Here is a 137,678-nt window from a genome sequence, read left to right on the forward strand (position 1 = left end):
CAACAGGGGTTAAGTCACATCAGTAACCCGGTAGCTGGTTGCCTGTGTGCAGTAAATATATTTTCAGTCAATGATAACTATTTAATCTGGGCTTAATTAATTAATGTTCACAGAGCATTGGAGATGCTTGGGTGAACGGCCCGCTGAAAGGGACAAGTGTTATTATTCTGTTAGTGGTATTTTAAGACATTTGTATTCATAGGGGTGCTAGATCCAAGAAGATTAAATTCGCTGAAAGTGTACATGAAAATTAGTGTCCTGGTGTGACCCCGCCTCTCTCCACACCCACTCTTTCCTCCTTCCTCCTTCCAGAAAAATCACACTCTGGTGTGAATAAGGCACTCAGAGACTCTAGCATTTGACTCTTCTGGCTGAGACGTGAAACTTGCACCGGGAGCTCCATGAGGGCTGGCACGGGTCCCCCTTACTCGTAGTCGCACCCCAGTCCCTGCACGGGGCTGCCTGCACCAGCCAGGAGCCGTATATGTATCTCGGTAAAGTGAAGGAGGCCAGAACGTGAGGTTCCCGATCACTCACTGTTAGCATTACACACTGTTGGCCTCCCAGCTTCTGGATCCGAGGACCTAGAGAGGTGAGCAGCACCCAGATTTTTTAGGTGCAAAAGTGAGGAGCTTTGTGTGGTGGGGGGTAGGGTGGGGGGGCTCTGCCAAGCACCTCTAGGTTGCTGGAGGGGAGGGAGAAATGGTGCGCAAAGATTCTTCTCTCCAGGTTTTCAAGGGACTCCGACGGAAGCCCTCATTCCCAAGGGCCCCAGAGCCCCTCCATTCCTCCGCCCTGCCCCCACTACACTCTCCATTGGGCCAGGGAGGTCAAGCCAGCTCTGGGACTTGGGAAGACCCAGAAGAAAGGCTGTGACCTTGGCTCATTCAGGCTGCATTCTTCCCCTCCCCCACACCCTCCCTCCTCCCTCCCTTGGAGAATTCCAGCGTGAAATTTTGGCCAGAGAGTCAAGGGAGTTCTCTCTTGGGCCCCTGGAGGAGAACCTGGTCCCTTTTATTTCATTGTTCTCCCCAGTCCACCTTCCATTTCCTCTCAAATGCTCCATGAAACTCACAGGTTCAGGGTCATTGCTTCCTTGCCGAGGGCGTGTAGCCCAAGATGATGCTTCAATGTGTGGGCAGACCTGGGTCCTCTTTGGGCCACTGTTTCTCTGGCTGGAAAATGAGTTTTGGATCAGAAGAGCTCCAAGACCCCTTCCAGCTCCCATAGGCTAAGATTTCCTTTTTCATATAGACTCCACTCCTTAGCAACAGGGCCTTGGGCGAGTCTCCAAAGCAGAGCCCCTGTGGGCTTATCTGTAAAATGGGTACATTGCCCAAGGCAGCCTATTGGCTAGACTGGAATTTTCACTCCTTGCTGGTGGTTTCTTGGGTCCACCAGTGGAAGTGGCTCATGGCACTTAGTTAAAACTGAGTTCAAACTGTGGTGTCCAGCAAGGCCGGCTTTGGGTTCCAGCTACACCCATGACAAGCACCTAAGATCTCTGACCTTCAGCCTCCTCTTTGGTAAGAAATAGCTGAACAGATCCTCACATCCTCAGATTGCTGGAAGACCATACCTGCTGCTTCATGTCAGGTGCCAAGTGATCACTCAGTGCCGACTGTCACTTTGTGGTTGGCTGAGAACTTGGTGGGGGGGGGGGGGGGCAAGGCCACCACCCTGACCTGGAGCAAGTCACCAGCTCAGAAACAAACCCAGAACCCCTTTGGATGGCAAACCAGTTCTTGAGGCCATAGGAGTGACACCAAGGCACAGTGAGTTCAGAATGTTCTCGACCCCACCCCCTTTCCCATTTGCCCTTGGATCATTTTTGAGAGGCCCAGGACCCCATGGGCCCAAAGCTTCTGGGAGGGTGTGATTAATCTCTGGAGCGGACCTGCCTCCCTTCCCCTGGCCTGTCACCCCTGGGCTCACAGAAGCCAGTCCTCCTGGTGAGAGAAGAACTAGCAGATCCTACCTGCTGCTTTGATCCTTCAGAGACAAGCTGCCCCAGCTAGGCGGAGGGCGGTGCCCTCCAGGGTTACAGCCCTCCTGCCAACTCCCTACCTAGCCAAGGAACCAGGCTTCCCCAGGCCCAATTAAAGAACTGCAACCTTGACCTTGACTGATCCAAGTGTGGGCGGTGCCTTAGGGAAGTCAGGCTTGGGATCTTTAGACATGTTCACACCTGGAGTGCCAGGATCCACCCACCAGCCCTGCCCTAAACAGCCTGCCTTCTGAGCCCTAATGCTCAGGGTTCTTCTGTTGACATTCTCGCCGTGCACGAGGCTCTGATTACTTGTGGCCTTCTTTATAGTCCTAAGAGTAATAAACTATTTCGCCGAGTGAGGGCCATTGTGCTCCTTGCCAAGAGCTACTGAGGCTGTCCCTTTAAATCTGCCAGCCAGACCCCATGAGTGGCCCTTGCTGCTCTCCCATCCCTGTTTGACAGCTGGACAAACGGAGGCTCAGTCATTTGCTCAAGGACACACACAGCCAGGAAATGGACGAGCAGAAACCTAAATCTACCAGACCCCACGGTCCAGCTCTTAACCTGACTTCCCTGGGCAGTCTCCCCCACGTTCCTGGAGGGCAGGGGCTGCTTCCGGTTCAGCCCGGGCTTCCCCCAGGCCCAGCGCAAGGCCCCGCATGAATACAGCGCCTACTGACCGAACCAGTTCAATGCGAGAGAGACAGAGACATCAGAGACAGAAGGAGAGAGGGAGACAGGGAGAGAAAAACTCAGAGTAGATGGGGGTCTGTCAGAAGCCCTTCAACTCCCAGCCCCAACGAGACAGGGGAGACTGCAGGTGCTGGAGGGTTTTGACATCACACCCCACCCCCGGTGCTGGGCAAGACCCAAGGGTGTAAACTACAACGTAGGGGCGGTAATAGGGAGCCGCAGATGGTCTGGGAGCAGGGGAATGACGCAATGCGGGGGCGGGAGGCGGCGGAGGGGGGCGGGTAGCAGAGGGACACTGTTTACACCACGTAATGCTGGAGGCAACAGCCCAGTCCTTCGAGAGAGCTGAGCAGAAGCGGCGAGGCACGAGGGAAGGCGGGGACAGATGCCCGTGGCAGCCCGCCTTCCCAGCGAGAGCGAATGCGACCTATCTAGCCAGCCCTGACGGCAGGACCCGGTGCCAGCCATACGCCGGGCCCTCGTGGGGGCGACGGGGACAGGCAGAGGGGAGGCCCGGACACTACAATTTGGGGAAAACGAGGCCCTTTCAGCTGCCTTCTGAGGGAGGGAAGGGGAGATGCGAAAGCGAGGCGAGGCCCCCCTAAGAGCACAGGCTGGGGCGCGAGGATCAGAGCGGCTCTCGCTGGGGCGCAGGGACTAGGGCGCACGGGCTGGGGCGCACGGGCTGGGGGCACCCTTCGGCCAGGCCGGCCCGCGGCGGACGGCGGCAGGAGGCTCCCCTCGGAGAGGCCGCGTGTGCCGCCGGCGTGCAACCTGATATTTTTCTGCCCGGCCCCGAGAGGAATTTTTCCATTACCCAGTCAGCGCCGAGCGCCGCAGCCTTTCCTCTCCCCCGGCCCGGCTGCCCGGCCGCCCCGCGCCGCGCTCCCGGCTCCCCGCCCCGCAGCCCCCCCCCCCGCCCCGCAGCCCCTCCAGGCCGCCTGCGCCACGGCACTTTGTGCAAATGTAACCTTTCCGCAGGCCCCGCCTCCGCCAGGAAGCCGCGCGCGCGGTTGCCAGGAACGCGGGGCGGCGCGCTCGGAGCTGGAAGGCGGCCCGTTAATCAGCGGCGGCTGACAGAAAATCAGGCAGCCCGGGCGGCCGGCCGGCCTCGGCCCCTCTCCCTCCCGGCGCCTCCGCGCCCGCTCGCTGCGCGCTCGCTCTTTGCCCCCCCTCAGTCCCCCCTGCTCGCCCGCGCGTCCCTCCGCCGCCCGGAGCCTCTCCATCACGCCCCCTTCTCCTCTCCGGTTCTCGCATCTTCTCCCCTTTTACCTCTCCTCCGGGGCCTGCGTGCCCCGCGCTCTCCCCCTCCCGCCAGATCGCCTCGGGCTCGCTTCCTTTCCTTCCGGAGAGCAGAAAGTACCAGAAAAGAGGTCCCTTCACACCCCTCCTCGCCAGTCTGTCGTGTGCGAGCCCCGCTGGGCCTCTTGGTACCTACCCTCTTCCCCCACCGGCTCCCTGGGATCTCAGGGACCTCCCTTCCCGCAGAGTGATCTTAAGCTGAGCTTTATGGGTGACCTTGGGTTGGAGGGGTCCAAGAAATCCTTCAAATGACACGTTTCACTTTGTGTGCGTTGCTGGGGGAGGGACCCAAAGGTTTCACGGGTTTTTCAAAGAAGTCGGAGATTCAGAAAGATTACAAATCACAACCCGAGAGATGCTTCCCACGCATCTTTTAATTAATTTATTAAGCCGATATTTATTGAGACTTACTATGTGCCAAGCGCATGCTAAGTCCTAGAGATGCAGCCAGCCATGAACTCGAGGATGAGCCTCCAGGGACAAACTATAAATAAATGTCATTACAGGCACTTTGGGGCTGCGAAGGAACTGAGGAGAGCTGGGGCAGGAAGGACAGGTGAACCCAATCTGGGCTGGGATAAGGGTGTCTCTGAGGACTTCACAGGTCCCCCAGACACCTATCCAGACTGCACCCCAGCCTCTCCACTCCCAGCACATTCCACAACAGCAAGGCCCTTCCCCATTCTGTTCCCACAAGGGCGATTGACAGCGCTCAAGGCATACTTGGGGGAGAGGGGTGCTCCCTGATTTCCACCTACCCTGTGCTCTCTCCAGGGCAGCGGCGCTCAAAGAGGGACCAACCCAAGGCTCACTGTGTTATTGTGAACAGGCTGGAAATGTGTCTGTGTTTTGTAGTAAGGACATGGGCTAGCACTTCCGCAGAGGTTGCTGGGCGGCTGGCCCTGTGCTGAGCATTTTACATGCATCGTCTTTCATGACTCCTTTGCCCCTACAACAGGTGTGTTAGGAGCCCCTCCTCTCGCCAGGCACCCCGCCAGATGCTGGGGCTACGCCACCAGGGAGCCTTGTTGCCCTCATGGATCTCACAGTCTGCCGGAGAAAAGAGACAACAGACAGACAAATGAATTAATGAATGTCATAGCCTGTGACAAGGCCTAGGGATGAAATAAGCCAGACAATGAATGGAGGGAGGGAGACAGCAACCAGTGGGCAAGGCGGGAGGTGGGGTGCTACTCTTTCAGGAGGAGGTAGTCAGAGAGGGCATCCCTGAGGCGGGGGCATTTGATCTGAAACATAAAGGGTCAGAGAAGGAGCCTGTCCCCTGAAAAGCCGGAGAGGAATCACCCAGACAGAGGAACAGTCTGTGAAAAGTTTCCACCACTCTCACAACTGCTATGTGCCCATTTTACAGACTAGGAAGCTGAGGCTTAGAAAAGTAAGATTCCTTCTAGCTTGGGGTCACCCCACTAGGCCTGGGCGAAGGCCTGAGTTAATCCTGTGTCTGCCCCTTCCAAGCAAAGTGACCTTGGGTGATTCACCCACCATTTCTGAGCCTCAGTTTCCCCCTCTGTGCAAGGAGGGTTATAAAGGCATGCCTCTCACGAAGTTGTAGTCCAGGGAGGTCAAGGACATAGAATGGAGCAGAGGGCTCCAAACCCAGAAAGCGCTCAATTTGATCTTAGCTGTCACCGGATTGAATAAAGTGTTGCTTGAGAGGTAGTTTTTATAACTTGGCAAAAATTAGACTGGATTTTTTCCTTGCTGCCGGGCAACTCAGGAATGGCAATGAGGGGTTGCCTCGATCTTCTGGCCGATGCTCCCTCCTGGCTCACCTCCCCTGCCACCTTGTATTCGTCTGTCTGTCAGTGTGCAGCCCTGGTGGTTGTGGGGGTGGGTACTGTCTTCAAGTTTACCCTTGGAGAGGTGGCAAGGAGGTCCTGCTCACCGAATCCCTGTCCCCCGCAGAATTTCCACAGCCCCCACTGAGCTCCTGGGCTGGGGTGCAGGAGGGATGAGGGACAAAGGCTGCTCAAGAATGGGGAACCAAATGCTGAGCCTGGGAGAAAGAGGAAAGCCAGAGTCAGTCGGTGTGGGCCTGGAGTTGGGCAGACCTCAGGTCTCTTGGCTGTAGTATGGGAAGGATGTAAAGGCACGTTGTAAAGGCCTTGGGCAGCTCCGGGCTCCAGGGAGGGCTAAGCTCTGTTGGTGAGCCCTTATCACTGTGGTTTTTCGAGCCTGGGAGGTTGAGAAGACTGGATAAAGGAAGCACCACTGAGCAGAACCTTGTAGAACAAAGAAATGGAGGACTCAAGCAAAGGGAGTAGCAAGGGAAGGGGCATCTGGGAAACAGCAAATAGGCGGGTGGGAGCTGGTGAGGAGCAGAGGGCGGCCAGGATCAGAGCAGTCTCGAGGTCACACGGGGCAGACCAGTCGGACAACTGGCTGGCAACTGGCGGATGCTTCTGGTTGCCAGTGGTGGGCATCCTGACTCAGGCTGGCATGATCAGTAAGGACACCAGAACGAAACATAACGGGCAGCCCAGGGTTGGCAGGCGGGGTGGGGGGGGGCGGGCTGCTATCACTTCTACAGCAAAAGCTTAATCCTCAGGGCACAGTGGAGGCCACCTGCTCGAGTCCAACAGGAGGGAGAGAAGGCATCCCGCAGCCATTGGTCCAAAGTCCCTCCCTTCTGAATGTGCCATCACCGGTCTCAGGAGATGCTGGGCACTAGTCGGCATAGAACAGAACTCCTGAACCAAGCTACTGGTGAGGAGCTGACTTGCAGAAAACAAGCTTCACCCTTGAGCTGGGGCAGCTCCAGAAGAGTGCTGTCCCATACTGGGGAGGTGCGGGGGAATGGGGATGGCGGCAGGAGTCAGATCGATCTCTCTCTCTCTCTCTCCCAGACTCAGAGCACAAGGGGCTGGGTCCACCTCACCTGAATGTCCAAGGCATCCAGCACAGGGCTGGGCATGGAGTGGGAGCTCCAAGAGGGTTTGTTAAATAAATGCTGAATGGTGCCCCATTCTGTAAACTCCAAGAGAATTCTGAGAGCGAGCAGCCATCAGTTAAATAAACAAACCTTCAGCTGAAGCCATCGGTTAAATAAGCAAACCTTCAGCCCAGGGTTTTCAGGGGACTCTCAGGACCTTCTACACTAGAACTTCTAGGGGAATAGGCATGAGCCAAAAAATTTTCCCTGAAGACATCCAGATCAAAATGGCTGGAACTTGTGAATGCTCCCTTACAAGGCAAAAGGGACATGGAAGGTAGGATTAAATTAAGGATCTTGCCATGGGAAGATTATCCTGGCTTGTCTGGACGGGCCCTGAGTGTAATCACGGTGTCCTTATAAGAGGAAGCAGAGGGAGATTTGCGCAGAAGAGAAGGGGAGGCGAAAACAGGCAGAGGCTAGAGTTACGTGGCCATGAGCCAAGGAAGGCCAGCAGCCACCAGAAGCTGCAAGTGACAAGGAACAGATCCTCCCCTGGAGTCTCCAGAAGGACCCAGCCTTCCCAATACCTTGCTGTTTGCCCCGTGCAACTCAGCCGGGGCCGTGGCCTTCCGAACGGTGGAAAAATACATCTCTGTTGTTTTAAGCCACCCAGTTTGTGGTCATTCATTACAGGAGCCCTGGGACACGGAGACAAGGTGGTAATTAAAATGCAGGTGACTGGGTCCCATCCACAAATGCACCGGACATGGGGCCAGAGACTCTGCATTTTAAGCAAACTGTTCCTGATGGCTGCACAGCAAAGTGTGGGAAGCTTCTGTATTAGAACAGAAAGATGGTCCAGGCATAAGCTATACCGGGAAAACACTGGTGAGAATTAACTTCAGCTCATGGCAGCCTCTTTGGGGCCATGAGGACCCAGTCCTGTGCGGCTCACCAGTTCTCTGTCCAGCTTGGCCCAGACCTGACCGTAGCTTCCTCAGGCTGTGAGCCCCCTCAGGGCAGACCCAGGCCTATCCTGACCACCAGGTGTCCCCATCTGGTCATGTTATTATTCCTGGCACCCACAAAGGCTCATAAACACTGGAAAGACCCACCAATGTCACTGAACTTCTTTACCCTCAGAGCTACTGGCCTGCATCCTTGGGCCCACAGGGCAGAGCTCAGGAGTGGGGGTCCCCCTATCCTGTCGGAAGGCACGATGTCCAAGTGTTTGCTTTGAGCACTAATGTCTTTTGTGGGGATGCGTACTCCCCAGTTCAGAGCAGGGTCTGCTGCTCCCCACTGTTAGCCCAGCCCCTACCCCAACTGGCTGCACTTGCCCAGCTCTGAGGACTTGTGGGTCTTCCCCCACTCTGCTCCCAGGCATAAAGCAACCTTGCACACCGAGACTGCAGTTTCCCAGCCTGTGGTAGACTGATGGCAAACGGGTCAAGTTCAGCCCTTCTTTCTACCAACCCAGGCTCAGCTGCCACTGCTGGCTACCTCCATATCACTTCCCTCCTCACACACCCTCAAAGGCTCCCCATCGCCTACAGCAGCAAGTTCCAAACCTCCCGTTTTCACAGGGAGTTTCCTCCTCACCTATGATTATAAAACAGTTGAGGGGCGCCTGGGTGGCTCAGTGGCTTAAGCTTCTGCCTTCTGCTCAGGTCATGATCTCAGCATCCTGGGATTGAGCCTTGCATTGGGTTCTCTGCTCTGAGGGGAGCCTGCTTCCTCCTCTCTCTCTGCCTGCCTCTCTGCCTACTTGTGATCTCTGTCTCTGTCAAATAAATAAATAAAATCTAAAAAATAAAATAAAAAAATTGAACGTTGAATGCTGGGCAGCTCAGGCTGAGGCAGCAGTAAGGGGCAAGGCCAGACTCCACCTCACTATCCCCTCTTCTAGAAGTGCAATGCTGTTGGCAAACCATTAGCCAAACGATAAGAAAGGTATGAATGTGGCCCACAGGTCTCCCACCCTTCCCTGGCTCCCACGCCTCTTTGGCATGCCTCCTGGACCAAGGGTCAAGGCTACAGGAAACCTCCCCAGGGGAGGCTGCCCTTCTGAGCCCAGCAGGGTCCCCAGCACCCTACAGATGCACCTACAACTGTTTGATCACCACTCCAAGCCATGCTGGGCACCGGGATATTCGAGGCAGAAGTGCCTGCCTTCACAGAGCAGGAAACTTCCAGTAGGGGCCTCACACCCAAGAAGCAAGTAAAGGGCTAAGATGATTGCAGCCGGCAGTGAGCACCATGAAGACAACAAAACCAGTAGACCCGGTAGTGGGCCAGGCCTCTCTGGGAAGGTGACATTGAAGCTGAGACTTGAAGGGTGATAAAGAACGCACCACAGAGGTGCACCTGGGGGGCTCAGTCAGTTAAGCATCTGCCTTCAGTTCAGGTCATGATCCTGGAGTCCTGAGATCAAGCCCCACATCAGGATCTCTGCTCAGCAGGGAGTCCGCTTCTCCCTCTGCCCCTCACCCTGCTCATGCACTCTCTCTCTGAAATATATTAATAAAATCTTAAAAAAAAAAAAAAAAAGAACCCACTGCACCAAGGACAGGCAGCAGAGCATCCCAGCAGCAGGAAGAGCATGTGCAAAGGCCCTGTGTCTCTGTATGCTCCTAGGCAGGAATCAAGGAGTAAATAAGTGTCCCATCAAGTCCCTCCCTCTCCGCCAGAAGACCAGAGCCCTTTCATTTCCTCAGAGCCGGGAACCCAAAGGGACTGGGATGGACAGGCACAGAAGGGACAAACCATGAAATAAACTGAACAATGAGAAAGGACGGCTTGCAATGAAGTGAAGGATTCCCCAAAACACCAGGCTAAGTAAGGGGAGCCCCGCCGGCAGAAGCACACATTCCCAGGGCCTTAGTGTCAGGACCAAACCCTCTACGTGAGGGAGGGCAAGACTAGTGGTTCTGCTTGGGGTGGGGTCAGGCCTGGGGGCGGCGGACACCAGGGAAATTTCTGGAGCGCTGGTCCTGTTCAAGATCCCGTTCACGGCGGCGGTCACACAGATGCAAGACTTGGTGAAGCTGTACAACAAAACTAGAGCCCTGGATGGCATGGAAAGGGCCCCTTGAACAGGTCCTGAAAATAAGACAGAGCCCAGGTTGCCTTCACTGGAAAGAAAAAATCCCACCTCAGCCCGGCCCACCTCAAACAAACCCGGAGGCGCCCAGCAAGCTTTGTCTGAGGTCAGATCCAGGGCGGAAACAAGAATCGGGGAGCTCCCTTACTGCAAACACGACCCGAACCCCATCTCCCGGTCATCTACGTAAGCGGGCGGGGGTCCGTCCTGCCCCCCCAGCCCCGCCCCTTTCCAGCTCCTCCCCCTCCCTCCTGGGGCCTGAGGCCGGCAGGGTGGCGGGGTGGCGGGGGGCCGGGGGGGGGGGGGGGGTCCCTGGGTGGGGATGGGGTGGACCGGGAGATCAGCCATCCGGAATGTCGGGCAGGGAAGGGCCGATTCCCGCCCCCCCCGCCCCCCCGCCTCCCCCCACACACCGAGCAGCTAGGCTGTAACCCGAGCCTCCGGTTAAGCGGATTTCTCCCGGGGCAGGACCCCCTCTGGTTCTGGAATGCAGCCTGGGGTGTGGGGGCGGGGCCGGGAAGGGGTAACAAAGGGTGAAGCCGCTTTGAAATTCTGCTTCCTGCCCCCCCACTACCCCCCCAACCCCGGCCCAGCCCCAGCGCTGAACAAACATGCCCTCTCCTCCCGGCCCGCGTTTGTAGGGAGTTGGGGGGCGGGGGGCGGTGGGGATCGGCCCTAAGCCGCCAACCCAAGCAGTCTGGAACCGGCGGGCGTGGCACCGGCCGGCACCCTAAGCCCCCCACCCATCCTCCAGACCCTCCTGCCCCGACTGGCCGCCCCCCGAAGCTCCGCTCCAGCCCCACCGTGGGGCCGGAGCGGGAGACCCAGCGCCTTTCCCCCAACTTGCTGGGGACCCTAAGGTGGGGCGCGCCCCTCAGAGCCCACGCGCCCGGAGGAGGCACCAGGGGCCTTCTGCAGTAGGTGACTGAAGTCATGGGGTGCCATTACCTGCCACCCTCTGGGGACCCGTGCCTGTTCCCTCCTCCCTCCGGCCGGCCCACGGAGGCCGGCTTGCATGGATTCCATTCTCCTGCCCGGACAGGCTGAGACAGGGGCTGTGAACCGACCGCGGTGTGGTGTAGGTTTTGTTTAATTTCAGTAAGAACAGGCGCCTTCATCCAGGCCTTTCCCGGTGCTCCCAGAGCGCAGTGGCGCTGGAACGAGGCTCTGACCTCTGGGGTTCCACCTTCCAGCAAGAACACTGGGGAGTGCAGCGGCCTGCTCCTCCTTCAGACTTCAGGCAAAGGGAGGAGGAGGCCAGACACACCCTCCCCCCTGGGGAGATGACGGGGGCGGGGGGGGGGGGGGGGGGGGCCTTGGGAGGAGCCTGCCACCGGGAGGCCTGAGAGTGGTGACCCAGTGACCTACACACAAGGCGATGCTAACAGGCCCCCATGTGCAGGAGCACCTGGCCCCAGAGAAGTCTGGGGTCGGTGCTGCCAACCACGGAACCCCCTGAATGTCCCTTCCACCACTTTCCCAGGAGACACCCTGCCCTTCCCACCAGCCCCCTGCAGCCATCCCAGCCTCCGCGGACCATGTCCCATCTTCCCATGCGCAGTCTGTTTTCCCGCTTTCTTCCTGCCTCTCCTCCCTGCCCTCCCCTCTCACCCTGAGAGCCCACCTCCTTCCAACCCCCTCCTCAGCCTCCCAGCGCCCTTCTTGCCTTCCCACAGGGGAACCCCACCCTCACACACTCCCCCATTGCCATCTGTCCTAGCACATAACTCCCCCAAGCACAGGGACAGGACCACCAGATGACTCCTGGAACCTCTCCATCCATGGAGCCTCCTTCCCTTGGACGGGACTCCCCCCGCCCCAGCTGTGCACCCACTGGACTGCAAGAGGGGACCCTTCTCTTCCCTCTCATCTTGCACTTCAGGCCTGCCTCAGCCCGTGGTCCACGGGATGCCGGAGGACTGCCCTTGGGCCAGGCGCTGGGTGGGGGGGGGCAGCAGGGTGGCCAGCCCATTGGAGGAAATCCCCAACCTGGCCTGTCTATGAAAAGCCCGCAAGGGTAGAGATGAGCTTAGACGTCAGTCATCCCTGACAGGGGGGACTGTGACAGAAGTGGGGCGGGTGGGGCCCAGGTGCTGACAGGCCCCCCACAGCGCACCACACCTGCTGCATGTGGCCCAGCCACAGGGGATCTTCGGGGCCATCTGACCCGTCCTTCCTTCGGAGTCTCACCCTCTCCAGGAGGCTTTGCCCACTTCACCGGCCTGATCAGGGGGTCTCTTCTCTGCTCCCCCAGACCCCGGCCACAATGCTGACCGCTCTGGGCTATCCTTGTCGCCACTGCTCTGTCCTTGTGCCAGTTGGAACTCCAGCATTCTGCTCATCGACAGGCACAGAGAGAAGCGAATGAATGTGGGGATGGATGGATGGATGGTGGAAGGATGGATGGATGGATGGACAGATGGAAGGTTGGATGGATGGACAGATGGATGGATAACGAGCCCCTCCACCAACTGCTTCTTACATGCGGAATTCCTGCAGGTGATGGCCACCCTCTGGGAGGAATTTCCTCCCCCCGCCCCAAGCCTTGTGCTGGCCATTAACTCAGTGCCTGGACTTTCCTGGTTAATGAATAATTAAGCTGGACTGGGCCTGACCTCAGGCTGACCTTGAGCCTCCCTCCAGGTCTTCCCCTAGTCTGGTTATGGGACTGCTTCAGAGTGACCCTTCTCCTCTTCCCTATTGTTGTGCTCTGAATCCTGGGGAAGCGCCAGGCACAGAGAAGTCCTTGGCCCTAAGCCCGGAGAGCCCCACCCTGCCCACGAGGCCACCCCCTGGCCATTCCCAGGACACAGGGAGCAGGGAGTCCTTTTCCTCCACACTCTGCCAAAGCCCAGAAGGGCAGAACTGAGAACAGCCACGTAGATCTTGAGCTGGGCTTTGTCTCTGATGCACTGAGTCCTCTGGGGTCCAGCTGTCCCCCACCCCACCCCACCCCTGGGCCTCAGTTTCTCCACCAGTCAAACAAGGAGGATGGGTTCAGCATGACTACAACTCATTCCACGATGCTGGGGACACATGTGGGTGTCATGACAGATCTGGATGAGACCTTGGAGACCCCTTCGTTGGTTCCGGTGATGGCCTGGATTCACACAGCAAGTTGGGGCAGGAGTGGGAAGAGGATACAAGTCTCTTGAGCCACAGTCCTGGCCTCCCTCCCTCTTTGGCTTTGACCATTTTTCTATTCTATTCATCCATTCAATCCTTCACTTATTCCTTCATTCAGCAGGTATGTCGGGCAGGGCTCAGCAGGAGGGGCCAAGGTCTCACCCTCAGGGAGGCCCAACCTGGGGGACACAGCCACCCCAGGCAGCAGTGGTCCAAAGCAATTCGTGCTAAGAGACAGGTTTGAAGAGGCCGGAAACACCTTCCCCTACCTGAGAGGTGAGAGGGCTTGCTGAGGCAGGTGTCACCTATGCGGAGGCCTAGAGGAAAAGTAGAAGAGAAGAAGGACTGCAGGAGTCCCTGGCGGGAGAAAGAGCATGAGCAAAGGCCCTGCAGAGAGAGAATGGCCCCCTGGGAAAATACAGGCAGTTCCATTTGGTTGGCCATACCAAGACCTGATGAACCACAGGCAGGAGCTGGAAATCAACCCAAAGACAGTGGAGGAGCAAACAGGTTTGAAGCTGGGGCAGGGCACGGTCAGAGTGCAATCAAGAAAGATCAGCTCCGGGGCACCTGGTGGTGCTAAGGCACTGCTAAGCATCTGCCTTTGGCTCAGATCATAATCGCAGGATCCTGGGATTGAGTCCTGCATCAGGCTCTCTGCTCAGTGGGAAGCCTGCTTCTCCATCTCCCACTTGCCCTGCTCTGTTTTCTCTCTCTCTGTGTCTCTCTGTGTCAAATAAATAAATAAAATATTTTTTTTTAAAGAAAGGAAGGAAGGAAGAAAGAAAGATAGATAGATCAGCTCAGACTATGCTGCATGGAAAAGGATTTTAATGGAGCAGAGACCTAGCCCTGGGTGACTATGGGTGTCACCCCAGGCGGGAGGTAATGGGGTCTGGAGCCATGACAAGGGCTGGGAGAGAAGTCAACAGATTCAAGAATTATTAGGAAGTAGAATTGCCACACTTGTTGACTGACCATCACTTTGGGCCAAGATGGAATAATAGAGGCCAGATTTACTATCGCACTTGAAACAACCAAAAAATTCAGAAGAAAAATGCATGAGCTAGTGGCTTTTGAGAAGGAGCCATCTAAAAGGATGGAAGAACAGGCCTGTTCCCACCCGCCAGACTGGAAAAGTCATGATTCACAGGGTAGGGGGTGGGGCACTCAGGAGGGTCTTGCCTCAAAGGTGGAGAATCAGCCCCAGACTAAGCATTGCTAAAACCCACCTAACAAATCATAAAGCGAGACCCAGAAGGATGTGTTAGTTCCCAAGTACCTAGAACAAAGCTCAAGATTTATAAGAATAGAAAAGATGCAAAATTCATGATGTCTGGTATCCAATAGAAAATTACCAGACACCTTCTTCTCTGAGAAAACACCAAATGGCAGGTGATGCTGGTGCCCCAGGAGGGTGTGGAGGACCCAGGCACCCCGGAATGGGAGGCCAGTGGCTTCCATGGAGGCTTTAGCAGTGACATCCAGAGCCAGAGTCAAGGACATGGTCAGAGAGGTCACAGATCTCTCAGAGGCATGGCTGAGGACAAGGAGTGAATCCCCAACACCAAGCTGGGCTACCTGCTCAAGGTCACAAAGATCAAGTCTCTGGAGATCTAGCTCCTCTCCCTGCCCATCATGGAATCTGAGATCACTGAGTTTTTCCTGGGGGTATCCTTTAAGGATGAGGTTTTGAAGACTATGTTGGTGCAGAAGCAGACCCATGCTGGCCAGCAGACTGGGTTCAAGGCATTTGTTGCCATTAGAGATTACAATGAACACATTGGTCTGGGTATTAAATGCTGCAAGGGGGTAGCCACTGCCATCTGTGGGGCCATCATCCTGGCCAAGCTTTCCACCATCTTGTGCAGCAAGAATACTGGCAGAACAAGGTCGGCAAGCCCCACATTGTCCCATGTAAGGTGATCAGCCACTGTGGGTCTGTGCTGGTGTGTCTCATCTCCAGCAGGAGGGGCATTAGCATTGTCTCAGCCTCTGTGCCCAAGAAGCTACTGATGATGACAGGTATTGAGGACGGCTACCCCTCAGCCAGGGACTGCGCTGCCACCCAGGGCAATTACGCCAAGGCCACTTTTGATGCCATTCCCAAGACCTACAGCTGTCTCACCCCAATTTCTGGAAAGAGACCGTGTTCACCAAGTCTCCCTATCAGGGATTCACTGACCATCTTGTAAAGGCGCATGCCAGAGTCTCTGTGCAGGGGACTCAGCCTCCAGCTGTGGTCACCACATGTTTTATACAAGAAAAATAAAAGGAATTAAAGGCCTGTTAGAAAGAAAGGAAGAGGGGGCATCTGGGTGGCTCAGTGGGTTAAGCCTCTGCCTTCAGCTCAGGTCATGATCTCAGGGTCCTGGGATCGAGCCCTGCATCGGGCTTTCTGCTCAGCAGGGAGCCTGCTTTTCCCTCTCTCTGCCTTCCTCTCTGCCTACTTGTGATCTCTCTCTGTCAAATAAATAAATAAAAATCTTTAGAAAGAAAGGAAGAAAAAGAGAGGAAGGAAGGGAAGGAGGGAGGGAAGGAAAGGGAGAGAGAATCACCAGACATATAAAGGTGGAAAACATGACACCTAAAGAAAAGAAATTGATCAAGTGGAAACTGACCCAAAACTGACAGGATGTTAGAGTTAGCAGAGGCAGATTCTAAAAGTTTTTATAACTGTATTCTATATTTTCAAAATGTTAAGTAGAGACATGAAGACTTAAAAAACAAAAAACAAATTGACCTTGAAGAGTTGAAACCTACAATGTCGGAGATAAAAGATACATATGGGGGCTCCTGAGTGGCTCAGTTGTTGGGTGTCTGCTTTTGGCTCAGGTCATGATCCTGGCATCCTGGGATCAAGCCCCATGTTGGGCTCCCTGCTCAGCAGGGAAACTGCTTCTCCCTCTCCAGCTCCCCTGTGCTTGTGTTCCCTCTCTCGCTATCTCTCTCTGTCATAAATAAATAAAATATTTTTTTTAAAAAGAAAGGTACACAGAATGAGATGCATGACAGATTAGACAAGACAGAAGGAAAGATTAGTTAGCTAGAAGACATAGCAGTAAAAGAAAACGATCCAAAATGAAGCAGAAAAAAAATTATTTTTAATGGAAAGAGCACCAGCGAGCTGTAGAACTTTTCCAAACAGCCTGATATATGGTACTAGACTTCCAGAGGAAAGGAGAAAGAGAACAGAAAACATATGGGACAAAATAGTGGCTGAAATTTCCCCAAACTTAATAAAACATATATCCAAGAAGCTCAATGAATCCCAAGCACAGACACTTGGTAATTGACTGGATGGATGTGGAGGGTGAGGAGGAAGAATGGGGCAAGGGTGATGTCCCAGTTTCCTTCCCTGGGTGGGAAGGCCCCGTGTGGGCTGTGGGTACTCAGTGGCAGCAAACACAATGGGTCTGGCGTTGAGAAGGCAAAGTGGAGATGGAAGTCTGGGAGGCCATGGCCAAGGGGGATACTGCCAGGGAGGGCTGGGGGTCAGAGGCAGAGCCCAGGACCCACCCCCAGGTCATCAAGAGGCAAAGCCAGGAGAGCCAGCTGGGCAGATGGGACACACAGAGAGAGCACAAGGAAACCGGAGGCGTGCAAAGTCTGGGTGAATTGGTCACCATGCTACATTGGTCTAACATAGCAATGCCATCACCCACATGTGAAGTTTGGTGAGGCTGGCTTGGGTTCCTCCAGGTCCTGGGCTGGCCCTAGGGCAGGACTGTCCCACCATATTGCACAGGAAGTGATAGACAGGAGGAGTCCCAGGGAGGGGTGGGACCTGTAGGACAGAGGGTCTGGAAGAGGGTAGCAAGCGGAGAGCACTTCTCAGGAGAGAGAGGGCTAGCTGGGCAGGAGATGGGGTGCAGGCGGGGATGACTGAGTTTCCAACTTCACATGGAAGCAGTGGCCAGGTCAAAGCGGACCACAGTGCCAGGACAAGTGGCAGTTCCTGGGAAAGACAGGAGAGTGGAAAGGAAAGGCCAGCATGTTGGCCAGGAGGCCCTCATGGTGCCCCGGAGGGAGGGATACTCCGAGCAGGGAGAGGAGGCCCCGGGAGGCCCCAACGTCTTCTGAGAATGAGGACTTGTACCCAGGGTGAGTAGCGACCCCAGGGGACAAAGGTACAGGATCCACAAAGGGGCTGAGCGAGCTGTGGCGGGCTGGTAGGTGTGTGGACACAGGAAGGCAAGCTGTGGTGGGTGGAGGGGCATCACAGACTTAGGTTAGGGATCAGGGTGAGCTGCAGAGGGAGAGGGAGGGAGAGAGTGAGCACCGGCTGGTCATGGAGTTCACAGGCTCCATTACGAAGCCCAACCTGAGGAAGGCGCAAAGAGCAGCTGGGCAGTCCTGGCTGGCTTCTGCCTCCTTCTCCAGTGTCCTCTACCCAGCAAGGAGCAGCCAAGCCCAGTCCTGCTCTCTCTCTCCTCTCCAGCTCTACTGAAACATCAAAAAGCACCCGCCTCCTCCGGCGGTGTGCTGGGCTCCCTGGTGAGTGTGGGATGACCCTGGTGTGTGCTTGGAATGAGCACAGAGGCAAACACAGATCCAGGCGCGAGCGCAAGCAGCCTCGCCCGTGTACCGGGCAACAGCTTCCTGGGCACGTGTGCATGCAGAGGAATTACACACGATCGTACGCAAGCACGGAGGGAACGAGCCACAAAGGTGGGTAGACACAGCACAGGAACCTGCCCACCTTGTATGCCAGCGCACACAGCGCACCCGGCACGCCGACGTGTATCAGACACAGAGGCACACACCACCATGTCACACACACCCATGCGACTCCAGCCACCCACGGCCTCTGTTCCCTGTGTGTCTAAACATTCACAAAGAGTTCCCCCACACAGACATGTGCGCGGAAACCAAGGACGAACAGATACACAAGGCGCATATACGAACACGCGCAAAGGCGCGCACACGCGGAAGCTCATACGTGCTTGGGGGCCGGAACACAGTTATTCGTGTGTATTCGGAGCTACTCACGCTTACACATATGTGCATGCAGACTCGGCAACCCGCGCACACATGCATGGTCATGCCCATGGACGCAGTGCACACTCACACACATACACAGATATACACGTGTCTCCCTACATACCTGCGTGCCTACGAAAGCCTTCCATGAGGCCCTCTCCCACATTCCTGCGGATACGTAAACACAAATGCACATTTGCACACTACACTGGCCAAGGCTTCCAGGAGCCTGCAGGGGAGGGGGTATTCAAGGCCAGGTCACTCCTTGATTTCACCTTCCTCCCCCCACCCCCCCTTCCTTTCCCACTCACACTCACCCACTCACCCACACACAGACTGATGTAGTCAGATGCTGTCTGAGGGGCAAAACGCAGGGCAGGAGGGAGAGCGGACAGAGAGAACATGTGACCTTGAGGCTGGGGGAGGCAGATCTCCTTTCAAATCTTGCCTCTATCTTAGGACTGGGGGACCTGGTCAGGTCGCTGCTTTATCTGTGCCTCAGTTTTCTTTTCTTTCTTTCTTTCTTTCTTTTTTTTTTTAAGATTTTATTTATTTATTTGAGAGAGGGAGAGGAGGGAGGGGCAGAGGGAGAGGGAGAAGTAGGTTTCCTGCTGAGCAGGGAGCCTGATGCAGGGGTTGATCCCCAGGACCCCGGGATCAGGACCTGAGCCGAAGGCAGATGCTTAACCGAGTCACCCAGGTGCCCCTGAGAAAAAGTTTTCTTTTTTTTAATATTTTATTTATTCATTGGACAGACAGAGATCACAAGTAGGCAGAGAAGTAGGCAGAGAGAGGAGGAAGCATGCTCCCTGCTGAGCAGAGAGCCCAATGTGGGGCTTGATCCCAGGACCCTGGGATCATGACCCAAGCCGAAGGCAGAGGCTTTAACCCACTGAGCCACCCAGGTGCCCGAGCCTCAGTTTTCTTACCTGGCTAGGGGGAAGATGGTTTGAATGCTTAAGCATTACTGTTTGTCCTCTCTTGGTGGTCCCTCTAGCATGAGGGGTCCTGGGAACCTGAGAACCTGCAAGGGGTGCTCTTCAGGCCCCAGGGAAGCTGGCCCTAGGGCCCTTACCAGTACGTACAAATCGCGCGCCCTCTGGACCCATAGGCAGGTCACAGGGTGAGGACTTGATTCTCCTGGGGCTCACGGAAGCACACCCTAGGTGATCTGCTGTACGAATCTACAAAGTGAACCCACTTGTATAACCAGCATCCAAATCAAGAAACCGAACGTATCCCACTCCTTAGAAGCCAGCGAGAGTTGGTTTTGACCTAAAGCAATCCCAGTTGCCACAGTCCAGCATGTCTCTCTGTAGCTTTGTCTTTCCTTGTAGCCAGCAAAGGGACACTGAAGCACAGAAAGAGCAGGGACCTGACCAGGTCCCCCAGTCCTAACACTCAACTCAGGACCCCTCTGCCCCAGGCCACCCCACCCTGGGGTGGGTCCCAGCAGGGTCCCACAGATGAGTGGCAGGAACTGGTAGCCAGCCCCCACCCTCTGGCCGGCTGAGAGGCCACCACCTCCCCTTGGAGGGGAGACCTTGCTCCAGATCTTGAGCCCACCTCTCCATTTTGGGAGCCAGCAAACCTGGAAGGAAGGGGGCACAGAGCTCTCGAATTTCCATACTGCCCCAATCCTTCCCTTGAGCCCCTTGTTGATACCGCCCAAGGTCCCACAGCTTGAAGGCAACACTCAAACACAGGGCTAACCCACTCCAAACCCCATAGCTTCTTCAGTAATGGAGATCATTACTATCATCTTACGGATGAGGAAACAGGCTTGGACAGACCAAGAACAGAACCGGGACTCCCATGCAGGATTTTTGAATGTCAGGCTTCCAGTTGTGGGGCTGAACTTGACCCTGACATTCCCCTGCTCTAAGCCCTTCACTGGGAACCTACCTCCTTTGTAGGTCTGCAGCCCTTCCTGGTCTGATCCTGCCAACTTCACCCTCTTCCCTGCCCAGTAGCGCACTGGTCTTCCCCAGACTGACAACCAAGTGCCTTTTGGACTCCAGGTATCCATACGTGGCTGTGTCATGACTTACTCAGCACCTGTCTTGCTCCAAGAGAGCAGGGACAGGGGCTGTCATGCTTTCAGCGGTGCCCACTGTGTCCAGCACAGTTCCTGGCACACAAGAAGTTCTCAATGGAGATACGCTGGAGGGGTGAATGAGGCTATGGCAGGCAGGCAGGGGACAGGTGGCAGAGGCAAGGTGGAGCACAAGGTCTAACCCTCTCTTTGCAGGAGGCCTGGGGAGGGACCAGGACTGGCCTTGCCCAAGATCACACGCTGGTGAGTGGAGGGTCAGGATTAACACTCAGAACCTCCTCACCCCGCAAGCCTAGTTCTGAGTTGGGAGGCCCTTCCCTCCTCTCTCTCCTCTTTCCCTCCTCCCTAGAGGCCGCAGGGCCAAGCTGCCCTAAGACCTTAAGATGAGGGGCTGGGGGTCCCAAACCTGACTTTCCTTCCTCCCTGACCACACCCCCAGCACAGGCTCTGGGGTATGTCAGCAGCCCACTGAGAAGACCCCCTGAGGTCTCCCATCTGAGAGCTGGCTTTGTAGATTCCTGAGGCCACTAGATCACTGTGCGACCATAGATAAAGCGTCACCCCTCTCTGAGCTTAGTTTTCTCATCCATAAAATGGGGATATGACACAGTTCCTAGAGGCTTTACGGTATAAGGGCGAAATAAATCCCCAATGCGCTCCCAGGAAGCGGCCAAGCACAGGCACTTCTCTTGAACCCTCTCGCTGTACCGTCGTGATAAGCAAGGTGTGGGAACCTCCCTGGTTTATAGATGAGGCTCAGAGAGGTCAGGGTCCCAAAGCCCGACTTCTAGGGGCAGAACTGGCTCCCACCCTCGGCACCTGCTGCCCTTTCTCGGCAGGAGCCACCCCGCCCCATCCACACCCCCCACCCCCGCGTCCGTCCTTCCTCGCGGGTTCCCCCGGAGCAGGGCCCGTGGGCGGGGTGGTCGGGTGATGCGGGTGGGGGGCGCGGGCGGTGGGAGGGGGCGCCTGTCCGAGCGGGCCGGCGTGGGTCGATACAGCTGCGGGATGAATGGGAGAGGAGAGCAGGGCGGTGGGGGGAGGAGGGAGGGCTGTCGTGGGGTACTAGGGGGCAGGAGAGAAGGGAGAGGGCCGCCCCCCGCCCCCGCCCAGCGGGCCCTGCCCGGGTGTGCAGCCGTCAGCGCCGAGCGCGGCCCCGCGGCCCCGCCGAGGGATCGATAACTAATTTCACCGCAGCAGCCGCCCCAGTTTTTTCCCGATAATTGTGCGCTGGCAGCTGCGAGCGAAGCCCCCAGCCCGGCGCGCGGCCCCCGCCCGCGCCCGATCAATTGACACCGCCACCGGGCGGCAGGAAAACTCATTTCTCTCTCCCTCCCCGGCTCCCGGTGGGCGCGGGCTAAGCTCCGCCTCGGGCCGGGGCTGGGAGGAGCGGGGCGAGGGGGAGTAGGGGAGGGTCCAGGGAGGGGGGCGTGGGCCCGTTCACTGTCAACTTGGGTTTGAGACCCTGACTTCCAGGGAATCAGAGGAAGCCCGGGGTGGGTGGGGTGCGGGAGCGGGGTGTGTGCCTCAGTTTCTCCACTCTACGCGCAGGGGCGTGGCCGAAGGCCTCGGAGCAGGACTGGCCCCGCCCCCTCGGCCCCCACCCACGCACCCCTCCCCCAGCAGGCGGGCTCTGCCTACCCGCGCTGCTCGGAGGAAGGTCTGAGCGCGCAGGCACCGAGGTCTGGACAGGTGGGTTCGAATCCTTCCCCCGCGCTTACCACGGTGACCTTGGACTCGTCCTTCCCTTTGGGCCCTTCCTCTCTGAGCCTCAGTTTCCCCATCTTCCCAGAGGGGCCCAACAGAGTCCTGGGCACACAGAGCTGTGGACCAGAGACAGCGAGGTGGCTCCCCAGAAGGCGCTCCGTAAATGGTGGCTCTCGGGAGCTAGCCAGTGGAGAGGGGATCGTCATCCGTTACCCACTGAACACCTACTGTGCGCCGGGTCTGTTGTAGGTGTTGGGAACAGACAAAAATCCCTGCCCCGGTGATACTGACGTTCTCATGAGGGGATGGCCGATAAACACACTGATTAAGGGAAGTAAACAGTGAGAAGATGGGAAATGCCATGGGGGAGAAATAGAGCAGGGCAAGTGGGATAGGGGATGGGAGAGGAGTGCACGCGCAGGGCTCCAGCGGGAGAGGCCCCTTTGCAAAGCTCTGAGCTCCAGGCTCTGCTCTCAACCTGCTGGCTGCTCAAGGTCGCTGGAAACCTGCAGACTTGGCATTCTCTGAGGAGGGTGGTCAGGAGGAGGGAGAGAAAGAGGAGGGAGAAGGCAGGATATGTGAGCGGGGGCGGGGGGGGGGGGGACACTCAAAGGGGGGCCGGAGAGAAGCCAGAGTGCAGGCCGGAGGGGGGCCAGAGAGAAAGGGGCTGCAGACAGAGGGAGAAGGGAAGATCGAGTTCTGATGGCCAAGGAAGGAGTCTAGGACGGTCGGGGTCAGAAGGGACTCAGGTCTCTGACCCGTCCCAGCTGTGCTATTGAGGCTCAGAGAGGGGCAGGGGTCTGCCCCATGCCATTTATGTGTGGGGGACAGAAGTGGGCTACTGGGCCCTGTCTCCAGACCCTGGAGGGGAGAGAAGAGAGACTCCTGGATGGGAGGGAGTGGTGGTGAGGGGAGCAGCCCATAGTCTGGGTCAGGAAATGCCCCAGAGCCCTGTCCTGCCTCTCAGGGGCCAGCCCGAGCTTCCCTGGAGATTCACTGGTTGTGTTAGCACAACACCTACAACTTCTTCGGAAGGATTCAGAATGACTGGTTGGGGCTCAGGGAACCCCATTTGCAGACCACATCCTTCCCCCACCCACCCCCTACCCCCAGGGCCTGCCGGGCAAAGGTAAGCAGGTTACCAAAATCTGACAGAGAAGTCCTAAGGCTTCTTGCCCACAGGGGTAGGTGAGCCAGGCAGGGGTGGGGACCCAAGGCTGCTGGGGGAGTGGGGGTGGGGCAGGACTCTCCCCCTGCCTTGGTTTTCTCATCTTCAACAAGGTCAGGCGGCTTGAGGCTCCGAGGCTCTGTCAGTCTTTCTTCCCTCCAAACTCTTGGCACACAGACTGGGCAAGGAGTTGAGAGCAGTGACTCCGCAGAATTGAAAGGGAGATTGCTATAGCAAGCAGATGAGGAGGCTAGCCAAGGAGAGGCACGCGGGGCTGGCTGGCTGGGACTCGGAACCGTACGGGGCTAGGCCCGGCCCACCTGTTCGTCCTGCTGTCCCCCCATCCACCCACGCAGACACCCAGAGGTTCAGCTCAGTCAACCAGCGCGTACTTAGTTCGCACCAGCTGTATGTGAGACCCTCTGGAATGGAGTGGGCATTAGGTCCCCGTCTGTCCCAGCCTCTTCCTCTCCCCATGACCCCCACGTTTTCTCTTGGAGTGTGTTCGTAGGAGCACTAGATTGGGAGTCAAAGCTGGACTCAGGCCCCCGTGGTTGCCGAGGCAGGCTCCTTGGGCTCTCTGTGCCCTAGTGTTTTGGGGTGCTGGGCACAGAACCCACAGTGGGTGAATGGTGCCAGGAATAAGCTGTGGTCGCAGGATTGACCCCCTCAGTCCCTTCCAGTGCTGCCCCGCCCCCATTGGAACTGAGCTTCTCCTGCAGCTTTAGGTTGGTAGGGTCAGAGGTCCTGGTTACCTTGGCTGGGGGAGTGAGAGGGAAGCAGGGAAACCAGGAAGCCCGGAACAGGGCAGATCTCCAGGAACTCCGAGCAGGTGATGACCATCTCACCACTCTGGGGTCCTTGTCCCAGAGTTCATCAGGCAAAGAAGGGAGTCACTGTTCAGGCGTGGGCAAGCGACCCCAGATGCAGCAAATTGTCTGCATAACGTCTTCGGGGTTCTGTAGGTAGCCAGCAACTTGAAGGGGACTCCGATGGCTTGGACCCCGTGGAGGACAGGGACTGAGCTGAGTGCTGGGTCTGAGCTGAGTGCCACAAGGGGCAGAGAGAACATCTCCCCCCCCCGCCGCATGACTTCAAACCCCTTAATCCACCCTGGGGCTTTCCGGACACCCCTTATGGGCACCCTTCCCCGGCCCAGGAACCCACTCAGCAGCCACCCAGCTGTGACACCCTAGGGGCCAACCCTTGATGAGGGGGGTGGGAAACAGAGCCACGGGGTAAAAGCCTCCCCCTCTCTTCTTCAGGCACATGGTCCCGAGACATACTTCGTAAAGAATCTCAGACAGTCCCGGGGGACCCGCCACCCAGACTCCATAATGGCGAGCTCAATAATGTACGTTTGTATCTGCTCTTTCCTGCTTCACTCCCTGCCTCCCCACCCCTCGCTCTTGCTCCTGGGACTATACTCGCAAACAAACTCCCAGGCCCTTCCTTTAGCCTGCTTCCAGGGAACCCAGACCAAAAGAGGCATCATGGACAGCATTGGGCCCCCCACAATCCATTTGGCGAAGTTGTAACCCCCAGCAGCTCAGAATGTGACTCTCTGCGGACACAGAGTCTTTAAAGAGGAAATTAAGGTTCAATGAGGTCATCGGCGGGGAGGGCCCAATCCAATACGCCTGGTGTCCTTTAAGAAGAGGAAATTAGGACATAGACATGCACAGAAGAAGGAGCATGTGAAGACCCTGGGAGAAGGGGGCTGTCTACCAGCCAAGGAGAGAGGCTTCAGGAGGAACCAAACCGGCCCACACCTTGATCTGGCACTTCCAGCCTCCAGAACTGTGAGAAAATACATTTCTGTTGTTTAAGCCCTCCAGTATGGGGTACCCCCGGCTGCCCTGGCAAACTGAGACACGGGTATGTTCTGTCATCATCCCATTTTTACCACCAAAGAAACTGAGGCTTCGAAAGGCAAAGAACTTACCCAGGGTCACACAGCTGGCAAGAGGCAGGGCCCAAATTCAAACAGGGGTCCTGGGCGGCAGAGGGCTTCGATGCTAGGGATGACAGGGAACCAAGGGAGACCCTTTGGCCCAGAACTCCTCCCCTCCTCTCCAGAGTTAGGGAAACCCCTCCCTCCCTCTAGGGCACCCCCACCCCCAAAACACAGGCTTTGATTGCACTGCCCTTGTGAAGGCCCCTGGAGCTCCCTGCCTCTGGGGCCTCTGGCTTCACTGCGGCTGTAGTGCGGAGCCTTTCCAGCTCATTCCTTTCCTCCCCTCCTCTGAAGGCTCTTCCACACCAGCTCACTTGCTCACAGCGCACACACTCACACACACACACACACACACACACACTCTCTCTCTCTCTCTCTCAGTGCTCACCTCCTGTTTGGCAGCTGCTCTGAGGCTCTTTCTAGCACCTTCCCTAATGCCTGCTGCAGGCTAGCTGCAGAGTGGCTTTGGGGGGTCCCCCGAAGACCATACCCTGTCCCTCCCTGTGCCCCTGGTGCCTTTGGGCCCTCTCCTGCCTGAGCAGCATGCTCTACTGAGCTCCATACTGAGCACCGTGGGGGAAGGGTGCATGCATGGTCTCATTGACGCCCACCCCCCTGTAGCAGGGACCAGTGTTGTCTTCATTTCATATATGAGGACCTGAGGCCCAGAGGAGGGCAAGGCTTTGCCTAAGGACACATAGCGGTGAGTGGTACGGCTGGGATTCATCCTGGCCAAACTCAGAGAATGGAATTTATCCAAAATGTCAGGGTTAACACAGGACCTCCCCTGAGAGCAGGCTGAAATTTGGGGCAGAGGGCAGGGCTGAGCAGCGCAGCCAGGGGGCACCCCGCCCCTGGCCGCCCACCGAGCTCCATTCCCAGAAGGACAAGTATGAACCTCTCCACCCAGTCCACACTCATTCCTCTGTGGCCCCCTGCCCCTCAGGCACCAGGGTGCTCCGCAGAGACCCTCAAAGACCCCCATGCAGGGGGAGGGAGACTGGCCATGACCTACCTTATGTGAGCACCCCCTCTGTGCCAAGCTCTACTGTGTTGTAGGTATGGAAAGAAAGGGGAGCCAAGCCCGGCCCGACCACTTGGTCTAGTGGAGAAAACACACCCTATTATCCCTCCAGCAGCTATCACTTTCTGATTCGCGGCACCTGGGTGGCTCAGTCCTTTAAGTGTCTGCCTTGGGCTCAGGTCATGATCTCGGGGTTCTGGGATCGAGCCCCACATCAGGCTCTGTGCTTGGTGTGGGGTCTGCTTCTCCCTCTCCCTCCACCCCTCCCCCCGCTCATGCACTGTCTCTCTCTCAAATAAATAAATTATATATATATATACCTTTCTGACTCAACAGATGCTGGGAGGGATGAAGGCAGTCAATAATGGGAGTGGCAGGTCTGGAGAATGAGTAGAAGTTACCCAGGTGAAGCGGGTGAGAACAGCATGTGCAAAGGGCCTGTACAGGGAGGCTCAGAGAAACGGAGAAGGCCTGTGTCCTGGAGCTGGTAGAAACTTCTGGAAGAGGCCGAAAGGGCTCCCCAGGGCTGGGCTGTGCAGGGCGCCGTGAGCCACATTAAAGGCTCTTGACTGTATTCAGCAGAGATCTGTGTTTTGAAGACCCCTGGCCCGGCTCTGTGATGGAGAATAGGGTCAAAGCACGAAGCAGGTAAAAAGGCAAGAGGTTGGCTTGTGTCCAGGTGAGAGAGGGCTTGGGGAAGGAACAGCTGGCATGAATATTCAAAAAAAGAGAGAGAGAGAGAGAGAGAACCAAGACTCAGCAGAGTAGCAACACAAACACCCAGCCTGGATTTCAAAGTGGGAGGGACCTCAGAGATTCCCAGTTTGTGGACACCCGGAGGCTCAGGGAGAGGAACTGTCTTGTCCCCGCACGACTCTGCCGGTTCATTCATTGGACACTTACTGAGCACCTACTAGGTGCCAGGCCCTTTGCTAGAAGCTGGGGATAGTACAGAGGTGAATAAGGCGAGTCAGGTCTGTCCTACTGTGCCAGCATGCACCAGCACCAAAGGGCATGGTCCTGAGGGCTGGGAGGGAGGAGGAGGGGGAGGGAGAGCCTGGGAAATGATACCGACGATGACAAAATATACTTACTGAGCATTTTCCGTTGCCAGACATTGTGTCAAGCCTTCTGTAACCATGATCTCATTAACTGCTGCACGGCTGCAAGCAAATGCTGTTGGGCCATTGCACGGACGGCAGGATTAAGGGTCAGAGAAGTGCAGTAGTGACCTACCTGATGTCACACGAGGTCAGGCAGGGCCAGGCCCTCACCCCACCTTCCCACAGAGCCTGCTTCGCCTGCTTCTGGGCCTGACCTGAGCTCCTCCCAAGGCCTCAGAACTGAGGCTGGGGGGTTGGGGGCAGGTGGACGGAAGGTGGGACACAGAGGGGGATCCTGAAGTCCTTCCCCATAGGAACAGTGGTGGAGACCCCTGTCCCTTCCCCTATTGGGTGGAGGGGCCCGGGCTAGCTGGAGGTCAGAGGGAGGTCAGGGAGGAAGGAAGGAGAATGTCAGCCCCAAGCTGCAGGCCTCCCCTTCCCACTCACTCTGCTCCACCCTCCCCTTCCAACAACAAAGCAACCTCAGTAAGTCCACTCAGCACAGGGGAGAGGGGACTGGGGTCGGGAGCTGCACAGTCTGGCCTACCCCTGCTCCAGCCCCCTCCAAGGCACAGTCTAGGCCAAACCACTGCCCCCCCCATCACTAACTGCGGGAGCCGCATGTAATGGCAGCCTCCTTGCTCCCCAATCCAGACACACGCACTCATTCATTCATTCATTCAATAAAGTGTTCAGAGCACCTGCTCTGGGCTGGGACCCTGGGCTGGATGCTGGCAACAGGGGAGGACACAGCATTCCGGGTACCTGCCATGGGGCGCACATGGCCTCAGAGGGAAGGGCACTCACGAGCCATAATTGTACAAGGTAATGCTGAGACCAGGGATAGGACACAGGAGGGAGGAACCATGTAATGAAACGGGAAAGACAATGACCCCAGCATGCGTGGCAGTCAGGAAAGGCTGCTTGGAGGAGGTGATTGCTTTCCAAGACCCAAAGACTGAACAGGAGCTAGTCAATGAGGAAGACAAGGGAAATGGGAACCAGACAGAAGGAACAGTACGACCAGAGGCCTGGACTCCCTTTGGGAACATGCCCCCTTTGAGGAATGGATAGGAGGTGGGCAGGGTTGGATCTTAGGGTACATGCTGGGGAATTGGGGTAAGGCTGAAGGGCTGCTGTAGCGACACCGGGTGGGGTCTTGGGGAAGATCTGAACTTCTTCCTTGGGCAATGAAGGCAGTGAGCGGGGGAGTGATGGGTGAAAGGTGAATTTTGGAATGCTCACCCAGGCTGTGTACACACCTGCACTCACATTCCCATGCAAGCCTGCCCGGGTGTGTGTCCATGTTCACAAGGACCTGCACAGCCAGACACACACAGGGCACCCAGGCAGGCCCAGAGACACACATGTTGGCTCAACAAAACAGAGACTCCCGCCAGACAGGCTGGTGTTGTCTCCTGGGGAAACTAGAGATGGAAAGTCCCAGACAAGACCCTCGGATGACCAGGGGGTTCATGAAGCTCCCCCTCCTGTCCCTTGGCTTGTAATCCTTTACAGCGCAGGGTCACTCATATTATTTCTTTTCTTCCTGGAACATCAGAATTGGCTAAGACCTGGGTAAGCTGGAGAAGATCTGCTCCGGCCCCTCTGGATCCGTTTCCTGTCGCTGTTGTAACAAAGGACCACCAATGCAGTGGCTTAAACAGCACACATTTATTCTCTTACAGTCTGGAGGTCAGAAGTTCCAAAGTCAAGGCGTCGAAGGGCTGTGTTCCTTTTGTGGGCTCTAGCAGAGAATCTGTTTCCTTGCTTTTTCTAGCTTCTAGAGGTGCCCACAGTCCTCGGCTTCTGGCTCCTTCCTCCTTCAAAGCCAGAAGCAAAGCAACTTCCAATTTCTCTGACTCTGACCTTCCTGTCTCTCTTGGGACCTTAGAGAAGTGGGCAGGAAGCTGGGTGGGGAGCCTGCGGAGGTGGCTGGAGCATGGGTGACTTCAAAACTCCAGGAGGTGGCCTCCCTGAGTCCCCTTGGATCAGGCCAGGCTCAGCCCTGGAGGCCACAGTCCAAGTTCTGAGGCAGGGGCATGGGGGGGAACCCATATGGAGGGGCTCCCAGTCCATTTAGGGGGCACATGGAGACAAGAACAAAATCGATCGGGTCACTCGTTCATCCTACAGCAAATCCGTGCAAGCCAGCACTGCAGACATAGAGAAACACCAGCTCTGGAGCCAGACGGTCTTGGGTTCAAATTCCAAGTCTGCTACTTATCAACTGGGGGGCCAGGGACCGCTGATTTGACCAATACTGCCCCCAGTGTCCCCACCTTGAGTTAAGGTGAGGATTAAGTGAATGACTTCAAAGGACAATACTAAATATGTGTCTGCTGTGATGATGATGGTGACAATTACTACCTTTATTCTTGTAAGCCAGGAGGTGGGGAGTGGATCTCAGGCCCTTAGGGCTCTTTTCTCATCTTCTAGAAGAGTTCTACTTCCCGTGCATTTTGGGGCCAGTGTCTGCCAGCACACCTCCTGAAAGCCTAGCTTCCAGTTTTTCCGTTTCCACCTCCTGCCAGGCCAGTCCGTTCCAGGAGGGGTCGGAAGTCCAGGCTGGGATTTTCTTCTGCCCCAACTTAATCCTTCCTGCTCCTGTGGGTCCCGCCCCCTGAGTCCCCTCACAGGAAGAGTGGGGGCATCCTGGGCTGGATTCTGCGGGTTCCTGGGTCCTACAAGGTCCTGCTCCACCTGACCTGCACCCCCCACCACCCCGGCCTGTGTCGCACCAAACTGTCCCTCCCCGCCGCCAACAGCTCTCCCTCCCACTCACACAATTCCTCCCACTCACCGTGCCCTCTGCCCCTCCCACCACTCACTTTCCCCACCCTAGCCTCGGGTTGCAAGGAAGCCTTGCCTCTTTCTCCAGGAAGCCTCCCTGATGCTAGTGGCAGTATTAGAGCTGCCCATCACAGCCCCCCATCGCAGCCCGTATTTATGGGTCCATTTTGTGTGTTTCTCCCGCTCCATGATGAATGCAGCCTCCCACAGGCTGGCACATAGTAGGTGCGCAGTAAACGTTGTTAAAGGCAGGCAGTAAGGAGAAGGTTAGTTCAGACCCTCAGGAAGCAGGAGAAAACAGCCCAGAAACTTGATGGGGGAGGGGGTGGGGAGTCAGCTCTCAGCCTGCCGCCCCCCAAAAGAGCCCTCTGTTCCCCTCCTCTTTCCCCTCTGCCTGCTGAACCCCCACAGACAGCAGATTGGAGGCATTGGGGCAGCGGGAGTGGTGGTAGGGGAGCTGCAGACCGAGTACCCGACGGGGGAGGGGGGTGGGGTGCGGGGGAGGGGGAGACACGGTTGGGAAGGCTGAGCTCTGAGGTCTCTAGAAAAAAACGAGCTGGCGAGCAGGAGGGGAGGGGAGGCTGAAGCTCACATCTGGCTTTGCCCACCCAGGCGGCAGCTCCTGCGGGCAGCACATTCATCCCTGCATCGCTCCCTCCTCCTCCACCCCTGCTGAGCCCCGCTTCCTGGCTCCTCCTCCTGGGGAGGCACTAGACGGCCCCTTCCACGGCTGCCCTTGGGCCCGTGAGCTTGTGACGCCAGTTACACGGGCTCTGCGTGGGAAAACCTCAGTTCCTGAGACAGGAGAACCAAACCGAGGTTCCTGGCCCTTTTGCTCCTGCGTCTGACTTACGGAAGCCCCTCCCCCACCCCACCCCCCAAAGGATGGTGCCTGGGCCGGCTCCCTCTCCCAGGCGCCTGGGTCCCACAGAGTCCTAGGATGGAATCTAGCCTGGGGTGAGGGGGGGGGGCTCTTCGAGGCCTCGGAAATCAGCAGACTGGGCAGAGGGTTCGGGAGGGAGCTGCCCAGCGTCAGGGGACTCGGGGCGGGGAATCAAGAGGCTGGGGGTTCCTGGCGGCTGTCGGTGGTTGATCCCAACGGCCCTGTGTGGTGAGGGCAAGGCCCCGCCTGGAGATAGGGAGAAGGGCCGCCCAGCTTGGTATTCTAAGGATACGGGGAACCAGGAATCTGTGATGTACTCTAGGAGCCGGAATTCTCTCTGCGGCCATCCTCACGCTGGCTTGCCCCAAGAGCTTATTACTATCGTCACTGGTGTTATCCCTTTTCCCCCAGCACCTGCCCACCCAGGTCCAGGAGGCGGCCTCGAGGGTGCCCTCCTGGAGCTCCCAGCTAGGGGTCTGCAGGTGGAGGGTTATGGAGTCTGTGCTGGTGTGGGGGTCGCTGAGGCGGCGGACCTGGGAAGGAGAAGGCGGGGGCGGGGGAGTGGCTGGAAGCGGTTTCTGGGAAAACCCACACCAAGAGTTGAAGCCCAGGGAGAGGAGCTGACCCCGAGGCCGGGTAGTCAAAGACGGGAAGGGTGTTTCTGGCAGCAGGAACATTAAGTGCTAGGGCCCGAGATGAGGCAATACCTGGGCACCACGGTTATTCTGTAGGAACCCAGCTGCCGAGAGGAAGCGTGGCAACGGGTGGTGGAGGCGGGGCACCCACGGGAAGGGCCTTGAACGCCGAGGACAGCCCGCCCTCTCGCTCCTCGGACCCGGCTCCCCCCGCCCCGCCTCCCGGCTCTCCGCCGCCTTCGGGCGGGCCCGGGTAAGGCCGCGGACGGCCGCGGCTGCCCTTTCAAGTCGGCCTCCCCGAGGCTCCCGGGCCGGCCGGGCGCTGGGGCCGCTGCGCCGACATCAAAGCCCAGCGCCCCCAGCCAGATCCGGTTGCGGCAGGGGCGGGCGAGCCGGGGAGGGAGGCAGGTTTCGGCGGATTCCCCTTTCATCCCGTGGCTCCGCGGGCGCGGACCTCCGGGAGGCCCCGCACGTCCCTGTTGGGCAAGTCCGCGCAGGGCCGCGAGCTGCGCCGCCGGGTCGGGCCGGGCTGTGTGGCTTCGGGCAAGTCCCTGCCCTCCTCCGCGCCTCCGGCACCTTCCCTGCCCCGGAGGCCTTGGCGCCGGGCCTTCCTGGGAGGGGCGTTCGGGGAAACTCGGGAAGTTTGGCTCCCCGAGATCGGGCGCGGGGGCCGGGGCCGGCCCGGGCGCACCTGCGCCTTGCTCCCACTCGGCCCCCGAAAGAGGGGCGATCTCAGAGACCCCCCCGCAGCGTCCCCGCCCCCCGCTCCCCGCTGAGCCGGCCATGCCCTCTGGCCTCCGCTTCCTAGAAGCCGGAGGGAGCAGACCTTGCTCGTCCTTCTTCACCGTCGAGGCTGCACGCATCCCTTCTTGCGAAACGACTCTACTTCACTTTTTTTTTTTTTAAGATTTTATTTTATTTATTTGAGAGAGCGAGACCAAGCACACGCCCAAGGGGGGAGGGGCAGAGGGGGAGGGAGAAGCAGACTCCCCGCTGAGCGGGGAGACTGACGCGGGCTCCATCCCAGCATCTGAGATCGTGACCTGAGCCGGTAGCAGCCGCTTAACCGCCTGAGCCACCCAGCGCCCCATGGCTCTACTTTCTGATGTCACAGCAGTAAGAATGACAATGGCCACAGGCTCTCCCACCATAAGCCGCCCAGTGCGGTTGATTAAGAACAGCCTTTCCCAGGCGAGCAGCTTGAGGCTCAGAGAGGGAACTCGACTTGCCCCGGGTCCCACAGCCAGGAAACCCAAATCAGACGCAGGCGCGGTGGACAGGATGCACTTGGTTTCCGTGGATTCCGCCCTCCGCGGTTCCTGCCCGCTGTCGCAGTATTGATCACAGCACAGGCACCGAGCAGGGTGAGGCCAGGCTGGGGATAGCGAGAGCAGACACTGATTTGGCACTGGCAGCAGGGGACGGCGTCTCTATCACCCGCATTCTATAGATGGGGAAGCAGACACCGGGAGGTCACGCAGCCGTCTAAGGAGCAAGGCTGGGGATGGACCTAGTTTCTTGGCTCCAGGGACTTGAGTCTTGGCCACTGCGGGTGGGGCGCGGTTAGAGAGGCAGAGAGACCGCTGGGCCCCCGGAGCACTTACTGTGTCAGTCCCAGGCCAGGAACCTGCTGAGTCAGCACCTGAGCCTCAGCTGGGGGGTGCTGCTCTGTGCCTGCTGCTCCAACAGAGGGACCGAGGCACAGAGAAGTGAAGGATGGGCCACACTGGATGGGAAATGACAGAGTCAGACTTGGCTCACAGTCTGTCTGGCTCCCGAGCCCCCCCAGTGCTCGCCTTGATAGCTTTGGTGGCAGAGAGGGGGACAACCAGGGCCACCTTCCTCCCACCCGCAGGGGGCCAACCCACACAGTCACAGAGCCCTTGAAGGGCTTCTCTGGGCAGGGCCTTATCTGCCAAGAGGGGCCCTTTTAATGGGCCTCCCCAGGATGCCAGGTGCACTCAGGCTGGTGGGATGGGACGGGTGCCCGGGTATCAGGCAGATGCCACCCCAATCCAGAGATTTAAAATTCCTCCCTGGAAAAATCAGATAATCAAGGAAGTCAAATACCGTGAAATGAGTGTGATCCTTGCCAGAAACCCAGAGGGAGCCTCAGAAAATCATCATATGGCAAGTGTGGGCCTGTGACCCACCCCCACCCCACCTAGTTTCACAGGCAGAGAAACTGAGGCACAGACCCCACCAGGAAGGGGCTCAGAAAGAGGATCCCCTCCTCTTGCCTAACATCTATTGAAGGCCTCCCTTGTGGCTGGCTGTGTGTTGGAGCCTATTGAGTGCCTACGCTCCCTGAGTTCAGGGCCTGCTGAGAAAGGTTCCTTGTGTGCCAGTAGTGTTACCACTATTCAGTTCTGATCCTGGAGGGCTCCCCTGAGGAGGAAACATCTAAGCTGAGACCTGAGCTTAAGTAGGAGTCAGTGAAGCTGGTGAGAAGAACATTTCAGGCGGAGGGGGGAACATGTGCAAAGGCCCTGAGGCATGAAGGTGTTTGGCTCAGAAGAGTAAAGAAGCCAGAAGCCTGTTGCAAGAGTGGGGGGGGGGGGGCACATGGAGGGAGAAGTCAGGAAGGAGGCAGAGGGGGCAGTATCTGGGGCTTGGAGGAGCCTGCCTAGGCCAAGTCAGTGCTGGATGTAGGGAGAGGAGGCAAGCAGTGGGAGTCAAAGCTGGTGACCAGGAATCCAGCCCACAATGACCACCCCAGGACTTCCAACCTCAGGAGAACCCTGGTTGGGAGCAGGAGAGAGGTGGGAGCTGTCTCCAGTCCTCCTGTTTTAAACCCTGCTCTGTGGAGCTCCTGAAAGAAAAAGGGAGATCAAAAGGGGAAATTTGCAAGTTAGATTTACCCTCAATTCTATTAAAGCACCAAAAGCTGTTGAAAAATAGTATTAGGGTCTTAACTCCACAAATGTTGGAAATCGCAGCCTGGAAGGCCCATGGAGGTCATGCCATTCCCTGTCCTCCCTCCATCAGGGAAGGAGGATAGGGCAGCAAGAGGCCCCAGATTGGGCAACCCTGCCTAGCCTGTGGGCTCAGCTAATGTGGGCAAAGGGGTGGCCTGCCAGAGAGACCCTGGGGCTCCCCAGACTGGGTTTGGGCTTCTCCCAAGTGTGAGTGTGCTGTAGAGAGGGTTGGTCTATTTCAATTGCTTATGGGGGTGGGTAGATCTTATCCTTGGCCATGGATGGGGGAGGAGGAAAAGGGAGAGAGAGGGAAGGAAAGAAGTCCATGCAGGTAGCAATCACTACAAGCAAGCATCTCCCATGTGCCCCCCACTGTCTGTTCCTCCCCTGATGGGAACATCAACTCTGATGACAGGGGGTGCCCCTGTGCTGGTCCCAGGCCAGGGGAATCTCCAGGTGGGTCTCAGCTCAGCTGACCCTCACAAAGTTCTGGACCCCAGTCACCTTGCTCTGACAGACCCCAAGCCCGGGCCACTTAACCTGGCTGCTCTGCAGCCCAGCCTCTCTCTGGGTCTAACCCACAGGTTTACTCAGACGCCAGGCAGTGTGTGTATGTGTGTGTGTGTGTGTGTGTGTGTGTGCGCGTGCACACGCACAGTGTTAGGTTAGCAGCGCAGACTGGACTGGAGTGCAGGCTGGGCCTAGATCTCGGCTTAGCCACTTGTGAGCTGTGTGACCTTGGGTGAGGGACCCAACCTCTCTGTGCCTCAGTTATGAGGAGGTAATGAGATAATAATGAGAAGGCCCATAGTGTAGCCCCTGAAAAAGGCAGACAGTAAGATTCCTTTAGGAAGGGGCTCTAAACTGAAGGGAGAGGGTCTCAGAAGGTCCTAGAAACTGTGGGAATCGACTGGAAAGCTTTGTGTGTAGGTACGTTTTTCGGAACAGAGAAGGTCCTTAGCTTTCATCACAGTCTCATGACCCCCCAAAAGCTGAGCACCCTTGAGCCAGCACTGACAGCCTCCCCTGGGCCCGGAGGGCCCCTCGTCGTACAACTTCGGAGGGGCTGCCTGTTGCCTGGCCGCAGGTGGGTGGTAGGTTGTCCTGCAGACCCCCACGGGTGCCCACGTCAGGGGGGGGGCCACGTGTGTGCAGGGACAATGAGCCCCTGACTCGGGGAGAATTGTTTCTCGGGCTGAGACATCGTTGCACAGTTGTACCCAAACCAGCTCCTTTCTCTAGGATCGGGAGGCTAAAAAACAGGCTTCAAAGGCTCTGAATAAACAAAACACAATAAAAATAACTCTTGGAACCCAAATGCTGAATCACAGCCCCAGGCGCATTAAACCAGCGGATGCCAGCCCTCCCTGACGACAGGCAAGGGCCTTAAGGCTGGGACCTGGGGGGGGGGCAGGCATCCTCACTCAGTGCCTTGCCCCCAGCAGGTCACCCCACCCAGCCCCGCCCTCCTGGCCATCCTGGGACTCCGTTCTGGTGGCTTTCTCGGGCAAGAAGTTCCTTTGCCCAATTCTTACCTGCCCAAGTGAGGGGCTGGGGGCAGGGGGATTGTCAGGGGGCAGAGCCGTCCTGCGGAAGGTGACCCTGCTCCTAGAAGGCAGTGTGGCTTTGAGGATTCCTATCTGGGTTGGGCTGTGTGGCCCCAGGATGGTGGCTGTACCTCTCTGAGCCTTGTAGAAATGGGAATCACGCAGTACCCCCTACGCCTTGCGGCCGTCCTGGCAATGAGGACAGGAGAGGGGCTGTGGGGGAGGTGTGGGTGTATGACCAAGGCCAGGCTCTGTGCGTGGGTGACCCGAACACCCACGCTTCCTGGGTGAAACTCAGTCCCAACTTCTTCATCTATAAAATTAAATGACCTTGAAAGAGCTTTCGATGACATCTCAGATTGTGGAGTGAGAACCCTAAGTGCAAAATAGTGTGTACAAGATAGGACGCAGGTAAGATTGACATTGCAAAATCAAAATAGAGGCGTGTTGGGGCGCCAGCAGCGTGGCGCAGTCGCTTAGGCGTCGGACTCTTGGTTTCCGCTCAGGTTGTGATCTCAGGGCTGTGAGATGGAGCTCAGCACAGACTGTCTCCCTCCCTCTGCCCCTCTCCCCCGCTGCTCGTGCGCTCTCTCAAATAAATAAATAAATCTTGAAAAATACAGGCCTGTCTGTGCTTCCTTGTATGTGCACAGAATATCTCAAGAAGGTGCCCAGGAAATGGGGTTACCGAGTGGGAGGGACCGGGGCCGGGTGGGGGTGGCTGGGAGGGGTTTAGGGCTTGTGCCTGTCCATGCTGTGTCCTACGCCTGCACTAGCAAGCCAGTCAGAGACACAGGGGTATTTTTTTATTTAAGATTTTATTTATTTATTTGAGAGAGAGAGAGAACATGAGCAGAGGCAGAGGGAGAGGGAGAGGCAGAGGCAGGCCCCCCGCTGGGCAGAGAGCCACTCAGGACTCCATCCCAGGACCTGGGGACCATGACCTGAACAGAAGACAGATGCTTAACCGACTGAGCCACTCAGCACCCCCAGGGTTTGTTTGTTTTTTTTCTAAGTCCTTTTGGAGCTTTGCTGGTCCCAATCTCCTGACTGACACTGACCCAGCCCCCAGGGGGCTGCCCTAGGGGATCCAGGGACCCACGACAGGGATTTGGGGTCAGGACAAAGCCCACTCCTTGGCATCATCTCCCAGGATCTGCTTCTCTGCCCAGCCTCACTCTGCCCAGCCCGCTGGAACTTTCCACAAGCCTTCCAACCTGTGTGGGGGGTGGGGGTGGGGGAGTCCTGCCTTCAAGCCAGTGCACCTGCTGGTGGCTCTAACCTCCTCTTGCTGGACAGTCTAAGTGGCCCCCATGCACCATTTGCACAGTTTAGTATCTGTGTCCAGGACCAGCCACACAATTAGCCAGGGTCCAGCCCAAAATGAAAATGCGAGGCCCCTTGTTTCAAATTAATTGACAATTTCCAGATGACACCAGAAGACCATTAAACGGGGTACAGGATGCTTCTCCTGCGGGGGTCACACATCTGGGAAACCAGCCCCGTCTGTATCTCCCTCACCAAGACAGGGGCTCCCTGAGGTAGGAACACTGTCTCTCTTGTTCATAGAGCCCAGGACACAGCCTGGTATGCTGTAGATGCTCAATTAATGTGTTCTGGGAAGGAAGGAAGGAAGGAAGGAAGGAAGGAAAAATAGGGGAACTGAGGAGTGGCAGAGTTTACCAGCCACAGCCACCTGTGCACGAGGGCTACAGCCCTGCCCTCTGGGCTGGAGAAAATCTGAGCCAGCTTCCAGGAGGAGGAAAAAGCTCAGCCTCGGAGGAGGCGGCTGCCCTGTGTGCTCTTGGGACACCTGCCTGTGCTTTCCCCCATCACCGCACTTAATCACTGGTTTCTTCTCTGGAGCTCAGCTGTGTGACCCTGGGAGAGTGGCTTACCCTCTCTGTGCCTTGGTTTCTTTATCTGTAATATTGGGCTGGGGCAATGCCTTGCTCATCATAGAGCAGTGCCCTCCTTCCTGGGTAAGTAGGCTTTAAAACTGGCAGTCCTGGGGCGCCTGGGTGGCTCAGTGGGTTAAAGCCTCTGCCTTCAGCTCAGGTCATGATCCCAGGGTCCTGGGATTGAGCCCCGCATCCGCATCGCATCGCATCGGGCTTTCTGCTCAGCAGGGAGCCTGCTTCCCCCTCTCTCTCTGCCTGCCTCTCTACTTGTGATCTCTGTCAAATAAATAAATAAAATCTTTAAAAAAATTAAAAAATAAAACTGGCAGTCTTTAGATCTCATCAGCTTGTGGTACCAGCTCCGTAATGTCCATCATGATTCCTCTGGGATTCCTGGCCGCACGCTCAGCTCATGTGGATTCCTGCTCACCCTAGTTAATATTACAGAATGGCTGTGGCTGTTAGAAGTCACCCACGAGCCTGAGAAGACCTGGGAAGGCATCGTTTCCTGGAGAACACAGTCTGGGTCCTCAAGGTGGCTGGAAAGTGCCTGGGCTGACAGGTTCCTGTAGGAAGATATTTTTGGGGGATTTGCCAGGGCGCTGTAGCCAGGAGAGCTGGAAGTCTGCCCAGAGCCCAGTAGGGGGCTCCCTGGGAGCTTGGGGGTGTCACCGAAGTCCCCAGAGCTGCCAGGTGCAGACAATAAACCAGGGAAATCCTGGTGGGTGAGTCATTAGTGGTCCCCAAGGCCCCATGATGGGAGATGGCAGGCAGGCAGCTCCTGGCTACTACTTCTGGGGTCTCAGTGCCACCATTCACCATTCACCATTCTGGAACCATTCTGGGTTCCAGAGCCCAGTCTGGCAGGTCCAATCCCTGCTTCCAGGTTGGACTCTGCCCAGCACCCAGCACCAGTCCCAGTGGGTCCCTGAGGCACAATGATCACCACCAGGGTCACCCCTGCTTCTTGAGGCTGTTTATTGGGGATGTCGAGGCTTACACAGGGCTGCTTGGAGGCGGCAGCATATACAGTTTCTGTGGAGGGCTTTGATGGCCTTCCACAGGAGCCCCTGGAAGGTGCAGACCATCTGTCACTTAGGACATATTTAGAAGAGAATGACAAAGGGACCCAAAGAGGCAGAAATGTTGGGGAGGGGGAGGACACAGGCGGTGGGATTTAGATAATGGCAGACAAAGGCAGAGGGACGGGAAGGAGTAGTGGGCAGCCCCTCTTGGCTGGGGGACACCAGCCTGTCCCTCTTTCTAGTCAACAGCCCTCCTGAGCCCCTTGCCCCAAATCCCCCAGGCAGCTGGGCTGCAAAAAAACGGTGGCAGTCACCACCCCCCTACCCTCGCCTCCTGTTCCTCTGTCCAGGTCTCACCATGCCCCCACCTCCTGGCCTTGAGAGCCCAGATGTCCCCCCGCCCATGCCCTAGGCAGTGGCTCGGGTCCCCTGTTCTGTGCTCCCAAAGCTCTGGGCCTCACACCATAGAACTTGACACTCTGTCCTGGGATTGCCCCGTTGAGTCATGTCCCCCACCAGACTGTGGCCCCCTGGGAGCGGAGGTGGTCATTCTGGTGCCTGCTTGTGTGCCTCAGGCCCAGCATGTGCACAGCACACGGTAGTTGCTACCGCACAAGGAAAGTGGGCAAGTCCGTGAGGCAGTTTCTGCCCCCGGAGCTCCAACCCCCACCCCTGCGCCAAAGAAATCTCTCTCTCCCTGACTTTGCCCTGGTTCGCCCCATGCCCCTTGTGCTGGAGTATGGACCCAGGAAGGAAGGGTCCTCCAGATCACCCCATTTTGCCCCCAGGGATGGGGGAGAAGGGAGCCCACCCAGCACAGCTGTATGTTGGAGTCAGTCTCCAGACCCCCACTCTTAATCTGTGTGACCTTGAGAAAGAGCTTAACCTCTACGGGCCTTGGTTTCCCTCGACAACGAATGGTTATACTAAGAGTAGCTTATGAGAAGAGCTGGAAAGGTTGAATGCTGGGGTGGGACGCAGGGGGACCTAGTCTCCACTCCAGCTCCCATGTCTGTGCCGGCCTGGGCAAATCCCCCTAACCTCTCTGGGCTTTGGAGTCCAGATCAGCAAGCAGGCTCCAGAGAAGCTCTCCAGGGAGGGAGCGAGGGAGGGAGCACTCCGGTGGAAGGAGTGGTAATTTTCTTGCCTCTCCATTACTTCCTTTTGCCCTGGGTAGGGAGTCATTCCTCCCTCTCTGTCAGGCACCAGCTAGACCCAGCCCCCACTACCCACACGGACCTGGCCCAGGTCTCCACAGGGCCCAGGGCGGGGTCAGTGGTTCAGGGAAGGAGTGGGACCCAGGGATACGAATGCTCAGGGTGAGATGGCAGATAGGAACAGAAGAGCTGGGATGGGCAGGGGTAGGGGGGAGTACACCTGCCATGCCGCACCCCCTCATAGGGGGACGTTGGGGGTGAGGTGGGGTAGCGGAGGTTATGGGGGAACAGAAGCCACCAAGAAGCCACCACATCCACTTTCCTGGCCTTCCCGACAGGCTGACATGCTGTTGCCTGGAGCCCAGGAGGGGCTGGCTACCTGCCAGCCCTGAGTGGAAATGTACCAGTAAAAAGGGCCCTATTGGGACCCCTGGGGAGAGGACCCTGGGTGCTGTCAGGGAGGAGTGACAGCCTGAGAACCTGGGGACCGCTGGAAAGGGGTCCGTTCCCATGCAGCTCTCCCTCCCACCTTCCTTGTTGCTCACCCATGTCCAAGGACCCTTGGTAGGCCCAGGGTCATGGCTGACCGACAGCAGCGGGGAAGACAACCGGGCAGCGGGCACTGGGGGCGCTGGGAGGGTACATGAATGTGCTTCCAGCTGTGTGTGTTGTGGGTCCCTGTGTGTGTGTACGGCATCTCTGTGCGGTGTGTTTCTCTGGGGTCTGTACAGTGTGTCTGATGGTGTGTGTGTCTCTGATGTTTCTCCGCCGTGTGTGGGGTGTGTGTGCACCAGCGCGCCGCGGTGGCCTGTGTGCCCTGCGTCCAGTGGGCCTGCAGGCCGGTGTCCCTGGGTGTCCGCGCTGTGAGCGGCCGGATGGGAGGCTCAGTGTCCACGCGCAAGGTCCACTCGACACAGAATCCATGCTGTCGAGGAGGGAGAGGGGAGACAAGGGAGGCGAGCAGGCCACGGCAGAAGGGCCTGGCGCGCAGGGAACGGGCCAGCGGGGGACGGGGCGAGGCCGCAGGGAGGCCGGGAGGGGCTGGCCCGGGGTGCAGGTCGCAGCGGGACTCCCCTCGCCCACCCCACATGTCGCCCCCCCCACCCCGCGGGCTGCACGCAGGCCTCGATTTCCGGGCTCGTCGATCGCCGCTTAGCAGTTTTTGGCTTAACGGCAAAAAAAAAGCAGCGAGAAGAAGTTGGGGGGTGGCGAGCGGGGCTGTCCCCCCCCACGCCCGCCGCGAACCCGGGGCAGGTGGAAGGCGGCGGCGCGGGTCCGCGTCGGGAGGAGGGCGCGGGCGGGAGACAGGAGCGTGGCGCGAGGGGAAAAGTTTCCGACCTCGGAGCTGGAAGCTGAGAAGTTTCCGCCGCGCCGGGCGGCGCCAAAGCCAGGCCAACACTGCCCCCTCGTGGGCGCCTGGCGGCGCTGCAGCGGGCGGCGGGGCGAGGGCTCGCGCGGCCCTTGGGGAGAAACTGAGGCTGGGAGAGGGCGAGGCGGGCGGCGCAAGGTCACCGCGGTGGGTGCGCGGCCGAATCCGGCCTCCTCTGAGGCCCGCAGACTCTCCAGGAAATGGAAATACTAGGGTGGGTGGGGGGTAGTGAAAGCGCAGAAAAAGGGGTGGTGGGGAGCCGTCCCTGGGATCGAAACCCCAGCCAGTCCCCCGGGAAGGGGAGTTGGAGCGCTGCCCCCATCCCATCCCCCACAGACTTTCTCCAAACTGCCTAGATCTGTGGCCTTTCTTCCGGAGGCAGAGCACCCCTGCAGAAACAAATCCTCCCCCATTCACTACCCTCCTGGCCCTAAGATTCCCACTGCCTTGCCCCCGCCCAGCACCCCCTCATCTCACCCTTTCATTCGGCCTGGTGCCTGGGTGTGGATTCCGTGGCTGTTTCCTCACTGGCCAGGAGGTGGCGATAAAGACCCGGATCCTCGGTGTGCCAAGGGGTTGGGGCCAAAGCATTGCTTGGACAGAGGAGAGGGGGGCTTCAACTTTGTCTGGGAAATTGGAACCCAGGTGTGGGGCTGGCAATGCTGGGTCAGTGCAGCGATCAGATCAACGCCACCTGGTCTTTTGTCACCTCCCGATGTGATTTTGAACACTGCCCACCCTTCCTTCTGCCACCACTAGGAGAGAAACATCTGGTCCCCACCCACCCTGGATGCTTGCCCTCCAGGGACCTGGGGAATGCAGAGGACAAACGTTTGTCCACCCCATTGGAGTCTGGACACCCTCATCCCACGACAGAAGTCAACAAGTAGGCTTTGGTTCCAGTCAAAGAGGGAACTGGGGCCCGGGCTCAGGACAGGTGCCTGTTACAGGTGTGGCTTGATCAAGGTTGACAGAGGCTTGGTCCCAAGTTCAAAGTGTATGGCAGGGCCTCCCCGCTTCCAGAAGAGGGGTTCACCTAGAACAAGCCCTGGTCCCTGATGACGGCCTGCACCCAACCCTCAGCCTCATCCTAGTCATGACTTTGTCCTCTCCCTCTCCTTGGCCCAGGACCCCTGGAGACCAGTAACCTGGTACCCAGAGAGGCTTGTGGGGTGAGACATGGTAGCAGGTCCCAGCCATCTGGAATGCATGTTTATTTTGGGGGTGAGAAAGGCTTCTCCTCACCCCCTGGCCCGTGTCCATGCATGGGCCTGGGCTCCAGCAGCCATTCACCGGGGAGCCCCCTGTGGCATTGTGGAAGGCAGGAGGAGCTGGTAACCCTTAGGGCAGCTTGGCTTCAGGACTGGGTGCAGCTCCAAGCTGGGCGGGAAGGATTCCTAGAGAGACCAGGAGGACCCGCTGTTGCCAGATGCTGTGGGGCAGGCTAGGGGAGGGGTTGGGGGGTCTGGGCCGGAAACAAGTCTCCCTGGGCCCTGGGGGGGGGGAGCGGATTCTATACCCCAGTCCAAGGGGGCAGGCACTGGAGTCAGCCCCACTGTACACATGAGGGGATGCAAACCCCCTAAAGACCCCAGTGCTTGCAAGGATGGGTCTGGGAATCCGGACCCAGCTCAGCGCGAGAGCCCAGCCCTTAGCCACGTGCAGGGAGGCCTCATCTGGCACCCCACCGCCCCACTGTGCAGGGGTTCTCTGGGCGGCTGGCTGCTAGCAGGTGCTCACCAGTGTCTGGCCCCAGGAGCAGGGCGATGGCCCCCCAGCCCCAGGATGTCATCTGTGTCCTGCCAGGTTGGGAGTTCACCTCGCAGCCTCCGTGTGGTGGCCCTGGGGATGCAGGAGAGGCTGCGTTTCATGGAGGCATCCTCAGGGAGGTGACCCGGTGGCTCCTGGGTGGACCTGCGGGGGACAGGAGCCTGTGAGCTGCATGGCCCCTGAATCCCCTGTCCACCCATGGCTGGCAGATCCCTCAAGCCTGCGACCCTTCGCCTGCCCACTGCTGGATGGGGTCGTCTACAGGATGAGGAGGGGTGCCTGGCAGTGCCTCTGAATCCTGTCCCCTTCCCCGAAGCCTCACAGGCTGGGGCAGTCCCAGCTGAACGAGACGTTGGCCATGGCCTCCTCCTTGGACCTGCACACGGGGTTTTGGGCAAACTCTCCGGTCATCTCCCGACGCTCCCGAGCACCCGTTCCGATGTTGACCGGGGAGCTAGCCCATTCTCGGTGGTACCCTGCCGGACTGAAGGAGAGAGGGCTCCAGTAAGATCTCTACCTTGTGGGGGGGAAGAGGGGGATGGGCGCCAGCACCCCCACTCTCCCCTCCTCCCTCTCTGGCAGGCAAGGCCGGGCAGAACCCTGTCTCCATGGCAACCCAAGGCTCCCCAGTGCCTGATGGCTGCCTCCAGAGAAGGCTCAGGTTTTAAAACTATCTTGCGTGACTGTTTCTGCCTTTATTACCCAAACTGTGCCCCCCACCCCCCGCCACATACCCACTCCTGCTGTAGCCCCAATGGGCCTCCTTTCCCATAGTGGGAAGGCCAGTCAGGCCACTGTGGAAATCCAGAGACAATGGTGAGTTCCTGCAGGGGTTGGGGGCTCGGAGTCTCTCCTGCCCTATTGGCTGCCTTCCTGGCTGGCCAGGGACCCCAAACTCCCCAATGGCTGCTTCAGGATGGAAAGGGCTGGGGAGCGGTCAGCCGAGAGCCCTGCTCTGGGGCCCTGGGACATGACCACAGCTCCTGTGGCCACTGGCCCACATGGAGGCTTCTCTCCTGAGCTAGCCAGCTGCTAGCTGACGGACGGTCTCCCCCTGGGGGCCCCAGGTCTCTGTCCTCTGCAGCTATGTCACCTGCTCTCGGAGGCCTTGGCTTGCCTGTCAAAGCACAAGCCGCGGGACAAAACTGCAGCTTCTGTCTCCAACTTCCTATGACCCTCAGGGGCCCGGGGAGCGTCCCTCCTGAATCAGCAAAGATCCTGGATCTTAGGGCTTTACCCACAACTAGGCTCTGGAGCAGCCACGTTTCCTGAAACTGCACACAGTAGTTGGTCAATAAACAGATGGAAGCTCTTGGAAGCCCTGGGGCTGCCAGTTCCCGAGAAGTGAAGAGGCCGGGCTGATGGAGAAAGGGGCGGGGCGGGGGGATTGGTAAAGGTTATACCAGAGCAAGGACACGCATTCTTCCCATCTGCTTCTTGACACCCACTTCAGAAAACACTGGAAACTGTGCCGAGCAGACACCACCACATCTAATCCCCAAGGAGCCGAGGGCCAAGTTGCATCTCAGAACCAGGGCCTGGTGAGGTTCCTAGCTTCTTTGCTGGACCAGCCAGTGCCAGCCTCCCCCAGAGAGAAGGTCTGATCTTCTGGACCTTTCTGGGCATCTCCTCAGCAGGGCAGGCCTTCGTGTATATGGGAAGACGCTTTAGGTGACTTGCCACCTTCTTCAGCCTCCATAGGCCACGGAGGGGGCCAGACGTGGGAGTCGGGAGGCTGTGCATGCCTGTTCTAAGGCGGGCACATCTGGAGCTTGGGAACCAGTGGCAGCGAGAAGGCCTTCGGGGGTGGCCAGGCCTGGGCAGCCATTGTGGACTCCACGGTGACTGCTCCCTGGTGCCACCCATGCTGGGACACTGCTGCAGGACCTCCGACCCCTCTACTTGGTCTTTGAGACCCTCCTGATACTCTGGAGAAGCCAGCTCGAGTGCCGTCTGGGCAAGGTCAGTGAATTCCTGGCCTCTGGAGGCCGGCCCTGACTCCTGGGACCCAGGGCCGAAGCATCTGCTCTCCGGACTCCAGGCTGGAACTTTCTGAAGGCCCGAGTCTCCCCGAGCTGTCCGCTTACCTGCACAGCTGCGCTCCCAGTAGCGGAGCGCTGTGTCCCGCAGGGTCTCGTCAGCGAATCGCACTCGGAAGGGGCAAAACCGCTTACGTTGCCCAGAGCTCTCCCCCGAGGAGCTGTGGGAGAGCACGGCCTTGAGCCTGGGGGCCGGCGCACCGTGGGGCCTGCTGAGAGCGACCAGAGGGGCAGGGGAGGGTCAGGACCTGAGCCCCTAGGCCCACACCCCAGCCCTGCAACACATAACCATGGGACCAGAGCTCACTGTGTATCCTGACACCCACAGTAGCTGGCCTTTTTGGGGAGTACTGCCTGCCGGCCGGGCCACAGAGCACACACGGACCATGCCTCAGCCTATGACACCCACACAACCCTGGGAAACAACCTTAGTCCCATTTTACAGAGGAGCAAATCGTGACACAGAGACGCTTTGCAACTTGCCCAAGGTCACACAGCCAGTAAAGGGTAGAGCCAAGATTTTTTCTTTCTTTTTCCTTTTTTCTTTTTCTTTTCTTTTCTCTTTTTATCTTTTTTATTATTTATTCATTTTATTTTTAGCTAAGATTTGAGTCTTAGTTCCAGAGCTGACCATCCTATATACCAAACAATTCAGCAGAGAGAATAATATGAACTTGAGAGTCAAGGAGGCCTGGGTTTCCATCCTAACTCTTGAAGCCTCAGTTTCTTTATCTGTAAACTGGGCATCATCCTTGTGCCCGCCACACAGGGTGGCGAGATGAACCGGATGCCATAACACTGCACCCAGGCTGCCCAGGGTAAGCATCTGTAACTTCAAACTGTTCTTATAACCATCAGTCTCAGCTATGCCTCTTTCCAGGCACTTGAACTTGGGGAGACCACACTTGAATCCTCCATGTTGCAGTTTTCCCCTTTCAGCTGTATATGATATAGTGTAGGTGTGATAATAGCCCCCTGATAAAAGTTTGGTAAGTATGAAATAACTTATGGGAGGCATCTCGTGCAAGGCCTGGCATGGGGCCCGCCCTCAGTAAAGGGCATTCTGTTGTTGTGACATTTATTAATTTCAGCCTCAAGGGCAAGGCTGCAAGAGGGCCCGCTTGATCCATCCATGGCTCTGTTATTCAGAAATGCCACGTTCCACCTTAAGGACACACATATTGATGTATCCCTGCATCCATTTCTCTGACTACATCTTTATGTCTCTGTGGGCACGTAAGTGACGCTTTTATCAGCCCACCAAAGAGCCAGGCAGCTGGGAGGTGTCCCAGACGGTTACAGGCATTGGGAGCTAGGGATCCAACACTTGTCTGCTTATCAGCCTCTGGTCTGTGCTGGCCCCGGGGCCAGACACAGGTGCACCCCAGCCCTGCCCAGGGGACTGAAATCTCAGTTCTGCTATCAGAGGCTACTGGAGTCTATTCCAACGTAGCCTGGTGCCCCTCCCGCAGGGCCTACCAGGGGATCTTGCCCACCATGGGGTGCTCGAGTATTAGTTCTTAAATGTGAAACACCATGACTCTGTCCACCCCCGCTGTTTGTCATATTTGAGCTAATGAGTTCCATACTTTTATTTATTCTATCTTGTGAGACGTAGTCTGTTGATTTGATTGATTTAAAGTTCCTGGCTTGGCAAATGTGTTTCACTTCTGGCGCCTTCTCTGAGCCATCGGTGGTGTCTGCCTGGAGCACTGTGTCAGGGAGGGTTCGAGGCCCAGTTGGGGGACAATGCCGGGATCACATAGTATTGTCAGCCATGGGTCCAGAAGGACAAGGGATGGCAAGTATGTCTTGTGTTTAATCTCTTTGGTTTTTAAACTCGTGGGCAACGCTCTTCACCGTTCACCTCAGTTTAACCCTGTTAATGCCGGAGGAGTTTTTTCTGCATTCTTTTTCCTCTTCATTAGAGCTATGGCACTGAGGCCCAGGAAGCTCTAATGCCCAGGCTCTTCTACCTCCATCCCTTATCTTATTTCCTCCAATTTCTGACTTATAACAAAACCTATTAAAAGCTAGAAGAAGAAACGGACAAATGAATGGTGGGATGGGTAAAGGATGTTAGACTGGGTGGGTGGATGGATGGATGGATTCATGAATGAGTTAATGAAAAGGTCTGATAGAAGGACTGGAAGTTAGGAGGATGGGTGGATGGATGGATGGGTGGATGATTGCCTCTGTATATGGACTTGTAGATGGCTTCATGACAAAATTATAGATGGGGGTGCCTGGGTGGCTCAGTGGGTTAAAGCCTCTGCCTTCAGCTCAGGTCATGATCCCAGGGTCCTGGGATCAAGACCCACATCGGGTTCTCTGCTCGGCAGGGAGCCTGCTTCCTCCTCTCTCTCTGCCTGCCTCTCTGCCTACTTATCTCTCTCTCTCTGTCAAATAATTAAATAAAATCTTTAAAAAAAATTATAGATGGACAGTACCCTGGATTTACAAGTGCATGGAAGGATTTGTAGATGACCGATCATTGGACTCATGGATAGATGGATAGAATCATTGGAGTTTGTGGTTAGAAGGATGACTGGCTAGATGGATGAATGAATGGATGGGTGGATGGATGGATGGATGGATGGATGGATGGATGGAGAGATTCATGGATGGGTTGTAGAAGACCTGGTTCACAGAGAAGATGTATGCAAGGATGGATAGGTGAATGGGAATAGGAATATCTGAATGGATTCACGGCTGGACTATGAATATGTTGGCAGAAGACCTGATGAATGAGTGGATGGGTTCATAGATGTTGATGGATAATCCTTGGATAGGTTGGGAAGAGACCTACTCTGGGACAGATCTATGTATTGATAGGTAAGTGGATAGATAGATGGTTGGATAGATGGATGGACAGATGGATGGGTGGATTCATGAATGTATTATGAATAGTTTGTCAGAAGACCTGATTCAGGGGCACCTGGGTGGCTCAGTGGGCTAAAGCCTCTGCCTTCGGCTCGGGTCATGATCCCGGGGTCCTGGGATCGAGTCCCACATCAGGCTCTCTGCTCAGCAGGGAGCCTGCTTCCTCCTCTCTCTCTCCACCTGCCTCTCTGCCTACTTGTGACCTCTGTCAAATAAATAAATAAAATCTTAAAAAAAAAAAAAAGAAGAAGACCTGATTCATGGATGGACACATAGACGGATATACAAGTGTACAGATGGGTAAATTCATGGGTGAACGACAAGAGGAAAGAAAAGAAGAGATGCTCTTTCTCCCCATTCCCCTACCGCCAGTCTCCTGTAACTCACTGGTTGGCCTTCTTGAGGGTGAATTGTGAGTGATCTCTCCTCAGGGTCCCCAGGGCAGGTATTTGATGGAGCAAAATCTTCTTAAGACTATTCTGGAAGTACGATGACTGGCCCCTTGAAGACAAACAAGCCACACCTGGCATGAGTTGTCAGGGTCCGCCATCCTCAGAGCACTGTTGGCAACCCTGTCCCCATCAGCGGGTAACTGACACTTACCGCAGGTCTGGAAGGAACTGACAGTGGGGACACTGGGGGGCATGGTGGCTGTGCTCTGACACACTCCTTTTTGGTCGTGATGCCCAGGATGCTGGGAGCCAGGAGGAGGTGGAAACAGCTATAGGCCTTGGCTTGGGGACAGACCTTACTAGGCTGTTCCTAGTTATAGGGCCTTGGGCCTCAGTTTCCTCAACTGTACAACAGGGGCAATGGCAGACCCATCCTCAAGGGACTGTGCCAGACCTTTCCCTCCCCACTAACAGTAGCTCCATCCACCCCGGAAACGACTCCGCCCCGCGCCTGCCCCGCCCCTGCCCCGCGCCCTGGGGAGTCCTGGGGAGGCCTCACTCGGCGGCCGGGGTTCCGCGCACTCTGCCCCCAGGTGGTGGAGGAACTCCCGGAACCTGCTGGGGAGAAGCTCTCCTAGGAGGGCGCGCAGGGAGTCCGGGGCCTCCCTGGCCGCGCCCCTGCAGGGATCCTCGCGCTCTTCAGGCCCCCGGCGCCGGGGCGCGAGTTCCCGGGGCGCACCGGCCAGGAGCAGGGGCGGCAGCAGGAGCGACCGCAGCCTTGTCCGGTTCTGCGCCCCGCGCTGGGCCAGGGTGGGCAGGGCGGGTAGACGCGGCGAGGGGTGCCGCGCGTCTGGGTGCGAGGACCCGCTCGGCCACCACGCGCCGCCGCCCTCCGAGGCCCTCAAGCCGCCGGGGGCCCCCGCGCCGAGGACGGAGCGGAGCTGGGGCAGGGGCAGCCTGGGCAGCAGCGGGTCTCTCCTTTGGCGAGCGCCGTCGCCGGGGAGCCCCTGGGGCTCCCCCTGCTGGGACCCGGGGTTGGGGGGACGCCGGGGCATGTCTGGCCCGGCGCTCAGCTCAGGGCATCCTCACGCCAGTTGTGGGTGACAGGGGTGCCGTGCGACCTGAAGACCAGGGAATAGGCCAGCCCCCAGGCCATAGTGCCCGGACGGAGGTCCTTGTAGTTTGGGGGGTATCACCACTGCCTCGTCCGGCAGCGAGTGGCTTCAGGCCAGAGCTCGCCCAGCCTCTGTTTCCTCACCTGCAAAATGGTCACGTAAGAGTACACACCTTTCTGAGTTGCTGTGACGTTTAGGTGAGCCAGCACATGTAAATGGCCTAGAATAGTACCCGGCACGCTGTACGTGTTCAGCAGAGGCTAGCTGCTATTAGTATTATTATTTTTTTTTAAAGATTTTATTTATTTATTTGACAGACAGAGATCACAAGTAGGCAGAGAGGCAGACAGAGAGAGAGGGGGAAGCAGGCTCTCCACCGAGCAGAGAGCCCGATGCGGGGCTCGATCCCAGGACCCTGAGATCATGACCTGAGCTGAAGGCAGAGGCTTAACCCACTGAGCCACCCAGGCGCCCCTAGTATTATTATTTTTAAAAAATTATTAATATTTAGGATTTAGTCCGAGTCCCACTACTCATTAGCTTTGCAACCTTGGACAAGCCAACTGACTGACTTCTGTCAGTGCCCTCTCCTGTAGAATGGGGATAACAGAGCACCTGTCCCTTTGTGGCTTAGCCATTGGAGTGTTCAAGTCCTATTAGGCTCTTAGCACTCCCCTGGGAATTAGGAAACCTGGAACCAGTTTGGAAGGAGAGAACTACCCAGCAGTTGCCCAGTCCTGCTGGGGCCCCTTGGGTGGGGAGCTTGTTGAAAATACTGGTGCCCCAGATTCTGACTCCGTAGGTCTAGGGTGGGGCCAAGACACACATTTTCTTTTTAAGATTTTTTTTTTTTAAATCTCTACCCCCAATGTGGGGCTCGAACTCACAGCCCTGAGATCAAGAGTGGCAAGCTAACCAGAACTACTCAGCCAGGAGCCCCAAGACACATATTTTTAACAAACTTGGCCTTCGGGAGACAGAGCCCCATGCCTGCCCCCAGCTTCTGACATGGGGTGGGGGGTCTTGGAGCCTGCTTTCTCCCTATCGCACCCCACTCCCAGACTGTCGTCAGCTCTGAGCTGGCTCCTGGTGTCACACTCACCTCAGGGGCCTTCGGGTGGGTCTAGAGAAGGTCCCTTGAGTTTAGAGCCCCCTAACCGGCGGGCTGGTCCTTGGGAGAGCCCATCTTCCCAGGCTGGTCCTGCTGGTGGACCCTCCCTGCTGCCTCCTGGGCCTCTTCAGGGTCATTGTGATCCGCCCCTCACCCAAGGCCATGTGAGGAGCGGTGGGCTCTCAGGCCTAGAGACAGAAGGTGGGGCTTTGTACTCGGGAAGTCAAGGCTGCACTCACAGTGGGGTGGTGGGACACCTGACAAGGGCAGCCAGGCCCAAGCCAAGGGCGGAGGGCCCAGGGGTCCACTGCCCTCTCTGGATCTGGGAGGCCCGGGTGGGTCAAGTTCGGGCTGGGCAACTCTGGAAGTAGAACTTCCTCGGGAAGGCTGGGCAGTAAGAATGCAGTGGGCCTGGAAACTATGCGAACCAATTTCAAACCCAGGCTCCGCTTCTGTTTGCTACGCAATGCTGGATGAGTTTGTCCATTCTTGGGGCTTCATTCTGTGACTCTTGGCTGGGACGAGGCAGGGGGAGAAGCTTGTACTGTGACACTTGAGTGGGGGAGAAGGGTTGTTTGGACCAGCAGTTTTGCTGGCATGGTATCCTGTTACAATCTGAGGAGTCTGCCTGGAGGAGGCATCAGAGCTGATATATCCATTCTCCGCAAGTGCTCCTCAATGAGGGATGGAAAGGCATACCTCCTTAGGAAGTTAGAATATTGAGTGGGAAAGGTGAACATGTTTTATATTTATTCTTTTTTTTTAGATTTTTTACTTTTTTATTTGACAGAGATCACAAGTAGGCAGAGAGGCAGGCAGAGGAAGGGGGGGGAAGCAGGCTCCCCGCTGAGCAGAGAGCCAATGCGGGGCTCAATCCCAGGACCCTAGAATCATGACCTGAGCCGAAAGCAGAGGCTTTAACCCACTGAGCCACCCAGGTGCCCCCATGTTTTATATTTATTCTAAGAATACGTGAGGTTTTTTTTTTTTTTTTTTTTTTTTTTTTTAATGGATGAGAAACACTGGACTAACTAGATGATTTCTAAGGAGGCTTCCAGCTCTTGCCAGCTGCAAACATTTCTTGACCAACTACTGTGTGCAAGGCTTGGGAATTCAAAGATGTGAGAGGCTCTGAGGTCGGCACTGTCCAGATCTGGAAAGGCCTCAGAGTTCAGGTGGAGGGAAGGGACTTTTCTTCCACTGACAGAAAAACAAAGGTAGGGGTGGATTTGGGGGCACCCCTAAAAGAGCTGGGCTCAGAGCTGCCTCCAAAGGAAGATTACAGACACACCCAGCAACTGAGATTGCCCAGGAATTACCCCTTCCCTTAGAGACACGGACAATGAAGCTTGGGAGAAGGGCCCAGGCCAGGGGAAGCAAGTCTGACCTGGAGTACTCAGGAGAGGATGCCATATAATATATATGTAAACAGATTTGGGGGACTCAACAGCAGTCAGCCTTCCCCCACCCCCCATAGCTTTTACTTCGTTAGAGCAAACACACTTTTTTTTTTTTTTAAAGGATTTATTTATTTATTTATTTATTTGACAGAGAGAGAGAGTGGGCGAGCAAAAGCAGGGGGAGCTGCAGGCAGAGGGAAAGGGAGAAGCAGGCTCTCCGCAGAGCAGGGAGCCCAATGTGCGTCTTGATCCCAGACCCTAGGACCACAACCAGAGCCGAAGGTAGAGGCTTAACTGACTCAGTCACCCAGGCAACCCGAGCAAACACACTTTTAAGAACCTCCTTGTGATCTCTGTCTGTCAAATAAATAAATAAAATCTTAAAAAAAAAAAAAAAAAAAAGAACCTCCTGTGTGTGTAAGCCCAGAGGAAGGCACTGTAAACCTAAGACCAGGGCGTCCGTTTAGGAAAAATGAGCCTATGCTAAGTACATCTATTTGCTGAGAGTCCCCAGCAGGCACAGGGCTGAAGCCTCGACGTGCAATATCCGACACTTTTAACACTGGCAGAAGAGGAGACTGAGGTTTGGAAAGGTTCACCCACCCGCAAACTCAGAGTCCATCAAGGTTGTTTCCGGAACCCCTCCAAACTTTCTGTACATGGGAGGAGCCTATGAGAGGGCAGGATTTTTGGAATGGAAACCTCAAGGACTTGTTCTGTGTGTTGGCACTATCAAAGGTACTTCTTTCTTCCTTTCTCTCTCTCTCTCTCTTTCTTTCTTTCTTTCATCTGTATATTATTTTAAGATGCAAATTGTTATGGGTACGATTTGTAGAATAAGGCTTTCCCCCCGCCCATTTTTACCGAGTAGAAAAGCCACAGAACGCTCGTTTTTGTAAGTCCAGCCTTCAGCCTCTAACCGGCCCCGCGCGCGTGCTGGAGACAGGACAGGCTTGGAGCTGAGGCTCTTTTAAATCCGAGAGGTCCTTCCCGGGACCCAAAAGTCAACTGAGGTCAGCCGCCCATGGGGCGGAGCGAACCGGTCGCGGGGCGGAGCTAGCCTCGGCCCCGCCTCCGGGCGCTCGGAAGTGACGTGTATGGACAAAGGCGGCGCGCGCCGGGAGGTGTCGCGTTTGTCCGTGTTGGGACGGAGCTGGTGGTGGTCTTGTGGGTTCGTCTTCGCCGCTGCCGCCGACTTCCCTTCCTCTTTCCCGTCCTCTTCTCCCGGGTCCCGGGAGCCCCCGCCCGGGGTGAGTAGCGCGAGGCGGAGCGGGGAGCTGTGGCCGGCGGGGGAAGGGAGGCCCCGGCCCCCAACTGCCTCGGTGCCCTGAGGCCCCAGCTCGTCACGTGACCCGGCGCGAGCTGCCGGGGCCCCCACGTGTGTGTGCTCCGGGGTGGTCCGACCTGGGCCTCCGGTGGCGGCGGGTGGAGTAGGAAGGCCGAGGCACCGGGACCCTGGACGAGGCACTCCCCCGCGCCGTCCCCGGGGCGGTACGCTAGACCCTTCCCTCTCTGAGCCTCAGTTTCCCCTGTGAGAAACGGGGATTAAGGAAAGCACGCACTCCGAGGGTAGGCGTCAGGATGCAGGAAAATGGTCAGGTGAGAGCCAGGCACAGAGTAGTGCTCGTGGCGTGGGAGTTGCTATCATATTTCACGTTGGACCCAGCCCCAGTTATGGCTGGACACTGGTGCCGCCTAGAAGACAGCTCGCTGCCTAGAGCCCTTGAAGCCAAGGTCAGCCAGTTGGCGGAGGGGCTGCCATGTCGAACGAAAGGCCCCGGCTCTGTTGCCCATCACTGGTAGGGTCTTTCTGGGATAGAAACAGCTGGTGTCAGAGCCCTGATGGTGCGGTGCGGCGGGGCAGTCTTGCAGATGGTCTGGTCATTGCCAGGAGAGAGGGGATGAGCCCCTGGAGGACTTGGGCCTTGACTGTGTTAAGAAGTCCGGATTCCCTCCTTACACTGTTCCCGGTTTCCTGTGTGTATGTGTGTTAAGGCACATCACTCCTTCAGTAGAATGGTTTTCTGTCCCTCAGCTGGGTTCTGGGGAAGGGTTGGGGTACATATGGAATGCTTTGGTGGGGACCAGAAGCCATAGAGTCACAAAGATAGCGTCTCCGGAATCTCTGCAGCGTTTCTGTGCCTGCACAGATGGGAACCTCACTCCCTTCTCCCGCAGGTTTGCAGAGCTGTTTGTCTGCTGGATTGACCCCCAGCATCACTGTAATCCCTGAAGCGTGTCTAACACACTGAAGTTTATAGGGTATTTCGCTGCATTTTTCCCGTTTGACCCGTACAGTTGGCAGAGAATTGATGAAAATCTCATTTGACCGAGATTTCTGAACTTGAGATAATACAGTGGCGGCCACTGTACAGATCACCGGATGCTTTCACACCCCCCTTTAATCATCACAGTGTTCTTGTAAAGTCAACGTTGCTGTTCCCATTTCATAGATGAACTTACTTACCCAAGGCTCAGTGTCTTCCATGAGCTTACGTAGCCAGAGAGAAGCAAAGCCAGGATTCAAACATGGTTCATTTGACTCCACCAGAGCCTTTGTTTTTAAACACTCCCATCTCCCCTCCGCCCCCTGCCTTTTTAAGTCTTCTTTACTTCCTCCTTCCTTCTCTTTCTCATAGAGCACCTTGCCATTCCCATATGTCTAGCTGCTGTCCCAGATCCAGGGCCAACAGGCCCTGTCCAGCAGGCTGCAAGAGGGAGGCGGTAACTTCAGGCAGGCTCTTGCCTCCTGTTGCTTCCAGACTTTTTCTTAGAGGCTGGTAAATGAAGACGGTGTGATGCCTCCCCAAAGCATGGACGGTGACAGTTGAAACACCGTTCTTTCCCGTGAATCCTGGGAGAAGTAGTAGCTGGGGAGGCTGCCCACCTGTCCCCCTAAACACCTTGGAGGGGAAGAGGAGGTGGTCAGATGACAGTGAATGAAGCACGGCATGTTCCACCTGCTGAGGAGCAGAGTCCACGAGCAAAGGGCTTCTCGTCCGGTCCAAGCTAGCCGAGAGCGCACACAAAGCCAGATTGTGCCCAGGCCCTTTCCCTCCCCTGCAGCCATGTAGCTCCTCACCACATCCTGAGCAGAGTAGAGGAGGACTTAGTGCTATTTGACTGACAACCCCACTGTTCCCTCTGACTCCTAGGGACCTCCTGCCCGCTCCGGTCTGGCTGGATACTGGGAGACAAAGTATAGACAGAGCCCCAAGGAATCATGTTTACTAATGAATCAGCTGTTGGAACAAATGTCAAAATTAGACTTGCCATTTCCCGGCCCGGATATTCCTCCCCTGGCTTGTTCCTAGAATCTGCCTGTAAGTGGAATTCTTGTAAATTAGATTATTCAGAGGACCTTGACATTTAAAGAAATCATCTTGTAAGGCTTTTGGTAAAGCAGAAAAATTACATTGTCGGTAATGGCCTTCAATGTTACGTTTTGAATCGTTGGATTTTTTTTTTTTTTTTTTTAAGATTTTATTTATTGGGGCGCCTGGGTGGCTCGGTGGGTTAAAGCCTCTGCCTTCGGCTCAGGTTGTGATCTCGGAGTCCTGGGATTGAGCCCTGCATCGGGCTCTCTGCTCAGCGGGGAGCCTGCTTCCCCCTCTCTCTCTCTGTCTACTTGTAATCTCCGCCAAATAAATAAATAAAATCTTTTTTTTTTTTTAAGATTTTATCTATTTGAGAGAGAGAGAATAAGAGAGAGAGAGCATGAGAAGGGGAAGGGTCAGAGGGAGAAGCAGACTCCCTGTCGAGCAGGCAGACCAATGTGGGACTCAATCCCAGGATTCCAGGATCATGACCTGAGCCGAAGGCAGTTGCTTAACCAACTGAGCCACCCAGGCGCCCCAATAAATAAAATCTTTAAAAAAAAAAAAAAAAAGATTTTATTTATTTGACAGAGATCACAAGCAGGCAGAGAGGCTGGCAGAGAGAGAGGGGGAAGCAGGCTCCCCGCTGAGCAGAGAGCCCGATGCGGGCTCAATCCCAGGACCCCGAGATCACGACCTGAGCTGAAGGCAGAGGCTTTAACCCACTGAGCCACCCAGGTGCCCCATGGTTGGATTTTTGTAGGCTTTTCTCAAAAGTGGAAAATGTAACCACACAAAGCTCATTCTTTGGTTCATTTGGCAACCAATGACCAATCCCCCACCTCGAGTCTGGTGCTGGGCTAGTCGGGAATGAGGTCAGGTCCCTGTCCCCAGGAAGTTTACCTCGTTGGGAACAAAGGCAGACGGGCAGCATACGGCCCGGGAAGGGCCCCACATTCACTCTGTTCATTTCATGGAGAGTGAACTTTTTGTTGAAACCTCACGAACTGCAAGAGAAATAACAGCGGTGCACCTCAGGGTCTTGCCGCTGTTCTCCAAGGGGTTCCCAGGCCAGTGGGGACATAGAGAAGAGGTCAGAGCCAGCAGTTTGCCGAGACTGGTGGGCAGTGATGGGGACAGGTGAGTGTTGCCGAGCTCGAGTCTGAGTGCCGAGTGGAAGAGCTGCCTTTGATGCCGTCCTTCCTGGGTGATGATGGAGAGGCTGTGGCGTGGTGGCTGTGGGGCCTGTCGGCGGGGGTGGGCAGCCCCCAGAATGAGCTCCGTGGTGACATTCAGGCCGGTGGCCCTCTTTCCTGTCAGCTCGCAGGGAGCTACAGTGATGTCCACGCTACTGCAGCTGGGATTCCTGGGCACGGGCAGGTTTCTGCGTCCTTTTGCTTTACTGTGTGACTCCGAGTGGGAGTGAACGTTCATTCTCGTTGAGCAGTGTGCCCCTTTCTCTCTTCGGGGTCGGGGGGATAGCCTCAGGTGCTAGGACACTGGTGGGGGACATGGTGGCGAGCCAGGGTGAGGGGATGCTGTATTTAGAACCAGCCCCCCCCCCGCCGCCCCCTGTTACCTGCCTGTTACCCCAAAGGGCCCTCCGATTGACATAGTAGTTGGAAGTCGCCTTCACTGTGGTCCCAGACCCTTGTTCCTGGACGCGGAAGCTGGAGCATCAGCCCGAGAGCTGGGGGATTGGGGGCTCTCTCCACACGATAGAAGGGCTCTAGAGGGCGGAAGCAATGACAGTCACAGATCTAAGAACTGGACCTGCTAGGATATGGAGATGCTGTCGCTTCTCTTCTGGTTCCTCGGAGGGCCAGTGTGGCCTTGCCGGTGAGCAGTGTCCAAATCCAGGAAGGAGCCAGGGAATGGGGAGGAGGGCCCTCCTCCTCCCCGCCGGCTAGCTGGGTTCCCTGGAAAGGATTGACCGTGGGGGAAGCAGGATTGCATCAGTGAGGAGCATCCTGAGTTGTTGGGCTGAGGTGGGCCTGCTGCTTCTGGAAGGTTCCTTGTCTTCTAGGACAAGTTCAGAGTACATTTGTGCATGGGGGCTAGTGACAAACGTGGCTAATGAGAATTCTTCATCTCTTCTCCTTCTCTCCTTGTAGTCAGTCTATAAATTATGTATCAAGGGCTATGTGCTTGACCTCAAGGCACGTTCCTGTTTCCTGTCTGATGACTTCTCTTGAAGAAGTCTTTAAGGTATTCCTCCATCTTGGGGGTCTCTCACGTGTTTTTGAGCCCAATCCCAGGGTCCCACATGAAGCTTTCTGTGTCGCCCTGTGTTCCGGGAGTCAGTGGCTTAACTAGCACCCAGTGGAGTGGTATAAAGGTGGAAGTGAAACCCCGGGAGCACAGTCGTGGACAGTGTTCCTGGGGGGTTAGGGGACTTCACCCTGCGCTGAGGGAGGCTTGGTGCTGGGGACACAGTGGCAAAAAGGCAAGGTCGCGCCTCTGGAGCTTCCATCCCGTGGAGGCTGGACAGTAAATGGTGTAATTTCAGACAGAAATACACATTCTGAAGGCAGGAAAGCGTGGGGATTAGATCTGGGTGTGGGAGGAAGCCCCCTTAGCTGGGCTGGTCAGGAAGGGCCTCTGAGGATATGAGCCCTAAGCTGAGAGCCTGTGATGGGAGTGTGTGCCTGTCACTGTCTCCCCACAACGCCGCTGCTTCTTGTCCCAAATGCCACATGGCTCCTGCCGGTCCCACTCTGTTCCCACTCTGCCCGGTGCTCCCACCGCCACTTACATCCTGGCACACCTTGGGCCCTTCGGAAACTCTGAGCTGATTGGTTTTCCATTACCCACAAGCCAAACCCCCAGGCCCCAGCCTGTCACTGGGGCCTCGCGTGATCCAGGCCCAGGCTGCCTGTCTAAGCTCGTCTCCCATAAATACCCTCTTCCTCTGTCTGCATTCCAGCCAGCCCAGGCCATCATCAGTAGCGCCTTCTGGGTGGCACACATGCCCTGCTCCTCTGATCCTGTTCGTGCTGGCACCCCCGCCCCCCACCACCAACAGCATCCTTTATCTTTCGGGGTCTGGCTCAGGTAGCCTTCTCTCGGCTGCTGCCCTGTCTGCCGTTCCGAAGAGAGTGCTCCGTTTTTGGAGTTTCCACAGTACTTGGGGCTCAGTGGGCGTCCTCACCCTTTCTGCCTTGTGTTTTAGTTGGCTCCACTCGTTTCTGGCTCCCGCTGGACTGGAAGCTCCCTGAGGGTTGGATGGTATCTCAGCAAAGCCTCGGGGCAACTAGGACAGCTCCTGGGGCTGGTGCCGCTGTGGGGCCGGTGCCTCAGGGCAGAGATGCAGCCGGGCTGGCTGCATGTACAGCTGCCAGGCCCTCCCCCTCCCCCAGGCCCTGGCTCCTGCGTTGTCGCTGCCCCTCCACCTGTCATGGTAACACCGTCTTGTGTCTGTTTTCACTGTTGCCCCAGAGCCCCCACAGCTGCCGACGGTCTTGCAGAAACACACGTCTCTTGTCACTTCCTGCTAACCCTAGAGTAGTTCCAGCTCACTGCTCTTTAGCGGGGAGTCTAATCCCGAATGTGTCCCCTTCCCCCACCCCGCCTTTCCAGTCGCCAGTGCTCTCTGTGTGCCTTTCACGCCTGTTGGAGGGAGCGGGTGTGCCCCGTTGGCTTAGTGAACTCTTCCTCGTCCTTCATTTCAGCCGATGGGCGACCTCCTCGGGGATGCCTTCCTTGACTCCGCAAGGGAGCGCTTCCTCTGGGCTGGGCTGTGCTGGCATCTTGTACTTATCTGCGGCCCCGAATGGTTGCCAGTGTGTGTGTGGAGCTGTCTGTCTGCCTCCTGGCACAGTGCCTGGTACCCAGTCCCGGCACGTTGCTAACCAAGGACCAGACCCCACAGCAAGCTCCATTCTGTGCTCACGAGTGAGTGGGAGGCGAGTGGGCTCCCCAGGACCCTCCCAGCATCAGCCGGAGCATCCGCCATAGGAGCCTGGGGTTTCCTGCTCCATTTCCTCAAGTGTCAATTGGGGGTTCTCTATATTTTAGAGTTAGAAGCCTTCAGATCCGGTGTCGTGTCCAATAAGGAAAGGACTAGAAGCCCAGGACTCTGGGTCCCCTCCTCTGATACAAAGGTCACTTTGCAGAATGACTTGACTACGAAGGACAGAAGGCCCCGTCATCCAAGGGATAGAAGCTGTTTTGGGGACACTGGACATTTCTCTGCATCAGGCAGGGTTGTATGACCTTGTGAAGCATAGGGTGAGACCGGCGCCCTCGACCTGGCTGATTTGCTCATTTTCATTGTTCAGCTGCTGCTGTTTGGCGCCTGAGCTGCCTTGGCTGGTGACAGCATGACAAGTGAAGTGATAGAAGACGAGAAACAGTTCTATTCGAAGGCCAAGACATACTGGAAGGAAGTCCCGCCCACCGTGGACGGCATGCTCGGGGGGTACGGCCACATCTCCAGCATCGACATCAGCAGCTCCCGGAAGTTCCTGCAGAGGTTTTTGAGGGTAGGCAGGTCTGGCGCGCCGTCCAGCAGCAGAGGATGTGGCCCTGGTGGCCCGGCCTGGTGTGCACAGGGCACCACCTTTTACACAAGCCATCGCAGGGCCTTTGGTTCTTGGTTGGTGTCAGCCCCCCAGGCCTCGAGGGTGGGGTGGGGTGGCGTGTGGACGGGGGCCTCTGTCTCAGGCTTGCCACGTGGGGGAGCTGGCCGCTGTGCCGGGTCTCCTGGGACCAGAACGGAGGCTTCCTCTAACTGTTCAGATTTGTCAGGGGTGACTCCTTCACTGTCTTGCCATGTTTGCGGGCTGTTGGGCTGTGGGCGCCGGCTCTTCTGCTGAGGGCAGGCTCCTAGTTCCTCCCCTGCTCTGCCCCCCTGTGCCAGGCTGGCGTGTAGCATCAGAGGCTGGTGCTTGCCCCTCACACTACGGGGTGTCTCCCCACCGTCTGCTGCCTTCCCAGATCGGTGAAAATCACCACTGCCTCTGTTTTTTCACTGCTTCAATTCTGTTCATCCTCTGGTTTTAGTGGGGTGTCGTGAGAGATCAGTGCACCTGTTCGTTAATCCCCTTTAAGTGGCTGTCGGCTTGCATTTCAGGAATGTGTGGCCCAGGACGGGAATGTCTGTGGTCCTACCCATGGGCGACTTCCATGCCAGCCCCCGGCCTATGCCCACTCCTGACTTGAGTAACTGGGGAGGAACAGCCCCCTTCTCGGGCTTTCTGAGCCTTCCCTACTGAGCCTCTGCCTTCCCTGCTTCTCAGGAAGGCCCAAACAAGACGGGGACCTCCTGCGCCCTGGACTGCGGAGCCGGCATAGGTAGGATCACCAAGAGGCTGCTGCTGCCGCTCTTCAGAGTGGTGGACATGGTGGACGTGACAGAAGGCTTTCTGGTTAAAGCCAGGACGTACCTGGGAGAGGAGGGCAAGAGGGTGAGGAACTACTTCTGCTGTGGCCTCCAGGACTTCAGCCCCGAGCCCAGCTCCTACGATGTCATCTGGATCCAGTGGGTGATAGGTGAGCTCTCCGCGGTCCTCTACGCCTTCCACAGACTTCCCGCACGCCCCCCGCTGCAGAGGTGGGTTCCGGGGCCGTGGAGGCTGCCGGCCAGCGCTCCTGCGGCACACAGGATGCAGGGGTTTCTCCAAATCCTCCTTGGGCTCGCCTTCCGGGCTCTGTCAGTACCATTATGACCCACTCAGGTGCAGTTTTTTGTTGAAAAAATGTAAACAACCAATAACTGCATTCAGAGAACGTGGACATGAGTTTTAAAAGTATTTTTTAATAAGAGGAGAAAGTGAAGCCTTGGCCGTCCCCACTGTTCACAGCGAGGGAGCCACGCCTTGCCGCCCCATCCTGCACCTGCTCTGCCCCGCAGCACACGCAGGGTGCTCTTCCCTGGCCGCTGACCTGGCGGGCGGGCCACCATACCCGCAGTTGGCCACCCACTCCACAGCAGACACCGCAGCCCTGCTGGGTCTGGCCCTGTCCTTTGTGGTCTCTCAGAGCCGGTCTGGAGTTCTAATTAGGGAAGGAACAGGTTGGTAAGAACCCCTAATCCAGGCCTCAGGGCAGGGGGGGATAGCTGGAGCATAGGTGTCAGGCAGGGCCCAGAAGTCACCCAGACAGGGTGCGGTCCCAGCTTGTGCTTTGTGACAGCCTTTGGGTGAGTGACTTCTGAGCTGGCTTCCTCGTACACAGAACGGGACTTGGTAAGCATCTCTGGGCTGCCCAGCGCTAGGGAGGCCCCATGTGTTTAGACAGAGCTTGGTACATCTGAGCAGAGATCGAGAGACACGGCCAGTGGAGTGTGCGTGCTTGGCTCCACTCCCTCCTCGTGACCCCAGCCTCTGCTGTCCCCAGGCCACCTGACTGACCAGCACCTGGCCGAGTTCCTGCGGCGCTGCAAGCAGAGCCTGCGCCCCAACGGCATCATTGTCATCAAAGACAACATGGCGCAGGAGGGTGTGATCCTGGATGACGTGGACAGCAGCGTATGCCGGGACCTCGAGGTGGTCCACAGGATCGTCCGCAGCGCGGGCCTCAGCCTCCTAGCCCAGGAGCGCCAGGAGAACCTCCCTGATGAGATCTACCACGTCTATAGCTTGGCCCTGAGATGAGCAGGGCCCGGCAGAAGAAAAGGACCCGTGTGGGGTGGGGGGCTGGCAGCCGGGCAAGACCCAGAGGCTCCCCAGCGATGGTCTGGGCGTGTGGACCGAGACCGCCAAATACACCTGTTTGCCGCCCACCGCCAGACTCTCTTTCAAAAGGCCTAATGGGACCCAGTGGGGAGGGGCGCCCCTGACCAGAGCACTGAGGCTGCGGCCCAGCTCTGCTGCTGTGAGAAGCGGGGATCGGACAGTGCAGACCGCGGGACTCCAGGGTCCCTGGTGCTCCCTGTGTGGGAATACAGCGATCCCCTCAGAAGCGGAGATTTTCTGGCTCTCCCTTTCCACCACCCAGCCTTCCAGCCACAGGCCTGCGTGCCTTAAGAGGAAGAGAACTCTCGGTTGTTGGGACTTGTTCCCCTCGGGGGGAGGCAAGGAGCCGGGCCATGGAGCCTGCAGCTGCTGGGGGTGACCCTGTGCTGAGGCCTATTTGGTGATGAGCCCTGGTGTCCCTGACGTGATCGTCACCGTGGTCTCCAGCGAGGGAGTCTGCGGCTTCATTCTTGGCTGTGCCTTGCAGCTCCTCCTCGGTGAACATTTTCATCAAAAAATAAAAGAGTGACTCTTGTGCTGGGAAGGCCCTGGCCGGTCTGGACTGGTGCTCTTCTTTACTGGGGCTGCAGTGCGGTGCTATTTAGAAAACTGTCCCCACTAGATGCTGCCGTCCCCTCATGCCTCTCAGCTCTTCTCGGTGGGAGCCTCGGTCCTAGGCTGGGGAAGGGCGGGGAGGGGGCCAAAATGTCACACAAGGACCTTGAAGGCCAAGCGCAGGACTTTACTGTATAATGTATCCTTTAGTTGCCTCAGCTCACCTCCCCGGCATCCACACAGTTCACAAGGACCCACGAGACTGGGAACTGGCTTCGTGAGGGTGTGGCGTGGGCCACACAGCTTGCAGTATTAGTAGCTTTCATCATCAGGTGAACCCCTCACGAGACATTTTGGAAAGGACTGTCCCTGGTCACACGGGATTGCTTTTCAGCAGAAGGCACGTCCCCTGAGATCCCAGGTTTGGCACAGACAGATCTGCCGCTGGATTCCAGTCCCGTGCCTTGGGCCGGGCCATGGGTAACCTGGCCCCAGAGCGGCCAAAGGCGGCAGGGTCAGCTCAGCCTTCTCCCTAGCCCACCGAGAGCACTTCTCCAAGTGACCTAATAATCTAGCGTGGGGAGAGACGGGAGTGATGGGCCTCAGCGGGGTTGTGCCCCCACAGGCCCAGCACACATCCTCCCGGCTTCAGTGGGGCCCTATGCAAGACAGACCAGCTTCCTGCGGCTCTCAGAGGACCGAGAGAGCTACCCTGCGTGATGCTCCCTGCAGAAGAACAGGGTGTACACTTGTCCCAAGTCTAGACCCAGTCCCTTTTCCCAGCGTGGTTGAGACTTGGGGGTTCTGCCAAACAGAAGGGGAGCGGTCGCCCTGCAGAAACAGGGCCCCTTCCCACCGCAATGACTATGGCTGCTGGGCTCCACCTGGCTTTCCTGGTACACAGTAAGGATCAAGTTTCATCTCCCAACCTCTACCTTCCGACGGAAGGCCAGAAGGTTCTCCCCTAAGGCTGCCGCAGGTGCCGAAATCCGCCAGTAGGCTGAGCTGCGCAGACCCTGCTCCCTCGGTCTGGGGGTGGTCAGATGTCCTCGTCAATGGTACCACTGTGCTCACTAAGGAGGTACCACTTCAGCCTGTCGGGCAGAGGCAGGGCTTTGACCTTCACATCCACGGGCCAGGGCTGAAGATAGAGCCGGATGTAGACGCGACACAGGTGCTTGAGGGACGGAGGGTAGCTCTCCAGCTGCCTCAAGGAGAAGTGAAGGGCCTGGATCTTTTCTGCCAGGCTGCCCACGGGATGGATATCGAAGTTTTCAGGCAGCTGAAGTTTCTGGGAATTAGTCACCATGAGATCCAGGACGGTCTCGGCTTTGCGCAGGAGGTCCACGTGGCTATCGTCTTCGGCACAGCCTGGGTGGGAGCAGAGCCTCTCAAAGATGATGTGGAAGCCGGACCAGCAGGACGCCCCATGCAGCGAGCAGTTATAGGCAGCTCCGGACTCCAGCAAGAAGCGCAGGAGCGGGAAGTGCAGTTTGAAGCCCTTGAGGCAGATGTGTGTGAGGGACTCGTGGGCCGGGCACTCGCTGGGGTCAGCCCCGTGCGCCAGCAGCAGCTGCGTGACTTGGAAGCAGAAGCGGCTGATCATCTGGGCCTCCTCTTTGTCCCCTCCCACGGTCTCCCCAAGCAGGAAGATGATGCAGGTGAACACCGTGTCCCCATCTTTGGTGGTGGCCTTGACATCTGCCCCTGCGAGAGCCAGTCAGGAAAAGAGAAGATGGCAGCAGGTCTTAAACCGCTGCAAAGGAAGGCCACCTGTGTAATGCGGGGAGGGGAGGGAGAAGCCTGGGAGCAGCCTACAGGCAAGCCTCACCTCCTTCCAGCAGGAGCCGGATGTTCTCAGTGTTGTAGATCTGCACGCCGTCACTGCTGGCCAAGGCGTGCAGCAGAGCGGTCTTTCCTACAGAAGGAAGAGGAGGAGGGGGAGTGGGGACCAGGAAGCCGAGGTCAGGACAACCCCAGAGGTGCAGAGGAAGCCACTCAGGATGAGAAAGTGAACTTCATTTTTTTGTCGTTGTCAAGGATTTTATTTTTAAGCCCTCTCTACACCCAACGTGGGGCTTGAACTTGTAACTCTGAGATCAAGAGTTGTGTGTTCTACCGACTGAGCCAGCCAGGTGCCCCCCGAAAGTGAACTTTAAAAATGATCGACTTTTCAGCCGAGGCTGAAGGTGATCGGCGGTTGGTCATTCTTTCTAACCACACAAAACCAGGGGCAGAATGGGCAGAAGAGGTGGGATTTTTCAGGACACTCAGACGCTACCTGAGATCCGGTCTGAGTCTTTGCCAAGAAGTGGCTCACCCTCCCAGAAATCTGGCCACATGCACACCCTACTTCCCCCTACAGACAGACCTCAGGGGGCTGGCGTGGGGCCAACGGCTGCATCACTTCCCGAAAGCCTCTGCAGGTCAGCAAAAGGCACCTATGGACCTGGCTGCGCTGTGTCATCAGGCCTAGTCACCATCCTGGGGGGCTCTGGCTCTCCCTCCCGAGGCAGCCTGCTTTCCCGGGGGAAGGCACCCACCATGCTTGTCAGCCGCATTGACATCTGCTCCGAGGTCCAGGAGGCGCTGCAGGCAGGGCAGGCGCTCGGGCTCCTCACTGGCCAGGTCCAAGGGGCTGCTCTCATGGATCTGAGCCAAGAAAGCACAGCACAGTAGGCCTGGGGACCTGGGGGCCCGGGAGGCCGCTCACGGCCACCCCACCACATCCCACTTCTGAGTGGGCCAGACCCGGCTCTTACCCGGTCCCTCCGGTTAATGTCAGCCCCGTGGCGCACCAGCAGCTCCACCATGTCCGGCTGGTTTCGCAGGACGGCTATATGCAGGGCCGTGTAGTACGTGACAGGGTCTGAAGGCACAGACATGGCTCGTGTCAGTCCTGCCTGCCTCCACCTGGCCTCCGGCTCAGCCCCAGCCCTCCCAGCACAGGGGACCCAGGCTTCTGGCACCATGAGGGGTCAGGACAGAGCCATTCCCACCAGGCACAGGCACTGGAGTCAGACATAGGGCAGGGTCCCGGGGGACAGGCAGCCCCTCTGTCTGGACTTGAGTCTCTTCTGTAAAACAGAACCATAAGACTGGGTGCCTCTGCTCAGGCTGCTGGGAGAGGGACCCCAACTGACGGCTCCTGAAGCCGGGCAGTAACAGCCACGTTCTCAGAGCCAGTCTCCAAATGACAGACTTCAGAACAGCCCTGCCCCTCACCTCCTCTGCCCTCCAAGAGCCTAGTGGCCTCTGAGCCAGTCCTCACATGGGAGCCGAGGCAGGCCTGGCCACATCCCGTGTCAGCTCAAGGACCCGCACTGGTCACAAGTCAGCCCTGCCCATCTCCCGGCTGACCCTGCCCTCCCGAGTGAGAAGGCCAGAGAGGAAAGGAGAACGGCTCCATCTCCATCCCCTGGCACCTCCAGCCTCGAAGCCGACCGCGCCCTGCCACGATTTACACCCAGCGCTGCTTCTGTGCTGTCCCCTCTCCCTGTGGCATGGGCAAAAACGCGAGATGGCTCAGAATAAGTGGCAGAAAATTGCTCTCCCTGAGCTCTGGGCACAGTGCCAGCAGCCGCATTTTCACGTTCACAGAAGCAGGGATTTAGCTGGGAAAGTTTGCTGATCAATCACATGGTGGAGGCAGCGACCAATTTTCTCTTGGACCAGCGGGGTCAGAGCCCCTCGAAAGCCCACAGGGGGATGGGGTTCCTCAGTCACCACCCACGGAGGAAATAAGGGAAGCAGCTCCCAAGAGAACAAGAAAGGCAGAGCCACACTTTAAGCCACGTGTCCCCCCGTAGCCCCTCTGGGCTCCAACTGACCTTCGAAGTTGAGGCTGGCCCCACTGCGCAGGAGAACGGCGGCCGCCCGGGTCAGCCCCAGCTCCGCCATCCTCAGCAGGGCACTGCTCACGCCTTCCTGGTAAAATGGAGAGTGGGCCTTTCTCTCCAGCAGCTCAGTGAGAACAAGGATTCGGCTCTCCTCGCTGGCAACATAACCGGGCCTGGGGCAGCAGAGGGGTGGATCGGTTGGTGGGGGGTAGCGGGGGCAGCTGTGGGACCAGCTAGCCTGGGCACCCTGTGGGTGGGTGGTCTCCTGCTGTCTCCTCCTACCAAGGTAGGGCCCTGGTTCTGTGGGGCAGAAAGTCTCTGGAAAAGGCCTGTGGTTGCAAGAGAGCAAGCTGCATCTTTTAACTCAAGCTGACTCCTCGGGTTGCTAAGAAAGAACTGGGGCTGTCTCTATCCTCCTCCCAGGTTGCCCAGACAATCTGGCCCCTAGCTCGGGCACAAAGCCTCACACAGCTGTGCTGCTGGGCCTGAAGGGAACCGTTGCAGCCCAGGGCAGGAATCGGACACTGACACCCCCTCCCCTGACAATGAGCATCCCTGAGCTGCCGAGGGCAGCCAGACCAGACCAGGCAACCCCCAGGCCCTCCTGCCCCCACTCACACTCAGAGACGCTTAACCTCCCGGTCCCCAGAAGGCTGAGCGCACACATGGCCCTTCATGCCCCAGCCCCCACCCCACCTGCCCACCAGCAGTGACCTCCAAAACTTCTGTGGTTTTCCCCTAAAGCTCAGGCCCACGGACAGCTCCGTGAACCTGGTCGCAGCTCCTTTAAAGGCCGCCACCTCCTCCTCTGGAGGAGGCTTCCCTTCCTCACCAATGCTTCCCACTGCCATTAGCCTCACCCGTCTGCAACCCTTCAATTACCGGGATCAAGGTGCCATCCTTACCGCTTGGGCAGGATTCCATCTCTTTCCCCAGCCCGGGAGAATGCCCAGGGCACCATGGATACAAAGCAAAAATTCCGGAACTACAAAAGGGCATGTAGCACCCGCTTTCCTGCCCTGTTCTCAGCCCCAGAACAGCCTCCAAGTTAAGGAAACACCTTACGCTGTTTTCAGAACAGCCTCCAAGTGAACAGAGCAGTGATGAAGCAAGCCTGTTTCCACCGAAGTCCCTAGAGACACGCATAGTACCCACTGCCTCTGAAATTCCCACGGATCCCAGACACACAGCCCTGCCTCCGCTTTCCTCTGCTCTTGCCTCCATGACACCGACTGTACATACACCTGACTCACGCTCGTGTCTCTCTGAAGCATAAGCATCGCCGACGCTGGGGGTTTTGTTTAGCTCACTGCTGTAACCCTGAACACCCTTCCCACAGGTGCGGGGATGCACCTGTTCTTGTCCTCAAATGCAAAGTCGGCTACAGAGCTCTTCTTCGCACTGTTCTGGGGTAAAAACCGAGGCCCTCGCAGACTCCACCCTGCTCCCTTGCAACCCGCAGCAGGCACGCTGGGCACTGGGTGGGGCACCGAGGCCGGCGGCCCTGCCCGCACTCCACCCTCCCGGCCTTCCTGCGCGGGCCTGGAGCACCCTCCGCCCTGTAAAGGGCACGATTTGGGCGGGGTGCAGGGGCTCCCGCTCAAAGCAACCCAACTCCAGCCTCCGCCCGCCCCTTCCCCTGTCCACTGGGGCACAGCCACCCCCACCACGCTTGTGGCGACAATTCAAGGGAAGCAGCGCCAGCTCGGCCCGCCCGCGGCAAGGAAGCTAGTTACCCGTCCAGGGGCTCCTGCCGCTCGGGGTCCTGGATCCCCAGGGAGCCCAGAATCGCATCCACCAGCGGCTGGTACTCGAAGATGATCCTCCGGAAGCCGTGCAGGAACGGCATCGCGGCGGCCTGGGGCGCGGCAAGGCGGCCGCACCTTTGGGAGAGGCCGAGAAGCAGACTGAGCGCTTTTTGGAGGCCACGGGCTTGACCCGGCTTCTGCTGGTCCAGCCCCCGCGTCCCGCCGCCCACCCCGCTGCTCCGCGCCGGAAGTGACCCTAGCACTTCCGGCCCGCGCCGGCCGGGGGAAACCACCGATGGCGACAGCGCCCCCTATGGGGTCGGAGGACCGCGGCGCGCCCCCAGAGTGAGCTGTGGGTAACCCGGAGGCCGGCCTCGGGGGAGTGGAGGGCGCAGACCACCCTGGCAAACCCGATCCCGGCCCAAGGCGGGCCCGTCTCTGCCAGCCCGGGCCCGGCTCGGCCCTGCTCCGCCCTGCGATCCCGCCCGCGGCCGCTGGGCGCCGTCCGAGCTCCGCCGGCCTCTGTCCGAGTTCCCCGGGCGGTGGAGGTGACTCGAACCCCAGGAGCTGCTGAGCTCCCTGGGCTCGGATCCGACCCGGACTCCTTCCGGCTTCGCCTGGCTCTCGCCTCCCCCCACGCTGAGTGGACGCCCACCAGCCCCACCAGGCGGCGGGGGCAATTCCTTACTCTCTGTTCCCTGAGCTCCTGGCCCTGCGGGCTGCCAGCGCCCTCCACTTTTCTGCCTTGATGGACTCAATGAACTGTAATTTACTCATCCTTAAAACGGGGGTAATCGCACCCACCCAAGATCTTGGCTCAAGAGCTCTGTTAGTGTCAGGGACGTGGAGTCTACAAGGAAGGAACCCAAGCCTGGGGCCCCTCTAGGGCTTAGGCATCGTTCCTTAGCCATCCACTGGAACCTCAACCACCTCGAGTCCCCACATCGGAGCCCTGATGTCTTCATGATTCTGGAAAGTCCTTTCTGAAGAGGCGTGGGGGTCCCAGCGTTGGCATCGCGCCTTGGCCTCCCCCCCGCCCCCCACCGCCCCACTCCATGCGCCCTTGGGAAGTCTCTCCCATCTGGCACCTGCCAGAGATGAGAGCTGTTGAGTGAAGGAGAAAAGGTCTAGAAAGGCATTTGAAGACAATCCGATGTGTCTATTCGGCTCCCCAACCAAGAGCAGAACAGATCCACCAAGAAAGCCAATCCAAAGCACTCCCCCCAGGTCTGGCTCTAGGGGCCCAGCAGGGGCTAGCGGGCAGCAGGGGCTGCATAATTCATTGCTGGCTGTTATTGTTGTTAAGTTTACAAGGTTGTCTGCAGATCAAATGACAAGCTATAAAAATCCCCACCGGGCACTCAAAACACCTTTTTGCCTCTGCCTCTACTGCCTAGAAGGGCCAGAAGGAGGGGTGGGTGGGCAGCTTGGGCTTGGCAGAAAGGACTGCAGACCCCCCAGTCCATGGCTCCCAGTACATGCCTGCCTGGGTTCTCACTCCAGGAAAGAAATGTCTTCTTCCTTTTCTTCCCCCTTTCTTTTACCTCCTTCCTTTTTTTTTTTTTTTTTTTTTTCCTTTTTAAGATTGTATTTATTTGAGAGAGAGAGAGAGCATGAGCAGGGTGAGGGGCAGAGGGAGAGGGAGAAGCAGATTCCCGGCTGAGCAGGGAGCCCGATGCAAGGCTCCATCCCAATACCCTGAGATCATGACCTGAGTCCAAGGCAGATACTTAACTAACTAAGCCACCCAGATCCCCCAAGGGGTGTCTTCTTGAGTGGCATTGGGAAATTCTGCCCACACTGATATGGAGCTTTCCATCTTATCTTGTAAAATCAGAAGATTGGGCACCCGGGGCCCAAACTCCCATCTGGCAACAACGAGTATCAGAATGGGGCACTTGCTTCAGTGTGCCTCAGTCTCCCCAGGGTTACCCTGGAGGGGGTGCTTGGGCATGTCTACCCCTATTTTAAGGGTCCGCACCCTGCTTCTCGATCCCAAGGTCCTGAGTGGTGTAGCAGCTGACAGGCAACCCAAGGGGCTTCTCAGCCCTTCCCATTTGATTCAGGGGACTGGGGCGCCTCTGGGCACGTGGTGAGTAACTGGAGGAAGCCTGTTTAGAATGGGGTCCAGGACAGACCTGGGGGTACCACCTGGGCTGAGGCTTGTTTCTGCACGGCTCCACTCGTTTCCTAAGGCTGTCATACCAGAGCATCACAGACCAGGTGGCTGGAACCAACAGAAATGGATTCCCTCCCAGTTCTGGGAGCCAGAAGTCTGAAATCGAAGTGTCGACAGGCAGCGACTAAGCTTGGTCCAAAGACCCTAGGGAAAGTTCCTTTCTTGCCTCTGCCAGCTTCCGGGGGCCCCAGGCTTTCCTTGGCTTGTGATAGTTCCACTCCCATTTCTGTGCCCCTCAGTGTTCACCTGCCCTTCCTCCCTGTGTCTGTGTCTCTGTCCAAATCTCCTTGTCCTTTATTTTTTTTTTTTTAAGATTTTATTTATTTATTTGACAGAGAGAGAGAGATGACATAGGCAGAGAGGAAGGTAGAGAGAGAAGGGAAAGCAGGCTCCCCGCTGAGCAGAGAGCCAGACGCTCTCAGGATCCCAGGACCCTGAGATCATGACCCAAGCCGAAGGCAGAGGCCTTAACCCACTGAGCCACGCAGGCGCCTCTCCTTGTCCTTCCTAACTGACACCAGTCATGGGATTTAGGACCCATCCTAATCTGGTAGGAATTCATTTTAACTTGATTATATTTGCAAAAACAAAACGAAACAACAACAAAAAACCCTATTTCCAAATGAGATCACAGTCAAAAGTACCAGAGGCTAGGACTTGAACATGTCTCTTTGGAGGACACGGTTAAGACAGCTTGGATGGGTGACCCCGGCAGGTCCCTTCTGGTCTCCAGGTCTCAGTTCCTCCCCTGTAACCTGAAGGCCCTTCAGCTCTGAGAGTCTCGAAGCCAATGAAGAGGTCCTTGATGTCGCTGGTGGGCTCTGCCAACAAGAAAACTCTAATTGTCTTGTAGCCAGTAAAGGAACAGTGATGAGTTAGCTTTTCTTTACTGAGCCTTTCTGATGTGTCCAGCACTGGGCTAATCTCTATAAACCCCATTAGTAAATGATGGTATTATACTATTTTTCAAACGAGGAAACAGGCTCAGAGAGGTTTGGAGCAGGGAGCCCGATGCCAATGTTGCACGGCTAGGTTGAGACTCCAACTGAGGCCTGGAGGTGGGGTGCTATACCCTACATCTGGACTTCAGGGGTGGAGTGTCCCACAGCTCCTCTGGGTGTGGGCCTGAGAGGGTCTGGCAAGCAGGAGTAGGGGGCTGACCCCTGCTCCCTGCTCTGTCACAGCCCCTGGGCAGCACACTGTGGAGCCAGGCCCTGTCGCCTGCCTGTCGCCCAGGCTCCTGTCTTTAGAAGACTCCTTGACCCCTGACCTCCCTCCTGTCAGCAAGGGCAACCTTGTTTCCTCCATCTGTCTCCCATTAAGCCTCTGTCACTCAGAGCCCCTGATTTCAGTTCTGAACCTTCTCTCTTCTTTTCGTGCCCCTGCCTCTCCCTGCCCTGCCAGCCTAGCCACTTCCTGCCACTGAATTCCAGGATTCCCAGGCAGGTTGGGGGTTCTGGAGCCAAGCACCCAATGCTCAGACTCTGGCTGGCTCTGCCCCTGCCCCGGGGAGTTTGGAAGTCCCTCTGCCTGTCCAATGTACAGAGAGGGATAACCTTAATATATAAAGAACTATAAAAATCAACAAGAAGAAAGCAAAAACACTGCCAGAAAAATGGGCAAAGGACATGCACAAGTGGGTCCCAAGGGATGAAAAACTGTTAATAAATGCAAGGGGAGAAGTTTAGACTCTAATTGTCCAGCCGACAGTGGTAATAGCCAGCACCCTTCACACAAGATTCTGCCCTATAGCAGTTCAACAAAGCGAGTCAGAGAATAGTAGGTACTATATGATTCCCACTGAGGGAAAAGTGGTGTTTGGATGTGTACCCATGTATGCATGGGTGCCTAAGCAGGGCTCGCTGTTGAGGGCCACATACTATGTTAGTGGTGGCTGCTCCTGGGTGCTGGGATCTGGGGCTCTTTGCTCTCTTTTGTGTTTCTGTGTATTTTCGAACTTTTCACTAATGAGCGTCTTGCCTGAGACTCAAGACGCTCAATTAGCCACAGGCAGGGAATCAGGCCGTGCACAGTCCTCGTGTGCCCAGAGTTGGAGGGCAGGCCGTGAGCACAGGGCCAGGCCCCGCTCTGTCCACAGAATCTAGCTCCTTCTAGCACACAGGTCACCTTCCCAGCATACAGATCACCTGCCTTGGAGGGCCCCCAAGTCCCCTTCCTCTGGGCCCTCCCAGCCTGGATTAGCACATCATTCATTTACTTCCCCAGTCCTCTGGGACACCACAGGGCCCAGCCTGACCATGACTGATACACGGAGAACAACGGCAGCCTTTGGTCGAGTACTTCCTGTGTCCCACGAATTAGATTAGAAGCTCAACGTGCATGACCTCATTGACGAGTCATGACACCCAGGAGCAGGATTCCCATGTCATCGTCCGAGGCTCAGAGATCGGACTGGCCCACTGGGGGCTGGTGAGTTCCCGGAGTGGGGGCGGGGAACCCAGTCAGAATTCACACCCAGAGCCTGGCTCTTGACCTTGGAGCCCCCACTCAGGACGCCTGCCCCCCCACCCCCGGCCTCACACGCTCACACACTCTTGCTCTCACACTCACACACACTCAAGTCCCTACCCTCACGTTGTCCTGAACGCTCACACGGTGTGCCTTGGTCACACTCACAAGACATTCTCACACCCTGTCACACTCCTGCCAACATATTCTCACACACACCGCCTCTCTCATGCCAATGCATACTTCCTCAGACACGCCATCGTGCACACGCACGCCCTCTGTGACTCTCTCACGCACACGCTCAGACGCTCAGACGCAGGGCGGGCGGCCCCGGGGAAGGGCTGGTCCTACCCCATTCCCAGGACCTTCCCCCTCCCCAGACCCCTCTTAGCAGCCAGGTTGGTCCCTTATAAGGCCCTTGAGGGGGACGTGGGGGAAAGGCTCCCCTTTTATTTCTCCTCTTTTGATTTGGCTGAGTTTCCATAAAGTGAGATATTTGGACAACATGGCAATCCGCCACAAGGAATATTCTTTTCTCTACTTGGTGGACAGCCTCCAGCTTCAGCCCCTGGCACGTCCCAAGGGCACTGAGGCACGGAGATGGAGGGTTGGGGGTATTTGTGAAGGGAATGGGACCGCAGGCACGGGACCGGAGCCCCCCTCCTTCCCCAGCTTCCTCTGGTCTGCACTTCTCCGCTGACCCCCCTCTCCCTTCCTCTCCTTCCCCCTCCCCTACACCCTGACCCCAGCCTGACCCCCGACCCTCATGACCTGAGCCTGCTCAGCCCTGTTTGGAAGGACAAGGCCCCGATTCTCTGCTCCCAGAGGCCCAACCCTCTGTGGGCTCGGGGGGAAACTGAGGGACCAGGAGTCTGGGAGGAGGAGTGGGTGGTAGGATCTTGGCTGGGCTGGGGAGGACTCTCCTGTCCCCTCCTTCCTTCCATCTGCTCCCCTCTGAGGCCTTGAGGAGCATTTTGGGGACCCTGACTCCCAGGAACCCTGTCCCTGCTGGCCAGAGCCCCTGCTCCAAGGGCAGCCAGCTCCCTGACATGGTCCCCGCTCCACACATACACTGCCAGGCAGTCCTGGTGCCAGACTCTTCCAGACGAGGTGAGTCCTCAGGGCCTCAGAAGCCCAGGCGGACAGGCTGAGAAGGCGCTTGGAGCCTGTCTTAGCTGCTCCAGCCGCCATAACAAACTACCATAGCCTGAGGGGCTTAAACAACAGCCATTTATTCCTCAGAGTTCTAGAAGCAGGGGAGTCCAAGGTCAAGATGCCAGCAAGGCAGGTTTCATCCCAAGGCCTCACCTCTCAGTTGGTAGTTGGCCATTGTCTTGCTAGGGGCTCCCCTCTTCCTGGGGGGCCGCTGATGGCGCTTCCTCTTCCTGGAAGGGCGCGGATCCCATCCTGGGGGTTCCCCCTCATGACCTCATCGAACCTCATCGAACCTCATGACCTTCCAAAGGCCCCACCTCCTGACATCATCACCTTGGAGGTTAGGGCTTCAACATATGAAATTGGGGGACACAAATGTTCAGTCCCTCAGGCCCCTCACCCCAAGACAGGAGGCCTTCTGGGGCCCAGGCTCTGGCCTGGCCCTTTCTCAGCCTCACTGGCCCATCTACACAAGACAGTGGTGGTCTTGGGGCTTGACTCCATGCGTTCTTGCTCCAGAAATCGGGGGCCTACTGAAAGTGACCTTTAGCTTTCCATGGGGGAACCATCCCAAGAAATAGCACCCAGGCCTTTCCCTGGCTTATCCTCACCTTATAAATGCTGGTCAGCCTGCCTCTGCTTCTCCTGTCTCTGGCAAGAGGGTCTTTGTGGTCTTGGCCCAGGCCTTGCCCTCTCTGAGCCAAATGGGGTGTGGGGAAGGTCCCCAGGAAGTCTGAGCCTGCCCCATCTCTGGCTGGTCCATGAGCCCAGAGTCTTGATCCCAGAGACTGTCCCATCTGAGGCCGGCTGGTGCCCAGTTGGCCTCAGTTCCTGGCAGGCCAGCCCAGAGACAGAGAACTCAAAGGAAGGGACCAGTGGGCCCCCTCCAGCCATTGTAGCCAGGCGTGGTCAGGCTCTGCCAAGGGAGGGCTCAGAGCCCTGGGGGAAGGAGGGAGGGCAGAGGCGGGCACAGCATCCTTCATGCCCCCCCCCCAGAAAGCCCTCCACTCCACCCCCACTGGCCGTGCTTGGCAGAGCAGACGCAGGAAGAATCTGGTCGGCCATCCGTCAGGGAGACAGAGTGGGCCCGCTCGAGGAGGGGAGCCGGGAAATTTGATCATTAAGAAACCCTCCTGGCTGTCTGGGGGAATTTAATTAAATTGCTGGAGAAAGCTATGAGAGAAGACCACATCTGGAACCAATATGTGGGCTTTGATTTTTTCCTCCTCTCTCTCTCTCCCTCTCTCTCTCTCCCGCTCTCTCCCTCTCCTTCCCTCCTTCCCTCTTCCCATCTCACCACGTAAAAGGAACAGAGTTGAGCCCTGGAGTACTTGTTCCTCTGGGACAGGATTCCTGGCAGAGGCGGAGAGAAAACCACAGGCGGGGACACAGACCGAGGGGAGAGAACAGTAATGAAGTCTGAGACGGAGATGGGGTGGGAGAGCCAGGGAAGAAGGGGTGTGGGACCAGGCTATGCCTTGAGATTTGGCTGTGGAGGTGTGAGCTGGGATAAGAGGTAAAGGCCCACTTTGTGGACCAAGAGAGTAATTCCGGAGGATTCCAGAAATCAGCACACCAGGCCAAGAGTCCCTCAGGCAGCCAGCAATTATGAAGGCCCTGGCCTGCTTTAAACTCCCATTGTGGGGTGAATTGTCCCCACACCCTGAAGCCTGGATCCCGCAGTTACAGAGGAGAGGGAAGGGACTGGCCTAAGGTCACAGGGCACGTGAATAGCAGTGTCGGGAGGAGGGACTCGAACTCAGGCCTGTCTGGATGCCATCTAGATGGGCTGTGCGGGCCCCTCTGATGGCTCTTACTTCATTCAGTGGCTATTTATTTCACGCTCACCGGTGCCAGACATGGGGCTGGGCTCTGAAGAGGCAGCCGCATGGAAGGCTGGCAGGAAGCTCCCTGGGTCCGGGAGGAGCAGAGGAGTTGCGGTGTCTCAGTTGTCCCTATGGAGCAGGACGCTCCAGGCCCAGGCCCCTGCCCTGAGTTGGGCCAGAGTGGGTACTCCTAGGTGTGGGGATGCGTGGGTAGCTTCCCACCCTTGACCCCATGACTGAGCCATCGCCAAGGGCCTTGTCCCCTCTTTCTGCCACTTTGGCTCATTAAACCTGCCCCTGGTCTCAAGCCTACCCCTTCCTGTCAGATCCCAGAGCCCTCAGACCCAAACAAGGCTCCCAGAGGCTCCTGCCAGCCAGGGCTATAGCGAGAGAACATGGTCCCCTGCTCTCGGCAGGCAAACTCCGGGGTAATTCCCTTCCTACCCCCAAACCCAGCTTCTTCCCTATAGGCCACATAGTGTGTGTGTTGGGGGGGGCATCCCTTGATCACACCCCACCTCAGGATGCTGAAGTCCTACTCACATCCAACATCCACTTCCCTCTCCCTCTGCAGGCTGTGAACCCTGAGGGTGGGAACCGGCCTGTCCCCAGATAAGCCCCAGGCCCATCCCTGAGAGCCGGCCCAGGAAGGAGCGAGGCACACATTTGTGGAACGGGGTGTCTCATGACCTCGGTGCATGCAGGGGAGTTGATCATGTAATTCAAGCTCAAGAGCTTGGCAGGGAGGGGAAAGTGAGTCACAGTGAGACCAAAAAGGATGCTGTTGCAGGGCCCAGGTCCCTTGGAACCAGTCGGGTGGGAGGCTCTGTGGGTCCTCCCCACAGGCTGGAGCCCCTGCTAGGGTATCCTAGATCCCAGCCCCCTTTCTTGTGCTGGATCCTGCTTGTGCCTCAGGAGTCCACTCAGTGCTCCTTCCTCTGGGAAGCCCTCCCTGCCTCCTCCTGGCCATGATCCTATGAGCCCCAGATCTTGCTGCTTCTCTGTCTTCTCTCTCTGGGCTGTCTGGGTCACTGCTCTATCCCTGTGCCCAAGCCCGGCCCCAGCACCGGAAGGCACTCAATGAAAAGATGTCAGAGGGGGTACTGAGCCCCGCATTCAGGTGCAGCTGGCTTGTGAGCTGGGGTGGGGGGGACCAGCCTATCCTGCCCGCAGCCTCTGCTCTAGGTCTGGGGAAGCGGTAACAGTGGTGGTGACCATGGGCCGCGGCTACAAGTGACACGTACTGGGAGCTGGAGACCAAGCACATGCGAGGGACGCCCGGCAGAACCTTCTTACAGTCTTGGGGTCACACCAGCGGGAGGGAGAGTGGATTGCTTTTGTCAGCCCCATTTGGAAGATGAAGAAGGGAAGGTTTGGGGGAACTGTGCAGGGTTGAAGGCAGAGCTGGGACTGGAATTCCGTATTTCCACCTGATGCGGGCAGGAAGGCCTCCAGGAGCCAAGCAGCCCTGAGCCTGGGGAGAGGCAGGTGGGTGTGTTGGGGAAGGGAACGGACCCAAGGAGGCTGAAGGGCTGTACCGAGATCTGGGTGACTCGATGAGGGTGGGGTGGCAGGTCAGGGGCACAAAATGCAACTTGGTCAAGACTCCAAGGGAGCAGGAGACCGTGGCCCACAGGCCATCAGGGGCCCCGCTAATCTGAAACAAACACAGAGGGAGACGGCGGCGGGGTCCCTCTTGCCGGCCCTGACAGGGTGATGATATACAGAGTTTTAAATAAATGTATCTCATTAGGGACATGTTGTCTGGCAGGAGAAAAATGATGCCCTTCCCCACCCCTGCCTCCCCCCTACCCCCCAAAAAGGGGGCAGGGAATCCAATGCTACAGCTAAAAAGGAAATTGCGTTAATACAGATTGTTTTATTTAAAAAACCTTGACCTCCACTTCAAAAAAAGTCATTAGACATTCTCCTTCTCAAAGGCCGCCAGAGCTGTTATGGGGAGGTCTGGTCATTCTTCAATGACTTACTGTTCCCGCGCTAGGGGGAATGTGTGAGGGACCGGGGGAGTAATTTAAGGCTCCCTGCAGAAAGGTGTGTAAATCTTTGCATGTCTAAAGAAACTTTACCAGACCACTAAGCCAGAGGAAAAGAAAACGGGCAGAGTCGTGCGCCCCCCCCAACCCACCCTTTTTTCCGTTTCTTGCCTTTGGAACTCTGATCTCTTTGATGGTAAAAATGGTCATATTTCACCCCCAAAATATCAGCAATCAGCGAACGAAGGAAGTAGAAGCCCATGGGGAGTTTCACCGCCGATTAGGCCCTTGGTTTAATTATTTAACGCCTGCCTGGGTTGTGCAGGCTGTGAACACACTCTCCTGGCGTGGGTTCAAGAACAAGTTATACATACTAATAACCATTATATCCTCAATTAAGCTGGTGAGCTGAAAGCCTCGGCCCCGCCCCCTCTCTGCCTTCTGTCCCCGCCTTGTCCTCACCCGCTGCCCCACCTTCGTGGCACATGTCCCCCCCCCCCCCCCCACCCGCCACGCTGTGTGCTCTGAGGAACCCCACACGCCTCACCCCACCCACCGCAAAGTTATCACAGCAAGGTAGTGCGGGGCCCGGGAGGGAGCCAGGGCAGGGCCCGAGGGCTCCGGAAGCCTTTGTGAAGGAGGCTCAGGGCTCCCTGGGCCTCAGCGTGTGGCCCCCGGCCCCCCGGCATCCTTCCCCTGACTCCCAGAGAAGGCAAGACGGGCGTGCGAAGGACAGTGTTCCAGAAGACAGCTGCGGCGAGAGACGGGTCCCCAGTTTGGAATTGGTCGTTTCCCTTGTGAGCTTCAGTTTCTCTACTTGTAACAAGAGGGAGTTCTCCATCAGGGGTCCCGACTGGTTGTCCCCGGGGTCCCAGCAGTCCAGAGCCCACGGCTTGGAAGAGGTGTTTGTTGTAACAGGGTGGGCGGCCCGTCCGAGTCTATCTAGGGCCGGGGTGCTTGGGCTCCTCGACTGGACAGCACGTCCCCAGGGCGTCAGCCTTCAGGGCCTTTTCTTCACACCCATGGACGATGTTTGTCAACTCTTTCCCACACGCCAGGCCCACTCTGCCGGTGACGTAGGCCCTGTCGTTGCCTCCGGCCGACAGACCAGGGAACCCAAGTCCAGAGAGGGGAAGGGACCTGAAGGGACCCATTGGCCCCACTGGAAAGTGTCCAACACAAGTTCACCGCATCCCCCAAATCTAAAACCGAAATGGAAAAGCAGGAGGCCACATGGAAGCTGGTCTGGAGGTAACGGGGCACCTCCGTTTCAGCCAACCACAGTCAAGCTCCTTGTTTCCCCTCTTCTCACGACTGCATTTGGCTAACCTTAAAAAAAAAGACGGGGGGCCTGGGTGGGTCAGTCATTAAGGGCCCGCCTTTGGCTCGGGTCGTGATCCCAGGGTCCTGGGATCGAGCCCCACATTGGGCTCCATGCTCAGTGGGAAGCCTGCTTCTCCCTCTCCTATTCCCTCTGCTCCTGTTCCTGTTCTCACTATCTCTCTCTCTCTCTGTCAGATAAATAAATAAAATCTTTTTTAAAAAATGCCATGTGGAAGGAGAAGAGAAGAGAAGGTAATACACTGACTTGCCGTAGGGGGCAGATAAAGTTGCTGTGACTTTGTCTTCGCAAAGGCAAGGCAAAAAGGGAAATGCAGTGATTGACCAGGTCTTGTTATTTTGTTTGTTTGTGTGTGTGTGTGGTTTTTTTAAGATTTTATTTATTTATTTGACAGAGAGAGAGAGAGACAGCGAGAGAGGGAACACAAGCAGGGGGAGTGGGAGAGGGAGAAACAGGTTTCTGGCTGAGTGGGGAGCCCGATGCGGGGCTCGATCCCAGGACCCTGGGACCATGACCTGAGCCAAAGGCAGAGGCTTAACGACTGAGCCACCCAGGCACCCCCATATTTGTGGTTATTGTTGTTGTTTTGTTGTTTTCTTTTTTAAGAAGAGACCATAATTCTTCAAGAGAAACACTAAACTTCCTAGTCCTAAATTCTCATAGAACAACTTGTCACGGTGGTTAAGAGCCTCACAAACCTAGTGGGACACAGAGTGTAAGCTTTCTGAGCCTCAGTTTCCCCTCTGGGCATGGTATCTGTGAGGATGTTGCAAGACAGTGTGGTCGGTAGATCGCCTGGCTCACAGAAACACTCGTGAAATGTGAGCCCCTCTCTTAGGGAGAGTGTCTCTTTCTCTGGATTTACAGGTGAGGCAGAAACATTTTTCAAAGGGGCATAATATTTCAACCCTTGCCAAGAGCTGAGAACCAGTCACTTCAGCAGGATATCCCGGCCGGGAGATCCCCCCAGGGAGGAAATTGAGGCTTGGGAAAAAGTCTGGGCAGCAAGCTGAGGGAGAGAGCCAGATGTCCTGCCCCATTGGGCTTGGCTGTACTTCCCACGGGGTGGACAGGGGTCCGGGATGCGCGGGGAGCCCCGCTGTGATGGCAGCCTGACACAATATTTACAGAACCCTGCCATCTGTCACGGTCATGCCTGGTCACGTCTGAGTCACATCAGCCTGCGGTGTTTACGATTCCCCAGACGCGCAAGAGTGAACACTGCTGAGCCTGTGTGGCTCTGTGGGCCATCCCTGCGAAACCGTCTCCTTCAGAAGAGGCTCCTGGGTTTGTGGCCACTGGGGCCGATCAGGTGACCCAGAAGAGCCTCAGGATTCCATGTCATCCCTGGTCTCTGCTTATCCATCTGTGAAATGGGCCTGGTCCTTGAGTGATTGACAGCCAACTGTCTTGCCAAGGTTGTTGTGACCAAAGAATGACATTGATGTAACTCCAGGAGAAATAGGGAAGCATTGCAGTAGAAACATGGGTAGTGACCACGAACAGAAATCTTACAAATGAGAGATGCAAAGGGTCATTAAACACCAAAAATTTGGGACGCCCGGGTTGCTCAGTCAGTTAAGCTGCTGCCTTTGGTTCAGGTCATGACCCCAGGGTCCTGGAATCGAGTCCCGCGTCGGGATCCTTGCTCATCAGGGAGCCTGCTTCTCTCTCTGCCTCTGCCTGCCACACTGCCTGCTTGTGCTCTCTCTCTCTGACAAATAAATAAAATCTTAAAAAAAAATTACCTTCAGCAATAATTCAATGTATGCAGGTTGAAACAGGAAATGCCTTTCAAAATTGAAAATAAATTATTATTACCCCTCTGGCTCAGCCCTGCTTACAGAGGGGGCAGCCATCAACACATAGGCGTCATGCTGCCCTCGGACCCGTGGTGAAGTCCAAGATCATCACAAAGAGAACCAAGAAGTTCATCTGGTCCCAGGGAGACTGATAAGTCAAAATGAAATGTAACTGGCACTGGCCAGAGGATTCAGAGACAGTCTGGGGGCCAGTTCTTGAGGCCCAGATGGGCTTATAAGAGCGACAAGAAAATAAAGTGCATACCATCCAGCGGCTTCCGGAAGTTTCTGATCCACACCATCAAGGCGCTGGAAGTAGCGATGGCGCTGGTGTGAGTCAGGCACCCATCCCAGCCCCAGGCTGCACGGGGAAGAACATGAACATATTGCTCACGTGCACGTTTTATTTGTGTCCAATAAATCCAGAAAGACATTGCTGTAAACAAACAAACAAACAAACCAGCTCACGCTAACCGGGGCCGCAGAGACCCAGGAGTAGACATTGATACAACCTTTCTTGAGGCTATCTGACAATAATGATCAAAAGTCTTAAATCTTTGGCAGAATCTTTGACTCAGGATGTGAGTTCTGTATTTGCTGCTGTAACAAATGATCCCAAGCCTTGTATTTTAAACCAATAAAAATGCATTAACTTTCCAGCCTAGAGATCAGAGAGTCCTGAGCTGAAATTAAGGTGGGGCTGGGCAGGCCTGCATTTCCTTCTACAGGCTCTGGGGAAGAAGACTGTTTCCTTGCTTTTCCAGCTTCTCGAGGCTGCCCACCTTAGTTGTGGCTGCTTTCCTCCTTCTTCAAAGCCAGTGAGTTTTTCTCACATTGTATGGCTCTGACCCTGGCCCCCTTACCTCCCTCATCCACTTTAAAGGACCACGTGATTACACCCTGTAATCTAAAAGGATCTCCTTAACTCAAGGTCACCTGAGAGGCAAGTTTAATTCCATCCACTCCCAAATCCACAAATTCCGGGGATTATGAGGTGGACATCTTTGGGAGGCTATTATCAGCCTACCATATCCAGACATCCTAGGTATTTATTATCAAGAAAAGAAGTATGAACATATAACAGTAGGGACTGATGCATCCCTGGGCTTTCATTAAAAATAGTGGTGGACGAGACACAGTCAGCAACTTACAAAAGGTTGTTATATTGTAGCTCGACTTAGAATATCTTGACTTACAAGATGATCTTTGTCTATCTAGAATATAGATATAAGCTAGAAAGATATACTCGAAAATTATTATTTTTTTTAAAGATTTTTATTTATTTGATAGAGAGATCACAAGTAGGCAGAGAGGCAGGCAGAAAGAGAGAGGGTGAAGCAGATTCCCTGTCGAGCAGAGAGCCCAATGTGGGGCTTGATCCCAGGACCCTGAGATCATGACCTGAGCGGAAGGCAGAAGCTCAACCCATTGAGCCACACAGGCGCCCCTCGAAAATTATTTTTAGTTCATTACTTGTCCTTGTCGTATTGCTTTCCTTGGCCTTCAATATTGAATAAATATAGCGATTATCCTCAATCTCTTTCCTTAAACCAACTTGGGTTTTTTAAATTTTTAAAAATTTTTTATTAACATATAATATATTATTAGCCCCAGGGGTACAGGTCTGTGAATCACCACATTTACACTTCACAGCACTCACCATAGCACATACATTCCCCAATGTCCATAACCCAACCACCGTCTCCCTACTCCCTCCCCCTGGTAACCCTCAGTTTGTTTTGTGAGATTAAGAGTCTCTTATGACCTTAAACCAAGTTTTAAAAAGTATATTGAGTACTTACTGTGAGTCAGAGAGCTCTTACAATGGGATATATGTGATTTTTATTTTCTTAATTTTTTTATATCTTCTAAAATCTCTAAGCATCTTATTTCTGTGATAAGAAAATTAACTCTTTTTTAAAGCACATGAGCTTTTGAGACTCAGGTAAATATGCACTTTTTAAAAAAAGATTTTATTTATTTATTTGACAGAGAGAGAAAGTGGCAGGGGCAGAGGGACAGGGAGAAGCAGACTTTCCGCTGAGCAGGGATCCGGACGTGGGGCTAGATCCCAGGACCCCAAGATCATGACCTGAGCCAAAGGCAGAGGCTTAACCAACTGAACCACTCAGATGCCCGAAATATGCACTTCCACTCATGGTCAGACCTAGGATCCCACCTCCAACAGACCCACCAATTAAGCATCAGCTCCTTCTCCATGAAATCTTCTCTGGTGAGCAGGGATCATCTCTGCTCCCCTTTATTTCTCCCCATCCCAGCTGCCGGGAGCAGGCCTGGTTCTATAAGCCCTCATGGAACCGAGGTTCCCAACCGGGATCCTGTTTATCCCTCATTCCCCGCTCTGAGTTAGCATCACAGCATTGATCTCTATGACCATGGAAATTATTTCTTTTCTAGCTGTATCCCTTTGGGGTAATGAGTTCTGTCCTCTTGGGGTTAACTGGCGTTTCCTTGGGTGCGTTTCCACGCCGCCATGGGCCTGGAGCTCTCTCTTGCTCGAGGGCTGAGCTTTGGAAAGAGGCTATGCCTCTCCTTCCCCACTCTGCCACGCCTGTACCACCCTGGCCCCCAGCCCCAGGACTGGCAAAGGTAGCAACAACCGAAGGGCAACAGCAGTAATAATAATAATAATAATAATAATAATAATGATGATGATGCCAAACTCGCGGGAATTCTTTGGGTTGGTCCCTTTATTTATTTTTTAAAATATTTTATTTATTTACTTGACAGACAGAGATCACAAGCAGAGAGAGAGGAGGAAGCAGGCTCCCCATTGAGCAGAGAGCCCGATGCGGGGCTCGATCCCGGGACCCCGGGACCACGATCCGAGCCGAAGGCAGAGGCTCCAACCCACTGAGCCACCCAGGCGCCCCTAGGTTGGTCCCTTTATGATCCCCATGTACAGATGATGGACCAGCCTCGGAGGGAACCAGTAAGTGACCTCCCCAAGGCCACAGCTCGTAAGTGGCAGGAAAACATCCAAACCCATGCCCCCCCGCCGTCCCCTCCCCCTGCTGCTCCAGAGTCTGACTTTGCTATCACTGCCCTCCACCACTCCTTGGAAGAAATGTGTGGGGGTTTTTTTGTTTTGTTTTGTTTTTTACGATTTTATTTATTTGTCAGAGGGAGAGTGAGAGAGAGTGAGCACAAGCAGGGAGAGAAGCAGGCTCCCCACTGAGCAGGGAACCTGATGCAGGACTGGATCCCAGGATCCTGGGATCATGACCTGAGCCAAAGGCAGACGCTTAACCGACTGAGCCACCCAGGCATCCCTTGGCATAAATGTTTTAAAGGTGACAATTGTTGACACTGAGTGCTCACTGCATGCGAGGTTCCCCACAATATATAGATCGATCTGTTTACCTATTGATCCATTCATCGATCTATATCTATATCTATATCAACTTACTTAATTCTCCTAACTGCCCATTTTACAGAGGAGATAACTGAGAGGAAGAGTAAAAAGAGACTTCTAAGGTCCACAGCTAGGAAGATCAAGGTCTGGATTTTAAACCAGAAGGCTGGGGCCAGACCATCATCATCGTACAGAGATCCAGGACATAACCTCTCTGTACGTGTAGGATGAGTGAATGACCAAGCTGATGGAGGAAGCCACTGTGACTAAGACCCACTCACTATACCTCTCGGCCCTGGGCCTCACTTTACCCACCTGTTCAATGGAAGAGCTTGGACAAAACAATCTGGTTCTCCAAGCTCTGGAAGGAGCCTCTACCTTTGCTGCCTCAGTTTCCTCATCTGTCATCCAAGGGAATGGGACATAGACCATTTCCTGGGCCCTTCCCAGGTCCACAGGCCCATACTGACAGTACCCTCCCTGTATTCTAGGCTCTGGGTCCAAGATTTCACCTGCAGAATCCCCCTAGTGCCCAGGAGACTGGTACTTCATTTGGCCCAACCTAGGGGGGAGAAGTTGGGGGTCAGGAAAGGGAAGGTGACCCACTGGAGGCCAGCATGAGACAGAGCTGGGCCTGGAACCTGGTCTCTGACACCAAAGCTGTTTGGGACACTCAGCAGCCCTTTTCCTGGGATGAGCCCCCACTCTTGGCTTGGTGGGCGATCCAGGAGGGTGGGGCACTCCCAGCCAGTTCCCAGAGCCAGTAGCTGCCCCACTCTGCTCGGTCCCTCAGAAAATGGTTCTCTCCACCCACCGTGTGCACTGCCCCTTCTTTCGCTGGTTTTTCTCACTGGGCACTCCTAGGGGGCAGCTTTCCAAGGGAGAAACACCGTATTAGCTCCGAGCCCTCAATACGCCCATGTTTGCACCTCTGAGGACTGCCCCGGTCGACACCACTTGGGGGACACTCAGCCTCATTTTAGGGGTTTTTCCATTGTCTCTGGGGGAAAAATGTGACTCATGCAGAACCCAGTCTGCTGGGCTGCAGGCTCCCAGGGGTGGGCACTGGGCTGGGTCTCTGTGCAAAAGCACAGAAAGAACACCCTGAAGGCCCGCTCCTGGTGGGCTTGTTGCCGTGACTCCGACACAATGGCTGTGCAGGGACAGAGCCAGGTCACCCAGCAGCTGCCTGCGGAAGGGCCCGTGGCACCGGATGGCTTTCAGTCTCAGTTCTGCCACCAGAGGCATCTTTTCCACGCTTTCCTTGAAAAACAAAAACAAGAGCAGAGACCCAAGCCTGCCTCTCTCCTACCTTGTCCATCTGTCAGTCTGGCTGTCGTCTGGCTGTCTATCCTCTCTGTATGTAAACTAGGAATTCTGGAGGGGAGAACTCTCTCCTACCAGATTGATTTTCCTTGGGGAGGGCCTGGAGCTTCCTGGAGGTGGGCTACCAGGGGTGTGTGTTGGGGTGCCGCGCAGTGTCTACACCCCAGAAGCTTGAGAATGAGCTGCTTCCTGGATGGGGGGGGGCAGGTAGAGTGGCCAAGGTGGACCTCGGCTTCTTTCCGGCAGATGAGGAAGGCATTGGGGTGCGTGGGGGAATGAGGGTGGAGTTGGGAGTTGGGCTCTCCGCTGTCAACTGTCTCAGAGTCGCCCCCCTTCACCCTTGCGGAGGAATTTGTGAATGGAAGGGGCAGTGGAGGGGGGTGTGTGTGCTGCTAATCCCTCCACCGTCGCTTCCCACCCCCCCCAACACACACACTTGTTGGGGGATTTAACCAATCCCAAACACTGAACTTTCCTACTCCTTACGATGTGGGGGGGAGGGGTGAAGGGAGGACACCCCTCCTTCCCCCTCTCCCCGCCCCCAGCCTCCCGCCGGACTCGGCGCGGGACCCCCTCCCCGCCCCCCGCAGCCGCAGGGTGGGGGCGGGCGAGGCGCGGCGCAGGGAGGAGGAGAGGCAGGGGCGAGGTCCGCTTCAAGAAGGGGCGTGTGGCCCGAGGAGCTCGAGTTTTAGCAACTTGGAGCGAGCGAGGCGGCCGAGGGGAGGGCGAAAGTTTGCTTCCCCGACGTCAGCGCCGGGCGGGCCGCTGGAGCCGGGGGGCGAGGAGGCGGCGGGCAGCGGGGCCCGAGCGCGGGGCGGCCGGGGCGCGCTCGCTCCGACCGGCGCCTGCCACCCGCGCGGGCGACGCCGGGGCCCTCGCGGGCATGGACAGCGCGGCCGCCGCCGCCTTCGCCCTGGACAAGCCGCCGCTGGGCCCGGGGCCGCCGCCGCCGCCGCCGCCGCCGCCACCGCCGCCGCCCTCCGCGCTGGGGCCCGGCGACTGCGCCCAGGCGCGCAAGAACTTCACGGTGAGCCACCTCCTGGACCTGGAGGAGGTGGCGGCGGCCGGGCGGCTGGCGGTGCGCCCCGCGGCCAGGGCCGAGGCGCGGGAGGGCGCGGCGCGGGAGCCGTCCGGGGGCAGCAGCGGCAGCGAGGCGGCGCCGCAGGACGGTGAGTGCGGGCGCCGGGCGGGGCCGCGCCGGGGTCGCCGGGGCTCCGGGGGCGTGGGAACGGAAGCGCGGGGTCCGGGGCGGCCGGTGGGGGGAGCTCGGGGTGGGGGGAGAGAGTCCCGGGGCGCGGGCGCGGCGCGGGACCCGCTGGGTGGGGGAGGCTGCTGGGCTGGCCCCGCCGCGCCGCGGGACGGTGGAGGTCGTCTGTCCGTGACCCGTGATCGCGTGGGCGGCGGGCACCAGGGCTCTCAAACCCCGGGAGGGGCCCGGCCGCCTCTTGGCCAGAGCCACCGCCGCGAGTCGTGGGAACGGCGGGGAAGTGGGCCGCCTTTGTGCCCGGGGTGGGGGCTGGGGGGACAGCCCTCGGGGCCGCGCTGCCGGATCAAGTCCCCTGGGAAGTGGGTGTGATTATTGCCCCGGCACAGCTAGGGAAACCGAGTCTTGCAAGGGCCAGAGCGTCCAAGTCACACAACTGGGTTCCGTCCGAACTCTGCCCGCCTGCCTCCCATCCCACCCCAGCTACTCCTAGGTCCTCGGATGGGTTCCTTGGCTAGGATAGGGATGCCGGGCCCCCATCTTCCAAGCCGAGGGAGCCAGCTAGACCTCTCTCCTCTGCCGAGGTTAAAGGTCATCAGGAAAGGGCTTTAAAAACAAACAACCCACCCAAGTGGCTTTTTTTTTTTTTTTCCCCAGAAAATCACACTGGATCACAGGGGCCTGAGTCCTTGGTGAGAAGGGGGAGGGGAGGAGGAGCCAGAGCAGGAGAAGATGAAGATAAAGCCGAGGTGCCAGGCCCTGGCTGGTTTCTGGGGGGTCAGAGGAGTCCCAACAGCTCACCCACACCCTGTGGAGGAGATAGGATGGCTGACACCACAGTCCCCGCCCCTAGCTCCCAGGGAGCAGCCTGGCCTCCTGGAGGACCACTTCCCACTCCTGGGGACCCCCACTTCCTGCACCAGCCTCCAGGTCTCAGACAAGAGAGCCCCTGGCTGGCCACATGCCCTGCTTTTCACATGAGAGAAGGTGCAGGGAAAGCGGAGGTGACTTCAGCCTCATCTGAAACCTGGTCCAGGAGCATGTGCGGACGTGAGGCACGCCTGACACGCAGCTGTGCCTCGGTACCCAGCTGGTGCCAGCTGCGTCCGGTGGTTACTGGCACCCTCCCAGGGGCGCCCGCTGCCCATCAGCCACAGTGGACCGGCATCTCCAGGGTGAGCATGAAGCCGGCTGACCCTCCGCCCCGGGAGCTGGAGTTTCCCTGAAGGAAAAGCAGAAGGAAGGTGTCTGGTTTGGACCAGGGTTTAGGTGGGGGACCTGCTGGTTCAGGAGGAGAGGGGCTCTGTCCCCCTGAGTTTCTTGCAGGACCTCGGATCTCCTGGGAGGAGCGGCTGGCTCAGAGCTGGCTTCCCCTAAGGGGAGAGGAGAGGGCTCTGGTGAATGCGGGGACCCCCTTGGCAGTGGGCAGAGGAGGAGGAGCAAACTGAAGGCGAAGCCAAGAACGAAGGGAGAAAAGGAAAGGAGAGAAGAGAGGAGTGCAGCAGTAACAAGGGCGGAGGGAAGGAGGCACAGGCGTTCTCTATACTCAAGTCCTAGCCTGGCCCCCAGCCGTGGGGAGAGACAGTGGAAGACATTGCTTCTCTTGGACACAGAGGAGAAGGTTTCCAAACCCAGGGTTTTTCTGGGGAGTTCGAGAACAGCTCATGCCAACTGGGGACATTAAGTGCCTGGACCAGGGTGGGGGGGTCTCTGGCAGCCCCCCAGGCAGCTTGGTGGGTACTGGGCCTCCCCAGCGGCCCCCTGGGGCCTCACCACTCTCAACTGAGCCCTGGAGGCCTGCAGGGCCTTTCCAGAGGTGGGGCTTCCACACCCCAGGGGTACTGCCAGTACTGGGAACAGAGAAGGCACTGGGTGTGGGGGCAGGTGGGACGGCACTAGAACAACATCCTCCACAGATGGGCATCTCCTTCCCCTCACCAGTGAGCGACAAAGGGCTGAAGGCTCAAGGAGGGGCTCACGGCTGCCTCCTACCTGGGAACCCCCGCCCAGAGCTGCTTGAGGAAGGGCCGTTTAGCTCAGCGCTTCCCCTGGCCCCCGGGGAGATTTTCCCCAGGTCTCTGGAAGCTGAAGCAAACAGGACAACAGGGAGAATTCTTCAGGAAGCTACACCTTCCAGTGTAAAGGATTCTCTGCGTTTGGGATGGTGATATTGGGATCTTTCCTCCTCACTCTTGGTGTTTGAACATCCTTTCTTTTATGAACTAGGGATAGTAACTGGAGATTGTTTGATTTTAAGGTCCTTACTTGGTGAAATTAAAAGGCAGTAACCCTATACTCATTCCTTAGATTGAAAGCAAATCACTAGTCCGTGAAATCCAAATGTTTTATATAGAGTCAAACATCTCCCCAAGGCCAGCCCCAAGCCACATGCCAGGGGTGCCCGCTGCCAGGCAGAGTCCCAACCCCCCGAGAGGCAGGCAGGGCAGCAGAGGCTGGGGCGCTGCGTGGCTGCTGCTGGTCTGGGAGAACCTCTCAGCTGGCCGTCTGGGTCTGGGCCTGCAGAGAGAGTACAGAAGCCAACTGCCCTGCTCTCCCTCCATAGCCTTCCCTCTCAGGCAGGTGCCCCCCGCCCACTAACACTCACCATGGATGCTGGAGTCTTGAGGTCTCCAAGTGGGGGAGAAGGAACCTTTCCTCCCCGCATCTCGGTGAGCCAGGCCTGCATCACTGGACCCCTTTCCTAAGTGGCCAACTAAACCTCGGGGTGCCAGGACTCTGGACCCCAGGCCAGCAGGCATGGGCTCTGGGCTGCGACTTCTACCCCCTAGTCCTGGGCCTGCGGGGAACACTGGCGCCTGCTGGAGATCGGGACGTGCTCAGAAGTGGGTTTTCATGTAGCTTTTGGAGCTGTTTCTGGGCCCAAAGAAAGCAACTGACATCACAAGAGATGGGGGACCCCGTATTAAAAATGAAGGGCCAGTGGAGAGACTCATGAGTTAAGAAAATTGATCTATTTTCAAATCTGCCAGGGTAGCAAGGTTCACATTTTTAATTTTTTTTTATTATTTTTTGCTCTTTTGTTTTCCCAAAGCCACCAGTAGATGTACCCTATGCTTGCCAGTGATTTTCCCAGAGCAGGCACCCCCGGAACTGGCCGGGAAGGCTGTGGCTTCACTGGTGACTCAGAGCAAACCGGGGTCTCGCGTTCCTCCCAAATCAAACGCTGAAGTCTGCGGCCGGCGCTGAGCTATGCCAAGCACGTTAGGAAAATAAACCCTCGTTTGCTGCCTTTGCGATGACTTACAACAAAAGAAACCACATTAATAACTGAGATTTTCTTTAAAGCATTCCCTCCTGTGGGCAGGGCGGAAACAGGGATGCGGACACATTGGGAAAATAAACAAAGCTCCCGGGGCTGGGCGGGAGAGCTCCCCGCTCCCCCAGCCAGGGAGCCCTCCGCCCCCAGCCTCTGGAGGGCTGGTACCTGTTTCAGAGACCTCAGGACCAAGAGAGTCAGGGCAGCCCCGTTCTCGGAAGCTGGGGGGCACAGGCTGAGCCAGGGTGACTAGAGCCCTGGGGTGGGCGGGGTGGAGATCTGGGGCTCCCTCCACAGAGACGCTCCCTCAGCCACAGCTGCTAATGGGAGCCCAGGCAGCCGAGAGTGAGCCTGGTTTGGGGTGAGGACCTGCCCCTTCCCCTTGCCAGTGATGGGCAGGAAGGGCCGGTGTCTGAGCAGAGGACCTGAAGGGACCATCTAGGGCTCAGCAGAACTTGCCTCTAAGTTCTGAAAGCACTTATTGTGGTGAAATATATCCAACGGAAGGTTTACCCCTTGTACCATTTTTTAAGCACACGTTCAGGGGCATAAAGCACATTCACATTTTTGGACAACCATCAGTAGCTTCTGTCTCCAGAACTTTCTCATCTTCCCTGGATAAAACTCTGCACCCATGAAACACCGACTCGGCATCCCCCTCCCTGCGCTTGGCAACCGCCCCTCTCCTGTCCGTCTCTGTGAATCCCACAACTCCGGGGACCTCATGGAAGGGAAGCTTGTGACATTCGTTCCTTTGCTGTCTGGCTTATGTCACCTAGCATGACATTTTCCAAGTTCCTCCACGTGGCCGCCGGTGTAAGGATCTCCTTCCTCTGGGGGGCTGAGGAATATTCCAGTGCACGTGCAAGGGTGCGTGTGTGCGTGTGTGCTCACGCCGCGTCACAACTCTCCATTCATCTGCCACTGGACACCTGGGTGTTTCCGCCTCTAGGCCGCCGACTAATGCCCGTGAACATGGGTGGGCAAATACCTCTTCCCACCCCTGCCTTCTGTTCTTCGGGGTTTGTGCCCAGAAGTGGAACGGCTCCTGGGTCATGTGGCAATTCTAGGTTTCATGTTTGGAGGAAGCGTCACACTGTTCCCCGCAGCTGGCCACTGGGTTCAGCCACCTGCCTCCCCCAGCTCGCTGTGACAGGTGGCCACGCAGCCCCTGGGCCAGTGATGGCAGGAGCCTGGGAAGCGGGCAGCCGGGACAGCACAGGCTGGTGGGGGAAAAGGACGAGAAGGGTTTCTTCCGCGAAGGGCTTTTTTCCGATCGAACCTGCTCTTCTTCCCTCTTCTCTTGCTTCCCTGCCTCCATTTCCAGGGGGCAGGGAGGGGGTAAAGCCTCCCCTTCCATGGGCGAGGAGCCCTGGCTTTTGCTGCCCACTCCCTGCGTGACCTTGAGCATGTCACATCCCTCCTCTGGGTTCAGTTCCACCTGAACAGTGGGAGGCAGGACCCAGATGTTTGAGAGGCCTCTCCTGTCCTTCATCACGGTCTGATCAGGCTGAGAAAATGCCCCAGAAACATGGAGCCTCCGGGGTCTGGGTCCTGGCGAGGGCGGCCCTTGGCACCCACCCTGAGCGGGAAGAGGAGGCTGAGAGAGAGGCTGAGGAACCAGGTCTGGAAGCTGCGAGCCCAGGGGATTCAGCTGGAGAGAACTTCGGGGTCCACCAGGGCGGCTGGCGGGAGGGTGCCTCTCCGGCTTTTTCTCGGCTTTTTCTCGGCAGGCCGGGCCCTTGCGGTAGCTCATTGTTCTCGGCTCCAGGGTGGTCATGCAGATGATCTGCGTGGAGCTTGGGGGTGTGGCACAGGAGCCTTGGACCAGCTAGCACGCCACGAGGGCCCTTCCCCATGGGCAGAAGCTCAACAGGGCTGGAGCTCTCTTCCCTCCCAGAAGACTCTGGAAAAGTAGCTTGGGAGCAGCAGTGATAACACCTGTCTGCACACCACACTCGAGGCCCAGAAAGCAACCTGAGGCTCAGTGTTGCCATCTGTGAAATGGGCACCATGGACAGGGATGTCCCTCTAGGTGTGGTGAGACCCGAGTGGGTGATGTCCACAGCTGCCCTGTGAGTCAGGCAGGACTAGTGACATGTCATCCCTATTTTTTGGAGGCCCAGAGAAGCAAAGCAACTGGCCCAAGTTCTCCCAGCTGGGAAGGGAGGGGTGGGATTTGTTTGGGGAACCAAAGGGGGCAGAGAGGCAGGAAGGGATAGGCCTGGAGGGCTGCACGGAGTCAGGCTATTACATGGCCCTGTGCCGCGTTGAGGGTTTCTAAATGGGTAAAGACAAGAAGGAGGGGGTTTGGTGGCCTGTCCTAGGCAGGAAGGTGAGGTCAGATGGGATAAGGTGAAACTTGACAGGCTCGCGTGGTGTCCAAGACCCAAAGGACGGTGGCTGACCCCGGGTGCGAGTGAATCTTGGGGGTGATTTAAGGGAGAGCCCATGGGTCCCCTGAATGCATCCTCCAAATGGCACATCAGGGTTGGAACCTGGCCAGGGGCTGCCCTGGGCTTGGAGGTTATGGGACAGGACAAGGGACAGGGGTCGTGCCAGGGACGCAGGGAGAGTGGCCATTGGCCATCACAGGCTCGTTGACTGGGCGCTCACCGTGTGCCCCCCAGGACTCCACCTACCTGCCTGAGCCCCACTGTCCTCCCAGCACAGAGTGGGTCCTTTCATCATCCCCATTCTACATGGAGGGAAATGAGCCACTGGCCGAGGTCCCATCTTCCTGAGGATTTAGGGTTCCAGCCCAGATCTGTCCTGTTCTGAAGCCCTTGTTTTCTGCTACTTCCCAAGGCCATCCCTGGAGCCCCTCGGAAGCGTGCTGGTCTCCCAGGCAGGTGTGGGCTGCACTCAGGGGGCCATGGGGCAGCCCGCCGAAGGGGTCCCATCAGCGGGCTGGCCTGGATCACAGGCCCATGGGAGGCACTGTCGGGGTCTGCTCAGCTTGGGTTTGGGAAGGTGTGAAGTGAGTGGGGGTGGGGGTCCTCTACCCCTCCTGTCTAGAAATATCTAGAATGGTCTCCTTCTGCCTATGCAGGCCCGTCTGCAGCCTCCCAGACCCAGGAGAGCAGCAGAGGGTCCCTGACTCGGGAACATCAACAGGGCGGCCCCCTTGCCCAGTCTGGCTCAGCTCACAGGCTAACTCACTCGCTCACTCCATGGCCCTTTTCTGAGGGCCGACTATGTGTCAGGCCTCGAGCTGCTGCCACCTGCGCAGACCCTCAGATCCCAGGCCCCGGTGAGGTTTCCAGGGGCTGAGAGCGACAAGCACAGGCGGAGGCGGGGGACGATGGTGAGAGTTGCCCAGAAAAGCCACTGACTCACAAACACCACCATCCCGCTGCTGCGTCCGTTCATCTGAGAGAGACCCCTGCGGCATCTCCGCGTCAAGGCTGGTCCTCAAACCTGACTTCATCTGGCTTAACACAGTCACAAGTTGTCTCTGTTTTTCTCATTCTGTGGTAGGTCATTGAAGACCTTGTCACGGGCTGGCATTTTGGGGACCACATGGTGGACTGCTTTTCCCAGACACACAGACAGAGATGCACTCCTGCACACAACCCCACACACACACTTACTCACACTTATACACACAAACCTACTCACACACACAAACCCCTCTCACTCACACATGCATACACACGAACCGACTCATACTCACACGTACAACCCCACTCGCACACACACAAACCTACCCACACACACACACTCACACAAAAACCCACTCACATATGTCCTCTCACACACACACAAACCCACTCATACACACAACATTCCCAAATGCACACACAACCCCCCCCACACACAAACCCTTTCACCGTCCCCTGCCACAGCCCAGTTCACACACTCACACACACAAACCCAGTCGCTTACACACACACACCTTCATCAACACACACTGACACGCACCTGCACACTCTCAACACCCAAACCCGCACCCACACACTCACGCCCCTTCATCAGGGCTCCAACCGGGGCCCAAAAGATCAAGTCCAGGCTCTGAGTGGGCAGGGGGCCGCAGGCAGCCGGTGAGTGGTGAGCGGCCCGTAAGGCTCGGGGATGGGCCAAAGGGTTAAGTGGCTTTTGTGAGGTGGCGAGAGTAGGAGAGCACTGGAGAGGGGGGCTTCCTGCCTAGACAGAGGGGGACGTTATCTGGCCTGCTCCCATGCTGAGCAGTGAGGGTGCTCCAGGGGCCAGGAGAGGGCCTGGGGGAGGGGGACATGCGGCAGGGGGCTCCTCACCCGGGGGCTCGCTGGTGGCAGTGGGGGCAGAGCTCACCCTGGCCAGAGGGCAGGAGTCGTGGAATCTCAGGTTCACTAAACAACCCAGATGCTCTCACTGCCCCTACGAGGCTGTGTCCCTCCCACATCTGGGAAGCTGCCTGTCCCCAGCCTGGCTCCGAGCGCCACCGTGATGACAGGCGCCGTCCACATGGGGCACTTTACAGCCGGTGATATCTTTTATTAGATCCTAAAAGACGAATTACGTTCTGGAAGACATTATTTTTGGTCCCTCTTGTGATCCATTCTGCTTTTCCGTGCATGGGAGAGGCAGCTGGGACCTTCCGGTTGGCGGGGTAGAAGGGGGCATGGGGACCAGGAGGTGGACAGGAGCTGCCTGGCAGATTGGTCTTTGGGGGACGGTCTTGGTGTGGGGCAGTGAAAGGGTGGGGGGCCGGGGCAGGGAAACTGGAAGCTTCCACAGGGGCCTTTCCATCCCAGAGCCGAGCAAGCACCTTGTAGCCTGAGAGCCGACCAGGTCAGGGGTGTTACCTTTGTGACACTGCTCCCCAGGAGGCCTTAGGTGGGGCCCCGGACACGGCCTGTCGCGGGTCTGAGGGAATTTGCACCATCTGTTCGTCAACACGTGGTCCCAGAAATCACTGCATGAGAATCACCCGGGTAGCCAGTTGAAATGCATGTCCTAGGGCCACAACCCAGCCCACAGCATGATGCTCCACAGGGCCTGGGCATCTGCATTTATAGGTTCCCCATCATCTTCCTGTGCATGAAAGGGTGAGCACCCCTGGACTGCCACAGACCCTCCAGCTGCCAGCGGTGGGGCATGGCGGGGGCGGGGGGCCCTCTGCCTCTCCTGTCACTGCCAAAGCCCCCTCCCAGCATCCTGCCTGCCCACCACTGTCCCATGGGGTCCCCGGGGCCGGGCTGTCCGCCGGCCTCAGGTACTGCCCCCTGGGTCCCCCATCCCACCTCCTGGTCCATCCTCCCTCCTTGCCGTGGGTGCAGCCGTTTCCACGCCAGAGATGGCATTATTAAAAGTGACATTTAACCAGAGCTGGAATTACCACGCGGATGACTGCAACCCGAGGAATCAAAGCGGGAGCCGCCGGCGCGCCTGGCCGGGGCCGGGGCCTCTCCTGTACCAGAGCTCGGCGCGGGCCTCCCATATAAAACCCCCGCAGAACGCCGAGGTCTTGAAAGCCAGTGCACCTCCTTTCATTAGACTAACAAATAACACGTAACAGAAAACATCTGTTAACAGCAGCCCCTAATGCTCTCAAGATGGTCCTGTGGGCGGCCGGTCCAGCCAGCGGGCAGCCAGGCCGCGCGGGGCCCCAGGTCTGGCCGCCCCCTCCCCAGGGTAGGTGCAGGGCCCTCCGGGGAGCCCGGCCCCCGTCCCGGTCTCTCCTGGGCCTCCTGCCTCTGCACTCCCCATTCCGGCCGAGACTCTCTTCTGGCTGATGACAAGGGTCAACCGAGGGTCTGTTTGCGTGGGGACCGTCCACACCGGCTGTGTGACCTGGGCGGGTTTCTTCCTCTCTCTGAGCGCCTGGGTCAGCAAGGCGGAGAGGAACCGTGCATCCTAGCAGGGCGGACGTGCAGACACAGGGCAGTGCTGGAGCCGAGTACAGGTGGACACGGGTATCTGCCGTTAGGATTCCAGTGCGGGACATGGAGGCTCGGAGAGGGTAAGCGACTCACCCCTGTTCCACGGTGTGTGGAGAAGCGAGGCTTAGAGCCTCCCAGTCCACTTTTCCACGATGCTGACAAGCACAGAGCGAAAGGCAGCTGCCTCCCTGCAGCTAAGGGTGGAAGACAAGCTTCTCTTGAGAGCACGGGCTGACCCGGCCCTCACTGAGGCCCCACGTCCCCTCATAGCCCCCCACCCCTCACCCTGTGGGCTTGGAAGCCAGAGGGGCCTCCCGATGCCACCTTTTCCCAGCTGGGGGCCTGGAGACCTGGCTTCCTCTCTGGGACCTGGAGGCGGAAGGGCTGCCTCCCACACAAGGGGCCAGCTGGCCAGAAGGACATCCCAGGAACGGGACAGAAGACAGCTTGGCACTTTGTCCCCTGTTTCTTCTCAGGGCGAATCTACAGAAAACAGGCCTTTTGCCTTCCCCTGAGAGACTGCTCAACCCCCTCCCCTCCCCCTCCAAGAGACACCTTGCCTTGGGTTCCAAGAACACTGGATGGGACCCCTTAATTTGCTCATTCATTCGGTGCACACGTGTGTTGTTTTGAGACATCGTGCTGGGAAAAACCCAGGGGACAGGCACGCTCTGGCCCCTGACCAGAGAGTGGAGCACAACGGCAGTGTCGTTCGCTTGCTGCCTGCTGTCCTGCCCAGCCTTTCCTATCTGCCTGGCTCCCCTCTTACAGATAAGGAAACTGAGCCTCAGAAAGGCCCAGTGACTTGCCCAAAGCCAGAGTCTCAGGGCAAGGCCAGCCACCCCATGCCGGGCCCCCAGATGGCCAAGGAACTACAGTGACCTCTTCCTGGAAGCGTCCTGGGCCCTGCCAGGGAGAGGCTATGCCTCTTGCCTACCCAGTTCTCATCCGGAAACTTCTGCAGTGCCCTGAGGAAGGCATGGGCTTTTCCAGGAACCCCTCGTGCAGGGCCTGCCCCCTAGCAGTCAGGCAGGAGGACCCCAGGGCAGTGTGAGGCCGGAGAGGGCCAGGGGCTGGGGGCTGGGGAGGGACCCCACCCTTTGGGACTCTCGTGTTTCCTAGGGACATTTTGTTTTAACTGGAAGGCCGGCCTCTGCCACAGACCCGGCTGCCCAGCCAGGGAACCCCGGGCAGGGAGAGTGTCAGGGCTCCAAGTGGGAAATGGCTGGAGACAAGAAGGAAAAATGCTCTGCTCTGGTTTCACTGGGAAGGAATGAAGGAAAGGCAAAGATCTAAGTGGCCGAAAGCGAGGTCACTGTTTCAGGCAACTGTTGCTGGTGCAGTGAACTCAGGGCCGGCTGGCCAGGGCTCCCAAGATGGCGACCTTTTCAAGGGGCTGATGTCGGTCTCACAAGAGGAAGGATGGGAGAGGCATCCCAGGGATGCTGCCCTCCTTCCTTCCTTCCAAAGATATTTGTTGAGCGCATGCCCCGTGTCAGGTGTATGCTGGATATCGGGGTCCCAGCTGGGATCAGGGAGGTGCAGTCCCTGCCAGGAAGGAGAGGTCCTGGCTGCTCGGAGAACAGATAATGGGGCCCCCTACTTGGTCTGGAGGATCAAGGCTTCCTGGAGGAGTGAGCCAAAAGAAGAGGTGGCGAAGAGCAGTGGGAGTGCCTTCTGCTCGTCTGTGCGTGTCCGGAGTCTCCAGAGTGCCCAGGCCCTCTCCAGGAGCTCTCTCGGTGAGCCAGTTTTCCCCCGCCGTGTGGGAAGTGAGTGGCTACCTTGGGAACCATGTCCTCAGTAAGACGCTTGTCCTCGACGTGTTCCTCAGCCTGGCTGGCCCAGAGCCTCTGGGGCTGTGCCCACTCCGACCTCACCCAGGTTCTCCGGGCTTGCCCAGGAGGAGATGGACAAGGGGCGCCGTGATGCTGGATCAGAGGCTGGAGCTCAACCCACGCAGGTGCCTGAGATCCTGGAACAGGGGCAACCTCCCTGGTTCCCTGTGCAGCTCAGTGGTGGCACTGGTTTAGAAACAAAGCTGGCCCCAGAGAGGTCCAGTGGGTCCCCCACCTTCTCGGGGGCAGGGCATGCTGCTGATAGTGCTTGGGTTAGCTGTGGGATTCTGGCCCCAAACGCACCCCTGATTTCTGACGATCTTGGGAAAGCACCTTATTTCCCTGAGCCTCAAGCTCTGCATCAGCAAAATGGGCATAGCGGTAACTCCCGGAGCTTGGGCTGTTCGGAGGAGCTGATGAAATCAGGCAGGCAAGGGCTCAGGGCTACGCCCATCTGGCCAATTTATTTTCTCTTTCACTCTCTCTGATGCTTGGGAAGAGGGGGCAGACACCCGGCTCAGGACCACTAAGCCCTCTCCCAGTTGGAAAAACTAAGGAGAGCGAAGTTTCCCAAGGCCCCACTGGAAAAGGAGCTGAGGTTAGGAACAAGAGTTTTGGGCCCCAGGAGCTAGCTAGCTCTAGTGGCCTTTGCCGGTACCTAACTCTGCTTTCCAAAGAGGGGACCATTTATCCTGCCCGTGACTGGAGTCCCCTCTCTGGAAGGATGGCATGGATCTGCTGCAGCCCCAGCCTGGCTGGGACGGACTGCTACTCCCAGGCAGAATAAGCATCTTGCTTTATTTTCCACGGCCCAAACTGTAACCATGTATAATTTCATGACAAATGCCGCCTATAAAACACAACACAACTATTTTTATAATGTGGCATTTGAGGTTAAAAATTCAAATTAGAGATTAATTGCAACTTCTAGAAGTTCTGTGGATAAGATGGCTCCGGGAGAAAGGCTGAGATATTCAGATATGCTCCCTCAGGGATTGCAGATGGGTTCTTTCCACATAGTGAGAACATGTGCGCGCTCACACTCACACGCACACGCAAGCACATGCACGCGCAAGCACACACACACACACACACACACACTCAGTGATCCCTGGGCTCCAGCAGATCCCAAGTTCAGACATGGTGTTTGCACTCATGGGAAAGCTGATCTTGATGCTGGCTCCTTTCTCTGCCTGGGACCCCAATGTCCAAGTGGCCATCAGAAGCAGGTTCCGTGTGGATCTGGGTTTGTAGGCGGGTGGCAGGGGGGGAATGCACAGAGCTTGGGGCACCAAGAAAAGAAGTGAAGGTACCAGATTTACCTCCACTGGGAGCCAGCTCTCAGCTTCTCCCTAAACCCTCTTCTCCCTCCGCCTCTCAAAAACCAGAACCAGATGGGAATCTAAGTGAATAGTGGGTCTGTGGACAGGGCAGACAGCGTGGGAGGGAGCCCCAGGCAGGGAGGAGGGAGAAAAGCTGAGAAAGCCCCATTCCAAGGAGATCAGAGGTGGGCTGTATCTCCTTTGGCCCCCAGGGGCCGGCCTGGAGGCCCCGCAGGAGAAGCTCAGGGTTCTGGAGAGCTCTGTAGCAGCTTCTTGGGCTCTGCAGCTTGTGACGAATGTCGGCTGCTTTCTGCAAACCGGTGTCCTCTGCACAGCAGATTTTCATCTCTACCTCCCCCTGCTACAGGCAGGCCTCTGAGAGGGGCCATGGTCCCCATTAGGAAGGCAGCAGTTCTGAGGAGTTCATAACCAAGGGCTGGGGCCTCGTGGCCTTGTGTGTCCAAAGGGCGCCCACGGAGAAGAGGTCCGGAGTGGGGCCAGTGAGTCAGACCCAGCCCAAGTGGTTCCCTGGGACAAAGGGTTTCCCCTTTTGGGCCTCAGTTTCTTCATCTGCAAAGGAAGGATACGGACACGTGGGTTGGGAGGATGCAGAATTGGAAGCACTTGGCCGGGGACTGGCACTCGGCCACCTGCCATGTCATCACTGCCGTTGCTAGAGCCAGCAGCTCCCTTGGGGGTAACAAGTCATCTCCCTGAGGGAGCTCCCACTTGGGTCTAAGCTCAGGGCACGCATCTCCCCCCCCCCCTCAGATCTTTACAGAAGGCCATCCACATTCCCATTTCACAGCTGAGAAGTAGAGATTCTTCTACTCAACATATTTCTTGAGCCCCATACCAATTGCAGACACGGGGCAGACACCCACCATCTGCCTTCAGGAGCTTCCAGGCAACCTGCGACAGGTGATTAGCTGATAATGACACAGACAAGTAATGAGTTACAGTGCCAATAAATTCCATCAAGTAGAGGAGCACGGGGACCCCTGGGGCTCAGAGACAGGCGTTGTCATCCCAAGGCTGCACAGCCAGCACCCGGTAGAGGTGGAGTCAGACCCTGGAGCCCTCCCATCCCAGCTCTCCCTATGATGCAACGCTCTGGCTGTCCAGAGCCCCTCCCCCCTAACAGGCTGCAAAGACCCACATCCCAAATCACCTGGGAGACGAGACCACGACAGCACATGCAGCAGGGGCAGGGCTCGAACAGAGGAGGCAGGATAACGAAGTCCAGCCCACAAGTCCCTGGAGTGCTGTACTTGGGGGAGGGGGTTCTCCTAGTGGGGGCACACTGCTCTAGTTCTACCAGGGTAAGGGCGAGGGTCCAGGTGTAAGTGAGGCTCCAGCTTTGTGCTAGTCAGTGCTGTCACCTACAACGGAGAGAAAACCGGCCCCAAGTGGCTTAAGCGGAAGTAAAATCATGATGCGCATCACTAAAAAATCCAGGGCGGGACTTCAGGCACTGCTGGATCCAGGGCTAAACCATGGAGCAGCCAGCATCTCTCTCCGGGTCCTGCTCTGCTGGGATTGGGTCCCTGCCCACCTTCGAGCCAATCACAGAGGACCTGCGTGCTGATTGGCTGAGAGCGGTTGTGTGGGTTGGGTTTCAGCCAACCCCTCTGACCTGGATAGAGGGAGGCTGCTCTCCAGGGAGATGCTGCCTGGCATCACAGAGCTTACCTTTATGAGGAAGAGTTCCCCCAAATACTACCGGGGCCTGCTTTACGTGCTTCATATGCTCCCCTAACACAGAGGGACCTTTATATGCCCTCTTTATAGATGAGGCAGTGGAGGCTCCGAGAGTTCAAGTAACTTTCCCAAGGTCACCTGCCTTGTAGGTGGAGGAACAGGTCAACCATGGCCCTCAAAGCAACCAACACCCATTCAGGTGGCCTGGGCAGCTGGCCCTGGGACCACTCTTCTGCCATCTTGTCCCCCGCCACGGGGACAGACTGCTATGTCACTGAGACCCTGCACGCCTCTCCTCCGGGGCTGAGTGTGTCTGTCTGGCCCCATGGGTCTGTCCAGCTCCCACAGAGTCTGATCGGTCTGTGTCCTGGGCTGAAGGCTGGTGGCAGGAAGCCATGGAGGTAGCTTCAGAAGGGGGAGGTCCCTGCCCTTGCAGGGGAGCTGAGCATGGGACCCCCTTCCAGTAGCAGTGCCCTCCTCCCATGACATCAAACCCTCCATGGCAAATGCACTTTCTGCACAGTGAAGAGTAACAGTGGATCTGGGTTGTTCAGCTGACATGCCGTCACTTGTGGCCAACGTGTCATTACCCGTTTGTTAATTACCCTTCCACAGTGTATTCTGGAACCCATAAAAACTGTATTCCTATATGAAGTGGTGCCTAAGGTGGGAGGTGAAGAACTGGGCTGGCTTTAAGGCAAGGTGGAAAAGTGTTCTGGCCAGAGGGAACAGCATGTGCGAAGACAGGAAGTGACAGAATGCAGCTGGTGGGAGGTTTGGGGGGGGGGGCAGGCAGGGAAAGAGAGGAGGCTCTAGAAGAAGGAGTAGGTCCTGAGACCAGGATTCAGACTGGTCTGGCCTTTTGGCTCTTCTCTGGGTCTCGCTCGGGACCAGGGAGAGGAGAGTGAGGGACTCAGGGCACAAAATATCAGGAGACGCTCATTGGCGGGGCTGTGCCAGGGGAGGGCGGACATCTGAGAGGGTGCCCCACCCTGGCTCAGCGTCTGCTCACTCAAGAAGAGGTCCCGGCTCATCAGGAGCCTCAGACTCTGTCTTCACAATCAGCAGCCCCTCCTCCCCTGCCCTCCGCTCTGCAAACACTCCAGCGTCCTGATTTTGTGAGTGGGGGGCCTTTGTGGGTCTGGTGTGGGGGGAGGGTCTCAGCAGAATGCTAATGAAATCAGAGCTGCCCAGGTGGGGGCCAGGCCCTGGCTAGGGGAGAATTAAGCAAATGCGCCCAGCCTGTTGCCAACTCTTTTCCATATTCGATTGGTGCTGGCTGAGGGACACCCACCCGCAGCGCAGCCCCCTGCAGAGGGGGTGGGGACATATGACTGTGAGGGAGCAGGTTGCTCCCTCAGTCCTGGGAGCCTGCCAGGCCTTGGACATTCAGGGACGCTTCATAGAAGGGAGGGGCAAAGATGGGCCTCGTGGCTTGGCAGGGAGCTTGGCCAGTACAGCCCTCCCCCTCTGGAGAGGTGAGGTGTACAGAGGGCCCACGCCATGCTTGTCAGCCCTAGCAACACTGTGGGTCCCCTATCTTGACTGCTTTCCAGACGTCATCCCTCGGAGCCCTCACAGCCATCCATGGATCACGTGTTATACAGACAGGGAAACTGAGGCACGGAGCAGTGACATGATTTGCCCAGGCTGCAGAACCAGCAGCCTGATTTGTGGCCTCTTTTGGTCATTGGACCCGAGTCCCTGGAATCATCATAACAACCTGGTGGAGTGGATCCTCTTATTATACCCCCTCGAGATTTGGAAGGAGACAAGTGGCATGGCCCAGGAGCTAAGGGCAGGGAGACTCTAGCTAAGATCCCAGCTGGGCAAGCTTGGGCAGGCCGCATGGAGACTCTCTGGACCTGTTTCCCCTCTTGAGAAGCAAGTTAACAACCGTATCCCCCTTGCACCGTCTCTAAGGGTGGGTGAGAGAGGGTTTTGAGGGTGGGAAGGGCCCCCCGATGTGAAGGGGGGGTTGTTTGAAGAGCCCTCCTCTACCCAGGCTCCATGGCGCAGGCGCAGAGCGTGCGCTGCCCACCTCCCGCTCTGCCTCTCCTTCTCCCTCTCCCTCTGTGCCTTCCTCCCTTCCCTCCCTGAACCCCTGCAACAGCACACGTCAACTTCATTGTTTTCTCGATGATGCACCATCTACGTCAGGATGAGGTCTAACCAAGTCTGAAGGAGAAAGGCCGGCAGGGCTCCCTGGGTCCACATTTCAGCTGCTCTGTCTACCTCCGTTCAGTCACACGGGCCCAGGGAGGCAGCTGGGAGCTCACAGCCTTGTAGGACTTGGGACAGGGGCGCAAGCATGAAAGTGAGTCCCGAGGAGGCAGAAGCAGACATATGCGCAAGGCGTTCCGGGCTTTTCACGTGGAGTCTTGCAGGATGAGTGGAAGCTTGTGTTCAGAGTTCGTGCCTCACCACCCTCGGCCGCCTGGCTTCCGACTGGGCAAACCGCTCCTTCTCATTCATAGAACGGAACAGAAAGTGCCTGGTCTGCTGAGACTCCCCAGAAGTTAAGGACAATGAGGGTCTCCCAGGAAGGAGGTGAGGTATGCATAGGGCAGGGGTGTTCCGCCTTGTTCTTTTCCGAGAGGCCCGTGGCTTAGGGCTGCTGGGCTCATGGCACCGGGAGACACTCCTGTTCTCCTTAGTACACCTCCGCCTGCTTTTCAAATCCCTCCTCTTTCAACTTTCCCGTCTTCTCTGAGCAGAAGCCTGCCCGCTCGGGTCTGAATCTTGACTCTGCCAACCAGCTAGCTGGATGACCTCGGGCAGGTCCTCATTGTCCCTGAGCCTTGGTTTCCCTGCCCGGAAAAGGGGGATCAATGAGAGTGTCGGTCTCCCAGCACGGTGCATTGGGCTCAGCGCCCTGCACATGTGCGCAGACTGATTCCAGCGTGTCTCGTTCTCCTGCCTTATGCCCGGCACTGGGATGCTCGGTTACCTGAGTTACCACCTGGGACAAGCCACTTCGCAGGTGGAGAAATGGGCTTATTTTGGCTAAGTGGCCTGTAACCACAGTACAGGGGCTCAACTAGGCCAGTTGGATGGCCCAAGACCATGCACTTGGCCTTGTCAGGGAGGGGTTCTCGACCCCCCCCGACTGCACAGTGTGAGTGCTTGATGAGTGTTCATGGCCAGGCTCCGAGCCTGAGTCAGACTCTGGAGGGCTGCGGCGGGGCGGGCGGGGGGGACTTGGCCTCTTATTTTAAAATCTCCACCCAGGGATTGTGCTGAGCAGCTACAGTGAGGACCCCAGTTCTGTCCTGCGGCCTCCATCCCTCCCACCATACCCAACCCATCCTCCCCTTCCCTCGCAACCTCTGTTTTGGGGGGATGCACCCCCTTCCCCTGATAATTGGTAGGAAATCTGAGTTTTTCTCTGAAGGACTTTTCAGCCCTCTGGGCACACCCTTGAGGGTGATGAGTCACTTTAGAAAGACCCCAGTGTTCAGCGGGTTTTTTGTTAAACACACAGGTTGCATCAAATCACTGGGAAGGGCCTGAACCCTGGCGAGCACGGAGCAGGAAGTGGGGGCTTGACAGCCCCCCCCCACAAGGGTGGCAGTTCTCGGGGGACAGACAGGGGCTCTCACCATCCATACAATATCTGGTTTCCAAACCAAAATGGCCCGTACACTGTGACGCTACCGCTGACAAAACCCTCCTCCTGCGCGTGGACAGGGATTCTCGGAAATGGGCAAAACAGATACCACCTCCCTTGGGTGCTCAGAAACCGCAGGGACGGGCCAGCATCCGCTTGTGCTGCTTCACGAGTGCCCGCCAGGAGACTGCCCGGGATTTTGGAAGCTAGTTGCCAAAGACAGATGTTCTCAAAAGTTAAATTAAATAAAGTTACAATGACACAAGCTGTCTTGAAAACAAAGGCGATATATACTGAAAACTCGCCCCTTACCAGTTTACTGCACTGATTACGATTTATAAGGCTTGGGATTTTTTGCATTTATGGTATCTGGATGGTGCAAATAGTGTCTCTCCTGGGGTGCTTCTGTGCCTGTCCTCCCAGTCTGGACTTCGTTGGCGTCATGTTATAGCTGGAAGTTGGCCGTGGTGGAAGTATTTATACCCCAGAAATTGACAAACATAAATCCAGGGTCCCTTCTCACAGAGGACCGATTGTTAAACATCTAGCAGCACACCACAGGCTGTAGTTAATTTTTTTCCTTTTTGTTTTCCCTTTTATCTATTTATTTAAAGATTTTACTTATTTATTTGACAGAGATCACAAGTAGGCAGAGAGGCAGGCAGAGAGAGAGAGGAAGGGAAGCAGGCTCCCCGCCAAGCAGGGACCCCGACGTGGGGCTCGATTCCAGGACCCTGGGATCATGACCTGAGCCAAAGGCAGAGGCTTTAACCCACTGAACCACCCAGGCGCCGCTTGTTTTCCCTTTTAAATAGACTTTATTATTATTATTTTTTGAAGAAGTTTCAGGTTTGCAGCATGATCGAGCAGGAAGTACAGAGAGTACCCATAACCCCTCCCCTCACACACAATACCCTGCACCAGATTGGTACGTTTCTTATAATTCACGAACCTAAATTGTTGCATCATTGTCACCCAGGCCATAGGGTTTGGACCAGTAGATAATGACAGACATCCCCCTTGATAGTATCGTACAGAATAGTTTCTCTGCCCTAAAAATCCTGTGTTCCACTTGCTCCTCCCTCTCCTGGCTGCCAACCCCTTTGTACTGTTTACAGACTTTTGCCTTTTCCAGAATGTCGTATAGCTGGAATCATATGACACGTGGCCTTTTCAGATTGGCTTCTTTTACTTAGTAGTGTGCACTTAAAGTTCCTTCGTGGCTTTTCATAGCTTGATAGCTCATTTTGTTTCTTTGTTTCTTCTTCCTCTTCTCCTTCTCCTCCTCCTCCTCCTCCTCCTCCTCCTCCTCCTCCTCCTCCTCCTCCTCCTCCTCCTCCTCCTCCTTCTTCTTCTTCTTCTTCTTCTTCTTTTAGGGCGAGAGCACAAGCAGGGGGAGAGGGAGAGAGAGAATGTCAAGCACACTGGCTGCTGAGTGCGGAGCCCCACTTGGGCCTCTGATCTCAGGACCCTGAGACCAAAATCTGAACCAAAATCAAGAGTCAGACACTTAACTGGCTGAGCCCTCGGGGGACCCCAAGGGCTCATTTCTTTTAACTTTGAATGCTATTCTGTTGTCTGGCTGGACCATGGTTTATCTGCTCGCATCCTGGAGGACATCCTGGTTGCTTCCCAGTTTGGGCAATTATGAGTAAAGCTGCTATAAACATCCACATGTAGCTGTTGGTGTGAACATATATTTTCAGCTCCTCTGCGTAAATACCAAGAAGCCTGACTCCGGGCTCCTATGCTCAGAATCGGGTTCATTTCATAGGGAAACTGGCGAACTCTTCCAAAGCACCTGTCTGGTTCTGCATGCTCCCCAGCCCTGAACAAGAGTTCCCGTTGCTCTGCATCCTTGCCAGCATCTGGGGTCGTCAGTGTCCTGGCTTTTGTCCATTCTAGTAAGTGTGTGCTGGTGTCTCCTTGTTCTTTTAACTTGCAATTTCTTTTTTTTTTTTTTAAGATTTTATTTATTTATTTGACAGACAGAGATCACAAGTAGGCAGAGAGGCAGACAGAGAGAGGAAGGGAAGCAGGCTCCCCGCTGAGCAGAGAGCCCCATGCGGGATCATGACCTGAGCCGAAGGCAGAGGCTTTAACCCACTGAGCCACCCAGGCACCCTTAACTTGCAATTTCTAACAGCACATAAAGTTGAGCATCTTTTCCCATGTTTATTTGCTATCTGTATCTTTTCTGTGATGTGTCTGTTAAGGTCTTTGGCCCATTAAAAAAAAAATCAGATTGTTTCTAATTTAGTTTTGTAAAAGAACTTTGTCATAGTAGTATCTTAAAAATAATGATTCTCTCAGAGCAAAACTTGCCTTGCTGTCATGACCTAGCAGTGTGAAATTCCTGTGCTAGAGGTGGAACACTGTCCCTAATATAAATGCATCAAAGGAAGTAGGATGGTTTCTCTTGCTTCCACTGAGGCCCTGGACAAGGGTTTGCTTCCTGGTCGTGCCAAATTGCTGCTCGTTCATTTCCTTAAAGAGGCAGAACTGAACATCTCTCTCTCCAAACGGACTTCTGTGACCTACGTGAAACTTCCCAAAAGAACGTGTCAGGGGCCAAGGGGCAGGGGGATGGTGGCACTTTGCAGCCCCACTCTTGAGATGGAAAGCGCCCCGAGAGGAGAGCAAGGTCCCCCGCCCTTGAGAGAGGACCATGTCCCCTCTCCGCCTTTGTTCAGAACTCTTCCAGAGCCCTCGAGCTAGTCATGCCTCCTTTCTGGGCTCCCGTCTCCCCAGAGCCCTCGAGCTAGTCATGCCTCCTTTCTGGGCTCCCGTCTCCTGCATTTATAAAACCAGGACGCTGGAGCCAGGCTCAGAATTGACAAACACTTTCTTGTCAAAATACCCCCTTCCTGAGCCCATGGCCAACAAGGCTAATCACCCAGGGTTCCTCAGACTCTCTTAACACAGTGTTCCAGGCAGCTACTAGCAGATGTTCAGAAGAGTCAGCCCTGGTCTGTGTGCTCCCCAAAGCCCCTTGCGACGTCTGTGCGGGCCGCCTGGGCGAGGAGGGACGCACACACTCACCCATGCTCAGCAGGAACATGGATGCTGTCCTGCCAGGAGGCGGTTCAGTGGTTCAGTGGTTAGAAGCTCTGGTGCTGAAGTCTGGTGCATGGGGTGGGGCTGGGGGTGAGTCCCTGATTCATCCTCCATGAATAGGCTGTGTGACTTTAAAGAAGTTAATAGTCCTCTCAGATCCTGTTTCTTCATCTGCATGATGGGTCAGTGATGGGGATCTGTTTGCTGGGGTTGCAGGTGTGAGGATTCTGCAATGTCCTGTGTGTGAAGTAGCCGGCACACAGGGGTCTCCATGGAGGGCCGCTGGGGGAGCTCCTTCCAGAATCATGATAACTAGTATGGTGTCCGGGCATGGCTCTGGTAGTCAAGCAAAAGCTTTGTGGCTGGGCCAAGCCTCTGGCTGGGGTCGTGGGTGGGGGAGTCATTGGTCTTCCCCTCACCAGCCACTCCCCAGCTCTCTGCATGTCTGCAGCTTCCAGATGAAAGGGACTCGCCATACAGAAGGAATGGGCCATGCAACCAGGCCACACAGAGAGGGCTAGGTGCAGGGCCAAGGCTCCCACCACTCAATCTTTGGGGTTACCCGGCACCCCGGGGAGGATCTCAACACCGCACAGACCGGTGACTGGGCTTGCTTGGGGCCAGAGCCTCACAGAGTCCCTGGGCCTGAAAGTTCTGGAACTCCCACCTCCACCTCCCACCCTGGAGTAATGGACGGGGCACCTGTAAACGGCCTCCCGTCCACAGGTTTCTGGCTAAGGAGGAGGGAGGGGAGGCCACCAATGGAAGGAAAGGCAAGGGGACAGAGCTCAGTGACCAGAACCTGCCACCAGCTCTCATAGCAGGAGAAACCACCTTGGTGGAGAGATAAGACGCTGAAATGGCAGATGCTGTAGAACCGGCTTCTCTCCAAGTCCACGGTCACTTTGCTCAGGCTCTACTTGGCCAGTTTGCTTTGATGGTTTGGTTTTTACACCTGGAAGCAGTGTTGGTTTGTCCTGGCCGGTGGCCTGACCTTCACCGGCCCCCAGGCCCACTCAGCATGTCTTACCAGGGGATGGGGGGTAGGGTGGGGGGTGTCTCACCACAGGAGGGTGAAGTAGGGGCTGGGATGAAGTAGGGGCTGGGAGCTGGGTTAGGAGCCTCCAGTTTGCTGGCACCTCCCCCTTCCTGCACCACTCTGCTCTTCTCCTGGCCCCGCATTCTGGTTGGGGAGGTGTGGGGTGGGGGACGGGGAGCCCCCCAGCCCAGAACTTTTAACATGAGACTTGGCTGGAAAATTAAAACAGACAGGCTTCCAACGCCGGGACATTCACCAAAGCCATTACAGAGCCTATTACCTTCAGCTTGGGAACTTTTTTTAAAGTGGTTTTTCTCCAAAACCCAGAATTTCTGATGCCCCAGGTTAACAAGCCCCCCCAAGTGAATTTAGAGGGTATTAACAGGAAAGTTCAGGACAGAACTCTTCCGTGGTGTGAGCAGCTCAGAAAACAACAACAACAACAAAACAACTATTCTCCTCGTTTAAGGGCAAGCGTGGTACTTTGATGTGGGTCCGTTTTCTTATAAAGTCTCCTCTGAGGGGCGGGGGGTATGCTAAAATTTAACCTGGAGCCAGCAAATTACTTGCAATTTGCAAGCACACATGCTTACCCCTAGAGGCTAAAGGCATAGTGTGTGTATGCATGTATGTATGCATGTATGAAGTGGAGAGAAACTCATGACCACTCTGACCGCTTTAGCCCACTCAGATGGAGATCCTTTAATCCAGAATCTGGAGTTTCTAAAGATCATAACTTCCTTTCAAAAGCAAAAGTAGGGGCGCGTGGGTGGCTCAGTGGGTTAAAACCTCTGCCTTGGGCTCAGGTCACGATCCCTGGGTCTTGGGATCCAACCCCACATGGGGCTCTCTGCTCAGCAGGGAGCCTGCTTCCCCCCCTTCCTCTGCCTGCCTCTCTGCCTACTTGTGATCTCTGTCAAATAAATAAATAAAATCTTAAAAAAAAAAGCAAAAGTATGTCGTGTCATACACCCTTGAATAATAATAATAATAATAATAAAAGGAAGTTCCAAAGCAGAGCGGTTCCCATGGTTCCCAGAGCAAGAGTGGGCCTGGAGTGCACCCTTCCGTTCCCGGGGCAAATTCTGAATGAGGGGCTGTCTTGGAACCTTGCCAGGAGAAAGAATCCATCCACATTGCTGGGGAGTCCCCAGAAGCCTCGCGGCCTCTAGGTGCGTGGGTAGAAGGACCTCAGTGAAAGGATCTGGGGCGCAGCTGAGGAAAGGTTCTCTAGGGAGGGGGGCGGGGTCTGGGGGGAGGGCGCTCACCCGGTAAGGGACTGTGTTGCCACCGATTTTAGGTGACTTTGGGCTCCGAGTGTGTGCGTTAGGAGTTGAGGAGGGGGCGAAACCCGGTGCGGATCTGCCTGGGGGTGGGGGGTAATGATGGAGTCCAACCGCCCAATTGAAGGCCAGCCCTGTTGCCTTCTCGCTGGGTGACGTGGGGCGAGTGACCGCTCCAGCCTCAGTCTCCCCAACTGTGAAACGGGCGGGCGATGGCAGCAGCGTCTCGTCTCCTAGGGCCATCGGGCGCGGAGATGCGCTGCGCCCTCGCCGCGCCCAGCCCAGCGCTTGGCTCGCCGTGCGCGCGGGGCCAGCGGGCGATGCTTGTCGCCAACTGGGAAGGGGATGGGGGGGTGGATTTCCGTGAACTTGGCTTCCCGGGACGGGCAAAGGCAGTCAGGGTTCCAAGCCGGGACCTAGCGGAGGCTGGGGGGGGCGGAGGTGGGAGGGAGGTGTGGGAGCCGGAGGGCAGAGGGGCGGCTGCAAGGGGAGGCGGAGGGCGGGCGCCGCGCCCCGGCCCCCGCGCGCCCCGCGCCCACCCCTCCCGCGCGGGCGGCCGCCTCGCACTCCCACTGAGCAGCTTGGCGGCGGCGGGCGCGGGCCGCGCGGGGCTGGGCGCGCCGATCTATTAACGTCTGTGTGTCTGGGCCGCGGGTCTGCGGCGAGGCAGGCGCCAGGGGCTCGCCTGGAACCAGATGTGCCGCGGCGCCGCTCTGGCCGCCACCGGCGCGGCGGGCTCGCACGCACGGGCTGGCGCGCACATGGCCGGGCGGGGCGGGCGGCGGCTGGCGAGCCGGGCCGGGCACCCCCCTTGCTTTCGGGTCGACCCGCGACCCGCGGGTGCGCACCGGCGACCCCGGGCCCCACCCGGCAGCCGAGAGCCGACGCGCCCCGCCGGGCGGGGAAAGCGACCCCCGGGGACGCAGGGCTTCCCCGGGTGGGGTCCGCCCAGCCCGCTGGCCCGATCCCCAGGAGGGAGTGATGGCTTCTCGGAAAGCCCAGTCCCCCCGCCCCACTCCGCTAGGACCGGGGACTCTTCCCGCCCCCACCCCCAAGTTTGTTTTCTTAAGTTGGTGTGTAAGATTTTTTAAAGTTCTGAGTCAGAGCTTCCCCTAAGATGAGGAGTTTGGGCCATACTGAGAAAGGCCAGAGTAGGGGGGAGGGGAGCAGGAAATGGGGCGAAGGAAATGTAAGGGTTGGCGACTTTTAAACACGTGGATTCGCCAGGGGCCTTTTTCACCCACCGGGGTAAACAAAGATTTCTTTGAGGCCCGGAGCAGCTTGGCACCCTGTCTGGGTCAACCGTAGGGTGGTCTTCAGCCCAGGCTGTGAGTCAGGCCCTTGCCCCTCCCCCACCTCCGAGGCAGCTTGGGGTGCCCTGCTCTTCCGGACCACCTCCTTACCCCCCTCCCATCCCCTACCCCCTGCTCCGCCGGCCTCCGCTGGAGTCCTTTGGTGAGCAAGGGAGCTGAGCTGTCGGTCACACCCACCCCGCACTGGCTTCCAGGCTCTCCGGAGCCAGGGCATCCAATGCTCCCAGCAGGAGAGGACCCCTCCCAGCAGCAGGGTTGAGGAAGATGGGGGTTGGGGGTGGGAAGACGGAGGCCACACTGAGAGCAGAGAGGAAGCACGGAACACGGTGGCGGTGTCCGTCTGAGCCGGCCGAGTCCCGCTGCAGAAGAGGCGGCCTCACCCAGGGCCTTGGGGTCTAGGGTGGTCTGCTTGGTTTGCAATCCTTCTCGGACTTGTGGGAAGAGTACTTCATAGAAAACCTTTGAAGATATGTGGAAAGAGTGGATGTTCCTGGCTTTGCAGGCTTCCTTGTTCTGGAAGTGGGGAGCTGGGATGCTGAGTAGGGGAAGGGAGAGTCAGCCACATACACATGAACCCTGAGAGGCGATACCCTTTAGGTGTCTGTGGGGTGGGGACTCCTGCACCATCTCCAGGGGCTCTGGATGGCGTGGGGTGGGGGGTGACACCTAGAGGGCCAAAGCTCTGGCCATTGGCCAGTGCTGCAGGGGCTGCTCCCTCATCCTGTTGGAACACATCCATGGCTCATGAAGAAACCGGGGCCCAGAGAGGAGCAGTGATGAGCTCAAGGTCACAGAGCTGGGAGGTGGGATGCCAACCCCGGCTGTTGGACTCCAGACGTCAAACTTTGGGCTCTGGATCAAATCTCCTTTGCATTTGGAGGCTCAAGGAACAAAGTGGTCCCCAAATTTTAGGAAGGGAGGATGCTGGACCCCATTGGAGAGGACATCGGGATAACCAGCTGCCTGCCCCTCCAGTCCAGTCACACCATCCCTCGCCTTTCAGGGCAGACAGACGAGGCTGCAGCCCCCCCTACCCACTTCCCCTACGAGAAGAATGATGCCCCTGTTCCTTTGACCTTGAGTGCAGGCAAAGCTAGGTTGAAGCCTTTCCCTTTGGAAAAGGGATTTCTCTGAGTCATGCTCCTCCCCTAAATTTAGGGAAACATAAATAAATTAAGTTTCTACAGATAGTAGGGTCAGGAAAGTAGGAAATCTTGTAATACATATCCCAATCTGTAGTGCATAAAAGTCTTCCACATATTTGGGTGGGCACAGAATTGGGATTACCTCCCCTGGAACCCAAATTCCATTCATACATTCATGCATTCATGCCTTCAGCTGGTCATATATTTTTTCTTTCAGTATTTATTGAGCACCTACTGTGTGCCAGGTGCTGAGACTAAAGAGACAAGTTCAGTCAGTGACTGGCAGGGCTTCCTGCTGGATCCAGCCCAGCTTCTCTGGAAGCATCCATGAAGGACAGACTCCTGGGATAGCTTCAGGGCAGCCCCTGTTCTGTGTGTGGGTGTGTGTGTGAGCGTGTGTGTGCACTGGTTCCAGGGAAAAGTTGTCTTACAACTATTGAGAGTGTGCCTCTCAGTAACCAAAGTCTCCATGCCACAGATACAAACATGAGGTTCAGAGAGGTTAAGCAACTTGCCAAAAGGTTGCACAGCCACTACATACAAGTCTGGGACTCAAACCTAGATCCACCTGACTCCAAATAAACACACTAATGGCTAACATGATTTAGCACTTAACGAGGTCCCAGGCACTGTTTTAAGAATTTTATATACATTAATAGGAGCGCCTGGGTGGCTCAGTGGGTTAAAGCCTCTGCCTTCGGCTCAGGTCGTGATCTCAGGGTCCTGGGATCGAGCCCCGCATCAGGCTCTCCGCTCAGTGGGGAGCCTGCTTCCTCTTCTCTCTCTGCCTGCCTCTCTGCCTACCTGTGATCTCTGTCTGTCAAATAAATAAATAAAATCTTAAAAAAAAAAGAATTTTATATACATTAACTCACTTAGTCCTCATCCCAGCTTTGTGAGGGATATATTATTTTCTCCATTTGCTAGATGGGAAACTGAAGCACAGAAAGGTTGTAACTTACTTAGGGTCACACAGCAGTGAAGCTGGGGTTTGAACCCAGGCAGGCTGATTCCAAAGTCTGGCTCTTAGCCAGTGTGCTGGGAGAACTGGCCTTCACAGTTGTGTGGGGAGTCTGTTCTGGCTGACTAGGTGGCCAGAAAGCGCCGGAAGGTCCTGACAGAGAGGAGGCTCCTGTTGTGAGAACTTCCCCTGAAGTAGGCGGGGTTTGGAAATCCAGGGGAAGGACAAAGAGATGAGCCATTTCCACATCATTTACAATAGAGAAAAACTGTAAAGAACCTAAATGTCCCACAGCAGTTTTGGTGTCCCCACTAGGTGACGTGAGGCACAGATGGATGGATCCTGTCGAAGAGGGAGGAGATTAAGTGAGTATCAAGCAACAAGCTCAGCCCTGGGCTGTGCCACTTCCAGCAAAAGGCACTTTACCTGCCTTATCTCGCTGAATCTGCCCCCATGAAATTGTGAGGTAGAGGAACGCCTGGGTGGCTCAGTCGGTGAACTGTCTGCCTTCAGCTCAGGTCATGATCCTGGGGTCCTGGGATGGAGCCCCACATCAGTCTCCCTGCTCAACCGGGAGCCTACTTCTCCCTCTGCCCCACCCCCCGCCCCGCTTGTGTTCTCACTCTATCTCAGTATCAAATAAAATAAATACAATCTTTTAAAAAATCGTAAGTTCGTAATAGTCACCAGCATAATAGTGAAGTGACTCAAGTGCTTCCTAGATGCCAGGCATTGCCTAAGCACTTTAGGTACTGCTGTCCCCATTTATAGTTGAGGAAACCAGACTCAGAGAGGTGAAGCCGCTTGTCCACAGGGCTCATGTAGCTGGTGCAACGTGAAGCCAGAAATTAAATGCAGCTATTTCCAGAAAGCAGCTATGGCCTAAAGGGTTGCTCACTGCATAACTAGAGGGGGCACCAGCTACAGTACAATCTGTGGGGATGGTGCCCTTGGAGTTGTGCAGTGCACAACCTGTGCGACCATACATGCTGTCCCCAGGTATGTCTGATCTTAAAATCCTGCCCTTTTCATCAATGTCCCATCCAAAAAAGAAAATTATTTTCATGCACACTCTAAGTGGACTCACGTGCAAGCTGGATACATGTGGAGATGGGCTAAAAAGTTCACAAAATAAAAATTAAACAGATATGTCGACATGGTGGGATTGAGGGATGATTTTTCTCCTCTCAAATGTCCTTTAATGCTGGTCCTTATTGTGGTTGTTCCCTCTCCATTAAAAGAAGAAGACGAATGGACGCCTGAGCGGCTCAGCCAGTTAAGTGGCTGCCTTCAGCTCAGGTCCTGGGATTGAGTCCCGCTCAGTGGGGAGCCTGCTTCTCCCTCTCCCTCTGCTTGTGTTCTAACTCTGTGTCAAATAAATAAATAAAACCTTTTTTTAAAAAAAGAGAGAGAGAAGAAAACCTGGAAATCTAGAGCAGCTCCATCTGATATGACTTTCTGTAATGGTGACTAATCCCTGTCTGTGCTGTCCGGTGTAGGAGCCACTAGCCACGTGTCACTACTAAACCCTTGAAATGTGGCTAGGCGGACCAAGGAACGGGATTTATAGGTCACCCTTCGAATCCATGCAAATTTAGAGTAGCCGCTACCACATGGAACAGGGTAGAGCTAAAGCAGGAATCAGTATTTTTCCTGTCCAGCTGTGTCATTCCTGCTTTGCTGTCCTGAAGCCCACTCCTGGATTGGAATCCCGTGGGATGGGATGGGAATGTCTGTCCTTCCTTCCTTCCTTTCTTTTTAAAGATTTTATTTATTTATTTGAGCAGGGGGTAGGGGCAGAGGGAGAGGGACAAGCAGACTCCCCACTGAGCAGGGAAACTGACTCAGGGCTCGATCCCAGGACCCTGAGCTGAAGGCAGACGTTTAACCGACGGAGCCTCCCAGACGCCCCTGGGAATGTCCATTTTTAATAAGCTTCCCAGAAGTTCTGAGGCGAACTGCCAGTGGACACCCCTGTGAGAAATTAGGAAGATCTGGTGCCGGTCCCACCACCGGGCACCCCAGGGGAGACGAGAGGGGCCGGCAGGTTCCCAGAGTCATGCGTGAAAAAGGCATCGGAAGAACTGCCTTCCAGTGTCAGCAGCCCTTCTGGAGAAGAGCCCCCAGACAACGGGGTGGGGGGACCCACAGGGAGATGGATTACGGCTCACCATAGCAGAGGACTTTCTAGAGTCAGGGTTGGTGTGAGCAGGAACACGCTAGTGGTGTCACAGATGGCTCTAGGCCCGGGTTCTGAGTGTGCCCGCTGCTGGTGGGACCAGTGGGTGCTGGGGTGCAGACAGGCTGACACATGGCAGGGGATTGTCAGCCTCGAGGGCACCAGGGCCCGTGAGGGGGAGCGAGTATGGGCAGAGGGATCAGCTTTGTTCCAGTCAGAATCCAGGAGGCCCTCGGGGCTCTACAGCAGGAGAGAAAAGCCACCTGGGCCCTTAGTAGCAACTTCACCCCCGTCTAGAAATGGTTAACCAGAGCTGCTTTCCTCCAGAGACCAACGGTGGCTTTGGGGACAGACAGCCTGGCTGTGTGACCTGGGTCAGTTACTTCACCTCTCTGAACCTCAGTGTCCCCCACTGTCCCCCACTGAGAACAAGGCTTAATGACGGTGCCTTCCCCATTTCAGAAGGCAGGACTTTCTAACCCAGTGCCAGGCACGTAATAAAGCTGAGTAAATGGAAGCCAAATAGGGGGGGAAAAAAAAGAAAAGAAAGGAAAGGAAAGGGCGGGGGAGGAGTCCTCTGTCCTCACCCACAGGCCGTGCTGTGGTGAGGAGACAGACTTGAACACTCCAGAAGGCCCTGGGAGCTCCTCAGAGCCGAGCCTCAAACACATTTTCCAGCGTGGCTGGAACTCACAAGCGGGTCATGAAAACCCTCCAGCGACACTTTAAAGGTCAGCCTCTCGGGGAGCGCAGCGTGGTCCCAAAGCCAGGGTTCCGTGAGCCCCTGAGGAGGGGCCCATAGCCTTGGCCTCAGCCTTGGCTGCTGGCTGTGGGGATGGGGCCCCTGGGGACCCCCAGAGGGACAGGTTCTTCTGGGGCCAAAGAAATCTGACTTTCCATGAAGCTGACTGTGCAGGGCGGGGTCCGCGGACAGGATTCAGCGAGTCTATGAATCACCCCGAGTTCCACGTGAAATTGTGCGTGCACCTGTGTTTTTCTGGGGGAAGAGCCCACAGAATTCCTCAGATTCCACAAGGGGTTCACCGGCGAAAGAGGGGAAGGACCAGTGAGCCAGGACCTGGGTTTCGGCTGGGAAGGACACTAGTGCGGGGAACGGTTGTCTGTGTAAAGTCCCACCGTGTTTAGCCCGTTCTCAGGAAAGCCCCGACGGTTCTGTCCTCTCTGTGCCACTCTGACGGGGAGGAATAGTCACCCCATTGCACAGACGGTGGAACTGAGGACCCGAGGGGGAGGGGGAGGGAATCATTTGCTCTCTGGGTGGGCTGCTGGTTGCCTGTCCCCCGCTGCCCCCAGGCATGCCCAATTGCTGGGTCAGGGCTCAGCTCCTAAGTCCCCCACCCCCACCCCAACCCCAACCCCGGCCCAGAGGGAGCAGAGAGGAGGCAAACGTGTATCCTCAGGGTGGGACTGTGGTGGGTAGAACTTGGGATCCCACCGCCTTTCTGGGAGCCCTTAGCCAGGTCAGTGCCCCCCACCCCGTGCCTCTTTCCCAATCTGCAAAAAAGGTCTGAGTCCTTGAGAAGACAAACGTCACGGGCTTGAACCCCAGAGCCTCTGCTGGTCGGCTGCAGAACCAAGCTACTGGGAGTGAGAACATCTCGCTTCCGAGCCATGAGCGCCCACCCTGACTCCCAGCAGGTGCTGACTCCAGGCCTCGAGAGGCCCTCGGGCTCCTCACTGGGAGGCAAAACCCCACGCTGGGCCCGGAGCAGCGACTTCACCCTGGCCTGGAAATGGTTAACGAGGGCAGCTTTCCTCCAAATACCAACTCCTTATTAAAATGTAGGTCTTACAATAAATTTGGCATTTGGCCACCAACCTTAGATTCAAACCAGACGGACAGAGGCTAACCTCCTTCTCAGACCCAATTCTGAACCGAGGGCTGCTGTTTTCCCTCCTGAATGACTCCCCGGCTCCCATCCCCCCTGGGGCCCTACTTTAACCAGGTGCCCCCACTTTCTGGAGGTGGTTTTGGGGTCTGGGGAGTGGAGAAGTCTGGCCAACACAGATGTGGCCAGAGGAGCCTGGAAATTTGAACACTTGGGCTCTTGGGCTGCTGAAGCCAGAGGTGGTCAGGCCCTGGAACCCAGAAGCCTTGGGGGAGGCATGAGAGGAGGTTCTGGAAACCCAGAGCCTTTGAGCTGGCCTTGACCTCATGGCCTTTTTCTCTGCCTGAGAATAGGACACAGATAGTCTCTGCCCAGTAGCTTTGTCTCTGCTCCCCTCATTGGGCCCAATGACCCCATTTTTCAAAGGCTTCTCCTAGAGTCCCCTCACCCCAGTTCAGGGGGGCTCCTTTCCTTATCATTCTCTGCCAATCCCAGAGGCTCTCTCTGCTCCCCCCGCTTTTTCCTGTACTTCTTTTTACAGAACAATTTATTGAGATGTAATTCACATACCATTTGAAGTGTGCACTTCAGTGATTTTTAATATATTCGATTGTGCGACCATCACCACGATTTTAGAGCCTTTCCATCAGCCCCCCAAAAACCCCTGTGCCCCTTAGTCATCCTCCTTCCCTCCCCACCCCGACCCTCCCCACCTCCAGGCCTTAGCAACCACTGAGATCTCTCTGTAGGTTTACTTTTTCTGGACATTTATCTTTTTCTTCCTTCCTTCCTTCCTTCCTTCCTTCCTTTCTTTCTTTCTTTCTTTCTTTCTTTTTTTTTTTTTTTTGAGGTTTTATTTATTTATTTGACAGAGAGAGTGATCACAAGTAGGCAGAGCAGCAGGCAGAGGGAGAGGGAAGGGAGAAGCAGGCTCCTCGCCGAGCAGTGAGCCCAAACTGGTGCTCGATTCCAGGGCCCTCGGGATCATGACCTGAGCCAAAGGCAGACGTTTAACCGACTGAGCCACCCAGGCACCCCTGGACATTTCTTAAAATTAGAATCATCCATTATGCAGCCTTTCATGGATGGCACAGACTTCTTCCACTACTCAGCATAATATTTTTAAAACATAAGTAATGTTTTTAAGGGTTTGTCCGTGTCGTAGCATGAATCAGCGCTTAATTCCTTTTTACAGTCAAAAGACATTCCCTTGTGTGGACAGACCACGGTTGGTTTACCCATTCATCAGCTGATGGACATTTGGGTTTTTTCCAAGTTTGGGCTGTTATGAGTAACGGTCATTTGTATGCAAGCTTTTGTGCATCTCTGTGTCTCGCTCCTCTTGGGATATACCTATGAGTGGAATTGCTGGGTCAGATTGTCACTCTGCGTTTACCCTGTCGAAGACCTGTCAGATTCTTTTTCCGAGTGACTACACCATCTCTCATTCCCACCAGTGGTGCAGGAAGGTTCCCATTTCCCCAAACACTTGCCCACACTTGTTATCTGTCTTTCGATGCGAGCCATCTCCTGGGTGTGAAGTGGTGTCTCATTGTGGTGTCGATTTGCATTTTCCTGATGACTAACGGTGAACATCTTTCCGCATGCCCGTGGGTCATTTATTTATTTAGAAAAATGTCTATTCACATCCTTTGCTCATTTTTTTTTTTTTAAGATTTATTTTACTTGTTTGAGAGAGAGAAAGTGCACAGGCTAGGGGAGGGGCAGAGGGAGAGGAAGAGAATCTGGAGCAGACTCCAGGGCTGAGCGTGGAGCCCAACAAGGAGCTCGATCCCACGACCTTGAGATCGTGATCTGAGCCGAAATCAGGAGTCAGACGCTTAACTGACTGAGCCACCCGGGATGCCCCGATTCTTTGCTCAATTTTAATTGGATGATTTGTCTTTTTATTGTTGAGTTTAAGCGTTCTTAAGATCTTCTAAATACAAACCCCTTACGGAACATATGATTCTTTTCACTTCCTTGATGTTGTTGACCAAAGTTTGAATTTTGATGAAGTCCGCGACATCTTGCTTTCTTTAATTGCGCGTCCTTTGGGTGTCACATCTAAGTAACCAATGTCTGGCCTTTCGGAGGGGAAGGCAAACTGGCTTTGGGTGTTGGGACTTCCCATTGTTTTCTGGAATGAGACATTCCTTCATTTATCTAGTCACCCATTCAGAAATATTTCTGAAACCAAACTTCTTGCCCAGTCCTGGGGATACAGAGGTGACAAGGCAAATCCAGTCCCTGCCTTCCTAGAGCTGAGTTAAATGGGAGAGACAAGCACAAAGTAGATAACCCAAAAGAGAAAACGACCTCATTACAGATGTGCGGGTGAGGGAGAGGGCCCAGGGGCCTATTAGGAGGATATCTGACCTGGCCTGGGGGCTGGGAACACTTCTCAGGGCAGGGAATTTAAGCTCAGACTAAAAACTACGTAAGCCTGTGTCAGGCAGAAATGGTGCAGTGCCCCAAGTAGGGGGAACAGCTTGGGCAAAGTCCCTGGGGTGTGTAGAAGCTCACATTGTCTGGAAAGGCAGACCCCGTTGGTGTCCAGGCCTCTCTACTGGGTTTTCTGAGGGGGTCCGGTCATCCTCAGGAAGGATACGCAGCACATCATGGCCTTTGTGCATGGAAGGGACAGGCTCCAGAGCCCAGAGAGACCTAGATGCATGGCAGCTGTACCTCTAGGACTCTGCTGAGGTTTCTAGGGGATCTTTGGGAGCCTCTCCCAGTCTCCTCCAGATTCCATGGTAAACCCAAGCCTGCTTCAGCCCCCTTGTCACTGGTCACTGGCCTGGGGGCAGGGAGGGGAGTCTGGGCATGAGATTCCCAGGCTGTTCACTCATTCATTTACTCAACACTCAAAAAATATTTGTGAAGTGTTTACCTTAAGCCAGGCCCTGTGATGGGTTCCAGAGGGACAAAAAAATAGTAAGTTCCAGGCCCTGTTGAACCCGTGACCCCACATTTACTCTACAGGGTGACACAGCTACAACAGGGGGTCTGGGATGGCTTCCTGAAGGAGGTGACATTCTGCTGAGACATGAAGGTGAGTCAGGGAAGGAGAGAGGAGGGGTTGCGAGCCCAGGAGCGGTTTACACAGGGGTCCAAGTGAGAGATGTGGATGTCCAATGTGAGTACCAACCTCAAGGAGGCCGCAAACCCAGGACAGCAGCCCTGAGCCCTCCCAAGGACCAGGCCCATCCGGTGGGTAGAGCCAGAAAGGCCCTCTAGAGAAAGGCTCCGTCCTTCTGTTGTGTTCACTATGTCCAGGGCTGGGCTGGGGGCTGGGGCTACCTCCTCTTTCCCTTTTCTCTGGCAACTGGCTACCGGGGATGTATCAAGAAAAGAACGGGCCAGGAGGGTGGGCTTTCTTTGCTGTGTGACCCTGGGTAGGTCCTGGCCCCTCTCTGGGCTTCTCCCTGTCTTCTCTCTAGGTCAGAGACAGCCCTGTCTTCCCCTCTTGAGACTGTGGGGGGCCTCCAGGGAGGTGATGCTAGGAAGTCTGCCTGTGTGATCTCCCCACAGGACCTGAGCCCCTCCTTTGTGTCTTAGGCCTGGTCACTCAGTGTCCGGGACCAAGGCCAGCTTGGCTGGACATGAAACCACCTCTTGCGTCCCTTGCTTGGGAGCCTGGCTGGAGTGGGGCTGGCCGCCTCGGGAAGGCCTCCAGAGACCATGCTTCTCCTCCTTCCTCCTGTCACTCCCTCCTTTCTTCCTTCTAACGTTGCTGGCCTGACTCAGGGCCGTGCCTGACCCTGGCCCTGCCCTAGAAGATCTCACAGGCTGGGCAGCCCGCACGCCTTTCCCTCCTTCATGCTACTCCAGGCCCTAGCTTGTATGCCTGGGAGCTCCAGCACGCACCCCACCCAGCTCCGGAACACCTCTGCGGACTTCAGTCCCCCTCCTCCTGGGTGTATCATCGACCCTAAGCCCCTGGAGAGACCCTCAGAAATGCCCGTGCATGGGACGCCTGGGTGGCTCAGTGGGTTAAGCGGCTGCCTTCGGCTCAGGTCCTGATCCCAGCGTCCTGGGATCGAGTCCCACATCGGGCTCCTTGCTCGGCAGGGAACCTGCTTCTCCCTCTGCCTCTGCCTGCCTCTCGGCCTACTTGTGATCTCTCTCTCTCTTTCTCTCTCTCTCTGACAAATAAAATCTTTCAAAAAAAGAAAGAAAGAAAGAAAGAAAGAAAGAAAGAAAGAAAGAAAGAAAGAAAGAAATGCCCCTGCAGGAGAAACGGCTGCCCCACACCAAGGGGGACTAGGAGCCTGGGCTCTGTGCCCACCTGCAGGTTCAAATCCCAGCACCGGCCTTTTTTTTTTTTTTTTTTTAAGTTTTATTTATTATTAGACAGAGATCACAAGTAGGCAGAGAGAGAGAGGAGGAAGCAGGCTCCCTGCAGAGCAGAGAGCCCGATGCGGGGCTCGATCCCAGGACCCTGAGATCATGACCTGAGCTGAAGGCAGAGGCTTTAACCCACTGAGCCACACAGGCGCCCCAGCACCGGCGTTTCTTAGTCAGATATGGCTTTGGCACGTTCCTTAACCCTGGGAGCCTCAGTTTCCTTATCTGTAAAATCAGGCCAAGAGCCCCCGTGTAGGGTTAATGAGGAGTTCCTTGTTGTTCCCATTTTTCAGTTAGATGCCTGGGGCCAGGCGCGCGGGCGGGGGTGGGGGCAGCGGAGGTTGGGGGCGGGGGGGCGGGCGGCTCTTTCCTCCTTAACCACTGGCCAGTCCGGCCTTTCCCTTCTCCCTCAAGGAGGCGCGAGATTACCCTCAGCGCCTCCTAGTGGCGCTCCGTGGCAGCTCAGGGCAGTTTGCAGAATTTCTGCTGGCGCCCGACAAAGGAGAACCAGGGGTCCTTCCAAGGAACCCTCATCTCTTCCAGGAGACCTGGGAGTGGGGGCCAAAGCCTTTGCAGGCCCCTCCGGGCCCTCCACCTCCACTTCCTTCCTCAGACTTCCCTGGCTGTAAATATTTCTGCCGCTCCGAGCTCCTCTGACGAAGGCCCCGGTGTTAATTTGTTAAATCCACATCAAGGTCCTGGGGACCCGCTGTTTATTTTTGTGAACGTGTTGGCAGAGATCACATTGGAAGGGGGGAGAGGGGCTGCTTACTTGGTCAGAATAAATGCTAATTAATAAAAGTTATTTATTTGGGTTGGAGCTCGCCACAGCCCCGGGGTCAGGCGCAAACTGACTTTTTGAAACAAAAACAAACAGAGAGCGTCTCTCAACAGCTTGAGAAAGGCAGAAACGAAGAGGCAGGGTTTATTTGTCTTAGGAAGAATTTGCAGTTAATTCCCTCCAGACTGTTTAGACCCTTAAATTACACGGAATAAGAAAAACCCTGGGTGCAGGGGAGAGGAGCCAGGAACACTCGATCAGTTGGCCGAGAGCAGAGTTTTTAAATGTCTTTGGCCCGCATTCAGCCAAATAAATGGTACGTGTGAAATAATTTAATGGCAGAAAACTGTGCACAAGTCATTTTTTTTTTGTATCGTGATGTAATCGGGGACGAAGTAATTTGGTTTTAAGGGAGAGAGAGCGTGGCAGGCCTTCCCCCCAACCCCCATCCGAAGACGTGTGTCTCTCTCTCCCCCGATCCAGCCCTGTAATGGCAATGGCACCAGGGCAGCCCGTGTAAATGCAGGCAGGTTTGGGCTGAAGAAAAGTGGGACTTTCACTGAACAAAAGGAGATTTGGGGCACAGCCTGACTTGGAAAGAGCCAGGGCCCCAGCAATCGCTGGCTGGAGGCTTAGTGAGTATTTCTTTCTTTTCCAAGTGCTTGGAAGTCCCAGCGCGGAGCCCCCTCCCTGGGGGACACACGCGCCTGCCGCGATCAATATCTCAGAAGGGGACGTGGGAGCTTCAGGTCACAAATATCCAGCACATCCGCTGGGAAGCAGAGGGCCAGCGCGTGGGTTCGAGTCCTGGGCCACCTGCAGGAAGCTGCTTGAGGTGTCCTCAACCTCGGCGGCTTCTCAGCCTCTGCCTGCAGCGGGGACCAAAGGGCCTGGGGAGAAACACCTTTGACCTCTGGCATGAAGCTGCTTGCACAGAAGCAACAATGCTAAGGACAGTGACCGTTTATGGAGCAATTCCTCTGCTCTGGGCACCGCAACGAGTTAAACTCTGCTCCTCATAGGAACTTCATGGGACCTCAGGCAAGCCATTGTCGCTCACGGCTCCCAGAGGGGAGCTCTTCCTTTGGAACAAAGCGGTGCCGATGGACCGATGGACAGACATACTTACGTCTTCCCCCACCTCTCCCCGCCCGCCAGGCCAGGCTGGAGATCCAGGGGCATTTCCACACCAGTGAGGTGCCGTGACCCTGCAGGCCTCCTAGAGCCAGGACTGAGATGGCGACAGACCCCTGTGTCACCTTCCCTAGGAGCAAGGTGGGCGAGGGAAGAGACCCCCACTGCCGTGGCCGGCGGAGCCTTCTGACCAGCAGGAATTCCAACCCAGAGGGACACCCTTGGCCTCAGTTTCCCCGTGTGCGCAGTAGGGTAACACCTCCTAGGGCGGGGGCAGGGATTCGGTGGGTGGCAGCATGGGCGACGCTTGGCACCGCTCGTGGGCGGAACCAGCTTTTGCCGAGCCTTGCCCCATTGGCGCTGCCATGATGTGACCCCGGAGACAGCGGACCCCAGACCCGCGAGGAGACCAGCTGGGGTTGGTGTGGGAGGCCCGGGGTTGCCGGGGGGGGGCCCGGCGCTAAATGCCTTTGCGCGAGGGCTTCGGCTCCAAGTAACCACACAGTTTAACTGGTGAAAGAGCTGAATTTCTTCCGGCGCCCGCTTGGCGGGGCCAAGGCTGCAAAATGGTTTTCATTTAAACACCCTCCGTTTCGAATTGCTCAGAAACTTCTCGAAAAAGTCTCCTTTTTTGGCTGAAATGCCTCCTGCATTGGGTGTGTGCCCAAACAGCGTTGCCTGGAGAGGGGCGGAAATCGTCTCTGGGATGGCTGGTGTTCCAGAAACTTCTGTCCTGCTTTCGGGCTATTGATTGCCACCCGGTTTTCAGCTCGTGGGCCCTTGTTGTTTTTGGTTTAGCTTTCTTGCCGCTCCAGGGGACAGGGATGTGGGGCAGAGAGACATTCGCAGGCACCAGACATTCTCATCCATCTTCGCCTTTTCTTGGAGGAGAGGGGTGAGGAGAGAAGGCTGGAGCCCGGCCAGGGGACGAGGCGGCTCCCTTGGGGCCACTCGTGTTCCCGGCCACCCCCCGCCCCCACGTGTGACTCCTGCGTTTGCAATCGTCCTGAACGTCCTGCTAGACCAGCACCGTGAGCACGGTGAACGAGAGAATTCTTTGGTGTGCGGGCCTGTCCTCATCCTGTGTATCAGCGCCCAAGCCTCTACCCGGTCAACCCCCGTAGCACCTCCCACCCCCAGTCCTGACCATCAGAAATGTCTCCAGGGTGTCTGGGTGGCTCAGTGGGTTGAGCCTCAGCCTTCAGCTCAGGTCATGATCTCAAGGTCCTGGGATCGAGTCCTGCATCGGGCTCTCTGCTCTGCAGGGAGCCTGCTTCCTCTTCTCTCTCTGCCTGCCTCTCTGCCTACTTGTGATCTCTGTCTGTCAAATAAATAAATAAAATCTTAAAAAAAAAAAAAAAGAAAGAAAGAAAAAAGAAATGTCTCCAGACACTGTCAGGTGTCCCCTGGAGGCAAGATTGTCCTCCACTGAGAACTACCCATCCAAACCCAGCTGTAAGGTCATCTTTTCCCAGGCACTGCCCTGTGCAGGACCACCTTCGCCTCCCACAATCAGTATCCCTCAGTCTCATGGAAAGCTTCATCCTCAAATCCAATCCATTGGTTGCTCGAGAGTCAATAAATCCTGCTAACGTGGGAGCATCTTTGAAAACAGGGATCGAGTGGTATTCATTGTTGGGCCTGGAATATTCTAGAAGCTCGGGAGAGCAAATACCCAGCATTGTGCATGTTAAGGGAACATGTAACTGGGAAAGCAAAAATACAAGGTGTGGACTTAACTCCAAAAGGTTGACAGTATGTTCCGTGGTCCAAACTGAGCAAAACAGGCCTTCCCATGCACCACTGGTGGGAAGCCTTATGGGGGACTCTGGCCACCTTTAGCATTTTTCTCACTGGCCGAGCAATCCTACTTCTAGGAATCTGTCCCAGATATGCGCTGGCAAAAAATAGAAAATCATGTCTGCGTGTGGTTCTTCGTCTTTTAGTGGCAAAAGACTGGAAATGCGCCAGGTGCCTGTCAATAGGGCTCCAGGGGGATAAACCATGGAGCAGTCCCCCAGCCCAGTGCTTGGGGAGTGTGGATGATTTCTGTGCACTGCATGGAGGGATCCCTGGCTTCTCCTGCTAAGTGGGGAAAAGTGAGGTGTGGAGCTGTACGTGCTATACTACTTTTTGATAGAAGAGAGAAAATATTATACATATTTTATTATATTTGCAAAAAGCCATGCTGGAAGGATAAAACAAAAATTGCTTTAAAAAATAAGTTCCGGGCATCTGGGTGGCTCAGTCGGTTAAGCATCTGCCTTCGGCTTAGGTCATGATCCCGGGGTCCTGGGATCGAGTCCCGTGTCAGGCCCCCTGCTCAGCCAGGAGTCTGCTTCTCCCTCTGACCCTCCCCCGTGCTAGTGACCTCTCTCTCTCTCTTTCTTTCTCTCCCTCTCCCACTCTTGAATAAATAAATAAAATCTTAGAAAATAAAAATAAAAAATAAGTTCGCCAGGTGGAGGGAGAGAACATGAGAGAAAATAGAGTGTGGGGGAACAATCCACAGAAAGAGGGTTATGTTTGTTGTGCCAAGGCAGAATGATGTCTGGAATATTATCGAGGAACGGGCAAGTTGAAGCACCAGGGTGTTCAGCATGATGTCATGCTTGTAAATTTTTTAAAATGTACATTTGTCATCTCGTAAAGTGTGGGGGGTGGAGCTGGGGAGAGGGGAGTGTTTTGTTTTACTGCTGACCCATCTCTGGTATTTGAATCTGTTACTGTGACAAGCAGTGACATTACTTGGTTATTAAAATATACATTTTTAATAAAATCAGAGGCACAAGGAAGTGCTGAGTTTGGTGGTGTTGTGTGTGTAGGGGGGCGGTGAGTGTAGCAGGGGATCTTAAGTGGTCAGGAGGGCTCCCTGGAGGAGTGGGCAATGAACTGGGCCCTTGCGGAAAAACAGTCAAGTCCAGTTCCGCCCCTCAATAAAATGGAAATGTGGCCATAATGGCTATTCACCCCCTGGTCATTCCCACCTCTTGTGCGTTGCCTCTAATGCCTTCTCTCCCTCCCTCTGATCTGATTGGAAAATTCCTGCACATCCATCAAAACCCATTTCAAGCACCACCTCCTCTGAGGAGCCTTCCCTGATTGTCTCCCCATAGCTGGCCAGAGCTGAGTATCCTCCCGCACCCTGGTGTTCCCTTGGTCCCACATCACTGGGCCTCTTATTCTGGGGCCTACCTCCCTGTCTGCTCCAGCTCTTTCCAGTACCCGGCACAGCCCCTACCACACAGTAGCTGCTCAGTTAATATGTGTGGAAGGGATGAAGGAAGGTGTGAACTCCGGGGATCTGCTCCTGCTCTCGGGGCCGGACCGTCCATCCAGCAGTGGGGGAGACGCGAGGAGAGCACACAGTGCAAATTGCCAAGCTAATGCCCGAGTCGTGACCCCCTGGGTGGGCTGCCCACCCACCTGCTGACCCTTGGCCCCTCCGCAGGTGAATGTCCCAGCCCGGGGCGCGGCGCCGCCGCCAAGCGGAAGAAGAAGCAGCGGCGGAACCGCACCACGTTCAACAGCAGCCAGCTGCAGGCGCTGGAGCGCGTGTTCGAGCGCACGCACTACCCCGACGCCTTTGTGCGCGAGGAGCTGGCCCGGCGCGTCAACCTCAGCGAGGCGCGTGTGCAGGTGAGCAATGCGAACCTGGCGGGGGGACGGGTAGCCCACCGTGGGAGTGCGCAGCCACCTCTCCCTCGGGGCTCCGGAGCCTCTGTGGAGGGGAGGCCTTTAAGAGCAGGAGCATCCGAGGCTGGGAGGACTCAGGTTCAGATCCAAGCCCTGCCACTTACCAGCGGTGTGGCCTTGAGCAGGTTACTTAACCCCTCTGTGTTCAAGGTGCCTTCCTGGAAAGTGAGGACCACGTGGGTCTCTTTTATAGGGTTCTTAGGAGAATTAAAGGAGTTAACAGATTTGCCAAGCGCTTACTTAGAGCAGTGCCTGGCGTGAAAGGTTTTGATTTAAAAAAAAAAAAAAAAAGCCGCGTTAAAGTGTTAAGGGCCGCTCTGTGCCAGCTCTGGGCCCAGTGCTCAGCACGCCCCTCTCCAGTTACAACCTTGTAACAGTGAAGTGCTCGTGCCCTCGTTCCTCCGTGCGTTCCCTCGCCCTTTCTCCCACGCTCACTTACCCGGCGGTAGAGTCATCCCCGTTTTACAGATGAGGAAACAGAGGCCCAGACCGGGGAAGCTGCCAGCCCACAGCTGGTGGCAGAGCGGACACGCACTGCATCCAAAAGGACGTGGGTCCCCTTTGCCTCCTGCTGCACGCGGTTCAACACCCCTCCCCTGCCCCCCAGGTCTGGTTTCAGAACCGCCGGGCCAAGTTCCGCCGAAACGAGAGGGCCATGCTGGCCAACCGCTCCACCTCCCTGCTCAAGTCCTACAGCCAGGAGGCCGCCATCGAGCAGCCCGTGGCTCCCCGGCCCACCGCCCTGAGTCCCGATTATCTTTCCTGGACAGCCTCGTCCCCCTACAGGTGAGAGCAGGAACCCCCGTCCGGCCAGGAGGGGGCGGAGCCCTAGGAGTCCCCGCTCCCTCCCAGGATCCGCACAAGCTAGGATCCGTGCCCAGGCGCGGCTGAAGCCCGGGTCTGCGGAGTAGTGCGTGGGCCAGTGTGTGTGTGCTCATGAGTGTGGGTGTGTGTGCGAGAGTTGCATGATTGTGAGCACATGTGCACACGAGTGCTTGTGTGAGGCGCTCTGCTGGGGCCCTGGTCTTGTGCGAGGCGAGATCCAGCAGGTGGGCCCGTGGGGTCAGAATCCCTATGATGCCCATGGTGGCCAGCTCTCCCGCCCTGTCCTTACCTAGGGAGACCCACCCAGAGGCATCCTTCTGAACAGGTGTGTGTTCCCTCCTCCCCCATCCCGCTGTGCGCCTGGCCCTGCAGGGGTACTGAGGGTGAGCAGGACCCAGGGAGGCTGCTCCGTGTCCGGTGGGGTCTGTACTTGTTTCTGACTCCTCCCCAGAGCCTGCAGCCCCAGCCATGCCCGGCCCTGGGGGGGAGGGCTTCCCAGGAGAGTCAAGGGAGGAGGCGAGACAGAAGGACCAGAGGCTGGGGTCCAGGCCTGGCAGCCGGAAGTGGGCAGCCGGAAGTGGGCAGCCGGAAGTGGTCAGCCGGAAGTGGTCAGAGCCACATGTTCTTGTGCCTTCTGTCGCCCCCCAGCACGGTGCCACCCTACAGCCCTGGAGGCCCAGGCCCTGCGACCCAAGGAGTCAACATGGCCAACAGTATCGCCAGCCTCCGTCTCAAGGCCAAGGAGTTCAGCCTGCACCACAGCCAGGTGCCCACGGTGAACTGATGACCGGCCCCCCTGGACCCCACTGCTTCCCTGCTCTAACAGCCAAGAGGGCAGACATGAAAGTGACCTCCTGTCCGCTGTCTCCAGGGCAGGCTGATTGGGCTCTCCTGGCCCCTCTCTCCAGTCCAGACTGCTGGGCCCAAGAGGCTGCTGAGATGCTGGGAGCCCTTTGTCTACAGCCGTGGGAGACCTTGGCCCATGACCTTTGGAGGGGTTGGGCCAGAGATGGAGAAGGAGCCCACCAAGGACTACATTTATTTTGTGTATTAAAACCGAAAAGCTTTTTTCTTTAAGAAATAAAAACAAAACAAAACAAAAAAAACTTTAAGCCCCAAAAAGTTTGAGGGAAAGCGGATAAGGTCAGCAAAGCAATTGAGTGGATGGCCTTCTGGGGCCCTGCTCTGGCCTGCAGCCCTCATGAGGCCTGCCCTGGGTCCAGCTCAGACCACCCACCATCCCAAAGCCAGATGCCCTCATGTCTGAGCCTTCTCACGAATGAATCCATCATCCAGCAGAGCCCCATGGGTGGGGAGTCGGGTAGGAGGACAGAGGCCTGCCCTGGACCCCAATGGGCACCTAGGTGTTTGGGAGAAACCCTGCTGTGTGACTCTGGGCAGATCCTTCCCTGTCTGGGCAGAGAGTGTCCCCTCTGCCCTATGGTTGGGGGCAGAGTGGGTGACCATGGATCCCTGAGCTGGCCGGACTGTGGGTGGAGGGCAGATGCTGGAATTAAGTCTCTTATCTCTGGGCATGCAGAAGGTGTGGGACACTCCTGGGGCCTAGGTAAATGAACTGGGAAGTAGGGGTGCATAGTAGAGGTCCCGTGCAGCTTCAAAGGACAGAGGAGTGGTCCTAACAGCCAAGGACACTGGAAGACCTTATCCAAGTGCACCCACCTTTTTGCAGATGATGCCTGCGGGTGACAGAGGACACACATACCACCAGCTAATGACATGACTTGGCAGGAAACCAGGGTGAAGGGAGTGGTTGTAGCCAGAAGGCAGCCCCTTCTGCCCCACCCCCTCCAGCCTCTTCTGCGGGGCATATCCTCCAGGGAAGTTCAGAGTCATTTCTGCCAATAGTGACTTCAACCAGTCCCCAGCAAGTAGCACAGCACTCCCTGACCCCCAGAGGGCATAAAGATGACCAGCCCCTCCTGATGATGGCCCTCGTTGTGACACAGTGGTCACACCCCAATGCAGCCAATCAGAGGGACCTCTTCTCCCATAGTCTGCCCTGCCCACACTGTAGCAAATGCCCCAGGTGTCAGCTGTCCCCTGCCCCATGGGCTACATCTTCTAGGTGACTTCAAACAGGTCAAAGCCTCGTAACAATCCTTGTGTGGGAGACAATCCCCATTTCTGTGTTAGAAGGTATGCTAAGGATATGTCTGAGTGAGGGGAGGACCCCTCCCCATTCTCCCGCATTCACCCCAAGACCTTCTCACCGGTACTTCGTCTGGGATTTCACCGTGGATACTGGGTTCTTGCGCATTGAGCTCTGCTCGTTTCCAAGGTGCACACAAGCCCCAGGACACTCACCGTGTGACTTTCTCGTGGCTGGACAGTCGGAACTCTTGTCGGCCGGAGAGTGTGGGGCACCGATGAGGGTGAGGGAGGTGCGGGCTCTGGCTGAAGGCATGGGGAGGGGGCATTCTGCTGTCTTGCTCAGCTTGGCCTCTGCCTTGGCTTGGTGATTTCTGGGCCTCCATTTACTGTTCATTCACTGAACAAATAGGACACACTTGCTGTGAGCCAGGGCCCTGAGAGAGCAGAGAACTGACATGGGGTCCCTTGCTGCAGAGGCCACATCCAACACACGGAGCCCCAAACTTGGTCTGAGGCATCTGTGCAGTCTTCCTGGAAGAGGCGTCCTGGAAGGACGAAGGGTTGGCCAGGCAAGGAGAGTGGGGGAGAATAGTGCTTCTGGCTAAGGGAACAGCATGTGTGAAGGCCCTGGGGCAAGACAAAAGCTATCTTTTGGGGCCAGTGGGGACAGTTCCAGGGCTGGATCTCCCAGTGTGGGATGAAGGTGGAGAGAAGCTGGCTCAGGTGGGGCGGTGTGGCCATATCTAGAAGTCTGGATGTCATCCTGGCAGTGGGGAGCCACGGAGGGGATTGGCTTGGTGGAGGGACACCCCCGCCCCCGGGTTCTGTATGGAGAAGTGGCCATCGGACTAAGAGTGGAGGCAGGGAGGACTCTGCAGAGGCCAGGGCAGCTGTCCAGAGAGGAGTGGCAGAAGCCTGGACCAGATGTGGGCTGATCTGGGAGGTGTTCCAAGCACATCAGGGGCAGGGGTTAAGGACAGGATGATGGGCTGAGGGAGATGAGGGAAGGCAGGTGGTGGCCAGGATTTGGCTTAGGCACACGGAGGTGCCTGGGAGGAAGATCCTGGAAGCAGGACCTGCCTTGTAGAGGTGTCGGGAAGATGCTGGCCTGCCCTTCCACCCAGACCAGAGTTGGGAGCCATCATGGCCCAAGCAGCCTCCTCCCTCATGAGGGGCTGACTATTCCTGCCCCCACCCAAGGAATCTGCGCCAGAGAAGGCCGTTGGCCCACGGGGGCCAGAGCAGTGCCCTCTTGGCAGCCAGGCGGGCCTCTATCCTCCACAAGAGCACTTAAGCGAAAGCAAGTGACAGGCAGCCCAGCTACTGGCCCGAGCTCAGCGCTCAGATGGAACCATGGCGGTCTCACTATTTCCCATCCAAAGAGAGGGTGCCATGAAGCATTGCCAGGTCAGGGCGGTCCACGGCAGAGATGGGGTCACACTGGGTAGAAGTTGGGGCCTAGAAGGTGGCTCCCAAGAACACCAGCTTCACAAAAACCTGGGGGCCTGTTTCCCACGGAGGCGCTGGCCCTACCACGGGACCGCAAGGATGTCAATGTCACTTCCTCCCAAGCACGGTAGAGAAAACAAACGGGCTTAACCGTTTACACGTGCTGCTCCAGGGACCAGAGGGAGGGGGCACGGCAGCCCTCCCTGGATGAGGCTGTCGCTAGTGTCCCCCTAATTGCAGGGCTGTGTGGGCAGCCCCCTGGGCACCCATCCCAGGATAGAATTTTCCATGAGGATAAGATTCCCAAGGCCCCATCCCCTGCTGGGAGAACTTGGAATCTTTCTCCGAATCCCTCTGCTCATCTGGCCAGGCAGGCTTGGGAGAAGACATTGCATAACTTCACTTCTATTTTTTGTTGTTCTTGTTTGAAATAAAAGAACTTGATTGAAAGAAAGAAAAAAGGCAGTCTGGGCTCTCGCAAAACCCAGAACCTGAGGGATAGAGACCGGTTTTACTTTGGGCTAGGCACCTCTGCGAGCCTCAGTTTCCTCCTCTGTGAAACGGGACTAATGACAGGGGCGCCTGGGTGGCTCAGTGCATTAAGCGGCTGCCTTCGGCTCAGGTCGTGATTCCAGGATCCTGGGATCGAGTCCCACATCCGGCTCCTGGCTCAGCAGAGAGCCTGCTTCTCCCTCCCACTCTGCCTGCTGCTCTCCCTGCTTGCACGCTCCCTCTCTTTTAAATGAATTAAAAAAAAAAATAAAACTTAAAAAAATGGGGCTAACGACAGGTAATGAGAACCGAAGCCACCTCATGGGATTGTGGGCACCGAGTTCCCTTCTATAAATGGGCAATTTGGTGTTTACGGCTGAGGGCCACAGAGTAGTGTTGGAGGAAGTCAGACTACTTCCTGTCCTGGAGTGCAAGAACACATCTTCTGCCCCAGGTACCCAGCACACACAGTTTGGGGGCTCTTCCCTCTGTCCCTTCCCTGCCAGAGCAATAGGGCATGCGCAGCCCCTGCACCTCTGTCACCCGCCCCTGGAGGGCGCTGTGCGGTCGCTGCTGGGCGCAGAGCCTGGTGACCATCAAGTGCCTGCCCCAGTCTTCTCTCCAAAGACAAAGAAACAAGCAAATCCCCAATCACCAGCAGGGGTCCCAGCGTAAACAGGGGCACTAGCCTTCCTGAAAATGTCCCCAAAGTCGTGAAAACGTTCACATGCTGTCACCACCAGTAATTCCATCTCGAAGCCTCACTTCGAGGAGGAATCCAACATGGAGGAGGGGAACCAGGATATACTGAGCGTTTGGCACACATTTCGTCCATGCGATGCAAAAACTCTGGGACGAACACAAACCCAAATGTAAATATTGTCATCTAAATTTTCATCGTGGCTTGTAATCGCTTGTCTGTGTATTCTCTGCCCTGTGGCTAATAACCTTACAGAGAAACAGAACGAGCAGACCAATGCACTAGTCTCAAATGCATAAAAATCTCTTTAAAGATGGAAAATGTGCTTGCTCCGCACTGTGTCCCCTGTGAGGCGGTGACCCCCTTCCAGAGCTGTCCTTCCCCGCCTGTGACTCTACCCTCGGTCCCCCGGGTCCAGAAGCTTTGTGGTCATCAGTAACTCTTGTCTATATTGCAAAGAGTGTTAGAGAGCTTCTTAACCCTTTGTTCACACCGTAGAAGGACTGAGCTTGAGATACGGGGGGTCATGGGGGGCATATGGAAATCAGAAGGAGTCCTCAGAGGAGAGGTGAGGGGCTAGACAGCATCCTAAAATGGCCCCGTGATTCTCACCCCGGGATAGTCTCCTCTCCTTGTGTGAGTGTGGGTGCAAACTCCGACTCGCTTTTCACCAAAAATGAAAGAAGTTAGCCGATTTAATTAAGGTCCCTAATCAGATGACTTGACTTGATCGAAAGGGAGATTGATTATCCCGGGTGGGCCTGACCTAAGCAGGTGAGCCCCTTAAAGGAGAGTTGGGTCTTCCCCGAAAGAAGGGATTCAGAGCACAGGGATGCTCTCCTGTCTGCCGGCCTTATCGCCCAATAGCCCTGCGGCGGACTGCCTGTGGAGGGGCGGCTCCCAGCAGCAGAGGGCGTCAGCCTTAAAACGGACTGCACGGAACCGGCTCTGCCCAATTTGAATGAGCTTGACAGGACACTGAGCTCCAGGTGCGGCCTCAGCCCAAAGGCCTCTTTGACTGCAGCTGGGTGAGACCCTGAACAGAGGACCCAGTCAGGCTGGGCTCTGACTCCTGGCCCATAGAAACTGTAAGATCACAAGTGGGTGTTGTTTTAAGCTGTTACATTTGTGGCAACTTGTTCCGCGTCATAGGAAAGACTACAGGTGGAGAAGGAGCTTGGCTGTCCACCTTGAGCTTGGCCTTCCTCTGCCCATGGCGTACCCGACAACCCCAGACCCACTACAGAGGAGACACAAAGCCTTTGCTCAAATTATTTTTCAAGCCACAGGGAGATCCTCCTGTCTTCCCTCCTTGCTGGCAGATTTCTTGCCCTAAAACCCAGGCCTTGATCTTGCCCCCCGCCGCCACCGTCTAAAGCCTCCTGTGACTCCCGAGGGCTCTCTCTCAGCAACATTCCATCACCCAGGCCAGGTGTTTGAGGCTCCACCATCTGGCCCGGCTCTCCCTGTCTAGCCTCAATCCCCTCTTACCCCCTGCCCCAGACTCTCCAGATAATCCCGCCAGACAGTCCCTTTTCCCTGCCACGCTCCTTCCTCAGGCTCTTCCCCTGTGGCCTTGAACATGCATTCCAAAAAGGGTTACAATATTGTGTCAAGTTTTTTAAAAAACGAAGCCAAATTCTAGATAGTCAGCAGATAGCTCTGCATGTCTGGGGGAGTTGTGTGTAGCTTGAAAGAGAATAATTCAATGTTATAATTTTATATATGGAAATGGGAAGAAAACTCTCTTGTTTTCATAATTCACATTTCAAAAAGTGAAGTTCCTCAGAATCTTCTTGGCAGGCATAGATACCAAGAAGGGCGACCTTTCTCCCTGGGATGGCCACGCGGCAGGCATTCCAAGGAGCAGAGATGAAACACATGACCACAATCTCTTTTGGAGATAAATACATGCACACACACTGATACATAGTGTATATTTTACCTATGCATATTAAATACATATAAGTGTTATGTGCATTTAAATGCATATTATGTATCTAATATGCATAGATTCCTGAATACATTATGCCAATTACCTATCACATGCAAATGCATAATACACATTGTTAAAAAATCTGGAAAGTAATCAACCATAACGTGAACAGTGATTTTCTCAGGGACGTGGGATTGTGGGTGGTCTCTGGTCTTTGTATATATACTTGTAAATTTCCCAACATGGGTCCTAAAACTTGACAAAACTCTTTTTAAAGTCCCATCCAAACTGGAACCATTTTTTTGGAGGACAACATAGACCACAAACCTTAAACTTATACCCTTCACTCAGTAATTCTCCTCCCAGAAACGGACCTTCGAGAAATGGACGTGCACAGAGATTTCTGCTCAAAGATGGCCATGAAGGCATTGCTCATGCTGATGCAGCCTGGAAAATTAATTTCTCCAACACTAAGGGCAGATTAAATAAATGATGAGGTTATCCAGGATGATGGAATACCAGCGAGCTGTTAAAATTCGCATTATTGACCATCGAGAGCCCCAGGAGGAAGGGCAGAGGTGCCATTAAGGAAAATCTCAAGCGATGACAAAGGAGCCAGTCTGACCTGTTGGTTGCAAGCCCATGAGCCATAGATGCCACTGTGAGCCATTGATGCCACCCACACCCATGATACACCGTGTCCCCAGTGCCGAGAAACCCTTCCCAAACACTTTTTGTCGTGGAATTCCACACTGGGTAAGAGCCGTCCTGAGTCCCCATCTCTGTTACATGTACACACACACACACACACACACACACACATTCATTTTACACACCATTCGTTCACTTTGTAGAGATCTCCTAGGAGCCAGGTGCTTTTCCAAGACCTGGGGACACGGGCACAGCAGGAAACAGCAGGGACCCAAACCCCCGATTCCCAGAGGTGCACAGTCTGGAGGAAGAGACCAACAGTGAAGATCGAGAAGATGCCAGCCTTTGGAGAACACAGCCTCCTGGGGACATGCACATGTACACACACACAGAGGCTTCTATGTGTCCTGTGGGAATTGGGCTCTGCTTCTGCAGAAGGTCCCCAGATCCTGTCCCTGCACCTCCAGGACCGTGAAATCAGGCTTTTTCGCCCTGTGCCTTGCTTGTGCAACATTTGCCTGTGCCTCTGGGACCCTCTCACACCAGGGAAGCTCTTGGAAGCCTTGAACCAAGAAATTCACTGGATGAGGGAGCCCCAGGAGTTCCCAGCAGGGGCCCTCATGGGACAGAGACCACCAGCCATCACCCATCCCTGGCTTCCTCCAAAGCCCACTGCCCACACATCACACCCATCCCTAACCCTGGGGCAGGAGGGAGGAGGCCGTTCCAGAGAGGGGGCCCAAGTCTTGTTGGGCTGGTGGCAGGCATGTGGACTGCAGACAGAGACCAGGGCAGGATAACTCGCACTCAGCGCCTCTGGCCAGCTCGGCAGATATGCTCTGGTCTTGAGGAAACAGCCCGGCTTGTCTCGCCTGCTATAGGAAACCGGTGCTGGCTTCCCAGGGCCTGGGTGTACAGCCGCGGGAACAGCTGCCAGGAGACAGCTCCCAGCTCTCTCTGCATCCTGGACTGTGTCCACCCAGGGAGCAGGAGCAGAAGCAGAACAGGCTTCTGGGTGTCCTTTTCCCCTGCAAACCCCTGCAGCTCCTGCCAGCTGCCCCTTCACAGCACCCAGGCAGGCCCCTCCCTGCTCTCCACTCACACCTGCCTCTCCCCTGGGCCCTCCCGCTCCTGGGTGGCAGGCAGGGTGCTGTCCATGGCACTTGGGGAGCAAGGGCCACTGCCTGGCTGTCAACTCCACTCTGCTGGCTTTCTCAGAGATCCTCTTAGGACACAGACCCAACTACACTGATCCCCCTCTAATGTCCCCAATATGGCCCCAAAGCCTCAGATGAGCCCCACCCACAAGACCCCAAGAGACTGAGCTCTGCTCAGCTTTGCCGCTCAGTTTCCTCAGCTTGGATATCCCCCCAAAACAAATCCATCTAATCTCCATTCTCAGGTGAGTGGCTGCCTCCCCCTGGAAGCCCCCCGCCCATGCTCCCACTGCCCAATCTCCCCCATTAGGGTGCTGGCACTTGGGTTGTCACTGTTGTCCCTGTGTCCCACACTGTTGCCGCCCCTGCGGCCACAACACATCCAAGAGGATCCCACAGAGGTGGGTGAATGGTGGGACAAGGTACAGGGGCTCCGCGGGACCACCCGCTTCACAAGGTTCCCGTGGGTGTCGGATGCCCTCCTCACCCAGCCCAGCGCTGAGCACTGTGTCCCCTCATCCCCTCCTTCCCAGGGAGGGAAAACACTACAGTATAAAAGCACATACTGGGTCTCTGGCCTTAACTGTATCCCAGCTCAGGAACGCTGGGCAAGCGACTCCTCCTCCCTGAGCTGTACGTCCCTCTTCAAAAACCAGTAAAGCCTCCCTGCTTGGATCTGTTTAAGGATCAAGTGAAAAAAGATGCTCAGTACCGCCCCCGACCAAGGCTTAGCAAACGAGCCGAGCCTCTCCATCCCGTTCCAGGCGCGCGCGGCCACCTGAGACTAGACGCTCATCTCGCCACCAGGGGGCAGTGTTATCCACCCCAGCTCTGCGCGCGGAGCGCGGGGGGCAGGGAGAGCTGGGGATCGCTGGTGAGGCCCGGGGTCCCCTTGGGCCCCATGAGGCCCCCACCCAACAGGCCCATCAGTCCCGTAGGGCAGAAGTTCAGGGGCTGCTGGCGATTGAGAGGGAGACGTGCCCAGGGGCTTCCCCAGATCCTGAGGAGAAGGGGCAGCAGTTGGGAAAAAGAGGCCGCCGGGGACAGTGGTCAGAGTGAGGGTTTCAGAAACGGACCCACTCTAATAAAACGATCCAGCGAAAA

General features: G+C 56.5%; 4 protein-coding genes, 1 long non-coding RNA gene and 1 pseudogene across 13 annotated transcripts; 4 read left to right on the forward strand and 2 right to left on the reverse strand.

Moving 5' to 3' along the window:
- Positions 1 to 14,498: 14,498 nt before the first annotated feature.
- Positions 14,499 to 15,382, forward strand: LOC125083028 (40S ribosomal protein S2-like; annotated as a pseudogene).
- A 27,134-nt stretch (positions 15,383 to 42,516) lies between these two features.
- Positions 42,517 to 50,830, reverse strand: C13H9orf50 (chromosome 13 C9orf50 homolog). Of its 5 annotated transcripts, none has more exons than XM_047700346.1 (9): positions 50,638 to 50,830; positions 48,980 to 49,755; positions 48,632 to 48,722; positions 48,416 to 48,529; positions 45,194 to 45,357; positions 44,344 to 44,464; positions 43,429 to 43,590; positions 43,156 to 43,250; positions 42,517 to 42,733 (listed from the first exon to the last, which is right to left on the reverse strand). In XM_047700346.1, the coding sequence occupies exons 2-9, from the start codon at positions 49,473 to 49,475 to the stop codon at positions 42,678 to 42,680; spliced, it is 1,299 nt and encodes a 432-aa protein (XP_047556302.1). In that variant the 5' UTR covers positions 49,476 to 49,755; positions 50,638 to 50,830; the 3' UTR covers positions 42,517 to 42,677. The 5 variants fall into 5 exon arrangements, with proteins under 5 accessions (XP_047556302.1, XP_047556301.1, XP_047556300.1 ...); XM_047700345.1 differs by having other exon boundaries at positions 43,077 to 43,250; positions 45,194 to 45,306; positions 50,638 to 50,829; XM_047700344.1 differs by having other exon boundaries at positions 43,077 to 43,250; positions 45,194 to 45,354; positions 50,638 to 50,829.
- A 2,293-nt stretch (positions 50,831 to 53,123) lies between these two features.
- Positions 53,124 to 62,598, forward strand: NTMT1 (N-terminal Xaa-Pro-Lys N-methyltransferase 1). 4 transcript variants are annotated; one of them, XM_047700033.1, is made up of 5 exons: positions 53,160 to 53,296; positions 55,202 to 55,369; positions 59,644 to 59,847; positions 60,604 to 60,856; positions 61,703 to 62,598. In XM_047700033.1, exons 3-5 carry the CDS (start codon positions 59,686 to 59,688, stop codon positions 61,957 to 61,959), a joined length of 672 nt encoding a protein of 223 aa, XP_047555989.1. In that variant the 5' UTR covers positions 53,160 to 53,296; positions 55,202 to 55,369; positions 59,644 to 59,685; the 3' UTR covers positions 61,960 to 62,598. The 4 variants fall into 4 exon arrangements, with proteins under 4 accessions (XP_047555990.1, XP_047555991.1, XP_047555989.1 ...); XM_047700034.1 differs by lacking the exon at positions 55,202 to 55,369 and having other exon boundaries at positions 53,124 to 53,296; XM_047700035.1 differs by lacking the exons at positions 55,202 to 55,369; positions 59,644 to 59,847 and having other exon boundaries at positions 53,149 to 53,296.
- ASB6 (ankyrin repeat and SOCS box containing 6) lies at positions 61,102 to 68,437 on the reverse strand. 2 transcript variants are annotated; one of them, XM_047700030.1, is made up of 6 exons: positions 68,171 to 68,429; positions 66,426 to 66,607; positions 65,358 to 65,464; positions 65,139 to 65,247; positions 64,427 to 64,513; positions 61,102 to 64,302 (listed from the first exon to the last, which is right to left on the reverse strand). In XM_047700030.1, the coding sequence occupies exons 1-6, from the start codon at positions 68,281 to 68,283 to the stop codon at positions 63,635 to 63,637; spliced, it is 1,266 nt and encodes a 421-aa protein (XP_047555986.1). In that variant the 5' UTR covers positions 68,284 to 68,429; the 3' UTR covers positions 61,102 to 63,634. The 2 variants fall into 2 exon arrangements, with proteins under 2 accessions (XP_047555986.1, XP_047555988.1); XM_047700032.1 differs by lacking the exon at positions 65,139 to 65,247 and having other exon boundaries at positions 64,198 to 64,302; positions 68,171 to 68,437.
- Positions 68,438 to 86,315: 17,878 nt separating this feature from the next.
- Positions 86,316 to 129,162, forward strand: PRRX2 (paired related homeobox 2). The gene is made up of 4 exons (XM_047700714.1): positions 86,316 to 86,820; positions 127,008 to 127,195; positions 127,860 to 128,038; positions 128,726 to 129,162. The coding sequence occupies exons 1-4, from the start codon at positions 86,535 to 86,537 to the stop codon at positions 128,859 to 128,861; spliced, it is 789 nt and encodes a 262-aa protein (XP_047556670.1). The 5' UTR covers positions 86,316 to 86,534; the 3' UTR covers positions 128,862 to 129,162.
- On the forward strand, positions 109,646 to 121,257 carry LOC125083804 (uncharacterized). Its single transcript, XR_007122376.1, has 3 exons — positions 109,646 to 109,732; positions 113,578 to 113,627; positions 121,126 to 121,257. It is a non-coding gene; the product is annotated as an uncharacterized LOC125083804 (long non-coding RNA).
- Positions 129,163 to 137,678: the final 8,516 nt, after the last annotated feature.

Source organism: Lutra lutra, chromosome 13 (genome assembly GCF_902655055.1).
Source record: "Lutra lutra chromosome 13, mLutLut1.2, whole genome shotgun sequence".
NCBI classification, from domain to species: Eukaryota; Metazoa; Chordata; class Mammalia; order Carnivora; family Mustelidae; genus Lutra; species Lutra lutra.

Excerpts from the sequence above, each read along its gene's own strand:
- C13H9orf50 (XM_047700343.1), bottom strand. The coding sequence starts at position 49,475 with ATGCCCCGGCGTCCCCCCAACCCCGGGTCCCAGCAGGGGGAGCCCCAG. Across the intron at positions 44,465-45,193 it reads CTGGGAGCGCAGCTGTGCAG|CCCGGCCTCTTCACTTCTCG; the intron begins GTAAGCGGACAG and ends TTTCTCCATCAG. Across the intron at positions 43,251-43,428 it reads AGCTGGGACTGCCCCAGCCT|GTCCACCCAGGAGCCACCGG; the intron begins GTGAGGCTTCGG and ends TGTCCCCCGCAG.
- NTMT1 (XM_047700034.1), top strand. The coding sequence starts at position 59,686 with ATGACAAGTGAAGTGATAGAAGACGAGAAACAGTTCTATTCGAAGGCC. Across the intron at positions 59,848-60,603 it reads TCCTGCAGAGGTTTTTGAGG|GAAGGCCCAAACAAGACGGG; the intron begins GTAGGCAGGTCT and ends CCTGCTTCTCAG. Across the intron at positions 60,857-61,702 it reads CTGGATCCAGTGGGTGATAG|GCCACCTGACTGACCAGCAC; the intron begins GTGAGCTCTCCG and ends TGCTGTCCCCAG.
- ASB6 (XM_047700030.1), bottom strand. The coding sequence starts at position 68,283 with ATGCCGTTCCTGCACGGCTTCCGGAGGATCATCTTCGAGTACCAGCCG. Across the intron at positions 65,248-65,357 it reads ACATTAACCGGAGGGACCGG|ATCCATGAGAGCAGCCCCTT; the intron begins GTAAGAGCCGGG and ends TTCTTGGCTCAG. Across the intron at positions 64,303-64,426 it reads CCGGCTCCTGCTGGAAGGAG|GGGCAGATGTCAAGGCCACC; the intron begins GTGAGGCTTGCC and ends TGGCTCTCGCAG.
- PRRX2 (XM_047700714.1), top strand. The coding sequence starts at position 86,535 with ATGGACAGCGCGGCCGCCGCCGCCTTCGCCCTGGACAAGCCGCCGCTG. Across the intron at positions 86,821-127,007 it reads CGAGGCGGCGCCGCAGGACG|GTGAATGTCCCAGCCCGGGG; the intron begins GTGAGTGCGGGC and ends GCCCCTCCGCAG. Across the intron at positions 128,039-128,725 it reads ACAGCCTCGTCCCCCTACAG|CACGGTGCCACCCTACAGCC; the intron begins GTGAGAGCAGGA and ends GTCGCCCCCCAG.